The 144,179-nt window shown below is 42.8% G+C and overlaps 4 protein-coding genes, 1 long non-coding RNA gene and 2 other non-coding genes across 11 annotated transcripts; 2 read left to right on the forward strand and 5 right to left on the reverse strand.

The window, feature by feature from the left end:
• Positions 1-2,340: 2,340 nt before the first annotated feature.
• Positions 2,341-58,506, reverse strand: LOC112263456 (bifunctional glutamate/proline--tRNA ligase). 2 transcript variants are annotated; one of them, XM_024439705.2, is made up of 35 exons: positions 58,308-58,506; positions 50,773-50,857; positions 50,425-50,524; positions 49,549-49,705; positions 46,325-46,470; positions 46,000-46,088; positions 45,743-45,869; positions 42,282-42,474; positions 41,997-42,168; positions 38,115-38,348; positions 37,792-37,876; positions 37,493-37,552; positions 36,475-36,495; positions 35,372-35,482; positions 34,902-35,038; positions 27,604-27,811; positions 26,919-27,031; positions 26,489-26,600; positions 25,853-26,191; positions 25,374-25,589; positions 24,974-25,192; positions 24,101-24,328; positions 23,551-23,819; positions 22,021-22,072; positions 21,431-21,640; positions 21,167-21,239; positions 20,845-20,924; positions 19,918-20,019; positions 13,540-13,695; positions 8,955-9,152; positions 8,616-8,789; positions 8,040-8,200; positions 6,567-6,645; positions 6,153-6,217; positions 2,341-4,370 (listed from the first exon to the last, which is right to left on the reverse strand). In XM_024439705.2, exons 1-35 carry the CDS (start codon positions 58,348-58,350, stop codon positions 4,220-4,222), a joined length of 4,965 nt encoding a protein of 1,654 aa, XP_024295473.1. In that variant the 5' UTR covers positions 58,351-58,506; the 3' UTR covers positions 2,341-4,219. The 2 variants fall into 2 exon arrangements, with proteins under 2 accessions (XP_024295473.1, XP_024295474.1); XM_024439706.2 differs by lacking the exon at positions 36,475-36,495 and having other exon boundaries at positions 58,308-58,505.
• LOC112264272 lies at positions 8,357-8,491 on the reverse strand. The gene has a single exon (XR_002955616.1). It is a non-coding gene; the product is annotated as a small nucleolar RNA SNORA5 (small nucleolar RNA).
• On the reverse strand, positions 13,736-19,911 carry LOC112263458. Its single transcript, XR_002955499.1, has 3 exons — positions 19,270-19,911; positions 18,947-19,152; positions 13,736-15,731 (listed from the first exon to the last, which is right to left on the reverse strand). It is a non-coding gene; the product is annotated as an uncharacterized LOC112263458 (long non-coding RNA).
• Positions 19,613-19,746, reverse strand: LOC112264271. The gene has a single exon (XR_002955615.1). It is a non-coding gene; the product is annotated as a small nucleolar RNA SNORA5 (small nucleolar RNA).
• A 5,258-nt stretch (positions 58,507-63,764) lies between the features above and the next one.
• On the forward strand, positions 63,765-71,077 carry spdya (speedy/RINGO cell cycle regulator family member A). Of its 2 annotated transcripts, XM_024439711.2 has the most exons (7): positions 63,776-64,347; positions 64,731-65,043; positions 65,210-65,268; positions 68,958-69,043; positions 69,317-69,488; positions 69,802-70,156; positions 70,420-71,077. In XM_024439711.2, the coding sequence occupies exons 2-7, from the start codon at positions 64,791-64,793 to the stop codon at positions 70,479-70,481; spliced, it is 987 nt and encodes a 328-aa protein (XP_024295479.1). In that variant the 5' UTR covers positions 63,776-64,347; positions 64,731-64,790; the 3' UTR covers positions 70,482-71,077. The 2 variants fall into 2 exon arrangements, with proteins under 2 accessions (XP_024295478.1, XP_024295479.1); XM_024439710.2 differs by having other exon boundaries at positions 63,765-64,347; positions 69,802-71,077.
• trmt61b (tRNA methyltransferase 61B) lies at positions 71,072-83,528 on the reverse strand. 3 transcript variants are annotated; one of them, XM_024439707.2, is made up of 8 exons: positions 83,142-83,528; positions 81,843-82,961; positions 81,429-81,531; positions 73,005-73,195; positions 72,531-72,622; positions 72,115-72,317; positions 71,806-71,889; positions 71,072-71,271 (listed from the first exon to the last, which is right to left on the reverse strand). In XM_024439707.2, exons 2-8 carry the CDS (start codon positions 82,755-82,757, stop codon positions 71,237-71,239), a joined length of 1,623 nt encoding a protein of 540 aa, XP_024295475.1. In that variant the 5' UTR covers positions 82,758-82,961; positions 83,142-83,528; the 3' UTR covers positions 71,072-71,236. The 3 variants fall into 3 exon arrangements, with proteins under 3 accessions (XP_024295475.1, XP_024295476.1, XP_042186677.1); XM_024439708.2 differs by having other exon boundaries at positions 83,114-83,528; XM_042330743.1 differs by having other exon boundaries at positions 81,843-83,528.
• A 4,850-nt stretch (positions 83,529-88,378) lies between these two features.
• Positions 88,379-119,827, forward strand: wdr43 (WD repeat domain 43). The gene is made up of 17 exons (XM_024439712.2): positions 88,379-88,623; positions 91,319-91,453; positions 92,627-92,748; positions 94,623-94,743; positions 95,438-95,556; positions 95,855-95,957; positions 96,370-96,434; positions 98,697-98,856; positions 99,433-99,519; positions 99,768-99,887; positions 102,191-102,328; positions 104,558-104,676; positions 104,986-105,049; positions 105,465-105,578; positions 111,480-111,543; positions 118,119-118,177; positions 119,103-119,827. The coding sequence occupies exons 1-17, from the start codon at positions 88,417-88,419 to the stop codon at positions 119,214-119,216; spliced, it is 1,911 nt and encodes a 636-aa protein (XP_024295480.1). The 5' UTR covers positions 88,379-88,416; the 3' UTR covers positions 119,217-119,827.
• Positions 119,828-144,179: the final 24,352 nt, after the last annotated feature.

Genomic DNA, 144,179 nt, shown 5'->3' on the forward strand with positions numbered 1-144,179 from the left:
AAACTGCATAGTTTCCTAGGAACGCGAAGCGAGGCGGCCATCTCTGTCGGCACCGGAAGTACAGCACTGTTGTGTCGTCTGCAAACTTAATGATGGTGTTGGAGTCGAGCCTGGCCATGCAGTCATGGGTGAACAGGGAGTACAGGAGGGGACTGAGCATGCAACCCCGGGGAGCTCCAGTGTTGAGGATCAGCGTGGCGGATGTGTTGTTACCTCCCTCACCACCTGGGGGTGGCCCGTCAGGAAGTTCAGGATCCAGTTGCAGAGGTAGGTGTCTGTGGATCTGTTTGGGCAGTATGCAAATTGGAGTAGGTCTTGGGTTTCTGGGATAATGGTGGTGTTGTGAGCAATTACCAGCCTTTCAAAGCACTTCATGGCTACGGACGTGAGTGCTATGAGTCTGTAGTCATTTAGGCAGGTTGCCTTTGTGTTCTTGGGCACAGGGACTATGGTGGTCTGCTTGAAACATGTTGGTATTACAGACTCAATCAGGGACATGTTGAAAATGTCAGTGAAGACACGTGCCAGTTGGTCAGCACATGCCCGGAGCACACGTCCTGGTAATCCGTCTGGCCCGGCAGCCTTCCATATGTTGACCTGTTTAAAGGTCTTACTCACGTCGGCTACGGAGAGCGTGATCACAGTCATCTGGAAGAGATGATGCTCTCATGCGTGCCTCAGTGTTGCTTGCCTCGAAGCGAGCATAGAAGTGATTTAGCTCGTCTGGTAGGCTTGTGTCCCTGGGCAGCTCGCAGCTGTGCTTCCCTTTGTCGTCTGTAATAGTTTGCAAGCCCTGCCACATAAGACGAGCGTCAGAGCAGGTGTACGATTCAATCTTAGCCCTGTATTGATGCTTTGCCTGTTTGATGGTTCGTCGCAGGGCATAGCAAGATTTCTTGTAAGCTTCCGAGTTAGAGTCCCGCACCTTGAAAGCGGCAGCTCTACCCTTTAGCTCAGTGCGAATGTTGCCTGTAATCCATGGCTTCTAGTTGGGGTATGTACGTACAGTCGCTGTGGGGACGACGTCCTCGATGCACTTATTGATAAAGCCAGTGACTGATGTGGTGTACTCCTCAATGCCATCGGAAGAATCCCAGAACATGTTCCAGTTTGTAATAACAAAACAGTATTGTAGTTTAGCATCTGCTTCATCTGACCACTTTTTTTATAGACCGAGTCGCTGGTGCTTCCTGCTTTAATTTTTCTTGTAAGCAGGAGTCAGGAGGATAGAGTTGTGGTCGGATTTACCAAATGGAGGGCGAGGGAGAGCTTTGTACGCGCCTCTGTGTGTGGAGTACAGGTGATCTAGAATTCTTTTCCCGCTGGTTGAACATTTAACATATTGATAGAAATTTGGTAGAACTGACTTAAGTTTCACTGCATTAAAGTCTCCGGCCACTAGGAGCACCGCCTCTGGGTAAGTGGTTTTCTGTTTGCGTATTTCCTTATACAGCTGACAGTGCGGTCTTAGTGCCAGCATCAGTCTTTGGTGGTAAATAAACAACCACGAAAAGTCTGAATATAAAAAAAAAAAAACTCTAGGCAAGTAGTGTGGCCTGCAATTTATCACAATATACTCAACTTCAGGCGAGCAAAATCTAGAACCTTCCTTAGATTTCATGCACCAGCTGTTTACAAATATGCACAGACCGCCCCCCCCTTGTCTTTACCGGAGTGTGCTGTTCTAGCTTGCCGGTGCAGCGTCTATCCTGCTAGCTGAATATCCATGTCGTCATTCAGCCACGATTCCGTGAAACATAAGATATTACAGTTTTTGATGTCCCGTTGGTAGGATATTTGTGATCGTGCCTCGTCTAATTTATTGTCCAATGATTGCACGTTGGCGAGTAGTATTGACGGTAAAGGCAGCTTTCCCAGTCGCCTTCTCCGGGTCCTGACCAGGCATCCGGCTCTTTGTCCTCTGAACCTGCGTCGCTTCCTCATGCAAATAGCGGGGATGTCGGCCTTGTGGGGTGTTATAGAAAAGTCCTCGTTATAGAAAAGTCTTTGGCTAATCCGAGGTGAGTAATCGCTGTCCTAATATCCAGCTCTTTTTCACAGTAAGATATGGTTGTAGAAATGTACAAAATAAGTTGCGAAAAAAAAACAATAGCACAATTGGTTGGGCGCCCGTAAAACTGCTGCCATTTCTTCCAGCGCCATTTTACATGATCTCTGGGAAAGTGGAGTTTCACTTTTCCACACTGACCATAGAACAATGATGTGCACCTGTTTGGACAAGAATCCACACATTTTCATATAAAGTGACCATAATTTACAGATAAAGAAGCACTCAAAAGATAACGCATCTCCCCAAAACAGAAATCACCTGAAACTATACAGTGGAAATTCCCTTTATTATTATAGACAAGTTCTACAATTGCATGAGTTGGAGTAAATCAGCGATTACAGTACAGGTATGCCATAGTACATATTCCAATAGAATTAGGATGCTAGAATGGACATGAACCTTCTTATGGTGGAACAAAGGTCAGCCATTTTGGTCAGGGAGGTGGTCAACCATGGTTCGCCAGTGCTGTGATAGTGTAAAATAATACATTTGAAGAATGTATCTGCACTGTATGTTTGTTAGCTAGCCAGCTTCAGAGGAATGATTCAATACATTTTTCAAATTAACTGCCAATATGACAACATTCCATTCAAACAATGCTGTCAATACACAGCATGTCTCAAATCAGTTGATGATAGTACTTAAAAAAAAGTTGTAAATGCAACAAGTATTGACATTGTATCATATAATAACACTCACAGCTTTCCAAGAAAACAAAAATGCAGACATTTATGGTCTTTTTCCATATATATTATAGAGCAGGGCTCGCCAACCATGTTTCCGGAGCGCTATGTCCAGTAGGTTCACTCCAACCCTAATCTCGCGCAACGGATTCAAATAATTAGCTGGTTGATAAGCTGAATCCTTTTAGTTACAACTGGGGTTGGAGCAAAAACCTACAGGAGGGTGGCTCTCCAGGAATATTTGGACAGCCCTGTTTTAGAGGCTATTTATACACAGCATTCACAATAAACCCGTATAAAAACTATACTTATAATTATATTACAATATTTTAAGTTCACAATTCTAATACACAATTTCTGAAATCAAATGCCTTACTTTTATTTTCCTGCATAAGAAAAATCAGGATTATGCCTCTACTGCCATCAATTTCAATTAGACTGGTTTGGATTTCTCCCTGACCAATATAGATGGGGTAAAGAGGTCAATGGAACGCAGACCGTGGGGGATAAAAAGGACGTCGGATTGGTGCACATTCAAATCTGATCGAACAAAGTGGATATTCATCAAATCCCTCATTATTGATGTATTGTAGCAGGCCCACAATGTGGTTACTAAAAGGCAGATTTGGATATTTTCGGATGTTTACGCTGCATAACATTTAGAAGTAGTTCCTTTTCAGGTTTAGAAGTAGTAACTGCTAAATGCTACCCCCCGTTCGTATAAAAGTAGGAACATTTTGCTGGGGGGCAATGAGAAGAGTTGGGATCTTTTCTCTACACATTTCCATTGTTTTGGTTGAGATCCATTGACCTCGTTACTGCTTCTATGGCTGCTATTTTAACCACATTCTGGAGCTTTGAGGGCTGTTTATGACATAGCCCCTCTAGTAATTTAATAGGATCTATGAGTAGTCCTATGAGTTGGTACACCGGAATAACGTGTCGAAAACCTCCAGGAAACAACCCTCACCACCCCCAATTGCTATGACAGAGAGGGGTCAATGTCAGTTCAGTTAGTGGGGAGGTACTAAAACATCTTGCCTGAGTACAAGGACATCTTTTATACCTGTAAAAGGTCCTGAGATAAGTTAGGGTGGGAGGGAGAAAGGGACAAGACTGTCACCGGGTAAAAAACATGCTTTTTTTTGTTACATTTGGGGCAAGTGGGAAGATAAGTTGATTACGGAGAGTGCCTTTCTTTAGTCACTTTCAAGGGGTTGGGCCACCCTTGCAACATGGTTAAGGGCTGAAAGAAAGGGAACACACTATGGGGTGTTGACTCGGTATATCTCAATAGTCTGAAGTGACTTCATCTCTGCTCATTCAAAAGAGCATGATAGGGGGAAACACCCAGAGAATTTCTTGGTTTTCAGCAATCTTGTTCTTCACATTTCCCAGACAAAGGAGAAGTGACGAGGAGAGGAAGCCATTTCAGACGATTGAGATACACCCTTCAGGTGTGTATTTAGTAGCTACGGCCAAACAGAGTGTAGTACTGGGCGGCCTCCTTGCCGCTGACACACATCTGGCCCGGCTGCAGGGGCTTGAGGGGCTTGAAGGGGATACACAGGCTCTTTGCACCCATGGAGGGGGCACCGGGCTCCAGATCCTGGTCCCTGGAGAGGGGGGGACAAAGAGACAGGATAGGGAGTTGACAGATGTATTGAGCTTCATTCTACATTTGCTAACACTTCACTAAGAGACGATAATGCATATTGATGCGATTATAAAGAATTGCAAGACTTGTCATACACATGTACAGCGGGGAGAACAAGTGTATGATAACCTGCAAAATCGGCAGTGTTTCCTATTTACAAAGCATGTAGAGGTCTGTAATTTTTTTATCATAGGTACACTTCAACTGTGAGAAACAGAATCTAAAACAAAAATCCAGAAAATCCCATTGTATGATTTTTAAGTAATTAATTTGCATTTTATTGCATGACATAAGTATTTGATCACCTACCAACCAGTAAGAATTCCAGCTCTCACAGACCTGTTAGTTTTTCTTTAAGAAGCCCTCCTGTTCTCCAATCATTACCTGTATTAACTGCACCTGTTTGAACTCGTTACCTGTCCACACACTCAATCAAACAGACTCCAACCTCTCCACAATGGCCAAGACCAGAGAGCTGTGTAAGGACATCAGGGATAAAATTGTAGACCTGCACAAGGCTGGGATGGGCAACAGGACAATAGGCAAGCAGCTTGGTGAGAAGGCAACAGCTGTTGGCGCAATTATTAGAAAATGGAAGTAGTTCAAGATGACGGTCAATCACCCTCAGTCTGGGGCTCCATGCAAGATCTCACCTCGTGGGGCATCAATGATCATGGTGAGGGATCAGTCCAGAACTACACGGCAGGACCTGGTCAATGACCTGGTCAATGACCTGAAGAGAGCTGGGACCACAGTCTCAAAGAAAACCATTAGTAACACACTACGCCGTCATGGATTAAAATCCTGCAGCGCACGCAAGGTCCCCCTGCTCAAGCCAGCGCATGTCCAGGCCCGTCTGAAGTTTGCCAATGACCATCTGGATGATCCAGAGGAGGAATGGGAGAAGGTCATGTGGTCTGATGAGACAAAAATAGAGCTTTTTGGTCTAAACTCCACTCGCCGTGTTTGGAGGAAGAAGGATGAGTACAACCCCAAGAACACCATCCCAACCGTGAAGCATGGAGGTGGAAACATTCTTTGGGGATGCTTTTCTGAAAAAGGGACAGGACGACTGCACCATATTGAGGGGAGGAGGGATGGGGCCATGTATCACGAGATCTTGGCCAACAACCTCCTTCCCTCAGTAAGAGCATTGAAGATGGGTCGTGGCTGGGTCTTCCAGCATGACAACGACCCGAAACACACAGCCAGGGCAACTAAGGAGTGGCTCTGTAAGAAGCTTCAAGGTCCTGGAGTGGCCTAGCCAGTCTCTAGACCTGAACCCAATAGAAAATCTTTGGAGGGAGCTAAAAGTCCATATTGCCCAGCGACAGCCCCGAAACATGAAGGATCTGGAGAAGGTCTGTATGGAGGAGTGGGAAAAGATCCCTGCTGCAGTGTGTGCAAACCTGGTCAAGAACTACAGGAAACGTATGATCTCTGTAATTGCAAACAAAGGTTTCTGTACCAAATATTAAGTTCTGCTTTTCTGATGTATCAAATACTTATGTCATGCAATAAAATGCAAATTAATTTCTTAAAAATCATACAATGTGATTTTCTGGGTTTTTGTTTTACATTTGTCTCTCACAGTTGAAGTGTACCTATGATAAAAAATTACAGACCTCTACATGCTTTAAGTAGGAAAACCTGCAAAATCAGCAGTGTATCAAATATTTGTTTTCCCCAATGTACATATATATGCATCACGGTCATTGAGAGATACTTGAGTGATACGTACTTGGCAGTGGTCTTCTTGATCCAGTCTTCACACTCGATTTCTCCACAGAAGGGGATCTGGACAATCTGTGGACATCCCCCCCAAAAATAAAAATAAATAAAAACGGTCAGTGTGTTTGTATTAGTTAAGCCAGCCAGAAGTGAAGAAAAATGTCAGGAGTGGGACTGCCCCACTTCCCAAAAAATACTTTATATATTTCTTTGTTACTCCTGTCAGTTTTCTTTAGCTTAATTGAAGAGAGTACAGTGTGATATACAGGGAAGGGTGATTCAAAGGGCAGTGGGCCAGATACAAACCTATGAAGACTGTGGCTGACATGTGTTTCGGGGTGAGCGGCTGTAACCGCTGTAGCACACAGAGGCCATGAAGACTTCATCTCTGATGTAGGTTCAACATATAAACAGTGTAACTCACCCTGCCCTGGTCCAGGTCTTTCTGGAACTGTTCCATAGAGTCTGCTACTACCATGTGCTTGTTCAAGTCGTCTGATGCCCTGCGACACAGAAACATTTGATATTAGTCCAGGATTTGACAGGTCACACGTGTGTGTGGTGTACATTAGCCCCAGTGCAGTAGCTGAGAGAGATACACACAGAGACCGAGAGAGACGCACAGAAAGAACGCAAAACAGAGAGCATGTACAGTCGTGGCCAAAAGTTGAGAATGACACAAATATTAATTTCCACAAAGTTTGCTTGCTTCAGTGTCTTTAGATATTTTGTCAGAAGTTACTATGAAATACTGAAGTATAATTACAGGCATTTCATAAGTGTCAAAGGCTTTTATTGACAATTACATGAAGTTGATGCAGAGTCAATATTTGCAGTGTTGACCCTTTTTCAAGACCTCTGCAATCCACCCTGGCATGCTGTCAATTATAACTTCTGGGCCACATTCTAACTGACGGCAGCCCATTCTTGCATAATCAATGCTTGGATTAATTTGTGGGGTTTTGTTTGTCCACGCGCCTCTTTAGGATTGACCACAAGTTCTCAATGGGATTAAGGTCTGGGGAGTTTCCTGGCCATGGACCCAAAATATCGATGTTTTGTTCCCCGAGCCAATTAGTTATCACTTTTGCCTTATGGCAAGGTGCTCCATCATGCTGGAAAAGGCATTGCTGAAAAGGCATCTTCACAAGGTCATTTGCTGTTGTTCTGGGATGGATTTCCACTTTTCACACCAAAGTACGTTCATCTCTAGGAAACAGAACACGTCTCCTTCCTGAGCGGTATGACAGCTGCGTGGTCCCATGGTGTTTATACTTGCGAAGTATTGTTTGTACAGATGAACGTGGTACCTTCAGGCGTTTGGAAATTGCTCCCAAGGATGAACCAGACTTGGTCTACAATTTTTCCCCCCTGAAGTCTTGGCTGATTTCTTTTGATTTTCCCATGATGTCAAGCAAAGAGGCACTGAGTTTGAAGGTAGGCCTTGAAATACATCCACAGGTACACCTCCAATTGACTCAAATGATGTCAATTAGCCTATCAGAAGCTTCTAAAGCCATGACATAATTTTCTGGAATTTTCCAAGCTGTTTAAAGGCACAGACAACTTCTGACCCACTGGAATTGTGATACAGTGAATTAATCTGTCTGTAAACAATTGTTGGAAAAATGAATTGTGTCATGCAAAGTAGATGTCCTAACCGACTTGCCAAAACTATAGTTTGTTAACAAGAAATGTGTGGAGTGGTTGAAAAAACTAGTTTTAATGACTCCAACCTAAGTGTATGTAAACTTCCAACTTCAACTGTATGTGTATGAAGCATGTGTATATGCTGATAATTCTTATACTGTGTGTGTGTTACCTAGAGGTTGGCCTTGATTTCCTCAAGTGTGTGTTTACACACTTGTATGAGTGTGTGAATGTACATGCATTCTACCTCTTGAAGAGGTTGGTCTGGATGTCCTCCAGTAGCTGTGTGAGCCTCCTCTCTGTGTCGGCCTCGGGTAGGGTGATCTTCTCCCCTGTGTCTCTCCTCACGGCCACACACTGACCCTGCTTCAGGTCCTTAGGACCCACTTCCAGACGAATGGGCACACCCTTAGAGGGATGGAGAGAGTGAGAGAGTGAGAGAGTGAGAGAGAGAGAACAAGAGGGAATGAGAAAGAGAGAAAAAGAGACAGAAAGAGTGAGACCTTTCCCTTTGATTAGACACTTAATATTGGACTGATGAGAAGTTCATCCCTGAAATCATCTAATTGTCAGTAGTACAAATATATCCACAGAATCCATGGAGATGGGACAGGAGGTCCATGGACTACAGGTTCACGGTGGCAGTCATTTCGGCCAGTGCAGTCCAATGTAAAGGAAGCACTGAATGACAAGGCTACAAACCCCTAAAAGGGGATTTTTTTTTTGTGTACGACCCCAGTGGGAATCGAACCCACGACCCTGGCGTTGCTAGAGCCACGCTCTTACAAAGTGACCCAAACATGGCCAGGAGTTATGGTTTTACCTTGAGCTCCCAGTGGTTGAACTTCCAGCCAGGGGAGTAGTTTTCTCTGAGGTCTGCCTTGACTCGGATCTCTCCCCTCTGCAGCCGAGCCAGGTACTTGGAGCACTGGGCCAAGAGAACCTCTTTCTCAGCCTCGGGCAGGGAGGCCGTGATACCACATGGGATGATGATCACCTGGGTGAGAAGAGGAGCAGGAAAAGATGCAGAGTTAAATCAATTCGAATTGACACTGAATTTACTACTTGACTCATGCTTATAAGGGTTGTTTTACAAATCTAAATGATTGACCTTTTTCCATCATTGTAAATAAGAATTTCCTGGTAAAATAAAAAAACGTACCTGGAGACATGCGACTTTGGGGGGCAGCACCAGGCCCATGTTGTCACCGTGGACCATGGTGAGTACGCCGATGGTGCGGGTGGTGATGCCCCACGAGTTCTGATATGCCAGCTGCTTTTCACCTGGCTTCTTGGGGTCCTCGAACACAATCTCAAACATCCGGGAGAAGTTCTGTCCCAAGTGATGGGACGTGGCGCCCTGAGAGGAAGAGAAACATTTAGCTTGGTTGTTTTCTTATTGTTAAAAAGCAGGCCTGGGTTAAATTACGGTATAAAATCTTTCAAATATACATTTTTTCCTTTAGCCTACCTGGAGTGCCAGGTGGGTGGGGTTTGCACTTTGGGGACTTTTCTATACATGTTCATTGCAACAGGTAAGGTCAGTCAAGCACAACTAAAGTATTTGAAATTACATTTGAACCCAGATCTGTAAAAAGGCATGCCTAAGAGATGTTTCTCCACTGTGTGCTTTAGTTCGACTGCTAAGTACTTGTTGACTCCTTTAGTCTGCTCCTAGATATTTTCCCCCTTTGGTCTCTACATGTCTGAATAAACTTGATAGGTGTAAGCACTCATGTGGAAGGCTCCAGCTTTGTAAATAAGACTGTTTGGACCATGACAGTTAGTTGGTGATGTGGACACCAAGGAACTAGAACCTCTCCACCTACTCAACTACAGCCCTGTCAATGAGAATGGGGGCATGCTTGGCACTCCTTTTCCTGTAGTCCACTATCATCTCCTTTGTCTTGATCAGGTTGAGGGAGATGTTGTTATCCTGACACCACACTGCCAGATCTCGGACCTCCTCCCTATAGGCTGTCTCATCGTTGTCGGTGATGAGGCCTACCACTGTTGTGTCGTCTGCAAACTTAATGATGGTGTTGGAGTCGTGCCTGGCCATGCAGTCATGGGTGAACAGGGAGTACAAGAGGGGACGTACAGGAGGGGCCCCCATGTTGAGGATCAGCGTGGCGGATGTGTTGTTACCTAACCTTACTACATGGGGGCAGCCAGTTAGGAAGTCCAGGATCCAGTTGCAGAGGGAGGTGTTTAGTCCCAGGGTCCTTAGCAAATGATGAGCTTTGAGGGCACTGTGGTGTTGAACGCTGAGCTGCAGTCAATGAATAGCATTTTCACGTAGCTGTTCCTTTTGTCCAGGTCAGCGCGGAGTGCAATAGAGATTGCGTCATCTGTTGGTCTGTTGGGGTGGTATGCAAATTGGAGTGGGCCTAGGGTTTCTGGGATAATGGTGTTGATGTGAGCCATTACCAGCCTTTTAAAGCATTCATGGCTACAGACAAAAGTGGTATGGGTCAGAATGCATTTAGGCAGGTTTCCTTTGTGTTCTTGGACCACAGGGTCTATGGTGATTCTCTGATCCACCTCTATGCAGACAATACCATTCTGTATACTTCTGGCCCTTCGTTGGACACTGTTAACTACCCTCCAGACGAGCATCGATGCCATACAACTCTCCTTCCGTGGCCTCCAACTGCTCTTAATGCAAGTAAAACTAAATGCATGCTCTTCAACCGATCGCTGCCCGCACCTGCCCGTCCATCCAGCATCACTATTCTGGACGGTTCTGACTTAGAATATGTGGACAACTACAAATACCTAGGTGTCTGGTTAGACTGTAAACTCTCCCAAAAAACTCACTCAAATTAAGCATCTCCAATCCAAAATTAGATCTAGAATCGGTTTCCTATTTCACAACAAACCATCCTTCATGCTGCCAAACATACCCTTGTAAAACTGACTATCCTACCGATCCTCGACTTTGGCGATGTCATCTATAAAATACCCTCCAACACTCCACTCAGCAAATTGGATGCAGTCTATCACAGTGCCATCCGTTTTGTCACCAAAGCCACATATACTACCCACCACTGCGACCTGTATGCTCTCATTGGCTGGCCCTCGCTTCATATTCGTCACCAGACCCACTGGCTCCAGGTCATCTATAAGTGTTTGCTAGGTAAAGCCCTGCCTTATCTCAGCTCACTGATCACCATAGCAGCACCCACCCGTAGCACGCGCTCCAGCAGGTATATTTCACTGGTCAACCCCAAAGCCAACTCCTCTTTGGCTGCCTTTCCTTCCAGGTCTCTGCTGCCAATGACTGGAATGAACTGCAAAAATCACTGAAGCTGGAGACCCATATCTCCCTCACTAACTATAAGCACCAGATGTCAGAGCAGTTTACAGATGCCTGCACCTGTACATAGCCCATCCAACTACCTTATCCCCATACTGTTATTTATTTTGCTCCTTTGCACCCCATTATCTCTACTTGCACATTCATCTTCTGCACATCTATCACTCCAGGGTTTAATTACTATATTGTAATTATTGCACCACTACGGCCTATTCTTTGCCTTACCTCCTTTATCTAACCTCATATGCACACACTGTATATAGACTGTTTATTCCATGTGTCGCACTGCTTCGCTTAATCTTGGCCAAGTCGCAGTTGTAAATGAGAACTTGTTCTCAGCTAGACTCTTGGTTAAATAAAGGTGAAATAAATAGTGTCTGGGTTAGAGTCCCACTCTTTAAAAGTGTCAGCTCTACTTTCTATCTCAGTGTGGATGTTGACTGTAATCCATGGCTTCTGGTTGGGGTATGTACGTACAGTCACTGTGGGGACGACGTTGTCGATGCACTTATTGATGAAGCCAATGACAGATGTGGTGTACTCCTCAATGCCATCGGAAGAATCCCAGGAACATATTCCAGTCTGTGCTAGCAAAACAGTCCTGTAGTTTAGCATCTGACCACTTCCGTATTGAGTGAGTCACTGTTACCTCCTGCTTTAGTTTTTGCTTGTAAGCACAAGTAAGGAGGATAGAGTTATGGTCAGATTTGCCAAATGGAGGGTGAGGGAGAGCTTTGTACACGTCTCTGTGTGGAGTAAAGGTGGTCTTTTTTCCCCCTGGCTGCACATGTAACATGCTGGTAGAAATGAGGTGAAACTGATTTAAAATTTGCCTGTATTAAAGTACCCGGCCACTAGGAGTGCCACTTCTGGATGAGAATTCTCTTGTTTATTGCCTTATACAGCTCGTTGAGTGTGGTCTTAGTGCCAGCATAGGTTTGTGATTAAATAACATATATGTTGAAAGATAATGATAAAATAATTACACTCTGAAACCTTAACTGTATGAAATTGATTAGAATCATAAAATTCTAATCTGATGTGTGTAGTTTTAGTCAGAATTAGGTTAAACAATGTATCTGTATAGTGGAAAAACACAGACTGTCTGAGCAAGGTGTTGCTTAGGATTTGAACTTGTATGTGGGTGCCTAGGAAAATACCGAAGAACAATTAAAACTGTTTCTACCGACCTGGCTAGGCCTCTGAGGAATTTATGAGAGCATAGGGAGTACTTCAAGGTTTCCCTAATCTCGGGGGAATGGAACTGTCGGCTGGGCAGTGATACACCGTGGTGAACTATAGAGATAAAACTCACCTACTGTTTGTGTGGAAGTATGTGCATAGGATACCTACTGTTTGTGTGGAAGTATGTGCACAGCTATAGAATGGATGTCTTTGTATAATGGACTTTAGAATGTTCTCTGAATAAACTGTACTCTTTTTGCATAAGCTGAGTCTTTGACTAATTATTATTAAACCCATGGTCTTACAGATCTCGGGGATTGGTCAGAGCTATTGATTGTCAGTTATCATCATTGGGATTGAAAATTCTCGTGACAGTTTGTTATGGTAAATAGTAGATAAACTATTGGTAAATAGTGTGGTCTACAGCTTATCACGAGACTACCTCAGGCGAGCAAAACCTTGAGACTTAATTAATATTAGATTTCATGCACCAGCTGTTATTGACAACTAGACACAGGCCGTCACCCCTTGTGTTACCGCAGCTGTATGTTGTCCATGTCGTTGTTCAGCCACGACTAAGATTTTACAGTTTTTAATGTCCCATTGGTAGGATAGTCTTCATCGAAGCTCATCCAGTTTATTATCCAATAATTGCACGTTGGCCAATTGGACTGATGGTAGAGGTGGGTTACCCACTCGCCATCGGATTCTTACAAGACACCCCAACCTACATCTCAGTCTCTTCTTCATGTGAATGACAGGGATTTGGGCCTTGTCCGGTGTCTATAATAAATCCTTTGCGTACGATGTGTCACTTTTGATATCCAGAAGCTCTTTTCGGTCATAAGAGAGGGTGGCAGAAACATTATGTACAAAATAAGTTACAAATGATACGAAAAAAAACCCACAATATCACAATTGGTTTGGAGACGGTAAAACGGCAGTCATCTCCTCTGATGCCATTATGTGCATCAAGTACGGAAAATGCAGGTAAGACATTCGGCAAAACAAAACGCATATGCATCTGGTGGACATCAGGCGTCAAAGGGCTCTAGCGTATTGTTATTCGTACACCTCTGAACGTAATTTGCAAAAGTGCGCACCGATTTTACATGTAGAATCGAGTAAAAAATTGTGAGTCAGAAGTCTACAGTGGTTTATCCTTAAAAACCACTACGCTGAACGATCGGCATACGAACGCTAGATCCATATTCAGTGCGATGTGTGCAAACCTCAAGAGTACCTGGATGGCTCTGCCACTGGCAGAGATGAAGGCCTCCACGGTGGTAGTGTAGTCGCCTCCGGCAAACTTCTCCTTCTCAGTCTTCCTGCCCTTTACCACGGGGATGGCCATGAGCTCCTCGTACACCCGCGCATACAGGTCCAGGATCTGTAACACCTGGACACACGCACAGGAGGGAGAAGAGTAGTCAGTTTTCATTACAAATATTACCATATTCAGAAGGCATGTAACTGGAAAAGAAATCTGAAACTGGGAGGTATTAGCTACCCTAACATTAAGATATCACTGAAATCATCCACCAACAATGTCAATCTCTGTGCAAATGGACAATAATGGTAATTGTATTAGGCCTAATTAACCCTTCACTAAACTCCGCTCTCGAACAGCAATTGTCCAATCAGAGCTTAACAACCGCAACCAACCACTCGGACACGTCAGAAAAAAATCCTCACGGCTTCCATGAGCTCTAATGGAGAGACGTGTAAATTGTGGAAAAAGCTGTGTGGACAACTTCATGCACAGTTGAACACAAGCAAAATAACGAAGGATGCATATATGTTTGCTCCAAGGTAAGCAACTATGTTAATCTTTTGCATAATGTGTGATATCACAATATATATATATTTTTTTAAATGGCTAGACAAAGTCGGCAACAACTTTAACATTACACAACTAAGCTAAACATTGCTAATTTAGCTAGCTACCTTGTTAACAACATTAGCTAGCTAGTTAGCTTTGTTAGATTACATGTATCACAAATCTTTAGCTGGCTAATTTCGTTCCGCAATGTGTTGATGGGAATCCAAGTCTTCAGTACCCAAATCCAGCTGCTGTACTGTAATATGAGGTTTTGCCAAACCTATCATACATGACCAAATATCGACAGACACCAGGGGGCAAGTTTATCTCACATATACATAAATTATACACAATTTACATAACTCGTACATAAGTTCATGTAATCACAAGTACAATGTAGGCAGCAAATGTCTGATTTACACATTTGATTCAGAAGACCACTGAAACAATATAACCCTAACACTAAATATCTGGATGAATAACATTACTTGTATCATCCCGTATCTACAGATTAAGATCTGATGTGCAACAGGGCTCTACAGTGCGGCCATTTTACTTGCATATGCGCTTAAATATTTTATTGTGCAACCTGGAATTTTTATATAGGAATTCCAGTGCGCTTAGAAAAACTAAAGATTCTAGCTTCAACATCTCACATTTTTCATTGTGCTCCTTAATTTGTGAGCGCCTATTTAAAAAAAAAAATTAAGGCACACGTGCTCCTTGTAAAAAAACGTCAGCGTAGAGCCCTGTGCAAGATGCAGCTTCCACTAACACCACAGGAGAGACCGCAACCAAATCACCAGAGGATACCAGAGATGATAGTTCAACAAAGGAGGAATTATCTGCACAGGGCCGGCAAGAAATGCTTAAAAAAAAAAAAAAAAACAGCAGTCCAGCTGGCTTTTCATGCTATCCCACTTTTCTGCATTAAAGTGGACACACTCCAGGTGAAAGTCATTTTTACACATGACAAATAAATCACACCACGGCATCCCTGTGATTCCCATTTGTCCCATACTATGGTAGAGGAACTCATGATTAGGTTTGTAAGCATAGGTACCATCAGCTCTTTGACAGAGATTTACTACCAGTAAAGTTGACTTTGTTTGGGCATTTTATTTCCAGAAGTTGTTGCTTGGGTTCTCATTACTCTAGACTTTCCTGTCAGGAGATGCCTAAATGGAGGGAGTGGGGGTTGACAACAAAGCCACATGGGAACACTTTGTGCCCAGTGACTTCAGTATACGGTGCTGCTGTAAGCAGCTCAAGCTCCAGGTCTATCGTCATCGCCTTGGTCTGCACGGTCTTCTTCCTCTGCATGCTGGTGGCAAGACTGTCAGTCTGCTACCTTGGAGCACAACCTCTTAAAAAGACGAAGTAAGTGGCTGGGAGCAGACACCATGGCGGGTGTTGTTGCTCTGCCATCTTGTCTCTTTTTCCAGTGCCTCTGCTTCAGACTGGGAGACCATTATATCACTGTTGTAATATCTTATTTTCATTCAGAACTGTAGAGAAACATCTTGGTTGTTAGCGGCTGAGGAAATGTTGGGAACTCATCCATAGGGTTGGAGGAGGATGGTGGTGGTGGTGCTCTTCTCCAATAGTGGGAGCTGCAAAAGAACAGGGGAAAAACAGCTTTTACAAAGCACCAACTTGTTTAAATCATTTATGGTAGAAATTCAAATGTTTATCATTGTGTATTTTGTGTTGTTTCCAGAGTACATAGGAGCATCCCCAGTTGGAAGAAGAAAAGGAAGGGATGAGCTTAAAGATTCTACTCGCTCAAAAGTATTAGGAAATGGACTAACCCCTAACCGGTTAACGCCAGAGTCCGTAAATAACATCAGTGTCCCCCCAACTTCTCCCAATACTGCACTGGGTTAAGTTATGGTCAATTTAATAACTTGTGCACATTTTTCACATTAACCAAATAAGAAACATATCCCCACAGACAACTATCCCCTTGACATACAAGAATAGATTGGCAGATGCAGTTTCTGCCTGTGCTGATGAAACGTAAGACAATGTTTGGCTTGTACATTTCATATGGATTTACAAAGTGTTAGCACTTTATTCAATGGACTTTATTTTGGACAGGCTAGGTCAGTTGTCTGTATGGCCTCACAAGGACAACGTCACAGAAAACATGCCAGACAACTACAGGAGATATTTTCCAACGACCTTTGCAATACTAGATTGCACCGAGTTAAAGATGGAGAAACCAAGCTCATTGCTAATGCAAAGTAGGCTTTGTTGTAGATATACCAGGGTATTTGGAAATAACCGTATTTGGAAATGCCGTCCCTAGGAGGGGTGCGTCACTTGAGTGGGTTGAGTCACTGATGTGATCTTCCTGTCTGGGTTGGCGCCCCCCCTTGGGTTTTGCCGTGGTGGAGATCTTTGTGGGCTATACTCGGCCTTGTCTCACGATGGTAAGTTGGTGGTTGAAGATATCCCTCTAGTGGTGTGGCGGCTGTGCTTTGGCAAAGTGGGTGGGGTTACATCCTTCCTGTTTGGCCCTGTCCGGGGGCATCATCAGATGGGGCCACTGTGTCTCCTGACCCCTCCTGTCTCAGCCTCCAGTATTCATGCTGCAGTAGTTTGTGTCGGGGGGCTAGGGTCAGTTTGTTATATCTGGAGTACTTCTCCTGTCTTATCCGGTGTCCTGGGTGAATTTAAGTATGCGCTCTCTTTCTCTCGGAGGACCTGAGCCCTAGGACCATGCCTCAGGACTACCTGGCATGATGACTCCTTGCTGTCCCCAGTCCACCTGGCCGTGCTGCTGCTCCAGTTTCAACTGTTCTGCCTGCGGCTATGGAATCCTGACCAGTTCACCGGACGTGCTACCTGCCCCAGACCTATTATTTGACCATGCTGGTCATTTATGAACATTTGAACATCTTGGCCATGTTCTGTTATAATCTTCACCCAGCACAGCCAGAAGAGGACTGGCCACCCCTCATAGCCTGGTTTCTTCCTAGGTTTTGGCCTTTCTAGGGAGTTTTTCCTAGCCAACGTGCTTCAACACCTGCATTGCTTGCTGTTTGGGGTTTTAGGCTGGGTTTCTGTCCAGCACTTTGAGATATCAGCTGATGTACGAAGGGCTATATAAATAAATTTGATTTAAAAAAATGTAAAAGTTCAATACATTTCAAACTATTTATTTGACATTTTTATACATTAATATTTGTAGATACTTTCAGTAAATATCTGCAGTGAACTTGTGCAATACGGCATTCTTTCACCCGTCACAATTTTCCATTATGAAGCTTACCAGTAGTCCCCAGTCACATGGTGTTTGTTTACAAGCATACAACTATGAGACTGGAGCCTTGTGAGTCACTTACTGTTGTGCAGCACCAGGTGATCTAATTACAGCATGGAATTCACATCTTTTTTTTCATATCTTTTAACTAAGTTAACTGTGTAACATGTGCTAAATGCTTAGCAGTTGTGCATTTGGTTTGTCAATGTATTACCTAGTTAGCTATCTAGCTAAGTGGTTAGCTTCTTCAGAAAAAGAGAAAGCTTTCCTTGGTAACAGCAGAGAAGCCCCTCCTGGATCAAGAGCCTTGCTGTCTAATATTTATTTTGTGCGTGCCGCAAACCGAAGTCTCTTGATAGTATGTGACCGATGTGGCTCATTTATGTTTGCATTCACCCTTTAAAATATTTCTCAGAAATGGATCCTGTGTAAACAGTAACATCACAGAGCTACTGCAAAATTTGCTTCAATGTGGCTACCTTAGAGGTGATGGGCCTATGGCAGACGAGGGGTTTCTCAATGAGTATGTTTACATGCGCAGTAATAATTCGATATTAAACTGACTATGGAATCAGGCAGATTATGCAATAGTCATGTAAACATCTTACTCTGCTTATCTTGAATTGTCTTAAGGTCCAAATCTAAGTAAGCATACGCTGATTAAAACACCTGTTTTCTGAGCAATCTTTAGAATGATTCGGACATGTAAATAGCTTAAATGGGCGTTCCAGTGGTGGGTTTGATCTGCGCATTTGCTAGCACCAGCCGAGCCAGCCTCCCTCTTTAGTGTGACTGAAGTGAGTTCGGAACGAATGCGTCTTAGAAGTAGTTTTCACAAACTTTATATGTCCAAACTCAGAATCCAATATGCTTCCCAAAAATAACATGGTGGAATGTTTATGTTGGTTGCCAATTGTCTGCATTTATCAGAGTGCCATCAGGTAGCCTGATTTCAGATTTGTCCATGGAAACAGAGTTATTAGGGAAATCGTTCTTGCAAAGAATGTAAACACTTTAATCAAACTATTATATAAATCTGACGATCCACAATCATATTATGTGCATGTAACCGTACTCATCGAGAAAGACGGAGGAAATTGGCCTTAGACTGAACATTCCTCCCAACAAATACTGAGATGACAAACATTTTGAAGCATAGGATGCACGTGGAAAGGGAAATAGCATCATGTAAAATCCCCAATTCCAGATGAGGAAACATAAAACAAGATATGCTTTGTGGTTAGTATGCTGTCCAACTTCCAGCTACACATTCATCAGTAAATGTAAATCTGTTCACTTTGACACTGTCCTAGGAACATAAGCATGCAAACATGAAGGTGAAATCATGATGACATCTGTTTATGCATACCCTACTGTTTCTGCTGCTCACCATAGATTTGTACCAATATAGTAAGTACCTGCCCACATCTAACATAGGTTTCTTTGATATGTAGCTAACAGTGAAATATAATGGACTTGCCTAGGTTATAATACCCTCTTGGTTGGATTGATTACAACATGCATTAGAGATTGTAAACAAGACATTCACGTGTAGCTCACCCATCAGTTGTAACTGCAGTAGACTGGTCTTCTTTTCCGACTCACTTTTGCCTTTGCCACCCTGACCGCTGTAATAGGAATCAATCTTCTTGCCTCTTGACTTATGCAACTGTTGTGGCAAGCTTGTAGTGGACATTTGATCTGGGGCTCTCCAGAGGTCCAAGTTGTGGATCAGACCAACAACATGCAAGCAGTAACCTGTGGAGCTAGCATAGAACGAGGGCGTTGGTTGTTGAAGCGAGGGCGTTGGTTGTTTACGTTAGCATAACAGCTAGCTGAAGCTGATATTGTAGGAGTTTGGTTTTTAAATGATTGAGACCTACCCTGCAGTTTAGGAACAATGGTGCTCCTTTGTCATCTGCCTCTGCCTCTGCCTCAATGGTCAGCTAGTGGTGTTTCTCCCTCTTACACTGGGTCCTGTAGACTTTGCCTCTATCCTAGTCCTCCTGCTTGCTGTGTTAAGCTCCTGCATACTTTTTTTGTGAATATAGCCTTCAAAAGGCATACTGAAGATCCTTTAGTTTGCTCCAATCTGATATAAGTGATGGTTGTCTCCAAAAGTAACTTTGTACCTCATTGGGGAGTTCCCTTAGCGTTATTACTTTGCACTTCTCCATTTTCACAGGAAAATAAAAGGCAAAGCTTGTCAGAGTTAGCAACAGTAACCAAGGTGTAGTACACAATTATCCCAGAATCCATGGAAAAGAGATCCAGGGCCCATGGACTACAGGTTCACAGTGGCAGCCATTTTGGTCAGGGCAGTCCATTGTCAAGGAAACACTGAATTTGACAAGACTGTAAACTTTCAAATACATGCGTCTAAATCCAACTTAAACAAAAAAAAACAACGTTAAGAATCGTTTGAATGCACTCCCCAGACATGACAAGTTCTATGTTTTTTACTCAACATTCACAAGGGAAAAAGTAAGAACTAGTCTTATGGACGGATAATAATAAATTGGCCTCGTTACCTCTTCGGCGGCCTCCTCTTTGGTGGCGAAAGCAGTGTGTCCCTCCTGCCACAGGAACTCTCTGGTCCTCAGGAAGGGTTGAGGGTGCTTGAACTCCCACCTCTGGGGGTGAGTGAAAGAAAGCAAAAGAGAAATAGTACAAATCACGATACATTCTGAAAAGATCACATTTGCAGTCAAACAGCAAGCATTACTTAAATTCAACATTAACCTAATACAAACAATTCAGTAGGAATGAGGTTTGGGCAGTAGGCCTTATACATTATCAAAGCATATTGGATATGCGCCTGGCCTGCAAATATTATTATTCTGAGACCATATTACACTTCAAAACTCAAGCTTTAATAAAATAGATCAGTTGGTGTAGCACTGGCAAGGCACTGCGGGGCATGAATTGAAATAATTCGCTTTTTATTTTACTGGACTGATTGTTAGTGTATCTGATGGTCATGGTGCTTTCAAGACTACTGGGAACTCGACATCAGTGATCTTCAGGTCGGAAAGTCCGAGCTCTAGAAAGACACCCCAGTTTCCGACTTGGAATTCAAAATGATCCCAGTCAGATCACGTTTCTCTCTGTGGTCATGGTTTTAAGTGCTCCAATCTTACTTAGGCTAGTAGCCGATCAAACTTTGCTGTGGCCAGGGTCGTGGAAGCTCTCCAGGCACGATAATTTGAGTGATCCGATTGGCCAGCGCTGTAGGCGTACTCGAGTTCACCATAGATCTGTTTTGTGATCGACTGGGAATGCCTTGCGATCAACTGGTTGGTGACCACTGTCCTAAACAGTTCTGACAAAAAAGACAGTTGACATACTGGACAGGGTTGAAGTCTTCTATTTTCAGTAGATTTTTCCATTTTGAAATTGTACTGACCCTAACAGTGATGGTGAATATGACAATTATCATTTGTGGATTGGACACTGACCACAACATTGCACCACTGGTTGAGTTTGATGGGGAGGTCTCTGTGGGACTGGACCCATTTGGCATAGGAAGGGTACATCACTGTAAAAAGAAAAGACGAAGGATGCATTGGTCAGGGTGTGAATTAGTAAATGAATACATATATGGCATAGAGAGGGTAGAAGTAGTAAGCGCCTTGCATGAAAATATCCATAGATACGTTGTGTCGTGAGTTACACCTGTACAACGTAGTTCTTTGAGACCTAATGAAAAGCATCTGGAAATTCAATGTGTCAAGTTTAACTTTAAAGTCTGACAGAAGTGGTCAGGTGTGTTTGTCTTACCAGTTTCACTAGTGGGTCGGATAGCGACGGGCTCGGCAAGCTCCGTGTTCCCTGACCGCGTCACCCAGGCGACCTGAAGGCAGCACACACACAAACACAGTTCACTACAAATGTGTCAAATCACTTAAAGGGGGATCTTCAGTATGACAAGAAATATGGTGATCACACATCACTTGAGAAGCGAGGACCAGGATTTCCAATAGGAATAGATAAACACTGACACCCCCCCCATCCAACCCCACACACACACATCGCAACACCCACCTCAGGGGCAAAATCTGCGATGTGGGACTTCTCCTTCTCCAGGGCAGCCTGTGAGACAAACATGGGGAAGTAGCAGTTCTCCACGCCCAACTTCTTGATCTCGCGGTCAACAAACTCCTTGATGGACTCCCAGATGGAGTATGACCAGGGCCGCAGCACATAGCAGCCGCTCACATCGTAGTACTCAATCATTTCTGCCTTAGTGATCACCTGGAGGGGCAGATGTGAAGGTAGACACTTGTCTTGAGCCCTATACCATGGCTGCATTCCGATTCTCCACCCTTCTCCCAATCCTCTAATGGATCTAAAACCACTAGATTGGTGTTATCATTGGCTGGAGGGACTTTCCACCATTGTTAAATCAATGACAGGAAGTGTGCAAGTACACACCCGAGCTCCAGGCCCTATTCCCAATTATTTTTTCACATCCTTTTAAATCCACCAGGGGGAGTGTACAAGGAGTAGAAATAGAATTGGGCTTCAGTCCAAGAGAGGTTTGTGACAATCCCAAAACTACTGGTTTTAGTAGAGTTTAGACTGCTAGTCCAAAAACTGGGGCAATAATCACTCGCACAGGTGTAAAGACTCACCTGAGAGTACCAATCAGACAGGTTCTCCTCCTTCTTAGCCTCCAGTCCCAGTCTAAATGAGGAAAATACACAGAAATCAGGTGTGAAAACCACACAGTATACTACGGATGAGTTCAACAACCTTTTCTATTTTATCGATTAGTTGGTTGCTGGGGCTAAAATATAGGAAGAGCTGTGCATGCATACTAGAAATGGTGACTTGTCTATTGCAGAGGGAAAGCAATGTTTTGTATCTAGAGAAGTCAAATCTATGCCCACTTTGCCCAGCAATGGAAAATATCACTTCAATTGGTGTTTTTCAATTCCCTATTTCAAATAGATATGGATGAATTAGACAGACTAATCGATTAATCAAACTCATCCCTACAGAACAGTGCAAACACTCAGCAGAAATCCATCTTCCAGTACAGTTAAAATGGTGAATCATACGATGTTCGTCCTTTGCTTTAAAATCTAAGATAAAAATCATGCTATTGTAGAAAAGTTATCAACAGCCAGCTATGAATAAGTTGAAAACAGAAAGTCTATCATGTTGTAGCGTCTACTGTAGCCAGCTAGCTACCTAGCTCTGGGCCTGGGAAAACTGCTCAACTTCAGCACCAACCCGTCTGCTAGCTCGGCCCTGAATCCATGGGAATGCACCCATGGGGGACACCAACCGACATACGGAAATTAGATTAAGTAGAGACGGCAAATGTTGTCACGAACATGACAGTCGAGAAATGCCATGACAAAATATGCATGTCCATTGAAAATAAAACTGTTCCACTGCACTACATTTACATGATTTCAATTTTAGTCGCCATTTAGCAGTCGCTCTTATCCAGAGCGACTTACAGTAGTGAGTGCATACCATTTCATACTGGTCCCCCGTGGGAACCGAACCCACAACCCTGCCGTTGCAAGCGCCATGCTCTGCCAACTGAGCCACAGGGCACTACATATCAAAATTGGATTGGCTAATCATGCCGTCAATCCAAGGCCCTGCTAGTAGGGTCAGGGGAAGATTTCTCCTCAGATACCGAAACCGAAAACCTTGATTAGATAGCTATTCCTGTTTTCATTTTTCCCTTCCCCACCCCAGACACCACTCTGAACACAAGAGACGAATCATGATCGACAAGACTGTAATTTTCAAATCACTTAAACCTTTAATCTTCGGTTGAAATATTCTTAGGCTTCCTCTGAAGGCTCTGACGGTACAGCACTGTCCAAGGGCAATGTTTTGGGCCTTCGGCACAGCAGATCAAACCACACAGGTAAGAATATCATAACGCGTGCACACATTCTCGTATTGCTGACCCCAGCAGGAAATCGAACCCACTACTCTGACATTGCAAGCGACAAGCTCTACCAACTGAGTCACACAGGACCACATCCACATTCAGCCTACATTCATCACCATCTCCCTTGATTTCTGCCATCTATCATTCCATTTTCAAATCTCCACTCCATTAAAGTACCAATGATCTCTATTCATCCATCTCTGCTTCCCACTCTACCCTTCATCCACCCATCCAACCCTCTCACCGTGTCTGTTTCTTGGGACCCCCCTCTCCTCCTCCCCCTGTGCCTCCCGACGAGACCTCCTTGATTTTGTCTCCTTTGGGCTGCTTCTTCCCTCCTCCCCCGCCACTACCACCTCCCTGTTTCTCAGACTTGTTCTCTCGGTCTTTGCGGTTCTTGTCCTCTCCGCCCGAGGCTCCGGCGGAAGCCACAGGTTTATACTCCTCTCCTGTGAGGGCCTTGTACTGGGTCTTCAGGGCCAGAAGTTGCTTCACGGCACCGTCCAGCTGGTCCTGGTTACAAGGATGCCATTTTACATTGGTTGAGTTATGCGGTCTGTTGCATTTAATTACTCAACAATCAGGACTATCCCTGAATAACAATATTAAGATTGAAATCTGATTATCATTTAACATTGGCACAAGTAGCTACAGTTGCCAACGTTAGCTAGCTATTCTAACTTCTACATGTGCCAAAATGTCAGCATTCCTCATCTGAATAGCTTGTTCTGGTCAACATGTTTTCAGCACTTTTGGGCATAGATTTAAATGAGGTGAAATTAAATCTCACTAACCTTAGGAGCCTTCTCCGACTTCAGCTTCCTCACTAACTCCCCCTGATGGGACACCTGGGAGAAGAGCACCTTAACGGAGCAGATAGACTGGGCATCGGGGGCAGGGCTAGCCTGGACAGGGGCAGGGCTGATGGCTGGGGCCATGCCTGGTTTGTAGTCCTGGCCAGTCACCTGCTTGTACTCTGCTTTGAGAGACAGCAGATGCTTGATGGCTGCATCCATCTGGTCCTGAGAGGGAGTGGACAAAAACAGAAGGGTTCATGTCACTTTCTTTTAAACTACCGTAAATGAATTAATAAAGCTGTTAATGCCTAAAATATGGGGTTAAAAACATAAGAAAGATCAGGATACTTAAAAAATATATATCTTAGATATAAGAGACACTTCAGAACAAACTTGCTTTTGATATGTTGTCGGGACTATTTGTTGTTCCATGTAGTGAATATGTTATACAATGCCTTTGTATGGCAAATAGCAGTAAGACCAAAACTAATTTTATCAAATAATTAGTGTATATATTTCTGGGGATACTTCAAGGGGCCGTAAAATTCCAAATCAAATAGCTAAATGATCCTAGGTATGACCTTAAAACGCCATATAGTAGAACCCCCCACCTCCTCCCCTGGCTTAGACAAGGCTTAGACTCTGATGGGTTCATATTGTAAAGAATGTTGAAATAGAGCAGGCATGTCAATTCTCCCTCCAGACTAGTGTGTGTATGTATATCGGAGGGTTGGGTTAATACAGAAGACACATTTCCATCACATATGGGCTAATAAAGCATATCTATCTTATCTATATTAATTTATGAATAATTTTATCCAACTTGTGCCTAATGAATGCCAGCCTATCATTCCTTCCTGTTGGCCTCACCTTAGAGGCCTTCTCGGTTTTCATCTTCCTCACCAAGTCACCCTGCTGAGTCACATGTTCATAGACGCCTGAGCCAGATGTGACTGTGGGGGCTTGGGTGCTCTGGACTGGGGCAGCAGCAGGGACTGGGGCAGTTCCTGGCTTGTAGTCCTGACCTGTCGCCTGTTTGTACTCTGCCTTCAAGTCCAAGAGCTGCTTCACCGCAGCATCAACCTGGTCCTTTGTGGAGAGATTGATCAAATACAGTGGTTAGAGGGATGTAATGTTCTATCAATGGTAAAATGTAGAGAACAGTTGGAGCAAATAGAGATGAGACAAGTCTTACAATGTACTATAACCACATAATTCCCAATACCTGCAGGCTAAAAGTAAAGCATTATACTGAACTTGTCTTCCTTACCTTCGCTGATTTCTCAGATTTAAGCTTCCTCACAGTGTCTCCCTGTTCAGTCACACGTTCGTATAGGCCTGAGGGAGAGGATGAGGGGGATGAGGCAGAGAGAGCAGTCTTGGCTTGGGCAGCAGAAGGAGGGGTCATCCCTGGCTTGTACTCCTTGCCTGTGATCTGAAGGAACTCGGCTTTAAAATCCGGCAGCTGCTTGACTACAGCATCAACCTGGTCCGAGAGAGAGAAAAAACGTTTTAAAAAAGTAACCCATTTTTTATTTCTACAGGTAGAAAATATTTTAACTTGTGACTAGGAGGCATCAAAAACAAAAATGAAATGAATAATGTTTAATCTTCCACTCGTTGAAGAAAGTGGAACTACTTCTAATTGTGTAGCAGGCTATTTCAACTCAGGATTCAAAATCTAATCCATTAAATTTTTTTATTTTTAAAAAAGAGCCAAATGATAAACAAGAAAAATATACTCAAAACCTTGGAAGCCTTCTCAGACTTCAGCTCCTCCTGCTGGGTGATGCAAGCAAAGGGGCAGGAGATGGAGTCAGCAGAAGGTGCGGGGGTTGCGGCCTTCTGAGTGGTGGAGCTGGCGGGTGGAGCCATGCCTGGTTTGTAGTCCTGGCCAGTCAGCTGCTTGAACTGGGCCTTGAGTGACAGTAGCTCCTTTACCACTTTGTCCACCTTCTCCTTGGGGGCCTTGGCGGTTTTCAGATCGCGTACCTTCTCACCTTGAGCTACGATGCCGCAGAAAACGGCACAGGCATCGCTAGCTGGGGCAGAGATGGGAGCGCCTTTGCACGTGGCTGGGAAGGGAACCTAAGAGGAGACAAGGAGTTTATTCCTTATATTACAGAAATGTTACAAAATCTACAATAATCAAATTATTTACATGAATCTATAAGAATACAGGGTGTTGCGGAAAAATCAGGTGGAAGCACATTGCCAGGTGAGCCTCAGCTATATTGATTCGACTTATCCTATATTTTCAGATTAGTGCAGATAAATGAGGAGACAAGTAGAGGAAGTCACTTCAGACTATTGAGATGAGCCCATAGTTATTTTCTTTCTGTTGCAGTAAAGGAGAACTCTAGAAGAGTAAGTATTAAGACTCACTGTGGTGGTGGTGGCCTTGCACTTCTCCTTAGAGCCGGCGGTGGGCATCTCCTTGGTGTGGCCATCGGGGATGAACAGCAGCACACAGGGACTCTCCTTACAGCTGTGGGGACTGGGTGACAACACCAGGGACACGTTAGTAATACAGACACTGGAACGACGTGCTTCTGCATTTAGGAAATGTAGCACCCATCCAATCCTCTGGCCCAAGTCTAGTCTAGTTACCAGGGACAGTGTATTAATACAGACGCACTCTGGAACTATGCAGTAGTACTTCATTTTGAAGAGTTATTGTGCTTTTCCTTTAGAGAATATCCATCCATTTATTTATTATCTCATCCAACTTTCAAACCATCCACCCACGCATCCCTCCCACTTGCCCAAACACAGTCAAATCAACTAGTCAAATATCTTGTAGAGGAGATAGAACCTGATTGGCTCGTAGGGCTGGTCACAGATGTAGAAGCCCCGCCTCTGCAGCTGGATGATGTCACCCTTCTTCAGGTCCTTCAGACAGGGGTCTCCCAGCATCTTCTCCTCCAGCTGACAGAAAGGATGGGAGACAGATGTGAAGAAGAGAACGAGAATGTGATAGAGGGATGTGAGGAGAAAAAGGAAAACCCTTTCAGTCTTCCGAAGGATTAGAAGAGTGTTCCTCTATACTGGTCAATGATATCTGCTCTATTCAGAATGATGTGCTTTAATAATAATACATTACATTGGTAAAGCACGTTTCATTATACAGAATATTCCAAAAGTTCATAAAATAAACACCAAATCCATTAAAAAAATTAAAAAAACTAGACAGGCCAGCTGACACTACAAGGGATAACACCACCAAGGAGCACCGCTATCAACAGAAAGCCTTCCTAAAGCCTTCCAACGGTCATTAGGCCACTTTAACGGAAGTGGTCCGGGAGGGCATTCCAGAGGCTGGGGGTGGTCAAGCTGAAAACCTGATCCCCCAAGGAGGAATATACTTAATTATCATAACAGTTTTACAAATAAAATCATTCCCTCACATGACACACACACACACACATTGCATAGACAAACACACTTCACTCACACACACACACACCTACACTTGACCCATCCCACCCTTGCTCACCCACCTTGCTCTGTTTGTTGATGTACTCCTTGAAGTCATCCTCCTTGCCTATGACAGGCTTGGTGATGAGGTGCTGGTAGTTGACGCAGACGGTGGGCAGCAGGGGCGCGCGGGGAGTCTCGGCCAGCCACGTGATCTTGGTGGTCTTCTTGTAGTCCTTGTTCTCCAGGTTCAGTTTTCCGTCCAGGGAGGTGACCTTACCGCTGGCATCTCTGGATCACATAGATCAAGTGACGTAGAGTGTGTGTGTGGGGGTAGGAGTTAGGAAGTTGACATGTCTTTTTACCATCATTGTACATTTGGCAACAATATAATTAAAGTCAATGCATTTTAATGTGACACATTAGTGACGTTGAGTGAGAAAAAGACATTAGGAAAATATACAGTGCCTTCAGAAAGTGTTCAGACCCCTTGACTTTTTCCACAGGTTTCAGCCTTATTTTAAAATGTATTAAATATTTTTCCACCCTCAATACCCCCGAATGATAAAGCAAAAACAGGTTTACTAATTTAGAAAATAAGTAAGTGTAAGTATTCAGACCATTTACACAGTACTTTGTTGAGGTACCGTTGGCAGCAATTACAGCCTCAAGTCTTCTTGGGTATGACGCTGCAAGCTTGGCACACCTGTATATTTGGGGAGTTTCTCCCATTCTTCTCAAGCTCGGTCAGGTTGGATGGAGAGTGTTGCCACACAGCCATTTTCAGGTCTCTCCACAAATGTTCGATCGGGTTCAAGTCCAGGCTCTGGCTGGGCCACTCAAGGACATTCAGAAACTTGTCCGGAAGCCACTCCTGCGTTGTCTTGGCTGTGTGCTTAGGGTCGTTGTCCTGTTGGAAGGTGACCTTCGCCCCAGTCTGAGGTCCTGAGCAGATTTTAATCAAGGATCTCTCTGTACATTGCTTTGTTCATCTTTCCCTCAAACCTGACTAGTCTCCCAGTCCCTGCCGCTGAAAAACAACCCCACAGCATGATGCTGTCACCACGATGCTTCACTGTAGAGATGGTGCCAGGTTTCCTCCAGACGTTACACTTGGCATTCAGGCCAAAGAGTTCAATCTTGGTTTCATCAGACCAGAGAATCTTGTTCCTCATGGTCAGAGTCTTTAGGTGCCTTTTGATAAACTCCAAGCAGGCCGTCATGTGCCTTTTACTGTGGCTGGCCACTTTACCATAAAGGCCTGATTGGTGGAGTGCTGCAGAGATGTGAGAACCTTCCAGAAGGACAACAATCTCCACAGAGGAACTCTAGAGCACTGTCAGAGTCACCATGGGGTTCTTGGTCACCTCCCTGACCAAGGCCCTTCTCCTCCTTCTTGGAGAAATTCAACGCTGCAGAAATGCTTTGGTACCCTTCCCCAAATCTGTGCGTCGACACAATCCTGTCTCGGAGCTCTACGGACAATTCCTTTGACCTCATGGCTTGGTTTTAGCTCTGACATGCAGTCAACCATGGGATCTTTATATAGACAGGTGTACCTTTCCAAATCTCATGTCCAATCAATTCAATCTACTACAGGTGGACTCCAATCAAGTTGTAGAAACATTGAAGAATGATCAATGGAAACAAGATGCACCTGAGCTCAATTTCAAGTCTCATAGCAAAGGGTCTGAATACTTAAGTAAATGCAATATTTCATTATTTTCATTTTTATAAATTTGCAAAAAAACCTGTTTTCGCTTTGGCATTATGGGGTATTGTGTGCAGAAAGCTCAGGATTTTTTATATATATTTTTTTACAATTTTTGAATAAGGCCTTAACGTAACAAAATGTGGAATAAGTCAAGGGGTCTAAATCTTTTCTGAAGGCACTGTATATTAGTTACATGGTGTGGCTATAACGTCTAGGCTAGTGCATGTGGAGAGCCACAGCATATTTTATTTTAAAATGTATTTAACTAGGCAAGTCAGTTATTAACAAATTCTTATTGACAATGACGGCCTACTTAGAAGGCAAAAGGCCTCCTGCGGTAACAGGGGCTGAGATTAAATAAAAATATTTTTATAAATACACACACACAACGTATCAAGTGATCTTGATTAGTTTAATTTAGTGTTTCACTGCTTAGCTGGTACTGCCGTTTCCTGGGACTAGGTGAACACTTGCCTAGTCAAAGCCCTCTGGAATAGCCTTCTGTAAAAATCTAAAAAAATACCTTCCGATCCCACTTTAAATTAAGAATCATTTATGAAGGCTTTATATAGCACACATAAAAGCATCAAGCACAAAATAAATGCTTCACAAATCTATAGGATTATGTTATGGTTTATAATGAGTCTGTAGCCATGAAGTGCTTTGAAAGGCTGGTCATGGTTCACATCAACACCATTATCCCAGAAACCCTAGACCCACTCCAATTTGCATACCGCCCCAACAGATCCACAGATGATGCAATCTCTATTGAACTCCACACTGCCCTTTTCCACCTGGACAAAAGGAACAGCTATGTGAGAATGCTATTCATTGACTACAGCTCAGCATTCAACACCATAGTGCCCTCCAAGCTCATCAATTTTTTTATTTATTTTTTATTATTTCACCTTTATTTAACCAGGTAGGCAAGTTGAGAACAAGTTCTCATTTACAATTGCGACCTGGCCAAGATAAAGCAAAGCAGTTCGACACATACAACGACACAGAGTTACACATGGAATAAACAAACATACAGTCAATAACACAGTATAAACATGTCTATATACAATGTGAGCAAATGAGGCGAGATAAGGGAGGTAAAAGGCAAAAAAAAGGCCATGGTGGCAAAGTAAATACAATATAGCAAGTAAAACACTAGAATGGTAGATTTGCAATGGAAGAACGTGCAAAGTAGAAATAAAAATAATGGGGTGCAAAGGAGTAAAATAAATTTATTAATTAAATACAGTAGGGAAAGAGGTAGTTGTTTGGGCTAAATTATAGGTGGGCTATGTACAAGTGCAGTAATCTGTGAGCTGCTCTGACAGTTGGTGCTTAAAGCTAGTGAGGGAGATAAGCTAAGGACCCTGGGACTAAACACCTCCCTCTGCAACTTGATCCTGGACTTCCTGACGGGCCGCCCCCAGGTGGTGAGGGTAGGTAACAACACATCGTCCACACTGATCCTCAACACAGGGGCCCCTCTAGGGTGTGCGCTCAGTCCCCTCCTGTACTTCCTGTTCACTCATGACTGCACGGCCAGGCACGACTCTAACACCAACATTAAGTTTGCTGATGACGACAGTGGTAGGCCTGATCACCGACAATGATGAGACAGCCTATAGGGAGGTCAGAGACCTGAACGTGTGGTGCCAGGACAACAACCTCTCCCTCAACGTGATCAAGACAAAGGAGATGATTGTGGACTACAGGAAATGGAGGACCGAGCATGCCCCCATTCTCATCGACGGGGCTGTAGTGGAAAAGTTGAGAGCGTCAAGTTTCTTGGCGTCCACATCACCAACAAACTAACATGGTCCTAGCACACCAAGACAGTCGTGAAGAGGGCACGACAAAACCTATTCCCCCTCAGTAAACCGAAAAGATTTGGTACAGGTGCTCAGATCCTTAAAAGGTTTTACAGCTGCACCAGAGAGCATCCTTACTAGAGGTCGACCGATCATGATTTTTCAACGCCGATACAGATAATTGGAGGACCAAAAAGGCGATACCGATTTGATAAAAAAAAGGCCTATTTTTTAATAATGACAATTACAACAACAATGAACACTTATTTTAACTTAATATAATACATCAATAAAATCTATTTAGCCTCAAATAAATAATGAAACATGTTCAATTTGCTTTAAATAATGCAGAAGTAAAAAGTACAATATGTGCTATGTAAGACAGCTAACGTTTCAGTTCCTTGCTCAGAACATGAGAACATATGAAAGCTGGTGGTTCCTTTTAACATGAGACTTCAATATTCCAAGGTAAGAGGTTTTAGGTTGTAGTTATTATAGGAATTATAGGACTAGTTCCCTCTATACCATTTGTATTTCATTAACCTTTGACTATTGGATGTTATTATAGGCACTTTAGTATTGCCAGTGTAACAGTATAGCTTCCGTCCCTCTCCTCGCTCCTCCCTGGGCTCGAACCAGCAACACAACGACAACAGCCACCATCGAAGCAGCGTCACCCATGCAGAGCAAGGAGAACAACTACTAGAAGGCTCAGAGCAAGTGACGTTTGAAACGCTATTAGCACGCGCTAACTAGCTAGCCATTTCACTTCGGTTACACCAGCCTCATCTCGGGACTTGATAGGCTTGAAGTCATAAACAGTGCAATGCTTGACGCACAACGAAGAGCTGCTGGCAAAACGCACGAAAGTGCTGTTTGAATGAATGTTTACACGCCTGCTTCTGCCTACCACCGCTCAGTCAGACTTGTATGCTCAGTCAGATTATATGCAACGCAGGACACGCTAGATAATATCTAGTAATATCATCAACCATGTGTAGTTAACTAGTGATTATGATTTTTTTATAAAGATAAGTTTAATGCTAGCTAGCAACTTACCTTGGCTTACTGCATTCACGTAACAGGCAGTCTCCTTATGGAGTGCAACGAGAGAGAGGCAGGTCGTTATTGCGTTGGACAAGTTAACTGTAAGGTTGCAAGATTGGAAACCCCGAGCTGACAAGGTGAAAATCTGTCGTTGTGCCCCTGAACGAAGCAGTTAACCCACCTTTCCTAGGCCGTCATTGAAAATAAGAATGTGTTCTTGACCTCTTGAAGCTAGGGGGCACTATTTATATTTTTGGAAAAATAACATTCCCAAAGTAAACTGCCTATTTCTCATGACCAGATGCTAGAATATGCATATAATTGACAGCTTAGGATAGAAAACACTGAAGTTTCCAAAACTGTAAAAATATTGTCTGTGAGTATAACAGAACTGATATTGCAGGCGAAAGCCTGATGAAAATCCAATCTGGTAGTGACTCTTATTTTGAAACCCCTGCCTTTCTATGCATCCCTATTGCCCATTGAAAGGGATATCAACCAGATTCCTTTTTCTGTGGCTTCCCTAAGGTGTCTACAGCCTTTAGACGTAGTTTCAGGCCTTTATTTTGAAGAATGAGCGTAAACGTCCACATTGCGTAAGTGGTCTGTTGTTGGCTCTCAGTGTGATTTTTGCGCTAAACAGAGAGGTAGCCATTTTCCCTCCCGGTCCTAGTGAAAAGCCAACTGTCCCGGTTGATATATTATCGAATAGATATTTGAAAAACACCTTGAGGATTGATTATAAAAACGTTTGCCATGTTTCTGTCGATTTTATGGATATAATTTGGAATTTTTGTCTGCGTTGTCGTGACCGCTATTTCCGGTGGATTCCTAGGCATAACGCATCAAACTAACAGAGGTATTTGGATATACAAAAATATCTTTATGGAACAAAAGGAACATTTGCTGTCTAACTGGGAGTCTCGTGAGTGAAATCATCCAAAGCTCAAAGGTAAATAATTAATTTGATTGCTTTTTTTGATGTTCGTGACCAAGTTACCTGCCGCTAGGTGTACATAATGTTTTGTCAGTATATCGATAAACTTACAAACACTTATATTGTTTTCGCTGTAAAGCATAATTTCAAAATCTGAGACGACAGGGTGATTAACAAAAGGCTAAGCTGTGTTTAGCTATATTTCACTTGTGATTACATGAATATTTTCTAGTAGGATTTATTTGCCCGTTGCACTATGCTATTTAGCGTAGTTGATGACAATTATCCCAGATCCGGGGGGGTGGTTCCAAGAGTTGCCTAGTTAAATAAATAAAAAATAATACCTTTTAAATCTGCAAATTGCTGTCCAAAAATACTGATTTCCGATTCTTATGAAAACTTTAAAATCGGCCCTAATTAATCGGCTATTCAGATTAATCGGTCGACCTCTAACCCTGAGTGGTTGCATCACTGCCTAGGAATGAAACTGCTCTGCCTCCGAGCACAAGGCACTACAGAGGGTAGTGCGTACGGCCCAGTACATTACTGGGGAAAAGCTTCCTGCCATCCAGGACCTCTATACTAGGCGGTGTCAGAGGAAGGCCTTAAAAATTGTCAAAGACTCCAGCCACCCTAGTCATAGACTGTTCTCTCTGCTATCGCACGGCAAGCAGTACCGGAGCGCCAAGTCTAGGTCCAAGAGACTTCTTAACAGCTTTAACCCCCAAGCCATAAGACTCCTGAAAATCTAATCAAATGGCTACCCAGACTCTTTGAATTGTCTCCCCACCCTCTTTTACACTGCTGCTACTGTTATTATCTATGCTTAGTCACTTTAGTCACCCCTGTATATAGCCTCGCTAAACTTTTTACTGCTGCTCTTTGTTACTTTTTTTCCTTTTTTCTTCACTGCATTGTTGGTTAAGGGCTTGTAAGAAAGCAATTCACTGTAAGGTCTGTATTCAGCGCATGTGACAAAATTAGATTTGTCCAAGATTTCATTTGATGTAATTCCCACGGTTGGGCGAATTGCCAAATGTGACATAACGCAGTGGTTCTGAAGCCTGTTCCTGGGGACTCAAAAGGGGTTCACAATTTTGTTTTTGCCTTAGCACTATACAGATGATTCAAATGATCTGATTCAAAGCTTAATGGTGAGTTGGTGTGTAGGGCCAAGGCACAAACGCGTCCAAAGGACCAGGATTGAGAACCACTGACATAGCGCACTGTTTATTAGGGATGTAATGATTCACCAATAGGCATCGGTACCCAGTTCAAATGTTTAAGATGAGTGCATTGGTCCACGGGACCCCAAACTGATCCAAATGTAACATGCATTGGTCATAACATTGACTGAAACATTACTTTGTTGTCGTTGCTTGTATTACTTTCTTTCAACCTTCCGAAAATATCCCTAATCTTCTGTGACAACTCATGTGTCCTCTACTTTAGTGTCAAACTAAGCATGTAACTGTGTTGACAGTCCTTGATCTACAAGTCATTTTGCATCCCGAACAACCCAGGCAATATCAGTAGCCTAGTCAAACTGCGCACTGTTTCGCATGCTGACCAATGACAGGTTGGCCGCGAGTCACTTTCAGCATTCAAACATTTGTAAAATGGCTTGCGCAAAATTAGGCTTTATCAGTTGAGTGACAACCAATGTCATTTATTATGTTATCGTATCGGAGCCCATGTATCTAGATACGTATCAAAATGGTCTTGAAAGGGAAATATGCACATCCATAATGTTTATAGACCATTTTTAAAGTATGACATGCTCATATAGATGATTTGAGAAGCATTTGTATGGTGCTTATGAAGCCTGTATGTATGCTTTATAAGTTGAACTTTAAGGTGGGATCACAATCTTACTTGTGGATCTGGGTGATGATGATGTTTCCCCAGTTGATGAAGGTGACCATATCTCCCTTTGTGAAGGTCTCTGCATCTGCCCCCTCCACCAGCACCCTGGGTCCGTACCACACCTCTTTCATCCCCACCTCTGTGTTCTGGGAGGGTAAAAAAATACATTTGCTAGGTTTAGTAGCAGATGGTATGATTGATTGACTATATTTGGTTGATTTGGCAGTTTATTTGACTATATTAATTTAGGAAAGATTAAGTTGGTTGATAATTCACAACATACACACAACTCGACTGCGGTATTTTGATTGTGAGGGGAACTCTTAGCATTGTCAGAGTAATATACATGTCATACTTTGGCTGCTGAACACTAGATTGGAGTGCAATACTTCCTATATAGTGCACTACTTTTGGCTTTTGTATTGTACTTTGTCGGGAATAGTGTGCCACTTCAGTGCAAATAATTGGCATCAGGGTACCTTGGGGTGTTTGACGGCCTCCTTCATCTCCTCTGTTGCCTCAGGGATGACAACAGGGACTGAGTAGGATCCTGACAGGGCCGTGTATCTTGGGGCCACTGGGTCGATAATCTACAGACACACAGAAATGGAAGAGGTTCATTATTGCAATGATATCCTGTGTAGACATAAAAACTCATTCAATATCCTGACTGAAGACTAGTCCACAGAGGACAGTTCAATTGGACCGGAACATCTTCAACTTATTTCACACTAACCAGCTGAGCCTACAGAGCAGAGGGGTACTGTGCTGGCCTGGTTATGCATCTACCATTGTTGTTGGAACCATGCTGGAAACAACAAAGTGAAAGGAAAATACCCAACCCAGCACAGTACAGCTTGGCTCAAGTGTCAAAATAGTATTTTTCTGGGCAAGTGAACAGAAATACTTTCACCATACACACCATTGAAGGAAGAAAAGAAGGGGTGGATGGTGGTGGCAGAGTACAGGGACGACATGGAGGATAGAACGTAGAGGGGGATCCAGTTTTGCAGTATGTATTGCCAGCTACACAGACTAAAGGCAAAATGGGAGCATCTATAGCCATGGGGAGAGGAGGACCTTTGAATGTTTCACATCCTGTAGCCAAGTAAAAACCGAGCCTAACAATACACTGCTGTCATGTTATATACAGGTATGCCGGTGCCACCAAAGGTTTTCCTAATCAAAGTTTATAGATACTAGTAGTCTTCCAAAATATGTCTGCCAAAAGCAAGTGAATAGTCACTTTTCGAAGACTACTGGAATCCACTTTTTCCTTGTGCTCGTCACCTCTACACCTCAAAGCTGCCAGTTGTGGGAATGGGAGGTGGCCGGAAAATCAGGGACACATAAGCAATGGGACAGGAGTGTCTAAGAGAGCAGTATGGGGGAAGAAAGTTAACTTTATAGGGATGTTCTTCTCAGAAGTGACTAGGAGTCAGACTCCAGAATGAGCTTAACATTTGCTCCTAGTGAGATTTAAGCAAAATTGTTGTAGAATTAATGGAAATGCAGATTGGAGAAGACGGTGGAGGGACAGGATGGAAAGCACAAAGATGGAGGGAAGGAGGAGGAGGAGTACCTTGATACAGCTAATTGGCAGCTTGGAAACAGAAAGTGAGATGCAGTTCAATGTCAAACGAGAGAGAGAGACTGGAGGTTCGGAGTGGGTAAAACAAGTTCAGACAGGATCGGGTACATCTACTACATCCCTCCCCTCCTCATTGCCAATATCATGGGCTTAGAGGGGAAATAAATGTCTTCCCTAGATATAATATATGACATACATAGCAATGTTAAAATCATTAATGGTTTAGAAGAAGGGAGTATTTGTATATTGGACACAAAAAAATGGCACCTTGACAACACCTAGCCCCCCTGACCATGGAGGAGCACTTTTGCATGACGTCATCCAGCCCAGACGCATAGGTGCGCAAATTTAAGAGGAGGCAGTTACTGCATGCAGACAGACAATGGAATGCCAAGATTTACATGAAATTCTGAAAGGTAGCGAGGAGTGTATAAATTAGGGGGATATGATTGCAATGAATGTTAGTCTCCCAGATGGGGCTGAATGGTTTTATCTGTGGCAAAAAAATAAATATATAATATATATTTTTTAAATACAAATAAAAATCAGCCAAATACTTCTAAGAACCTTAATCAGTTTGTGACACCCACTATGTATAAAGTATGCTGGACGGTGACATTCACGTTTATTTTGAGGAAGGCAGCAATGCAAGCTGTGAGTAGGCACCCTATCAAAGGAACCATGTGTGTGTGCACGTGAAACAAGCTTCCTTAGGGATTCAGAGCATTTCATTTTGCTCCAACCAATTTGGGAAACCAAAACCTTCAATAACTGAACATTTCTAAAAACCTACAATACAGTCTTGTCAAATCTACCAACAATGTATTTTCCCCTCATGCCACTGATTTTCATATATGGGATGGGCGTGAGGTGACCATCTTCAACCCTACAGTGGGTTTCAAAGTGGCAGGCTTTAATTAGGATCAAGGGGCAGGATTCAATCAGGATCAGTCCAAATGGGTATGTAGGGAGTATGTGGATGGGAATATCAGTGTCCATGCAGGCATACCTTCTTGTTGAAGGCCCAGATCTTGTCCCATTCCATGTTGACCACGGACCTGGATCCACCCTGGGTGAGTGGGGGGAAAAAAACAAAATAAGGTTTCAAAGAAGGAATCAACAAGGGAATAAAAGGGGGGATACAGGCTAAAAACCTGAAAGTAAGATGGGATGAACATCAACATCCCCAAGGTTCTTAGACACACATACACACAGTTCATTAAGATCTGAGGAACCACTGAGTACTAGAAAGCAGTTTAGACAGTCATTTCTCAAAACGGGGTTGTACATAGCAAAACACACACACACCTGGGCAGCGATGAACTGCTTGAGGCCCTCGACGGTCATTCCTCTGCGCAGGATACCTCTGACAGTTGGGAAGCGAGGGTCGTCCCTGAGGGAGAGGTGAAACAAAAGTGAAGATTATCTTGTACCAACGGATATCAAAAATCTACTTCACCAGCGAAAAGCGACTATTTATTCCAGAGAGATTGTTTAAAAAACAGAGTGGTACTTCCTGAACTTGTCAAATTAGAACACCGGTCTTCATTTACAGTTACATACAATTTTGCTATGGTGTGTCCTAGTGAACCCAACACCCTGTCGTGTGGAAAGGATATTAGTGGACTCACCAGCCATCGACGTAGCCCTGGTCAACGAACCAGGTGAGCTTGCGCTTGGAGAGCACAGTGTTGTTGAGGTTGAGCCGGGCGTACTCCCAGATGTAGGGCTTGCGCAGACGCAACGCCTCGATCACCCAGTAGAACTGGTCGTCGCGATCGTGGTACTCTGTTGTGCGCAGCGCATGAGTCACGCCCTCCACACTGTCAACGATGGGGCAGGCAAAGTCGTACGTGGGGTACACCCTGGGGGAGGGGTAGAGAGAGGGTTGAGTCACTATTTTGGAAAGGAAGATGCTTCTATACTGTCCCCCTGTATGTCTTTATGAAATGTGTGAACCCTGTAATGCACCTTTGTGAGCTGCTGCACAGGATATACCATATTTGCCAGGCGTGAGCCAAGAGTGATACCACTGTTTCCTCTACATTCATTCAGCAGCGGTGGGCAGGCAAAAATATTTCAGTGTAACCTTGAAATGACTAAAACCATACAAAGTATGTATAAAAAAATTATGGAGCTATATATTTTTTATAAGATCATCTATAAAGGAATTCAAACTAGACAGTTGGGGAGAAGCAACAATTTGTTGCATGGGGGTGCCCCACTGATTTTGTTGCGCTTGAGTGAGTGACAGTATAACATTGCAAAATGTGTAGATTTGCAGGAAGTTAGCTTTAAAACAGCAAAATTTCACCCACGCCCAATGAATGGCACCGGAGGGGATGGCTGCCATTTTACGGGCTCCTAACCTGTGCTATTTTTCTCATTGTTTGTAACTTATTTTTTACATAATGTTGCTGCTACCGTCTCTTACGACCGAAAATAAATTCTGGACATCAGAACAGCGATTAATCACCTAGAAATGGAAAAAAACGAATTAATGAGTCCGGTGCGAAGGATATACTGCTTTCTTGGGAACAGGCCCATTTGCGTGAAGAAAAGACGGAGAAAAAGGGGGCAGAGGTCAGGCTGCCTTCTGTGAATTCATAGGCAAGTGAGAAAACCTCCAATACCATCTGTTCTATTGGTCAACGTGCAATCATTGGAAAACAAAATGAATGATATACGAGCAAGACTATCCTACCAACGAGACATTAAAAACAGTAATATCTTATGTCCCACCAAGTCGTGGTTGAACGACGACACGGATAATATAGAGCTGGCGGGATTTTCCACTCATCGGCAGGCCTGACAAGCTATGTCTGGTAAGACAAGGGGCGAGGGTGTGTGTCTATTTGTCAATAACAGCTGGTGCACAATGTCTACTATTAAAGAAGTCTCGACGTATTGCTCACCTGAGGTAGAGTAACTTAAGATAGTGTGGTCTACAGGTTATCTACCAAGAGTTCTCATCTATATTATTTGTAGCAGTCTATTTACTATTCACTTAGAAGAGACTAAAGCAGAGAACACAGACACAGATGTGGGAGTTTCAGTGAGTTGTTGCCTGAAATCAAGGAGTTTCTCAAGGTTTCCAAACATGCAGAATATGCACAGCTAGAGGACACACAGTGACTCCTGGATTGAGCATTTCTCATTGACATAACTTACATGCTTAATGAATTGAATGTAGAACTGCAAGGAAAAGGAAAACATGTAACTGACATGATCAGCTCTGAACATTTAAATGCAAACTACGACTGCTCACAAGAAAGCCGAAACGTAAGGACCTGCACTTCTGTCAACACATACATTCAGAACTTGAACGACAGGGCAAGGACACAGCACAGCTTTACAATGCACGTTACGTGGAGCAAGTCCAGAGTATCTTATCTGAGTTTGACAGTAGTTTCTCTGACTTTGCATCACTTGAGCCTATTGCCACTTATATGTGCTTTCCATTTGTCACAGACATAAATGTGGAAGTCATTGCCTCCAAAATGGGATCACTTTTTCAGTTGGACACAACTAAAGCAGAAACGGAATTTCTCACCATTAAAAATGACAGTCAGCTGATATTCAGGCCAGCCACTGAGATGAAGGAAGAGTTCTGGGAGCTACTGCAAGAAGAGAAGTATCCCAACATAACAAGATGTGCTCTCAACTTATCAGCCCTTTTTGAATCAAACTACCTCGGAGTCTGCATTTTCTCACATGAAGAAAATAGTCCAAGTACAGATTTACTATGACTGAGGACCAACTTGTGGCCTGAATGAGACTTGCAACAAGCTGCTACAGACTATGAAAAACTACTTGCCTCCACCCAATGCCAAAAAACACACTAAGGTAGGAAATTAAATGAGTTGCACTAATTGTGGAAAACATGTTTTTGGTCCACATTATATTTGGGTATCAAATAGGTATCATAGCAGCAGGTCCATACTCAGTGGTGTGTTGCGTTTCATACATTTTGTTGGTTGGTTTTGAGACTGGTAGATCTCATCAGGATGGCAAATGAAGAAGTAGATCTCACGTCAAAGAAGGTTGGGCACACCTGCCTTAGAACCACTCACACAATTCTCATACCGTCCCAACAGATCCACAGACGACAATCTCAATCGCACTCCACACTGCCCTTTCCCACGACAAAAAAAACAGCTATGTGAGAATGCTATTCATTGACTACAGCTCAGCGTTCAACACCAAAATGCCCTCCAAGCTCATCAATAAGCTAAGGACCCTGGGACTGAACACCTTCCTCTGCAACTGGAACCTGGACTTCCTGATGGGCCACCCCCAGGAAGTAATTGAGGAAACAACACATCTGCCACGCTGATCCTCAAGACCGGGGCCCCTCAGGGGTGCGTGCTTAGTCCACTCCTGTACTCCCTGTTCACCTACGACTGCATGGCCAAGCACAACTCCAACACCATCAAGTTTGCTGATGACAACAGTGGTAGGCCTGAATATCAACAACGATGAGACAGCCTATAGGGAGGTCAGAGACAACAACCTCTACCTCAATGTGAGCAAGACAAAGGAGCTGATTGTGGACTGCAGGAAAAGGCGGGTCGAACAGGCCCCCATTAACATTGTCAGGGCTGTAGTGGAGCGTGTCGGAAGCTTCAAGTTCCTTGAGGAACTTCCGAGGAGGGCACGAAAACACCTATTCCCCCTCAGGAGACGAAAAATATTTGGCATTGGTCCCCAGAAAGTTCTACAGCTGCACCATCGAGAGCATCCTGACAGGCTGCATCGCCGCCTGGTATGGCAACTGCTCAGCCTCCGATCGCAAGGCACGACAGAGGGTAGTGCGTACGGCCCAGTACATTCCTGAGGCCAAGCTTCCTGCCATCCAGGACCTCTATACTAGGCGGTGTCAGAGGAAGGCCCTAAAATTGTCAAAGACTCCAGCCACCTAAGTCAAACTGTTCTATCTGCTACCTCATGACAAGCGGTACCGGAGCGCCAAGTATAGGACCAAAAGGCTCTATCAGCTTATATCCCCATGAGACTGCTGAACAATTCATCAAATGGCCACCAGACTATTTACATTGACCCCCCCCCACCATTTGTTTTTACACTGCTGCGGTTCGCTGTTTATTATCTATGCAGTCACTTTACCCCTACCTACATGTACAAATTACCTCGACTAACCTGTAGCCCTGCACATTGACTCGATACAAGTACCCCCTGTATATAAGCTCGTTATTTTATTGTGATACTTTTTACTTTAGTTTATTTGGTAAATATTTTCTTAGCTCTTTCTTGAACTGCATTGCTGGTTAAGGCATGTAAGTAAGCATTTCACAGGAAGGTCTACACCTGGTTTTCAGCTCATGTGACAAATAAAGTTTGATTTGATTAGAGTTTTTTGGTATTGTAAAACCTGTCCTTAAGACTTTATAAAAAATACAGAAATCATTTATTTGCTAGTGCATTAGGTGAAATCATTTAAAAAATTGCATTAATTCCATTAAAAAAAATGTTGGTAGCATGCCGTGTCCCCCTACCTGTAGGTGCTGCCAGTGCGGGGGTGGGGGGCATTCTTACAGCGGTAGAGGGTGGGGTCGCGCATGCAGCCGTTGTTGGAGGCCATGTCAATCTTGGCCCGCATGCAGCACGTCTGGCCATACTCCGTGCCCGCCTTCATCTCCTCCCACATCTTCAGGTTCTCCTCCACCACTGGGGGAGAGCGAGAAAGGGGTGAAGATGATCATATCAAATAGCTTCAGATCTAACAGTGCCTACGGATTGAGGGTGAAATTCAGCCATTGCTCCACTCTCATTCTCCTTACAGTTGCTGCGGTGGCGGGACTCGGTGCGCTGTTCCCTCGCCGCCTTCATCTGTTCTGGGGGTGTGTCGTCGATGTAGGCCTTGCCCTCCCTCAGCAGCTGCTCCGCCATGCCCTGGATGCGAGGGAAGTGGTCGCTGGTGTAGGTGAACTGGTCAGGCTTGATCTGCAGCATGGCCAAGTCCTCCAGAATCACCTATGATAAAACAGAGGGAACAGGTGGATAGAGTTTTCAGGGGTTTCATTACAACCAAAGTCCTCAAGGCACACCAAGTCTTTTTTCAGGCCAGTTATACTCAGAGATGGAAACACAAAAGTCTGTCTTTAGGCCAAGCAATTCTTACGGTGGAAACATGCCATTAGAGTCCAATTCCGAGTTTAAATAAACATGTGAAACGCACACTTTCAGATTAATGTCAATGGAAACTTGTACGAACATTTGAGTAAGGCACAAGGATCTCAGGTCAGAATAGCACTAGGGTTGGGCGATGTCAACCTTTGTCCTATTGTGATTATGGACCCAGAAAGCATTGATATATGAATGTATTGCCTCTTATTGGCCAACCCCTCCCCCAAAACTCATCTAAAAACACCAGTTGGCCTATTACCCCAAAACGAATCAACTGGATGAATCATAACGTTGTCGATAGCCTGGGCAGAGGCTAAGTGGCAGCACATCTTTTTTAATATTCCTTTCTGGTGGAGGAGCTTCTGCATGAAACGGAGGGTGTTTGTCTAAGTGGGGCGCACATGATGGAGCAGTGACAGTTTGATAAGTAACGGCCTTAGGTTATACATCATGGGCTGGAGAGAAGCAGTCGACTGTACTCAACTAGAGAGTTGCTTTATTTGCCTCATAAAATAATAGTAAATAAACAATATTGTTTGTTCCATCTCTCAAAGCCATGATTTGAAAATAGCCTATAGGATTAGACTATAAAATTCTTCAGGATCGGTGTCCCTTCCACAGGACAGTTGAGCTAACTTAGGCTAAAGCAATTAGTATGAGGGTTGTAAGTAACAAGAAACTTTCCCAGAACATAGACATATCTGATATGGGCAGAAAGCTTAAATTCGTGTTAATTTAAAAGCACTGTCCAATTTACAGAAGCTATTACAGTGAAATAATACCATGCTATTGTTTGAGGAGAGTGCACAATTTTGAACATGAAAAGTTAATAATAAACAAATTAGGCACATTTGGGCAGTCTTGATACAACATTTTGAACAGAAATGCAATGGTTCATTGATCAGTCTAAAACTTTGCATATTCACACATTGCACCTGGGCTGGAATAATACATTATGGCCTTTCTCTTGCATGTCAAAGATCGTACTTTTTAAAAAAATTTTTTACAAAAGATTGGTTGTTTATTTCATCGTATCATCTCCTACCAGATCTATTGTGATATATTCTGCTACATTCCTTTCACATTTCCACAAACTTGAAAGTGTTTCCTTTCAAATGGTACCAAGAATATGCATATCTGCGGATCCTTAACTTCTTGGATATAGGGGGCGCTCTTTTAATTTATGGATAAAAAAACGTGCCCGTTTTAAGCGCAATATTTCGTCATGAAAAGATGCTCGACTATGCATATAATTGGCAGCTTTGGAAAGAAAACACTCTAAGGTTTCCAAAACTGCAAAGATATTAGTGTGAGTGCCACAGAACTCATGCTACAGGCGAAACCAAGATGAAACTTCAACCAGGAAATGGGCAGAATTTTTGAAGCTGTTTTCCATTGTCTCCTTATATGGCTGTGAATGCGCCGGGAATGAGCCTGCCCTTTCTATCGTTTCTCCAAGGTGTCTGCAGCATTGTGACGTATTTGTAGGCATATCATTGGAAGATTGGCCATAAGAGACTACATTTACCAGGGGTCCGCCCGGTGTCCTTTGTCTAAATTGGTGCGTAATCTACAAGCTGCACGCAGTCATCCAGTGATTGAGAGGAGAGAGGAGGCTTTCAACGAACGATATATCATGAAGAGATATGTGAAAAACACCTTGAGGATTGATTATAAACAACGTTTACCATGTTTCAGTCGATATTATGGAGTTAATTTGGAAAAAAGTTCGGCGTTTTGAAGACTGAATTTTCGTTTTTTTTTGGTAGCCAAACGTGACGCACCAAACGGAGCAATTTCTCCTAAACAAATAATCTTTCAGGAAAAACTGAGCATTTGCTATCTAACTGAGAGTCTCCTCATTGAAAACATCTGAAGTTCTTCAAAGGTAATGATTTTCTGGTTTTTGTGAAAATGTTGCCTGCTGATGCTAACGCTAAATGCTACGCTAGCTGCGCTAGCTGTTACACAAATGCTTGTTTTGCTATGGCTGAGAAGCATATTTTGAAAATCTAAGATGACAGTGTTGTTAACAAAAGGCTAAGCTTGAGAGCTAGCATATTAATTTCATTTCATTTGCGATTTTCATGAATAGTTAATGTTGCGTTATGGTAATGAGCTTGAGGCTGTATTCACGATCCCGGATCCGGGATGGCTCGACGCAAGAAGTTAAGAGTTAACTTATCTTTTATGAAGAGCCTAGGAGGAGGATAGGTTATTGGCCATTTGGTTTTCACCCTCGCACATGGAGGGATTTTATAGGCCGCATGAATCATTTTTCTTAATAAGCATAAACTTGAATAAACTTGGAATTTCATTTTTCTATAGGCCATTGATAGTTTGTTCTCTCTTATTATTAGTCCCATGGCTACTTTACATTTTTAGGCTAGTCAAACAACAGATGGAACTCCGTTACAATCATTGTTTGATCAGGAGAAAGCCATGCATAAAATAATAAAAGCGTAGCCTGTAGCCCAATTAAGAGAGAAGAGAATATAGGCCACGTTTTTTAAAACAGCTAGAGAAGAGAGTTAGTGTCCATTATAATAAAAAAAATATTAGGTTAGGTTTAAGATATAGCCTACGACTGATAATGCATCAGACAGCGGGGAAAAAATATATTTTCTTTGGTGGATTTCTCCACTCCGTCTGGCCTAGATTACTCTTGCGTTCTCTAGCCTATAACATATTTATTGAAATAGTAATTTTCCTATTTCTATTAGCTATAGCCTTTGTCTGCTGCCCTGCACTATGAGACTCCGTTCTTTACTGCTCAGACCAATTCAAGTTCAAATAGGGGCTAAACACTAAATTATCACCTGTCACATCGATGTTGTCACCATCAACGACACAGTCAATCATCACCGATGCTATCGTAATATCACCCAACCCTAAATACCACCCTGTATCAGCATGGAGATTTTCCCAAATGCGTTGTAACTAATGTGGTACTTTATTTCTCTCGTTGTATTGCCTCAATGTGTAAGCAATTCTTCAACGTGCATGTAGACAGTATTTTCACACTTGATGGTTTATAAATCAAGAGAAAATAACTGATATGAAACAATTTAGCTAACCAAAAGAAAATAAAAAAGGGGCATATTTGGGGGAATACCTTCTCAAAGTCCTCCTTCTCCTTCTCGGGGTTGGTGTCGTCAAAGCGCATGATGAGCTTGCCCTTGAATGTCACCTGGTAGTGCTGGTTGAGCAGGGCAGCCTTGGCGTGGCCAATGTGCAGGTACCTGAGAGGAATAGAAATATTAATACAAGTAACACCTATACATTTCCCCTTTTAAAATGTTAAAAATATATTCTGCTGTTTGTTCCTAATGAACACAACACTGTTGTTTTGTGCCAAGTGGTGACACTCACCCGCTGGCCTCAGGGGGGAAGCGAACCACCACTTTTCCCATCTCGGCTCCCGGCAATTCCACAAACTTGCCCAAGTCCTGCTTCTTCTCCTGTTTCTCAGAGAGTAGGGACAGAGAGAGGAGGATAAAGGCAGAGGGATTTGGGAATGCATGCATGGTTGATTTAAGTGTAAGTTTGTGTGAAGTGTGCAGATGTCAAGCTAGGACTCCTCTTTACATTGGATTTACAGACAGAAATCCATTACTTCCAATGCAAAGAGGAGACATACATCCAATGCAAAGAGGAGACATACAGCGAGTTAACCTTTGGCAGTTGTGTTACTTACATCGGACTTGCAAGGAGGGGCCTTGCTGTTGGCATACTTGTTGCCCACTGCAGTAAAGGGTACCTGGGAGCCCAGGAATGAAAACCAGCGAGCCACGTGAGAGAACGCCCCCGCCTGCTTCTGGATTGACTGCCAGTCGTTGCTACCTGTACGGACCCACGTGTGAATGTGTGAGAGAGAGGGCAAGAACATAAAACTGTCAAGTCCAAGATCAATGCCTAGCCTCGACCCCTCAACATCAGATATATGTTATCAATATAGCTCTGTGCATCTAGTACAAGGTGCATCTAAATAGTTTAGTTTTTAGATATACATTTGCCTGCGCTATTAAGTATGACTGTCTACACTGTCATGACGTTGCCCTGTTGGGTGAGGTTTATGACCCCCCCCCATAAATAACCTTTCCCCCCTTTTCTCTCCACTCTACAGAATGGACTATTGGAAAACCCTGTGTTACCACAGAGAAAGTACAGTATCATCACAAGGTTGGGGAATGGAACAATATTTCCCTTTCTCAACCAGTTGAAAGTGTCCGTTGGTACTTAAAGAATACGATGTCAGATCAGTTGTCTGGAACATTATATATGATGATAGGAGGACAAATTGTATCTTGGAAAATCAACACATTCTAGTTAGCAGATTCACATGGAATTGTGCAATTTAAATATGAAACTATTTGTGAAGAGATGAAATGTGATTTTAGCTTCTAAATGAGAGAATTGTTTTCATAAGTAAACTTATTCTCACTCAGTGGCCACGCCCAAGTGAACAGACATTGGTTGAGAACAATGAAACACACCCTTCTCTCCCCCAGTACAAAAGCCCGTTGACAGAAGTCAACCTCAGTTCGCAATGACATGAGGACTGGTGTCCATACGTTTAAAAGGGCAAATTTCAACGTGGAGCTGACAATCACCACGCAGAAATGGTTCATTTCAACTAGACCAGCCAGAATACAGCGAGAGCTGATTGTGGCAACTTGGTATGAACTTTGAATGATTATTCCCTAAAGAAGAAGTGATATCTCCTAGACGTTGAGTTATCAGCTCCAGCTGTAAGCGTACATGGCCTAAGAAAGGACAGACAATCTCCTAATAACAACAGGGAACATTAACGGATCCGCTCTACAACTTTACGACCAGAAAGATTCTTCAAAAAGGACAATGGCGATCTCTGCTGGGAAAACCAGTCTTCAATCTTCGACCCATCTATCGAAGCGCAACTCAGAGTAAATATATATATTGCATTTTCCTTTTCTCGAATGGGCGGTTATTAGAATGCATAAGATTCTGTATTTACGCGCTTTCATTGAAACTCAACCCCCTTCCTTTGCGTAACCAGCCATATTGGGTTAGCCCACTAGGGGCTTTTCATGACAGGACAGATCAAACTCGGCAAAAAAATTGAAACGTCCTCACTGTCAACTGAGTTTATTTTCAGCAAACTTAACAAGTGTAAATATTTGTATGATTCAACAACTGAGACAAACTGAACAAGTTCCACAGACGTGACGAACAGAAATGGAATAATGTGTCCCTGAACAAAGGGGGGTCAAAATCAAAAGCAACAGTCAGTATCTGGTGCGGCCACCAGCTGCATTAAGAACTGCAGTGAATCTCCTCCTCATGGAATGCACCAGATTTGCCAGTTCTTGCTGTGAGAGGTTACCCCACTCTTCCACCAAGGCACCTGCAAGTTCCCAGACATTTCTGGGGGGAATGGCCCTAGCCCTCACCTGCCGATCCAACAGGTCCCAGGCGTGCTCAATGCGATTGAGATCCGGGCTCGTCGCTGGCCATGGCAGAACACTGACATTCCTGTCTTGCAGGAAATCACGCACAGAATGAGCAGTATGGCTGGTGGCATTGTCATGCTGGAGGGTGTCAGGATGAGCCTGCAGAAAGGGTACCACATGAGGGAGGAGGATGTCTTCCCTGTAACGCACAGCGTCATTGCCTGCAATGACAACAAGCTCAGTCCGATGATGCTGTGACACACCAACCCAGACGGAACCTCCACCTCCAAATCGATCCCGCTCAAGAGTACAGGCCTCGGTGTAACGGTCATTCCTTCAATGATAAACGCAAATCAGACCATCACCCCTGGTGAGACAAACCCGCCACTCATCAGTGAAGAGCACTTTTTGCCAGACCTGTCTGGTCCAGCGATGGTGGGTTTGTGCCCATAGGCGACGTTGTTGCCGGTGATGTCTGAGGATCTGCCTTACAACAGGCCTACAAGCCCTCAGTCCAACCTCTCTCAGCCTATTGCGGACAGTCTGAGCACTGATGGAGGGATTGCGCATTCCTGGTGTAACTCGGGCAGCTGTTGTTGCCATCCTGTATCTGTCCCGCAGGTGTGATGTTCGGAAGTACCAATCCTGTGCAGGTGTTGTTACGCGTGGTCTGTCACTGCGAGGACGATCAGCTGTCCGTCCTGTCTCCCTGTAGCGCTGTCTTAGGCGTCTCACAGTACGGACATTGCAATTTACTGCCCTGGCCACATCTTGCAGTCCTCATGCCTCCTTGCAGCATGCCTAAGGCACATTCACGCAGATGAGCAGGGACCCTGGGCATCTTTCTTTTGGTGTTTTTCAGAGTAACTAGAAAGGCTTCTTTAGTGTCCTAAGTTTTCATAACTGTGACCTTAATTGCCTACCGTCTAAGCTGTTAGTGTCTTAACGACCGTTCCACAGGTGCATGTTCATTAATTGTTTATGGTTCATTGAACAATCATGGAAAACAGTGTTTAAACCCTTTACAATGAAGATCTGTGTAATTATTTAGGTATTTAGTAAATAAATAATTGAGCCAATTTGTGTATTGCTGATTCAACTTCTTAGCCAGGGTTCGTGCAGATAACCAAGTACTTACGACAATCAGAATGAGACCAATCGAGGTGACTATTAATAATTAACTGCTATTGATATAAAAGATATTCATATCTTTAAGAAAGTGGATTCAGGAGATAACCACTCCACTCTATATAAATTATTATATAACTTAATGCTTCCATGGTGCCCCAGGTTATTAATGGTTTAATTGTTGCATTGTTTATTTCAATCACGTAATCAATTAAAAGTTAGGTAATTAAACATTAGGTAATCGATTTGATAAAATTGCATGTCATATTATTGAATCATAGTCGGAGACAAGACCCCATCCATCTTTGGTTAAAGTGTTAGACGCCCACTAGGGTCAGCTGAGTCACTGGGACTGACTGACCTTTGAGCGCGGCCCACACACACAGGTCGGCCAGAGTCAGGCTGTGGCCCACCAGGAATGTGCGCAGAGCCAAGGCCATGTCCAGCTCCCCCAGGGCCGTAGCTAGGCCCGACTGGCCACACACACGCCGCGTACTGAACTCCATCCAGTGGTCCACCTGGAGAGAGACAGAGGAGGGGATGAAGGGGAGGGTATTGAAAAGTAGACCAGTTGAGCAATAGTAAGGAGGGGACCGAATGGCGCACAATCTGAAATGCCTTGGATAGAGCTGCATCGCAACTGATAAGGTTCAAGTAATAATAAGTTGATCCATTAAATAGCAGTGAATGGCTGAATTAATTTAGTGAGGGCCTCCCGAGTGGTGCAGCGGTCTAAGGCACTGCATTACTACAGATCCTTGTTTGATATCGATCTGTCTCAGCCGGCCGCGACTGGGAGATTCATGAGGCGACGTACAATTGGCCCAGCGTCGTCTGGGTTAGGCCGGCAGGGATGTCCTTGTCCCATCGGGCTCTAGTAATTCCTGTGGCGGGCCGGGCGCATGCACGCTGACATGGTCGCCAGGTGTACGGCGTTTCCTCCGACACATTGGTGTGGCTGGCTTCTGGGTTAAGTGTGCATTGTGTCAAGAAGCAGTGCGGCTTGGCGGGGTTCTGTTTCAGAGGACCTTCGCCTCTCCTGAGTCCGTACGGGATTACCAATTGGATATGAAAATTAAGGAGAAAAAGGGGGTTAAAAAAATATATTAAAATGTATTTAGTGGGGCCTCCAAGCTCTGAGTTGAGTAGCCATAACACAGCGTGAGCTAATAATGCTGGGTACATTTTGGGCAAGCCCAAGCACTTGGGAATCAGTGTGGCAGTGCTAGTCTATCACCTCAGTTTGTTCCAGCATGTTGGAGCCATACAAGCTCAGAGTGGGAGTCACACGGGCAAGGTAGCGAGTGATGGAGTTCACGTCGCTGAACTGCACTGACCTGAGGGAGAGAGGGGGAGAATAACCACCAGACAAAACACTTGATTATTGCAGTCAGTGCCTTATAAAATGTCCTTATATAAGCCTAGTCACTATTGGTACTTTGGCAAAAAACACTAAACAGTGTCAAGTAGCTAAACGTAAAATGTAACAAATCCTTTACTCTCTCTTCACACATCAATGACACATTGTCACGAGAACATTTGTGAAGAAAGTCATTGATAGGTGTTGTGGTAGTTGTGTACTCACTCTGAGACACGGAGCTTGTTGTCTTTGCCCTCATCCACAGACAAGTTCACGCTGCCCTTCACATGCTCGGCTGCCAACAGCACCCCTGCAGGCAAAGAAAGTAATCACAATGTAATTGGAAACTAAAGACCTCACCAGTCCTATCACGCATCCATTACTTGACAGAGTGCCCTAAATATAAAGTGGAAAGTGTGTGTGTGTGTGTTGATTTCATAACCCTTAGTTACCAACTAACCAGGGGGCACCCCAGAGACTAAACAAGTTCCAAAACACACAAAATGTTATGATCTCACATTGTTGTGTGCCAGACAATGGATAGGATAATGGATAGGCTGGACATGCCTAGAGAGGAGTTTGGATTGTTCTGCCATGTAGCGCGCTTCGGTCTATAACCAGTGATTCAAATTTAGCAACTTTTCAGACTACCCTGGCAACAATTTTAGAAACTTTTAAAATTGTATATTGAACTTTTAGCAACTTTTGAAAAGTGACTCAAATGCTAAAATGCACACATTTTCCCTCTAAATGACACAAAAACAATTCTGTCACACACTCAGTCACATGCCTGGCTGAAAAAGTGCACTGTGAGTGACGTCAGCAGCAGGCGCTCAGCTTGTGCACAGGCAGCAGCAGGCCAGCAGCAATTTCAGCAAATCATTGTTGGCTGACAGCAGCAGTAGTACTGGTTCAACAAGCCAAACCCAATGAATATAGTTGGTCATGAATGTTTGATCTTGAACAGAACATGAATCAACGTCTCAATCAAAATTGTACAGCCAGAAGTACAGAAAAGAGTCGCAGTCTGTACCTGAACAAATGTCAAATCATATTTTTTTTGCAGAGATGACCAGTCAATTTGAGTAACGTTATTGTGTATTCTACGTAATGACGCAGTTTTACATTGTCACGCAATGACATCACAACGTAATTTAGCAACAAATCAACCTGCCTTGAGCAACTTACCCTGAAAATTAGTTGGCAACCCTTTCTATAACATTAGCTGCTCAGTATGTGTAGACAATCCTTGCTACCGCAGCTTTTTTGAAAAATATAACATTAGCCATGGAAAACTGCAGAAGTGTTGCTACTGCGCTCAACATTGCTGTCCAGAAAAGACACGCTGCTGTGATGTATTCATCCATGTGTATGGGTAAGAGTCTAACTACATTTTCAGATATTATGCGTTTCTAATTTTGTCAGAAAGTTGTTTTCCTTGCAAGTTAAAGCGTACTGTTAGCAAGTTAGCGAACGTTAGCTAGTTAACATTGAACCTAGTTGGTTAACTTTACCTACCTGCAAATTCATACTCCAGCGTTACATGCATGGTGGCTAGCTATGACAATGCGTTCGTACTGTAGGTGTGGGTTAGCATTGTGGTTTACTGTTTAGTTAACTACTTACACCTACTTAATAGGTGTAGACAAAGAGCTCTCCAGTAGGCGTACCAAAACATTCAAGAGCCATTTTATCAAAAGGAGGGTTACCAGTTAATTACCTTTCAAATCAGAATTACTTTCCCACTGTTCCTCAACTGCAGTGTTTGATATACCATTTTGTTGATCTGAATCTACTTTTACCCAATGTAAAAAGAAAAAAAAAGAAACATGATTTCAAATGTTGCAACATAAGACCCAATTGAGGCGGTCGGTCTAATTGACAAATGTCTGTCAACTAGGGCCGGGACAATACCAGTATCACGATCCTCGTTAGTATCAAGGCAAGGAAACAAAACACGAAGCAGAACTGACTTCTTGATGAAAAACAACCCTAAATGTTGGAAACAAACATGATTATGATATCATCCAGAATGCTTGTGTTTGGCATTTTAGACTAGCTAGTATGCATACTTAAGAAACTTGCCAAAATTGTTCTGTGACAAAAGTCACAAGAGTGGTTTCACAGTAGTTTGTGTGTACTCAACAGCTTTGAACTGTGAATAACTTCCCATCAACAGGCCAATGATAAATTCTGATTGGAATGCATAAACCAGTTCAAGTAATTCCAGCTGGTCTCTTATGTCGTTTGCATCAGCAAGTTATTATTGCAAACGCCATGACAGCAACTATTCAAATTAAATGTTATTTGTCACATGCGAATACAACAAGTGTAGTAGACCTTACTGTGAAATGGTTACTTACAAGCTTAACCAACATGAAGAAAATATTTACCAACTAAAGTAAAAAATAAAAAAGAGTAATGAGTCAATGTGTGGCCACACAGGTTAGTTAAGGTAATTGATGTAATATGTAGAGTAACAGTCAAAAATTGGGTAGCCTAGTGGTTAGAGCGTTGGACTAGTAACCGAAAGGTTGCAAGTTCAAATCCCTGAGCTGACAAGGTACAAATCTGTCGTTCTGCCCCTGAACAGGCAGCTAACCCACTGTTCCTAGGCTGTCATTGAAAATAAGAATTTGTTCTTAACTGACTTGCCTAGTTAAATAAAGGTGAAATTAAAATAAAAAAATCAAGGGTATTTATTTTTTATACATTGCAGAATAATAGTGAAGACAAACTATGATAACACATATGGAATCATGTAGTAAACAAAAATGCTTCACCTGGAATGCTTTTCCAAAAGCCTTGAAGGAGTTTCCACATATGCTAAGCACTTGTTGGCTGCTTTTCCTTCACTCTGCGGTCCAACTCATCCCAAACCATCTCAATTGGGTTGAGGTCAGGCGATGTGGAGGCCATGTCATCTGATGCAGCACCATCCCTCTCCTTGGTCAAATAGCCCTTACACAGCCTGGAGGTGTGTTTTGGGTCATTTTCTGTTGAAAAACAAATGATATCCCATATGGTTTGCGCTTAATGGGACTGGCGAATCACTGAAGAATGCTGTGGTAGTCATGCTGGTTAAGTGTGTCTTGATTTCAATTTATTTTAAATCATTGACAGTGTCACCAGCAAAGCAGGCCCACACCAAAAATCTCACATTTGGACTCATCAGACCAAAGGACAGATTTCCACCGGTCTAATGTCCATTGCTTGCGTTTCTTGGCAAAAGAAAGTCTCTTCTTATTGGTGTCCTTTAGTAGTGGTTTCTTTGCAGCAATTATACCATGAAAGCCTGATTCATGCAGTCTCCTCTGAACAGTTGATGTTGAGATGTGTCTGTTACTTGAACTCTGAAGCATTTATTTGGGCTGCAATTTCTTAGACTGGTAACTCTAATGAACTAATCCTCTGCAGCAGAGGTAACTCTGGATCTTCCTTTCCTGTGGCGGTCCTCATGAGAGCCGGTTTCATCACAGCGCTTGGTGGTTTTTGCGACTGCACTTGAAAAAACAAAGTTCTTGACATTTTCCAGATTGACTGACATTCATGTCTTAAAGTAATGGACTGTCGTTTCTCTTTGCTAACTTGAGCTGTTATTGCCATAATATGGTCTTTCACCAAATAGGGCCATCTTCTGTATACCACCCCTACCTTGTCACAACACAACTGATTGCCTCAAATGCATTAAGAAGGAAAGAAACTCCACAAATTAACATTTAACAAGAAACACCTGTCAATTGAAATGCATTCCAGGTGACTATCTCATGAAGCTGGTTGAGAGAATGCCAAGAGTGTGCAAAGCTGTCAAGGCAAAGGGTGGATACTTTGAAGAATCTCATAAAATATAGCATTCCAGGTGAAGCTTTTTTGGTTAGTACATGATTCCACATGTGTTTACATACTTGATGTCTTCACTATTATTCTACAACGTATAATTTATTTTTAACTCTGTTATGAGTAGATGTGTCCAAACTTTTGACTGGTACTGTACATGTAGATAGTCACTTAACACCTACGCATAGATAATAGATGATAAAACAGCGAGGAGCAGCAGTGTAAAAATGGAGGGGGGAGTGCAAATAGTCCAGATAGCCATTCGATTAGCAGTCTCATGGCTTGGGGGTAGAAGCTGTTAAGAAGCATTCTGGACCAAGTCTTGGCACTCAGGTATCGCTTGCGGTGCGGTAGCAGAGAGAACAGTCTATGATTAGGGTGGCTGGATCATCTTGAACCATGTGCGAAAATGATTTAAGATGCAGCCATCTTATGACCTTGCAAGAAACATTTCGCAAAATGTTTTAATTAACCAGATAGCCATTTACTCACCAAATATTCAACTGAGGTACCTACAGTTGAAGTCAGAAGTTTAGATAAACAAGTATAAATGACTCCAACCTATGTGTTTCAACCACTTCACAAATGTATTGTTAAAACTATAGTTTTGGCAAGTCAGTTAAGACATCTACTTTGTGCATAACTCATTTTTCCAACAATTGTTTACAGACAGATTATTTCACTGTATCACAATTCCAGTGGGTCAGAAGTTTACATACACTAAGTTGACTGACTTTAAACGGCTTGGAAAATTCCTGAAAATTGTCATGGCTTTAGAAGCTTCTGATAAGCTAATTGAGATCATTTGGCATCATTTGAGTCAATTGGAGGTGTACCTGTGAATGTATTTCAAGGCCTACCTTCAAACTCACTGCCTCTTTGCTTGACATCATGGGAAAATCTAAAGAAATCAGCCAAGACCTCAGAAATAAATTGTAGACCTCCACAAGTCTGGTTCATCATTGGGAGCAATTTCCAAATGCCTGAAGGTACCGCGTTCATCTGTACAAACAATAGTACGCAAGTATAAACACCATAGGACCACGCAGCTGTCACACCGCTCTGGAAGGAGACACGTTCTGTCTCCTAGAGATGAACGTATTTAGGTGTGAAAAGTGCAAATCAATCCCAGAACAACAGCAAAGGACCTTGTGGAGATGCTGGAGGAAACCAGTACAAAAGTATTGATATCCACAGTAAAATGAGTCCTATATCGACATAACCTGAAAGGCCGCTCAGCAAGGAAGAAGCCACTGCTCCAACACACGGTTTGCAACTGCACACGAGGACAAAGATTGTACTTTTTGGAGAAATGTCCTCTGGTCTGATGAAACAAAAATATTATTGTTTGGCCATAATGACCATCGTTATGTTTGGAGAAAAAAGGGGGAGGCTTGCAAGCTGAAGAACACCATTCCAACCATGAAGCAAGGGGGTGGCAGCATCATGTTGTGGGGGTGCTTTGCTGCACGTCACAAAATAGACGGCATCATCAGGAGGCAGGAAAATGATGTGGATATATTATAGCAAAATCTCAAGAAATCAGTCAGGAAGTTAAAGCTTGGTCACAAATGGGTCTTCCAAAAGGACCAAGACCCAAAGCATACTTCCAAAGTTGTGGCAAAATGGCTTCAGGACAACAAAGTCAAGGTATTGAAGTGGCCATCACAAAGCCCTGACCTCAATCCCATAGAAAGTTTGTGGGCAGAACTAAAAAAGCATGTGTGAGCAAGTAGGCCCACAAACCTGACTCAATTGCACCAGCTGTCAGAAAACCTCCCTGGTGTGTGTGGTTGAATCTGTGCTTGAAACTCCCGGCACGACTTTGAAGGGCCTTACAGATATTTGTAAACTCATAAAAAAAAATTAAAAATTAACGTCCCTTTTTCAGGACCCTGTCTTTCAAAGACAATTTGTAAAAAAAAATCAAAATAACTTCCCAGATCTTCATTGTAAAGGCTTTAAACACTGTTCCCATGCTTCTTCAATGAACCATAAACAATTAATGAACATGCACCTGTGGAACGGTCATTAAGACACTAACAGCTTACAGATGGTTGGCAATTAAGGTCAATTGTGAAAACTTAGGACACTAAAGTCACCTTTCAACTGGCTCTGAAAAACACCAAAAGAAAGATGCCCAGGGTCCCTGCTCATCTGCGTGAATGTGCCTTAGGCATGCTGCAAGGAGGCATGAGGACTGCAAGATGTGGCCAGGGCAGTAAATTGCAATGTCCGTACTGTGAGACGCCTAAGACAGCGCTACAGGGAGACAGGACGGACAGCTGATCGTCCTCGCAGTGACAGACCACATGTAACAACACGTGCACAGGTTCGGTACATACGAACATCGCACCTGTGGGACAGGTACAGGATGGCAACAACTGCCCGAGTTACACCAGGAACGCACAATCCCTCCATCAGTGCTCAGACTGTCCGCAATAGGCTGAGAGAGGTTGGACTGAGGGCTTGTAGGCCTGTTGTAAGGCAGGTCCTCACCAGACATCACCGGCAACAACGTCGCCTATGGGCACAAACCCACCGTCACTGGACCAGACAGGACTGGCAAAATGTGCTCTTCACTGACGAGTCGCGGTTGGTAAGATTCGTGTTTATCATTGAAGGAATGAGCGTTACACCGAGCCTTGTACTCTGGAGCGGGATCGATTTGGAGGTGGAGGTGGAGGGTCCGCATCATTGGACTGGTCTGGGGCAGAGTGTCAGGCTCAGCATCATTGGCCACTGAGCTTTGTGATTTCCTTCAAGTCATGTTCTGCAGGCAATCCCGGATCTCAATCCCTGTGGGACCTGTTGGATCGGCAGGTGAAGACATCCTCCTCCCTCATGTGGGGAGGAGGATGTCTTTGTTGAGGCACGTCTGGGACCTGTTGGAACATGGACACATTATTCCATTTCTGTTCGTCACGTCTGTGGAACTTGTTCAGTTTACGTCTCAGTTGTTGAATCTTGTTATGTTCTTACAAATATTTACACATGTTAAGCTTGCTGAAAATAAACGCAGTTGACAGTGAGGGCCTTTCTTTTTTTGCTGTGTTTGTGTGGGGTACAGAGATGGGGTAGTGATTAAAAGAAAATCATGTTACACACCATTGCACACAGTCCATGCAATTTATCTGACTTGTTAGCAAATTTTTACTCCTTAAGTTATTTAGGCTTGCCATAAAAGGGGCTGAATACTTACAGATTCAATATATTTCAGCATTATTTTATTTTGTTAACATTTCTAAAATATAATTCCCCGTTGACATGATGGGGTATCGTGTGTATATCAGTGACAAAATATAAACGTAATCCATTTAAAAATGTGGGCTGTAACAACAAAATGTGTTTAAGGTCAAGGGGTGTGAATATGTTAAGGTACTGTACCGGGCGAAACAAAAGTAAATGAAGATAGTTGCAGGCAGGGCAGGTATTTGGTGAGTAACGAACACGTTGACATACAGTAAGTCAACGCTTGCAGAGCTGTCTAATGGTTAGATGACTAGAAGCATTCTGGGCAGAAAGATCATCTCGTCATATTCATCGTCGGTCCAAATACTGGTTCACTTCCCATCTAGCGTAGCTTCATTATTAAGCTAGCTAGCTACGTTAGCTATGTTGTGACTTATTTAGCTGACATTTCCAACGACTATTGTTACAGCATGCATTGAGAACTTAAAATATCTAACTATAACTAGGATAAATTTACTACATTAAATATCAACATCTATAATTACTTATTTCCTGGCGATAGTTTCGACATTGTGTCACGACAACAGAAGTCTAGCTAGCTCTCAGTAGCTATAATGAACTGTCATCACGGACCCTCACTGTCAGGCGACACATGATAAGCTTACTTTTACTAGCCAAAGATTCTTATCCATATTTTAGCTGTACCTAGCAAACAATACTATCACGCTTACCTAAAGGAGGGTTGCTACTGTTGATGGTAAGGTTTAAAGCCATGCTTTCTCTTCCCTTTCTGTTCGTGAAGGCTCTGGCACTGTCCAGAGGCTTTTCGAAAGTCTGCCCTCTGAAAACGTTCTCTTCAAGCAAAGATTATGGATATACTGACAAGAGACTTGTCTATCCGCCCGAACAATGGCAGTCTTTGTCCACAAAGCGGCACGGCGCACCGTTTAGCTCCCGCCTATCCTTTCTTTGGATTGGTGGATAAATCTAATTATTGTAACCTATTTTGAATTATAAACTGTGTGGTTCGATCCCTGAATGCTGATTGGCTGACCGCCGTGGTATATCAGACCATATATAATGGGTGTGACAAAACATGTATTTTTACTGCCCTAATTACGTTTACGATAGCAATAAAGAACCTCGGGGTTTGTGGTGTATGGCTAATATACCACGGCTTTAAGTCATGCCTAAGAACAGCCCTTAGCCGTGGTATATGGGCCATATACCACACCCCGTTGGGCCTTTAACTTAAATATTCGATGAGGGTTGTTGACGTCAACCTCCTGTGTTCATTGGAGAGAGACGGTATGCTACTTGCCTCAATCATGAATATGCATTCTCGAAACAACTCCGAAATTAAGTGTTTTTTCTCAGTTGCCAGGATGTCACGTGTCCTACTTATGTCAGTACACTCGTATTATGCATTACGAAACGTCTATTCGATCAAATAAACCTCACATAGCAAATAAACCATAATTTTTTTTTGGTGACCAAATTCGACACTCTCTCATCGACCTGCATACAAAAATTCCTTCCTTGGTCGGCGAAAAAACGCCACCTGTGGAGGGAGACAGTGTACTGTGGAGGGAGACAAATCTTCAGACGAGTTTGGGCTCTCTCTTCCTCTTCGTCTCTGCTTCAACCAAAAGCCACTCCGGCTACAAGCAGCCCGGCTTCTTCGAGTGCAACGGTTTTAGGAACCCTCTTGGAATTGGTGTAGAGAAGAACCGTCCCACTACTTTAAGTCATGGCCAAGGAGTTTGGCCTCTTCCCCGGGTATAGTTTAGGAATCATATAATTACGAAAAGGCATATTACTTATGACTGTTAGCTAATTATATATGCCAAGAGGTTGTCACTGGTTACCACAGTCACAAAGTCTTAAACCCCGCACATTTCTACAATTTCTCTTCTTAATATCTGATTTTAAACCTAATCTCAACCCTAACCTTAACCACACTGCTAATTTTATGACTAATCTTATGTATTTGTAACTTTTTAAATAAATAAAACGGGAGAAACAAAAGTCGAGGCATATAGCCTTTAGTTTAGTTTTAGCAAAAAGTATGAATTGTGTGGTAAAAGCAAAGGTGTGTGGTATTTTAATCAAAGGTGTAAGGATATTTCTACAGTAGTGGCCAAATATATTGGCACCCTTGCACTTTTCTTAAATAATTCCCTGTTTCTTCTCAAATAAATTAAAATAAAAAAATCCAAAACTTTGGTCTCCACACCTTGTTATTGGATTTTCAGCATTGCCGAATCAATTTTATTTTTGTAAACTGAAGTTTAGAAATTTTATTTTGAAAATAACAGTGGGGTAAATAACTTAAGTAAACATACTTTGAACTAATATTTAAGGAGTTTTTGGGGGTATCAGAACTTTACTTTGCTATTTATATTTTTGACAACTTTTACTCTACTACATTCCAAAAGAAAATATGTAGTCTTTACTCCCATACATTTTACCTGACACCCAAAAGTACTCATTACATTTCTAATGCTCAGGCAGGACAGCAATATGGTCCAATTCAAGCACCTATCAATATAACACATTGTCATTCCTACTGCCTCTGATCTGGTGGACTCACTCAACAGAAATACTGCGTTTGTAAATTATGTCTCGGTGTGAGAGTGTGCCTCTGTCTGTCCGTAAATAAATAAAAAGAAGAAAATCATCCCGTCTGGTTTGATAAATATTAGGAACTTGATGTATAGCATTTACTTTGACTTTTTACTTGTATTCAGGTATCACAATTGAGTACTTTTTCCACCACTGGAAAGTAAAGACAAATGGCATGGACAAAATGATTGGCACCCTAGGCTTAGTTGCACAGCCTGTGTGTAATGTTGTGAAGCCCTTCATTGCCATTCACTGTCGTGAGCTATCAAGGTCATTTTAGGGAATAGAAATGATGGAAGGCGGGAAATAAAGTTCATATTTTCTGTTTTTATTTGAATGATATGGAGGGAATTGACCTCACTAAACGGGTAAGAGAAATGAGAAAGGCAAGGAGAGGAACACTGTCAGTTAACTTTTTTCACCATTTAAGTAAAGCCTACTAATAATAAGACCATACATTTTGATGTAGACACCAACGGGACTTCTTGTCCCCTTTGCCAGACCTATATGATTTTCATATACAGTTGAAGATGGAAGTTTACATACACCTTAGCCAAATACATTTAAACTCAGTTTCACAATTCCTGACATTTAATCATAGTAAAAATTCCCTGTCTTAAGTCAGTTAGGATCACCACTTTATTTTAAGAATGTGAAATGTCAGAATAATAGTTGAGAGAATGATTTATTTCAGCTTTTATGTAGTTCATCACATTCCCAGTGGGTCATAAGTTTACATACACTCAATTAGTATTTGATAGCATTACCTTTAAATTGTTTAACTTGGGTCAAACGTTTCGGGTAGCCTTTCACAAGCTTCCCACAATAAGGTGGGTGAATTTTGGCCCATTCCTCCTGACAGAGCTGGTGTAACTGAGTCAGGTTTGTAGGCCTTCTTGTTCACACACGCTTTTTCAGGTCTGCCCACACATTTCCTATAGGATTGAAGTCAGGTCTTTGTGATGGCCACTCCAATATCTTGACTTTGTTGTCCTTAAGCCAGTTTGCCACAACTTTGGAAGTATGCTTGGGGTCATTGTCCATTTGGAAGACCCATTTGCAACCATGCTTTAACTTCCTGACTGATGTCTTGAGATGTTGCTTAAATATATCCACATCATTTTCCTGCCTCGTGATGCCATCTATTTTGTGAAGCGCACCAGTCCCTCCTGCAGCAAAGCACCCCTACAACATGATGCTGCCACCCCCGTGCTTCACAGTTGGGATGGTATTCTTCAGCTTGCAAGCCTCCCCCTTTTTTCTCCAAACAACATAATGATGGTCATTGTGGCCAAACAGTTCTATTTCTGTTTCATCAGACCAGAGGACATTTCTCCAAAAAGTACAATCTTTGTCCCCATGTCCAGTTGCAAACCGTAGTCTGGCTTTTTTATGGCAGTTTTGGAGCAGTGGCTTCTTCCTTGCTGAGCGGCCTTTCAGGTTATGTCAATACAAGACTCGTTTTACTGTGGATATAGATACTTTTGTACCTGTTTCCTCAATCATCTTCACAAGATCCTTTGCCGTTGTTCTGGGATTGATTTCTACTTTTCACACCAAAGTACGTTCATCTCTAGGAGACAGAACGCATCTCCTTCCTGAGCGGTGTGACAGCTGCGTGGTCTTATGGTGTTTATACTTGCGTAGTATTGTTTGTACAGATGAACGCGGTACCTTCAGGCATTTGGAAATTGCTCCCAATGATGAACCAGACTTGTGGAGGTCTACAATTTATTTCTGAGGTCATGGCTGATTTCTTTAGATTTTCCCATGATGTCAAGCAAAGAGGCACTGAGTTTGAAGGTAGGCCTTGCAATACATTCACAGGTACACCTCCAATTGACTCAAATGATGTCAATTAGCCTACCAGAAGCTTCTAAAGCCATGACATCATTTTCTGGAATTTTCTAAGCTGTTTAAAGGCACAGTCAACCTAGTGTAAGTAAACTTCTGACCCACTGAAATTGTGATACAGGGAATTATAAGTGAAATAATCTGCCTGTAAACAATTGTTGGAAAAGTTACTTGTGTCATGCACAAAGTAGATGTCATATCCGACTTGCTAAAACTATAGTTTAACAAGAAATTTGTGGAGTGGTTGAAAAAACGAGTTTTAATGACTCCAACCTAAGTGTATGTAAACTTCTGAGTTCAACTGTATGCATTGTAGATTACCTAACTGAAAAAAAAATCAAAAAAAGAATTGTATAGCTGGCGACTAGATCAGCTGTGTTGGGCGCAGTTCATTCACCACCATGCCACGGAGCTCCACTATGTGTTTCCCAAAGTTGGTCCTGGGGCCACCATTGTTAATGTTGTAAATGACTATTGTAGCTGGAAACGGCAGACTTTTTAAGGAATATCTACATATGCGTACAGAGGCCCATTATCAGCAACTATCACTCTTGTGTTCCAATGGCACGTTGTGTTAGCTAATCCAAGTTTATAATTTTAAAATGCAAATTGATCACTAGAAAACCCTTTTGCAATTATGTTAGCACAGCTGAAAACTGTTGTTCTGATTAAAGCAGCAAATAAACTTGCCTCTGTCAAGTGTCTGTGTTCTTTTGCCCATCTTAATCTTTTATTTTTATTGGCCAGCCTGAGATATGGCTTTTTCTTTGCAACTCTGCCTAAAAGGCCAGCATCCCGTAGTTGCCTCTTCACGGTTGACGTTGAGACTGGTGTTTTGGCGGTACTATTTAATGAAGCTGCCAGCTGAGGACTTGTGAGGCGTCTATTGCTGTTCTCCAAAAATAATTTTTGAGATTTTGCCATTCCCTAGGTTTAGCTGAACTGATGCCACCGCATTACATATTACTATAACAGTGAAATTATGCAAACATCTTTTAAAATGATCTTAACAGGCCCTTGGACCACTGACAATGTAACCTTTTTCATTGTTTTATTTTAGTTTATTTAAAAAAAAATTGTGTGTGTCAATTTCCACCAGCCCACCCAACACAAAAATGGTCCAGCCCATCTGTAATTTACCAGAATTGCCAAATGGCCAATGTGCCCCTGGCTGTGATAGTTGAAAGCCTAATTTATATTTTTTCAGTAAACTAGTGCAATTTTGGTTTCATATAATGGTATGAAAATAAACACATCAACTTGCATTTTAGAGCATTTCCCCAAAATACATGTCCTGTTTTTGGCTTCAAAGACTATAATAATTGTCGGTTATAACAAATGTTCAATGTCATGCAGTGACATAATTATAATTGAGATAATGCAAATCTTTAATGATTACTTAGTTGGGCTAACTATTTTTTACTTCTTGCTATAGGCCTACTTCATGAGCATCCTCTGCTTGCAAAAAACATACATTTCGGAGGGCACACCGTTCTTATTATACTTCAGTGGGACACACTTGTGACTTGAATGATGCAATGAATGTTGCACATTTAAATTAAAAAACGAGAATGCAATGCGAATGAGAAAATTCACCCTGATATTGTAAACATTTAATTTGGTACTCGAGGTACTTCACGTGACGTGTCAAGCCTCGATATTAAACACAAACAAATACTGGTTGATCATAATTAGGCACGTCTCTCCATTACTTTGTGTGAAATTGCGCAAACTCAAAAAATGATGAATCGATACCACTTTGAAGTGTCTAATTATTCCTCCACAATGTTCAAGCCCCAAGTTCTGGGACATTGGTGCATATGGCGGAGGCGCACTAATGGAGGTCCGAGGTGAAATTGAAGGAGGCGATTTGGACCTAGGTCTCTACACATCGTAGGCGGGTTTTCTCCCTGTTCAATTGCCGGTCTGTAAACGACATTGCGCGGTTCTGATAAAAATCAGTTCCATTGTTCGACGTGTCTTCAAGCGCGCTCCCGTCAAGCAGTTAGTCGACTGCACCTGTGTGAGAGGACGAGGAGACACCTTTCATTTCACCATTGACAGTTTCCCCCTCATTAAATAATTGTTTACTGAAATAACCATACACATACCAATTACCCAGTTGATACACTTTTACTCGAATAACAACTGTTTTCCTTGCCCTGTCACAACAACATAGCAGCTAGCTAGTTACTGTAGCATAGGACGATCTGAGGAAACCTTTCAGATTTCTTCAAGTCTTGATTTCCACGTCTGACTCTGACACCACACTACTATCTGTTCTAAGCAAAGGTAAGATATGGCTACTTCATATGTAGACCAGCATATTCGAAAGTCAACTAAATTAATTGTGTGGTTGTCCCCCATAGACTTTTGGCTGCAGGCTCCTGTCATAGCCAGCCGAAGTGACCGCTTCTGTCGTTAGCCAACGGAGCCGGCTAACTAGCTGTGCAGTAACGTAGTTGTTTATGTTGCTAGCCAGTTAGCTACAAAATGAATGTCTATGCTTGCTGACCTTCTAACTCTCTATCATTTCTCCAGCGTAGCTAGTTTCAAAGCAATTGGTTCTTAACTAATTTATCTACGTTAACTAGCTACTAAAACATGTCAAAATAGAATTGTATCACATTGTTGCCAGTCATTAATTTCTCCCACACTACTTATGTCACTACCAGGTCAGGAACACTCCCTCAGAAAACATTTCACTAGTGACCATTCATGAACAAATCAGCAGCATGATGAAACACACACACAGCTGGTGCCAGACACCCCCCTCAGTCACGGTGAGAATCAAACCCAACACAGCACACACCCTCCAGATCAAGAGAGGCCTGAGGCTGAAGAGACCCAACCTGCAAGTGGCCCAGGGGCCTCCGGGCAAGAGTCAACCCAGCCAAAGTCATGTTGAGGCCGCAAAGGGCAAAATCATATGGGGCCCGACACTTGTCATTCAACGAGAAGAGATGGCAGCCTTCTTCAGACTTTTTGGTGAGCCAAAGAGAACAGTCCACTTACAGCAGTCATAATATCTGAGGTTGTTTGTTAAAAGTTGATAGAGCCCACTCAACAAGTTGTTTGTTTTATTGAGGCTTGACACATCTCAGATTAGAGACAATGAGCAGTCGGTTTCTCAAGCAATTTTATTTGATTACAGATGACGATTTGATACAAGACTTTCTGTGGATGGACTGCTGTTGCAAAGTCACAGACAAGGTAAAAAGCATTGCTTTGGAGGTTACCAATTTTATTTGTGTAGTGATTAACGTATACAACTTCGGATGGACATGAGTACTCAAACGGACATCAAAACTTTATCTTTAACCAGGGATCAAAACAAATAAATACTGTAAATCTATTTGGTCAACATTTTGTCTTGAAGATCACGTTAATTTTCTCGGAATCTAGTGTTCCATTTGTACATGTGCATTTACATGACAACAAAAAAGGATCCAAGCCAAGCATCACAGTTCTTCCTAAATTCCCTTCTCCCTCCCTTTAGGCCTACAGAAATAAATGCCTATAAAAACGTATCTAACTGACGGGATACACAAGCTACATTCCTTGCCAAATGATTACAGTTTTATCACAAATTCAAAATGGACTGGTTTACTGAAGTAGGGAAATATTTTACAACAACTAGCTGGAGTTTTGGACTAATTACGTCCAGTCTATTTAATGCCTGGTCTACTTTGCGGTTGTCATTAGTTACCACGGCCACAAAGTCAAACTTGGCTATATTGAAGACATTCAAAAATAGCTTTTTGGTCTTAATGTTAGGCATAAGGTTAGCAGTGTGGTTAGGTTTTAAAGAAGATAAATTGTAGAAATAGTAAGGTTTGACTTTTTGGCTATGGTAACTAGTGCCGACCCTACTTTTGCGAACTGTTAGTGCCATTTAGAATTGGTTAGCCTAGGCTATAAACTCCCTAAACATAGACAGGTTCTACACTGACAATATGCAAAATCACCTGTTTGATAGAGACTGAGTGTTTTTTCATCAGAATCATTAAGCCTAGGCCTAGTCACCAAACAGATGCCATGACTAATTCATCCCCATGAAGTGTGTTCAATGTGGAATTGTTAATCCATTTAGAAAATTCCAAAGAACAGGCAGAATTAACTAAGTCAAAAACAAGACAGATTTTGGTTTGTAACCCTGAATATTTTTTATTTAGACTTGCCATATTGAGCCCAGTTTCAAATTATCACTAATTGAGAACTATTCGAGATGCTCATCACTTCGCACTATTTTATTCTGTTATATTACATGTTTTTTTTACTATAAAATAGGTGTCTTGACTGTAGTAAGGGCTCAGGAAATAAGAGCATCATGTCTGCTAAATTAACAAAACAAGGCCATTGCACAGCCATAGGCTTCTACAAGGTTACTACCTTTTTGAAGATTGTGTTCCACGATATAATGTAACCAGTTGATATTGCGGTTTCAATAAATTAATCTTAAAATGGCACTTGTTTTTTGACAGAATTATAATTTCCGCAAATAGGATTCATAATGGTGATAAATTATGCATTGTTGCGCATGGTTTGCATATACAGTACCAGTCAAAATTTTGGACACACCAACTCCGTGTTTTTTTCTTTATTTTTACTATTTTCTATATTGTACAATCGTGGCCAAAAGTTTTGAGAATAACACAAATATTAATTTTCACACAATCTGCTGCCTCAGTGTCTTTACATATTTTTGTCAGATGTTACTATGGAATCCTGAAGTATAATTACCAGCATTTCCTAAGTGTCCAAGGCTTTTATTGACAATTACATGAATTTGATGCAAAGAGTCAATATTTGCAGTGTTGACTCTTTTTCAAGACCTCAATCCGCCCTGGCATGCTGTCAATTAATTTCTGGGCCACATCCCGACTGATGGCAGCCCATTCTTGCATCATCAATACTTGGAGTTTGTCAGAATTTGTTGGTTTTTGTTTGTCCACCCGCATCTTGAGGATTGACCACAAGTTCTCAATGGGATTAAGGTCTGGGGAGTTTCCTGGCCATCAATGTTTTTTTCCTTATGGCAAGGTGTTCCATCATGCAGAAAAGAGCATTGTTCGTCACCTAAATGTTCCTGGATGGTTGGGAGAAGTTGCTCTCGGAGGATGTGTTGGTACCATTCTTTATTCATGGCTGTGTTCTTAGGCAAAATTGTGAGTGAGCCCACTCCCTTGGCTGCAACCCCACACATGAACGGTCTCAGGATGCTGTACTGTTGGCATGACACAGGACTGATGGTAGCGCTCACCTTGTCTTCTCCGGACAAGCTTTTTTCCGGATGCCTCAAACAATCGGAAAGAGGATTCATCAGAGAAAATGACTTTACCCCGGGCCTCAGCATTCCAATCCCTGTACCTTTTGCAGAATATCAGTCTGTCCCTGATGTTTTTCCTGGAGAGAAGTGGCTTCTTTGCTGCCCTTCTTGACACCGGGCCATCCTCCAAAAGTCTTTGCCTCACTCACTGTGCGTTCAGATGCACTCACACCTGCCTGCTGCCATTCCTGAGCAAGCTCTGTACTGGTGGTGCCCCGATCCTGCAGCTGAATCAACTTTAGGAGACAGTCCTGGCGCTTGCTGGACTTTCTTGGGTGCCCTGAAGCCGCCTTAACAACGATTGAACCGCTCTCCTTGAAGTTCTTGATGAGCCGATAAATGGTTGATTTAGGTGCAATCTTAGTGGCAGCAATATCCTTGCCTGTGAAGCCCTTTTTGTGCAAAGCAATGATGGTGTGTGTTTCCTTGCAGGTAACCATGGTTGACAGAGGAAGAACAATGATTCCAAGCACCACCCTCCTTTTGAAGCTTCCAGTCTGCTATTCAAACTCAATCAGCATGACAGGGTGATCTCCAGCCTTGTCCTCGTCAACACTCACACCTGTGTTAACGAGAGAATCACTGACATGTCAGCTGGTCCTTTTGTGACAGGGCTGAAATGCAGTGAAAATGTTTTGGCGATTCAGTTCATTTGCATGGCAAAGAGAGATGTTGCAATTAATTGCAAATCATCTGATCACTCTTCATAACATTCTGGAGTGTATGCAAATTGGCATCATACAAACTGAGGCAGCAGACTTGGTGAAAATTAATATTTGTGTCATTCTCAACTATTTGCCACGACTGTAGAATAATAGTGAAGACATCAAAACTATGAAATATCACGTATTGAATCACGTAGTAACTAAATAAGTGTTAAACAAATATATTTGAGATTTTACAAAGTAACCACCCTTTGCCTTGATGACAGCTTTGCACACACTTGGCATTCTCTCAACCAGCTTCTTAATGCGTTTGAGCCAATCAGTTGTGTTGTGACAAGGTAGGGGTGGTATACAGCAGATAGCCCTATTTGGTAAAAGACCAAGTCCATATTATGGCAAGAACATCTCAAATGAGCAAAGAGAAATGACAGTCCATTACTTTGAAATGGTCAGTCAATCCGGAAACTTCAAGACTGTTGGAAAAACATTCCAGGTGAAGCTGGTTGAGAGAACGCGCAAAGCTGTCAAGGCAAAGGGTGTCTACTTTGAAGAATCTCAAATACAAAGTATATTTTGATTTATTTAACACTTTTTTGGTTACTACATGATTCCATATGTGTTATTTTATAGTTTGTCTTAACTATCATTCTACAATGTAGAAAATAGTAAAAATAAAGAAAAACCCTGAGATGAGTAGGCATGTCCCAACTTTTGACTAGTACTGTCGATGAATGTGCACAATTTTTTCCCAGTCCGGGACTTGTTCTAAAAATGTTTTTATTCAAGTACAACTGTGAGTATTTGAACATAGTTTTTTTTTCAAAAGCCCATCCCTGTATACAAGCCATGATGATGCATCATATATAAACTCATTTAAATTTCAATTAAACTTCTCTTCCCTATTTCAGTACCTTCTAGCCATGGCGTTTGTCTACTTCAAGAGGGCTCGCTTCAGTATTGGCGAGCACAACAGAACAAACTTTTTCATTGCACTGTAAGTTCTGTGAATCTACTACTCTGAAATAGTTGACTCGCTGTATTCTGAACATCTCAGTAACTTTCAATGGATGCATTTGTATCAGTCTACAAGTCCTAAATGTATCATTTGTTGAGAATCGAATGGGCCGGTGCGGACTGTGACAACCAACCGTTGTAATTGTAGAGCAACTTATCCCCCCCAAAGAGGGAGAGAATTAATTGTATAACTGGCAACAAAAAGCTAGGAATCCTATTTCTGATATTTCATGCCACTTTTTTATTTTCACAGATACCTAGCCAACACCATGGAGGAGGACGAGGAGGAGAGCAAGTACGAGATCTTCCCATGGGCGCTTGGCAAGACCTGGAGGAAGCACTTCCCTCGCTTTCTCAAGCAGCGGGACAAGCTGTGGGCTCGCATCGAGTACCGGGCTGCCGTCAGCCGCCGCTGCTGCGAGGAGGTAGGTATACAAAACCATTACATTAAATAATGGTGTAGGTCTTCTGCTTTCTCTTGACCTGGATGGAATTCTAACTTGATGCATCAGTGCATAACTCAAGCATGCTGTCAGTCAGATTTGGACCAACATTTGAGATACATTCATGTGGGTCAAGTTACTAGGATTCGTTCCTGTGTCTTACTGCTATTGTCAGCCGCAATGTAAATGTATCTATGAACTCTGACAATACAAAATGTACCATCTCTCCTCTTGAATTGGCTGTGTCTTTAACCATGTGTATTTATCCTTGTCTGTGTACACGCCCTCTTTCCAGGTGATGGCCATCGTGCCTACCCACTTTATCTGGCAGCGGGAGCGCGCCGAGCACCACAGTGGCGCTCAGCGGTTCTACATTGGTGACCGGGAGAAGGTTCACATGCCCCGTGGGCCCTCCGCCTCACCCGCACCCTGTGCCCTCTGCGCCAAGAGCTCCGGCCTGGGCCTCTCTTCCTCCTCGGCCTCTGGATCCTCAACCTCTCTTACCCCCTCCTCGTCCTCCCCGCTACCCTTTGCCCTGGCCCTCTCCCTGGAGACTACTCCACCCAGGTCCCAGGTTTCATCCTCCCGCAGACCGGGCCAAAGAAAGACCAAGGCCCAGCGCCCCTGCTGCTGCACAGAGGAGGCCCCAAGTGAGTGCAGGTGTTGGTTACAGGACGGCTGTGCTATGGTTAATTTCTTAATCATAATTTGGAAGCAAAAGGATGACAACATATTGATTGGCAAGGCTTGCTTGAAGTTACATTAAAATAGAATCAATGTAGAGTGACATCAGCCAAGTTTTAACTTATGTTCTGAAGTAAAACACCCAGCAACGATTTGTTAGACACTCAAGTTATCTAGCTCCTTTAACAACACTCATGTCTTAGCTAACAATTTGAATGTGTTTCGTCAGGGAACGAGTCTTATTGTGGAGCAGGACACGACCCGTCTATGGACTGGATCAACGAGGAGTAGAATAGTACTACAAAAACCAACTCAGGACTATATTTCCCAACCCTAGTCCTGTGAAGCATATATTTAGTTTTCATAACATCTATAGAATGCCAATTTACTGCTCTACCTCGATTAGGTGGTTTAAATGGAAACTAGCATTCACAGGGGAATGAATCCTATCTTGAGGATTTGTGTAACTCGAGTGTAGTTGTCTCATTTATCAAGTTAGGAATTGGTTCAGGGCTTCTTTGATCAGGGTTTAACTTTAGATAAAGGCATGTAACATTTCCCTCAACTGTCCTGACACATGTCATGAAATGTAAAACATTCGCTTCACATTGTTCTGTGTATACTTTTTATGTACAAGGACTTAAGTCAAACTCTCGGGGCCTCTGTGCTATTATTCCTTAAAGGTGGACACTCTTAACAGAACTGATTAATCCCTCAAAACACTTATTTATTTGCTATAGCACTTCAAGGTCTTGCACATTGGGTGGGAACTGTTGACTAATTCCTTAAATATGAATCAGCTGGAAGGATCTGTACAGCATTTGATCCATGAGTGAAGGCTTGGGTATGTTCTGTGATACTGACAATAAAGGCTTATGTCCCCCTTAGTTTGGTGTTTTATTAAGTCTTTATATTTGGTGTGTTGTCAAGCAGTATGAATTTCAATTTCTAGACTGATTATACATTTTCCTCTGCAGTGCCAAATCACATTTTATTTATGACTATAATACACCCTATCGCTCCTCTGATGGGTCTTCGGAGGCGAGCTACTCCTGACTCTTCCTCAGTTTCACCAGGAATGCTGAAAGGACAAAATGTCACAGTGAACAACACAATACCATGGATGTATTCTGAATGTAGCAGATGAAGAGCTGCCCAATTCTCCATAGCAGAAAATCATATCTATCCCAACAGACCCCACATCGAATAGGTTACATAGTGGTTTCATGCTAATTTGATCAAATATGCACATTTTCCACGAAACTGACTTAAGGCTGTGCATGATAACGTTAGGCACATAAACCACTTGGCGCTTATGTACTTAAACTTGTGTTCCCATTGCATTATCCACTCTACTGATGGTTGTCACATAAATATCAAACTTGCCCAATCTGGATTTGGCGCATGCTCTCCTGGTAAAGTGGACAGGGTAGGTTATGATGAGAGCAATATTTAAATTAGCATTCAAATAATGAGCTTGATGCAAATTTCCAATACATATCATCACTTAACCACCATTAAAGGAAGTCCAGTATACTCAGCTAAATGACTGTCTACATCTGATTTGTCATTCGATATGACTTAACTTTATGGAAACGTGGTTATTGACACTAACCTGTGTGGCTAGCTTGCTCCGGGTGAGGTCGAGCAATGTAAGGGACACTCCCATATGGTGCGGGTTCCGGACTGCTTGTGTATTCTGAAAGAATAACAAAATGTGTGTTAACACACAATATTACTAAATAGAGGGCTTTTATTTTGAAAATGTCAGTGACCATGTGAAAGACGGTCAGAATAACACATTTCTGTATAAGGAAATCATATAATGCAACTGCAGCGGGATATTGTAATTGCCTTTAGTTTAGACAGAAATTATGACATCCAAGGATCCCCATGTGACCGGATGATTTGAACAAGAAATCACCTTTTTCTTCATCCGACTTGTTATTCTCCCCTTCCTCCTGATTTCTCGCTGAGGGAGGAGCTTTCCTGCGGCAGAACCGCCCATCTTTCTGGATTGCCGGAGCCAACAGCCAATCCCTGAGCTGCACTTCGATGATGCGTTCACACAGCAGGGGGAGGGCAGAGCATCGGAGGCCCTCCAGTAGATCAATGACCTGCGTTATACTGAATCACACAGGAGAGAGTGAAGGAGACACGTAAAGTACCTCAAAAATGGAAAACACACTTGAAAGCAAAGTATATGAGGAAATGAGGGCCCTGTCCAGAAATAACCTCTGAACCCCTTCATACTTGAGATCTGAAAGGACTGGACAGGTGTAGGCAGTGTTTATGGGGTATGGGCTAGGGGTTGTTTATGGACGGGTCGAGGTTACTCACTTGGCTAGGTAGACAGCACAAACTGCTCCAGGATGGAGATGTGGAGTCACAGTGGGCAAAACCAATTGAGGGTTTATCATATCCAGAGCAATCTGAAACACACACACACATTTCTGAAGGTTAGTGACTGGTCAAGGGAGGGTTTCCCCAGACACAGATTCAAGTCCTGGGCTGAAAACCATGATTAGTGCCGGAATCTGGCGCAGCAGTAATGCTCCCGAATCGTGACCTGCTTACCCCCATGGTGACGGGGGTTCAAGCCCTGTCTCGGCCACTCAGTCTTTGCCCCCAGGATTAGGGGCCCTACTTCTGCCCCTCTATTTCTCTGTATGCCCTAACATAACTTATAAGATTTCCAAGGTGATTTGCTTTGCACTGCAAAAAAAAACAATTATACACCAGTTTACAGAATTGCTCAATGAAAACTATAAATGACATGCACTCAATTAGAAGCAAAAAAATACACATCCTTACAGAGTGAAACCCTCGCCCGGCGAGGAGCAAGGATGCACCCTGCAGGTCAGAGTTATGAAACTGGACGTTGTCGGGCCATTCCTCTCCTCGCCGCAGGATCCAGGAGGAACACCAGCGGTTGTAGTTGAGCACGGCTCGTCTGTGGTGGTCCTCCCTGATTTCCACACTCATAACACTGCCCTTGGAGCCCACTGGGGAGAACAATAATAATAATAATAATACATGCCATTAAGCAGCCACTTTTAGGGTGTTTTCACACTTGGTCCCTTTCAACCAATTTTTGTAAACTCAGTGCGGTTCGCTGAATTTTTTGTGCAGTGTGAACACTCCAAAGTAACTCAGACCACTCAAAAGAGCCCCTGAAGTAAACCAAACTGAGACCATCTCGAGAGGTGGTCTGAGTTCGGTTCGCTTGAATTCCGGGTCTGGTTCCCTTTTTTAGGGCAATGTGAACTCAAAGCTCCCCAGGTTTGCTTGTCATTATTCCCGCACCACACACTAGACTACTGCAACATCCTCATATTGGTGCCACAAAAGAGAGAAGATGATGATGTGCTGGTTCGCTGGAAAATGTGTGCTGTTTTGGATATTGATTACCAATTGTCAAGGACTCACAAAACTTCCAACATTTGTGGAGTTTTTGGTTAAGATTGGTTTGCAATATGTGATCTGTAGGCTAAGGTAGCTTCCTAAGCTGTTTATTGATTGTAGAGTTTGAATAGTGTGAGAAGACAACCTATTTGGTGAGAATCACAGAGTACACAATCTATTTTAGCTCTTAAAAAGGGGCAGTAGCTTACCTTGGGTGTACACTTTTCAATTATAGCAATATTTATTCTGCAGTTATTCTGCTATTTATTCTGTTAGCAATAAAATGTACATGTTAATAGTATCTTCTGATTACAATTATTGTGTCTCATATTTTAATTAAATGCAATCAATTAGTAGAGTGGTGCCAGGAAAATAACCTTCAACGTCAACAAAACAAAAAGGAGCTGATCGTGGACTTCAGGAGACAGCAGAAGGAGCACGCCCCCATCCACATCGATGGGGCCATAGTGGTGAAGGTGAAAAGTTTCAAGTTCCTTGGCATACACGGACAATGTAAAAATGGTGCACCAACACAGACAGTGTGGTGAAGAAGGCACAAAAGTGCCTCTTCAACCTCAGGAGGCTGAAGAAATTTGGCTTGGCCCGTAAGACTTCAAACGTTTACAGATGCACCATTGAGAGCATCCTGTCAGGCTGCATCACCGCCTGGTACGGCAACTGCACTGTCCTCAGGGCTCTCCAGAGTAGAGGTCGACCGATTAATCGGAATGGCCGATTAATTAGGGCCGATTTCAAGTTATTGAAGTTATTCAAGGTATTTTTGGGAGCCGATTTTGCAGATAAAAAAAAATAAAAATGATACCTTTATTTAACTAGGCAAGTCAGTCAAGAACACATTCTTATTTTCAATGACGGCCTAGGAACGGTGGGTTAACTGCCTTGTTCAGGGGCAGAATGACAGATTTTCACCTTGTCAGCTCTGGGGATTCAATCTTGCAACCTTACAGTTAACTTGTCCAACCCTCTAACCACATGCCACTCATTGCACTCCACGAGGAGACTGTTACACGAATGCAGTAGAAGCCAAGGTAAGTTGCTAGCTAGCATTAAACTTATCTTATAAAAACCAATCATAATCATCAGTTATCACACATGGTTGATGATATTACTAGTTTATCTAGCGTGTCCTGCGTTGCATATAATCGTTGCAACGCTGGGGGATGATTTAACAAAAGCGCATTTGCGAAAAAAGCACAATTGTTGGACGACTGTACCTAACAATAAACACCCATGCCTTTCTTAAAATCAATACACAGAAGTATATATTTTTTAACATGCATATTTAGCTAAAAGAAATCCAGGTTAGCAGGCAATATTAACAAGGTGAAATTGTGTCATTTCTCTTGCGTTCATTGCACGCAGAGTCAGGGTATATGCAACAGTTTGGGCAGCCTGTCTCATTGCGAACTAATTTGCCAGAATTTTACGTAATTATGACATAACATTGAAGGTTGTGCAATGTAACAAGAATATTTAGACTTAGGGATGCCACCCGTTAGATAAAATACCGAATGGTTCCGTATTTCACTGAAAGAATAAACGTCTTGTTTTCGAGATGATAGTTTCCAGATTCGACTGTATTAATGACCAAAGGCTCGTATTTATGTGTGTTATTATGTTATAATTAAGTCTATGATTTGATATAGCAGTCTGACTGAGCGGTGGTAGGCAGCAACAGGCTCGTAAGAATTCATTCAAACAGCACTTTCGTGCGTTTTGCCAGCAGCTCTTCGCAAGCACAGCACTGTTTATGACTTCAAGACTATCAGCCTAATGGCTGGTGTAACCAATGTGAAATGGCTAGCTATTTAGCTGGGTGTGCGCTAATAGCGTTTCAAACGTTACTCGCTCTGAGACTTGGCGTAGTTATTCCCCTTGCGCTGCAAGGGCCACGGCTTTTGTGGAGCGATGGGTAAAGCTGCTTCGAGGGTGGCTGTTGTCGATGTATTCCTGGTTTGAGGCCAGGTAGCGGCGAGGAGAGGGATGGAAGCTATACTGTTACACTGGCAATACTAAAGTGCCTATAAGAACATCCAATAGTCAAAGGTATATGAAATACAAATGGTATAGAGAGAAATAGCCCTATGAATATTATATTAACTACAACCTAAAACCTCTTACCTTGGAATATTAAAGTCTCATGTTAAAAGGACCCACCAACTTTCATATGTTCTCATGTTCTGAGCAAGGAACTTAAACATTAGCTTTCTTACATGGCACATATTGCACTTTTACTTCTCCAACACTTTGTTTTTGCATTATTTAAAGCAAATTGAACATGTTTTCATTATTTATTTAAGCCATCAGACTGTTAAATAGCCATCACTAGTCGGACTCCACCCAGTACCCTGCCCTGAACTTAGTCACCGTCACTAGCCGGCTACCACCCCATTACTCCCCCCGGCACCTTAGAGGCTGCCCTATGTACGTAGACATGGAACACTGGTCACTTTAATGTTTACATATGGTTTTACCCATTTCATATGAACAGTATGTAACCTTTATTTAACTAGGCAAGTCAGTTAAGAACAAATTCTTATTTACAATGACGGCTTACCCCGGACAACGCTGGGCCAATTGTGAGCTGCCCTATGGAACTCCCAATCACGGTCGGATGTGATGTAGCCTGGTAGCCAGTACCAGTCAAAAGTTTGGACACATCTAGTCATTCCAGGGTTTTTCTTTATTTTTACTATTTTCTACATATTGGGGTATATATATATATATATATATATATATATATAACCCTTACACAGCCTGGAGGTCCACTGACATTCACTATTATTCTACAATTGTAGAAAATATTATTTCAAAACTATGAAATAACACATGGAATCATGTCGTAACCAAAAGAGTAAAACAAATCTAAATATATTTTATATTTGAGACTCTTTAAAGTAGCCACCCTTTGCCTTGATGACAGCTTTGCACACTCTTGGCATTCTCTCAACCAGCTTCATGAGGTAGACACCTGGAATGCATTTAAATTCAAATGTGTGACTTGTTAAACATGTATTTGTGGAATTTCTTTCCTTCTTAATGCGTTTGAGGCAATCAGTTGTGTTGTGACAAGGTAGGGGTGGAATACAGAAGATAGCCCTATTTGGTAAAAGACCAAGTCCATATTATGGCAAGAACAGCTCACATAAGCAAAGAGAAACGACAGTCCATCATTACTTTGTTGGGTTCTAAACGAACAGAGTAAAACTCATGTATGATTAGTAAAGCTTAAACCAAGTTTATTCACCCATTGGGTCATACAGCTGCATTAGACAAAGACATATTTCCACCAGTGGTAGTATATATACCCCAATTTGGGTGACATCTCTCTAAACATTACAACTTTATTGCTATGCAGGAAATTAAGTGATGCGGGCAATCAACTGTTCCTTCTCCCTTAAATGTGACCTGACTTCATCCCTCACTGAACCACATCTCTCCATCAGTGCCTGTCAACATGTGATTGCCTTTCCTTTATTCAGCACATTCCAAGCTTAATTGACACCATATACATTCCTCCTACAGATAATCATTAACTTCTGGTGTAGAAACCAGACTATGGCACTCAATATTTCAACAGGATACCTGATAATTAACAATATTTCAAGTTTAGAGTCAGAAATCATCAACTTTAAGACATTAAGGTCAGTCAATCCGGAAAATGTATTCAAAAGCAGATGCGAAAACCATCAAGCGCTATGATGAAACTGGCTCATGAGTACCGGCCCAGGAAAGGAAGACCCAGAGTTACCTCTGCTGCAGAGGATAAGTTTATTAGAGTGAACTGCACCTCAGATTGCAGCCCAAACAAAAGCTTCACAGAGTGTGGTCCAGTGCTGCAAGGAAAGACCTAGTTAAGCTGCAGCTGGCCCAGCACGTCTTGCTCTTCATTGTAATCAGAGGACTGATAAGATGTCTCAGCCTCCAGTATTTATGCTGCAGTAGTTTATGTGTCGGGGGGCTGGGGTCAGTTTGTTATATCTGGAGTACTTCTCCTGTCCTATTCGGTGTCCTGTGTGAATCTAAGTGTGCGTTCTCTAATTCTCTCCTTCTCTCTTTCTTTCTCTCTCTCGGAGGACCTGAGCCCTAGGACCTGAGCTCCAGGACTACCTGACATGATGACTCCTTGCTGTCCCCAGTCCACCTGGCCATGCTGCTGTTCCAGTTTCAACTGACCTGAGCCCTAGGACCATGCCCCAGGACTACCTGACATGATGACTCCTTGCTGTCCCCAGTCCACCTGGCCATGCTGCTGCTCCAGTTTCAACTTCCACCTGACTGTTCTGCCTTATTATTATTCGACCATGCTGGTCATTTATGAACATTTGAACATCTTGGCCATGTTCTGTTATAATCTCCACCCGGCACAGCCAGAAGAGGACTGGCCACCCCACATAGCCTGGTTCCTCTCTAGGTTTCTTCCTAGGTTTTGGCCTTTCTAGGGAGTTTTTCCTAGCCACCGTGCTTCTACACCTGCATTGCTTGCTGTTTGGGGTTTTAGGCTGGGTTTCTGTACAGCACTTTGAGATATCAGCTGATGTACGAAGGGCTATATAAATAAATTTGATTTGATTTGATTTTGATTTGATATAAATACTATGCATGCCAGTCTCTCTTGGCTAAGAGTTGATGAGAGACTGATTGCATCACTTCTTCTAAGAAACATTAATGTGTTGAAAATTCCTAATTGTTTGCATAGTCAACTTACACACAGCTCTGACACACACTTATCCCACCAGACATGCCACCAGGGGTCTTTTCACAGTCCCCAAATCCAGAACAAATTCAAGAAAGAGTAGAGTATTATTTAGAGCCATTATTGCATGGAACTCCATTCCATCAGCCAATGGGGATCCAAATAAAATACCAAGTTACAGACACATCTCAATATCAACTGTTCAGAGGAGTGTGTGAATCAGGCCTTCATGGTCGATACCTGCAAAGAAACCACTACTAAAAGGACACCAATAAGAAGAAGAGACTTGTTTGGACCAAGAAACATGACCAATGGACATTAGACCGGTGGAAATCTGTCCTTTTGGTCTGGTGAGTCCAAACGTGAGATTTTTGGTGAGATGCAGAGTAGGTGAACGGATGATCTCTCCATGTGTGGTTCCCACCATGAAAGATGGAGGAGGTGGGATGGTGTGGAGGTGCTTTGCTGGTGATGATGTCATCCAATCATTTAGAATTCAAGGCACACTTAACCAGCATGGCTACCACAGCATTCCGCATTGATACGCACTCCCACCTGGTTTGCTCCCTCCAGGCTGTGTAAGGGCTATATGACCAAGAAGGAGAGTGATGGTGCTGCATCAGATGATCTGGCCTCCACAATCACACAGCCTCAACCCAATTGAGATGGTTGGCGATGAGTTGGACTGGAGAGTGAAGGGAAAGCATCCAACAAGTGCTCAGCATATGCGGGAATATCTTCAAGACGGTTGGAAAAGCATTGCAGGTGAAGCTTTTTTGGTTACTACATTATTCCATGTGTTATTTCAAAGCTTTTTCTACAGTGTAGAAAATAGTAAAAGAAAGAAAAACCCTTCAATGAGTAAGTGTGTCCATATAGATAGATATATATACATACACACACAAAATTGAAGTAGGAAGTTTAAATACACTTAGGTTGGAGTCATTAAAACTTGTTTTTCAACCACTCCACAAATGTATTGTTAAACTATAGTTTTGGCAAGTCGGGTAGGACATCTACTTTGTGCATGGCAAGTAATTTTTCCAACAATTGTTTACAGACAAATTATTTCACTGGATCACAATTCCAGTGGGTCAGAAGTATACATGCACTAAGTTGACTGTGACTTTTTTCAGCTTGGAAAATTCCAGAAAATAATGTCATGGCTTTAGAAGCTTCTGATAGGCTAATTGACATCATTTGAGTCAATTGGAGGTGTACCTGTGGATGTATTTCAAGGCCTACCTTCAAACTCAGTGCCTCTTTGCTTGACATCATGGGAAAATCAAAAGAAATCAGCCAAGACCAATAAATTGTAGACCTCCACAAGGTTCATCCTTGGGAGCATTTTCCAAACACCTGAAGGGACCACGTTCATCTGTACAAACATTAGTATGCAAGTATAAACACCATGGGACCACGCAGCCGTCATACTGCTCAGGAAGAGACGCATTCTGTCTCCGAGAGATGAAAGCACTTTGGTGCGAAAAGTGCAAATCAATCTCAGAACAGCAGCAAAGGACCTTGTGAAGATGCTGGAGGAAACAGGTACAAAAGTATCCACAGTAAAACGAGTCCTATATCAACATAACCTGAAAAGCCGCTCAGCAAGGAAGAAGCCACTGCTCCAAAACCGGCATAAAAAAAATCCAGACTACGGTTTGCAACTGCACATGGGAACAAAGATCGTACTTTTTGGAAAAATGTCCACTGGTCTGATGAAACAAAAATAGAACTGTTTGGCCATAATGGCCATCGTTATGTTTGGAGGAAAAAGGGGGAGGCTTGCAAGCCGAGAACACCATCCCAACCGTGAAGCACGGGAGTGGCAGCATCATGTTGTGGGGGTGCTTTGCTGCAGGAGGGACTGGTTCACGTCACAAAATAGAAGGCATCATGAGGCAGGAAAGGTATGTGGATATATTGAAGCAACATCTCAAGATATCAGTCAGGAAGGTAAAGCTTGGTCGCAAATGGGTCTTCCAAATGGACAATGACCCCAAGCATACTTCCAAAGTTGTGGCAGAATGGCTTAAGGACAACAAAGTCAAGATATTGGAGTGGCCATCACAAAGCCCTGACCTCAATCCTATCGAACATTTGTGGGCAGAACTGAAAAAGTGTGTGTGAGCAAGAAGGCCTACAAACCTGACTCAGTTACACCAGCTCTGTCAGGAGGAATGGGCCAAAATTCACCAAACTTATTTTGGGAAGCTTGTGGAAGGCTACCCGAAACATTTGACCCAAGTTAAACAATTTACAGGCAATGCTACCAAATACAAATTGAGTGTATGTAAACCCACTGGGAATGTGATGAAAGAAATAAAAGCTGAAAGAAATCACTCTCAACTATTATTCTGACATTTCACATTCTTAAAATAAAGTGGTGATCCTAACTGACGTAAAACAGGGAAATTTTACTCGGATGAAATGTCTGGAATTGTGAAAAACTGAGTTTAAATGTATTTGGCTAAGGTGTATGTAAACTTCAACTGTGTGTGTGCGTGTGTGTGTGTGTATATATACACACACACACACAGTCCGACATCGCTCACCTTAAGAAAAATGTATTCCATTCTTTTACTTTTACATTTGTGTGTACTGCACTGTTGGAGCTACGACCCCAAGCATTTCGCTAAACCCACAATAACATCTGCTAAACACGTGTATGCAACAAATAAAATTTGATTTGCTTCCAACATCTAAGTAGGTATATCTAGCCGTATGATAACACACTGATTGAATGGCTTGTCCTGCACTTTGTGAATACCCAGAGTGCATCCAGGTGACTTACAAAAATGTAAACACGCATGACTGTTTGTTTGGCCCCAGCGGGAATCAAACTCATAACCCCTGGCGTTGCAAACGCTATGCTCTTACCGACTGAGTCACACAGGACCAAGACAAGAACGAGGGGTATCGGGGACACCCCAAATTGCCAATCTTGGACTATTCACGTTGAGAATAAGGCTTTCTGATTCATCCAAGTGAAGGCTTAAGATATGGGATGCAGTTTATCTTTCCCCTCTATTGTATGACAACCAGCCACACAAGCATTTGTCCACTTTCACTCATCATGACTCATAGCAAACAGGTGATAAAATAAATATACAAACCAGCTCGGGACAGGAAAAGCGACATGGCCCCTGACCCGGAGCCTGACTCCAACACACAGTCTCCCTCTGTGACGTCCATCATCATCAGCATCATACTGGCATCCTGGAGAGAGGAAGAAAGAAGAGAGTGTGAAAGAGACAGAAAAACTCATAGGATATAAGTCTTTCCTACAATGAGCTGTTGTAGCTTAGTATGTATTGTGCAGTTAAAGTATAATCTCTGATATCAAATCATGTAATGTTTGATTCCACAAGCCAAGCCAACACAGTCAAGACTATTCCATTGCGCTGGTGATAGCACTGCATGCACTCTCCATAAGCAACAATAATACTGCTCAGTAGCATGATGTATTCTGGGGAAAAAAGGTTATGCCTCTTCCAGTGCCAGAAAGGAGCATCTGCTACATACAATACCTTTGGATAGGCGATTGCCGGCCCCCTCTTCATATAAAGCACGTATTCCTCCAGGTTGGGCCGCCGTATAAGGATGGGTGTCCCGTGGATGGTCCGAATGAAGTCTCCTGCGTGGCGGCCGACGATGTCACTGTGTCCGATGGTGCCCCAACTGCTCTGGAGACGTTGCCCATCCTGCAGCTGAAACATCTTCCTAAACTCCACGCGGCCCTTCTTCCGGTACTCCGCCAACAGCAGTTCCCCAAAAGTAAGTAAATGCTCCCCGGGAAGAAGGGTGGGAGTCATAGGAGTCACGTATCCCTCCTCTAGTGAATAATTTGTTACCTCGCTGAGAATCGGGCAACCATTTGGCTCTAGTACTGTGTTATCAATGACAGTACCCTCCTCTTTTTCTTCTCTCGGTCTAACTGTGTCATGTCCTATGTGCACCTGTGGTTCTGCACTTTCTACTTCTCCTTGTGAGCTGTGGGTCTTAGTCTCAGTCACCGAGGCTGCTGAAGTGTTGTGGTCTTTTTGAACCCCAACCCCATCAGGTTCCCCCTGTTCCACTTCCGGGTTCTCCTCCTCTCTCAGCGCCAACAATTCTGGGGCTAGTGAGTCCTGAGGCAAAAGGCGGCTAATCCTCTCCAAGGGTGAGAGTGGTCGCCTTTTACCAAACAAACCTCTTCCCTGGGTGTGCATAGGGGTTAGAGTCTGGGGTGAGGGGTCAAGGTTGTCTGTTGTTTTGCTCCCGTTCTCATTTTCCCCTTTCTCCCCCTTAGGATCAGTCCCAAAGCTCCTTGTGTACAGTGCACATGTAGGGAGTCGACTTTTGGGAAGGAGCTGCCTGTATCCCTGCTGGCCAATGCAGGTGACACATATCCGCACCAGTCTTTGTGTGAAAAGAGACCCACCTAACTGAAATCCAACAGACATCAGTGCGAAGTGGAGTAAAACTGTGTGTGCTGAATTGGTACCATGTAGACAGTGTTTTCATGACACCAGCATGTTGCATTCAGTGTTCAATGCTTTTTCAAATCACTAAGTGACACTTGACAAGTGACATATGATGCTGACAGTGATTCGATTTCACAACGAACTTTGATGGAGAATAATAACCCACATTTGAAAAGTCCGGTCCTTCACAAATGAGAGAAGGCAGAGACGAGAGTAATTATAAATATACAGTATACTATACATTTATATCAAGAATCATGAACAAAATTGACAGCGCGTTTACATTTCAGGAGGTAATGGCAGATAGCGTATAGAAGACGTTGTAAATAGATCACCTATTTTTTTGAAATGTCATTAACTTACGCTTTCGGTCCTTGCCCGTTGCTTTACACTATGGATGTCGCCATGCTGGAAAACGCATGTGTTCTACGTCAATGCAAAGCGACAGACTACGGATGCCGTACTTTCTATTTACCACTAGATGGTGCTGATTAAATAATTATTTCCTGGCGATAAATGCACGTCCTCTCCAAAAAGTGATGTACTCAGTTGCTAATGTTTACAATAAAAAGGCCATGCCACCATGCAAAAGAGAAATAAAAAGGTAATGTCATGCCACCATGCAAAAGAGAAATAAAAAGGTAATGTCATGCCACCATGCAAAGGAGAAATAAAAAGGTAATGTCATGCCACCATGCAAAAGAGAAATAAAAAGGTAATGTCATGCCGACATCCAAAAGAGAAACAATTGCTATGGCATCCACGCATAATTTGTTGCTCTTTGCACGGTAGTTGGCAGCTATAATACTGCCACAGATAGACCTATACATTTCTTTGAGACATTAATTTGTCTCTAGTTGAACTCGTTTAATAATTGACCTAATAGCCAGAGCCACTTCAAGGTATCAAAGACATAGACTGTTTACTTTTCATACGGAATTAGACACCTGGGCTTCGTTGAACGACTGGTTGAAAAATTGGCAGCTGGGTTCTTCTTCTTCGATTAGGTTTAAAAGCGGTTGGCACCCAATATGTTGCATTACCGCTAACAACTAGAATGGAGAACAACTCCATTACTCTTTGCTTGAAAAAATAAATAAATACCCTACCACCTATTCTAACACTACACTCACAAAAAAAACATGTTTTTATAAAAATAACACCACCCTACTACACTATTTAAATCTATTTAGTCCTACCTCAGACAAACAACCTGAAAGGATGGGACACCACCACCTCACGCAACCTGCAACTCTTCTGATGTCAAGTCTCGCACACCAAAATACCTCTCTGCAGTTGCCGCCAGAACCTCAATTTTCTGCAACCTATGTTCCATCCCTGCAGTACAGTTGATAACCATTGCTATAAATGCTAAAAATCCAATCTTACTGAAACATATCACTTGTTGGCCTATCCCTCTGTACTGGTACAGATCTACTACTCATACCACTCCTCTCAGGATCCCTCCCCCTTGATCCATCTTCCTCTACTTTCTTCACTGCCTCAACATATGACAACTTCTGCATTACTCTATCCCTGGAAACCTCAACCTGCCTCTCCCGCACGGGGCATTTCAGATCCCCTGGCCCCATCGCCACCCCTACAATTAACACATACCACTACTTTCCCCAATGATACACATTCCTTTATCTCATGCCCATCTGCACACTTCTCACACCTAGGAACCTCCCTCCTACACGCTGCTGCCACATGCCCATAAGCTTGACATCTGTAACAACGTAATGTATTTGGCACAAAAGCTTGTACAGGATAACTTACAGTGCCTTGCGAAAGTATTCGGCCCCCTTGAACTTTGCAATTTTTTGCCACATTTCAGGCTTCAAACATAAAGATATAAAACTGTATTTTTTTGTGAAGAATCAACAACAAGTGGGACACAATCATGAAGTGGAACGACATTTATTGGATATTTCAAACTTTTTTAACAAATCAAAAACTGAAAATTGGGCGTGCAAAATTATTCAGCCTCCTTAAATGAATACTTTGTAGCGCCACCTTTTGCTGCGATTACAGCTGTAAGTCGCTTGGGGTATGTCTCTATCAGTTTTGCACATCGAGAGACTGAAATCTTTTTCCCATTCCTCCTTGCAAAACAGCTCGAGCTCAGTGAGGTTGGATGGAGAGCATTTGTGAACAGCAGTTTTCAGTTCTTTCCACAGATTCTCGATTGGATTCAGGTCTGGACTTTGACTTGGCCATTCTAACACCTGGATATGTTTATTTTTGAACCATTCCATTGTAGATTTTGCTTTATGTTTTGGATCATTGTCTTGTTGGAAGACAAATCTCCGTCCCAGTCTCAGGTCTTTTGCAGACTCCATCAGGTTTTCTTCCAGAATGGTCCTGTATTTGGCTCCATCCATCTTCCCATCAATTTTAACCATCTTCCCTGTCCCTGCTGAAGAAAAGCAGGCCCAAACCATGATGCTGCCACCACCATGTTTGACAGTGGGGATGGTGTGTTCAGGGTGATGAGCTGTGTGGCTTTTACGCCAAACATAACGTTTTGCATTGTTGCCAAAAAGTTCAATTTTGGTTTCATCTGACCAGAGCACCTTCTTCCACATGTTTGGTGTGTCTCCCAGGTGGCTTGTGGCAAACTTTAAACGATACTTTTTATGGATATCTTTAAGAAATGGCTTTCTTCTTGCCACTCTTCCATAAAGGCCAGATTTGTGCAATATACGACTGATTGTTGTCCTATGGACAGAGTCTCCCACCTCAGCTGTAGATCTCTGAAGTTCATCCAGAGTGATCATGGGCCTCTTGGCTGCATCTCTGTACAGTCTTCTCCTTGTATGAGCTGAAAGTTTAGAGGGACGGCCAGGTCTTGGTAGATTTGCAGTGGTCTGATACTCCTTCCATTTCAATATTATCGCTTGCACAGTGCTCCTTGGGATGTTTAAAGCTTGGGAAATCTTTCTGTATCCAAATCCGGCTTTAAACTTCTTCACAACAGTATCTCGGACCTGCCTGGTGTGTTCCTTGTTCTTCATGATGCTCTCTGCGCTTTTAACGGACCTCTGAGACTATCACAGTGCAGGTGCATTTATACGGAGACTTGATTACACACAGGTGGATTGTATTTATCATCATTAGTCATTTAGGTCAACATTGGATCATTCAGAGATCCTCACTGAACTTCTGGAGAGAGTTTGCTGCACTGAAAGTAAAGGGGCTGAATAATTTTGCATGCCCAATTTTTCAGTTTTTGATTTGTTAAAAAAGTTTGAAATATCCAATAAATGTCGTTCCACTTCATGATTGTGTCCCACTTGTTGTTGATTCTTCACAAAAAATACAGTTTTATATCTTTATGTTTGAAGCCTGAAATGTGGCAAAAGGTCACAAAGTTCAAGGGGGCTGAATACTTTAGCAAGGCACTGTATATATATATATATATATATTTTTTTTTTTTTTTTTTTTTTTTTAAATGAATACAAATACTGTACAGTGAAATAAGTATGCCCCTCATGCAATTCTAAAGTCTAATACATCCAGTGTGATTTCAACAGATTTTTGTCAAATTAACAAGTTGTCTTTTGTTGATTTTATATAACAATTCAACCTCGTTTAGCATGATCAATTCAATTATGTCATAATTCTACAATTTGTATTCATTTGCATCACTGTCAATGACACTTATTTTGAAGGCTAACCGCAAAGTCCATTGTTGTGGCTAATCCTTATTGTGGCTAGCTTCACATAGATGGGTCCGACCACCAGTGATCAAATAAGAAAATTAGAGTTATTTTAGATGACACCTAGGTAACTATAGCTACTGAAACAGATTGTCGTGCTATGTTTTTGCTGTAGAACATTGTTTGCATCATGAACTAGCTATCTTTTTTTTATGACCAGCGCTGTAGGTGTGCGTTTACCAGCATCATAGCATACATATCGATGAATCGTTGTGACATATGAAATATGAGTGAAAGTGTAATCAATGAGTAATAACTACGTAAAATATTTATGAATGCGTTAAATGTATGTGACGTACAGTCATATTCAGGTCCTGATTGGTCAACAGGCTTATTTGGTACGTCAAATAACACGATTTAGTAGGGGCGGCAGGGTAGCCTAGTGGTTAGAGCGTTGGACTAGTAACCGGAAGGTTGCAAGTTCACACTCCCGCAAACAAGGTACAAATCTGTCGTTCTGCCCCTGAACAGGCAGTTAACCCACTGTTCCTAGGCCGTCATTGAAAATAAGAATTTGTTCTTAACTGACTTGCCTGGTTAAATAAAGGTACAATTAAAAAAATATGTCTTTTGACATGCAAAAATCCAACCGGCGTTCCACACCTGTTCTGCAAGTGTATGCTCGTCAGACGTCATGGACGTCATCAGAAGTGTCCACTTAATTTGAGGGCTGAGGGGAGTGGGTGTCCTAAGTGTTTGGAATGCTACCGAAGTATACTAAGTAGTGGACACTATTTCCGTTCTTTTTGGGCCCAATATGCAGTTCTTCAGAAAATGGGCGTGGCTTCAACGTTTTCAGATTTGTAGAAAATGGCGGAAAACATGTAGCCGAAGTGTGACCAACGAGAGCGGATACAAATTCATTGCTTTAACTAATTATGACATGTTGAGCAATGTAATAAAGTAATGATTTTTCAAAGACTTAAGCTACACTGGCTGACAATTTTTTTATTTCACTAACCTTACACACCACATAGATCATCATTACAGCAGTACTAGGTACCGGTATGTTAGCTAGCTACGTAACATAGTTACCTAACGTTAGCTGGTTACTAATACATCGAACTTATGATTTCTAACGAACTACCCAACGTTTAGCTTGATTATTCAAGCCACTCTTACCTATGTAAAAAATTCTAGCTAAAAGGTATAGTGCGTTCTCAATGGACATAAATCGCTGTGTGCCAGAACGCAGCATAACTGACGAATTTACGAATGCTCAACACCAGTTGAATATGTCCGGTGTCAGGAAATTTAGGGGGAAAAAACTAATTACATTTTTGCCCGCAGCACAGTTACAGTCACCAACGCTCTGGATAACATGAAAACAGCCTATCCAGCTCTGATAGGACCAGTAAAATTGTCATTGAGATGTTCTGTCATTTGTGTCGACGTAGCTAACCATTTAGCTTGTTGTGATGGTCAGAATGCTCGGATCACTCCTACTCCTCCGCCAGAGCGTCCAGTGTGCACTCTGAACGCTCCAGGGGGGAAACGCTCTGAATTTATGAACGCCCAGAGCGCACTCTGGCACCCCAGATTGAATTTACGAACACAAGTAAAATGTCTAGCTAGTAATTTTTTATGATGGTAAGAGGTTGCATAGCAACAGCATCCATTTCCGGTAGAAAGGCGTAGCGCTAGTATGCTCAACTGAAAGGATACCGTTATTTTACTAAAATGAACTCATTAAGTATGTCGTATACAGTATGTTATTGTGGGTATTCGAACACAGCTTGTACTCTTTCTTCGTCATTGAATACATATCTCCTCCCATTTTCACACTTTTAATTTTAACCACGCCCCAAAAATCTCACACTAACCAATGAAAAGTCTCCAACTGATGCACCAACGCGCCTGCTCTGTGGGCAATAAACACGTGGTTCTTGGCAATCCACGCAGACATTGGTTCAATAATGGCGGCTGATGGAGGTAGTTTTTCTTTGGGGCTACCCTGTGTTTTCTCGCCAAAGTCACGTCAATACCTTGCTTTATGTGCTCAGGATGGCAGACTTCGTATTTGGAACACAGATATTAAAACACTTAATCAAGAATACGTGCCTTCAGCACACTTGAGTGCCACTTGTACCTGCATATCTTGGGGACCATGCCGAAAGGCCAAGGTATGTGTCGGGGGAGGCGTAGGCCCAGGCGTTCCTGCTAGTAAAACAACTTTCTGATAACTTTAATCAAATAAATGCATTTAGACTTACGTTATTATATGTACTTGTGATGGAATTATATCTTAAGTCGTTTACAATTCTGTTGTGTGGTGTGTTGTAATTTGCCACGTTTAGCTTGTTGAAACTAACGTTAGCTCCTGTCCTGCAGAACGCACATGTTAGTTGCACATGGTGGTAGCCCCAAATTGCCACGAGTTCCTTGAATGTGTCTTAATTCAGACTAAGAACGACTAATAAGTCAAACAAATACAGATAATAAGGAAAGTTGCTTTTCAAATACTAACACAAATGTAAATAGTCAACCGTAAAGGGTTAGCTAGCTAGATTAGAACAGCTAGCTAACGTTAGCTACCTATTCACCATGTGACGCAGATTTTGATTGCCAAATCCAATTTTGTAACGTTATTTTCCGTACCCCTCTAACGTATAACAACAATACACGACTGCGGAGTTATTTGCTTTGTCATATGTTTTATGTCATTGAATTTGACCACAGTAATGCGTTTGTCTCGACCACGTTTACCCACCTTTAACTTGTTAGCTATCGTTTCATATACGTGTCAGATGGGAAACACTTCACGCCACTTCGATGCCGAAGTGCTTCTTCGTAGTAGGTGAGGATAATTTAAGCACCAGGTTAGGCTAAATAACGTGGCAGGTTAGCAAACCGGTTGAAGTTAGGAAAAGGGGTAGGGTTATCGAAAACTCTCGCCTTACCTGCTACGGAAATCACTTTAAATCGAGGCGTTCTAACAAGGGACACTTTTCACGACAATCTATTTAACCTTACTCCCTTTAGTATGAATCTAGACAGCTACACGTTTAAAGTAAAACAGTTGTTAAGTAGGGGGGTGGCTATTCAAGTGACATGGTATTTAGTGTCACAATAAGAAACCGTTTTGACAACTTAGTGATTTTGCAGTTGCCTTTTGTGGTCTAGTTACTATGATTTCGGCTTCCTGTCAATGCAAGGGTTACCTGTAGGCAATGTCGACTGAGTATTTCATGGCTCCCAACACCCAGGAAGCTCTGACTAAAACTTCCATTTGACAGCTCCGCAAGCCTTCAATGTCAAAATAAGTTTGATACTCACCATATGGGATTTCCCTGAGCAACTATCATCATTTACTCCTGTTACAACTGACATGTACTTAAAAAAGGTATAGATACAAATTTACAAGGAACCATAAAAGGACGTTTCGGCACCCCAATGTGAATCACTCAGCATGCACAGGTCAAAACAAATGTTATTGGTCCCATGAACGTGGTTAGCAGTGTAGCGAAGTGCATCTAGTTCTGACATTGCAGTAATATCTAACAATTCCCTAAACTCTAATACAGACAAATATAAAGGGGTGAATGAGAAAATGTACGTATAAGTATATGGATGAGCGATGGCTGAGCTGCATAGGCATAGTGCAGTAGCTCGTATAAAATCCAGATTTTTTTTAATATGTAAACATTACTAATGCGGCATTGTTTTAAAGTGATTAGTGATACATTTATTAAAGTGACTAGTGATTAGGTGATTAGGTTTCAATGTAGGCAGCAGTTAGTGATTGCTGATTTCCTTGCTATAGAAGTGCTTTTTCAGTCTCGCTGTTCCCAGCTTTGATGCACCTGTACTGACCTGGCCTGGCCATCTGGATGGGAGCGGGGTGAACAGGCAGTGGCTTGGGGGGTTGTTGTCATTGATCTTTTTTGGCCTTCCTGTGACATCGGGTGCTGTGGGTGTCATGGAGGGCAGGTAGTTTGACCCCGGTGATGTGTTGTGCAGACCGCACCACCCGCTGGAGAGCTTTGCGATTGAGGGCGGTGCAGTTGCCATACCAGGCTGTGATACAGCAAGGAAGTTTGTCAGGGTTTTTAAATGTTGCATTTTTTCATTCAACCTTTTATTTAACTATTCTTATTTACAATGAAGGGGTTAACTGCCTTGTTCAAGGGCAGAACTAGATATGTTTACGTTGTCCGTTCGGGGATTTGATCTCGCAACCTTTCGGCCATTAGGCTACCTGCTGCCAAATTCCTTCAGTGTCCCGAGGTTGAGGCGATATTGCGCCTTCTTTACGAGAATGTCTGTGTGGGTGGACCTTTTCAGTTTGTCCGTGATGTGTACGCCAAGGAACTTAAAACTTTCCACCTTTGATGTGGATAGGGGGGTGCTCCCTCTGCTGTTTCCTGACGTCCACGATCATCTCCTTTGTTTTGTTGACGTTGAGTGAGAGGTTGGTCAGAATCTACAATGGCTCAATACATTGGAAGCACCGAATGCTTTTTATTTTCTTAGTTGCGTGCACATTTATATTTGTACCTGTTATTACCTATATGTACTTCAAAAAAAGGAGTACATTTAGGTGGTTGCTCTGTGACATTGCCTATTTTGTAATTAACAAATGTATTTTTTTTAATGGGAGTTAGAACCAGAGCTTCTCATATACTCATCAACATTTCTAATGCACAGATACGGGGGTAGTTTCTACCCAAAGTCACTCAACAATCTAAATGCCTCTGGTTACATGACCAGCAAAACAGCTCAAGTGTTGCACAAAGGAAAATGAACGGTGTCCCTAGTTTTCAGTCAGTTAAAAAAGTGAATTTAATAGTTAATATTGACTGAGTATTTGTACTACAGGAGGGACCTCAACGGAAGAAGAGGAAATCAGAGGCAGGACAGGTGGAGAATCAGGTGGACCTGTTGGCTCTGGGCACGGCTGCGGGCAGCGTTATCATCTACAGCACAGTGAAAGGAGCACTGCACTGTACACTGGTAAGGAGTGGGATGTGGCGCCACTGTCTGACCAATTGGGGATGTACTAAAAATCATACAATTGAGAACTTCTATTAACCATATTGACTAGTAAAATAAAACACGTTACCTGCATAATAGAAGACAATGTTTGCCTTATGGTTGGAAGTGTTACTTTATAGGTTTGGGCGGTGACCAGATTGTCATAACTTCATACTGACCTTATTGACCTTGTTCCACACTGGGATATTTGGTAACACCGCCACTGAACACAAGGGGTGCGGTTTTCAATCCATACTTATATTCTGTAATCCGACATGTTAGCAATGCTAAAATCCCATAGAGAATGTTAAATGCCAATGAACGCATTGCTAACATTTTGTACGGTTTCTGACTTAAACTAAAAGTAACAAAAATGCTAGTTTCCTGAATGCACAAAACAAATATTAGCTGGTAGGGATCTTAATCCAGCAAGGTATTCTCTGCTGTTACCGAGTGAATGCTTAATTTTGAAAGAAGCTAACCCCATAGCTAGGTAACGATCTACAAAACTAGCTAACCAAATGCACAACTGCAGAGCATTTAGCACATTTTAGACACTTAACTTAGTAGTTGTGAGCTATGTAGCTTGCAAACATTTAGTTGGGAATTCCATGCTGTGATTAGATCACCTGTTGCTGTTCAACAGTGAGTGACTCACAAGGCTCCCGACTCTAGTTGTGATTGTAAACAAACACCCCTTGACTGTAATCTTCATAATGTGACAGGTGAAATGAAGAACATTGTGTTTATCTCCTAACGTATTGCACTGCAGGTATTTACTTAAAAAGTAACTACAAATATTCACATTTATTAAACTTAAACCATAGGAATATTTTCTAGGAATATTTATGTCTGTTGCATTATGCTAATGCGGGATGGGGAGTTACTAGAGGTTAAACCATCCTGTGGCTTTTTCTAAATGCCCGATATATGGTATGCTACCCAAGCCTAGTACTTTATTCTATGTTCTATAATATGCTGCGGAGACATGTCATTTCACAATATTTTTACCCTCAATCGTGCATATCGGATACCATGAAGTTAGTGAAACATCTGGTACTGTTTTTATTCCAATTGTGAACCCTGTGAATAATTTTTCTCAATGTTCTATCACACTATCAAAGAATATTGTTGACATCTGCTCTTTCCCAGGATGGAAGTCACAGTGGTGTGGTGAACTGTGTGCAGTGGCACCCTGAGGACTGCCTGCTGTACAGTGGCTCAGACGACACACACATCGTAGAGTGGGACCTACAGACGGGCAAGGCGCGCTGGTGGGTACCGGTAGTGGGGAAATCTAATAAAACTGGTTTAAACCAAAAAAGGGTCGTCTCTGCGACAGTCCTCCATGGCTCTGAAGTAACACCTTTTGTGGTGATGAAAGGTCGGTTTTACACCGGATTTGTCTCGCTGTAGGAATGTGTTACATTCACAATCCAATGTGCATTTCAAGTCTGATGGCGCTTCAACCTGATTTACATTTAAGTAGGTAGCCAGACTTGCATGAGCCTTGGCATAACTGCTCATAGGCGCAGGATAATTTCGATAGAAAATGGTGGTCCTACCACACAAGATTTTTGACCCGGTTAAAACTTAGCTTCACTGGTTGCTGATTGAAATCTTGGAGTGCATAAGCTTACACGGTCTCAGCAGTATTGTCAGGAATAATTATTGTTGACCTATTAGGCCACTCATTGCTATATAGTGTCTTTTGGCAGATGAGGTCCTATTCATGCTCACACACTTGTCAGATGGAATTTGGTGTAAAGTATAGAGGTCAGTGTATATCTGCAATACAAATCTCTGGGGGGGTTGTAATTACATGCATCCTAAAACAGAAGCATGTCTGTTCTAAATATATTCCCAAGTAAATTAATTCTTGTTTTTGTGTATTGTTGTGTGTGCTGAACTGACATGCACAATTGTTGCTGACACGCCAATGTTCAGATGAAGGGAATTAAAATGCCCACCACCGCTTCGCTCAACTCTGTGTGTAGCCTACTCTAGCAACTGGCAAAGTAATTCGATGCCTAGTGTTGCCTTTTTTTGCCATGTAATGTTAACAAAATCCGACAACCCCATAGCAAAATAGTTTACCTATTTAACTATTTGCCTTATTGTGTGTTTTGTGAGAAATATTCTTCTCTGGGCGCATTCAAGTTTCAAGAGCCATAGGGAGGGAAACATGTATTAGATCAAAATAAGTATATAATTATTAATGTAGTAATAACAATCGGGATGTTTCAATGGGAAAATGCAGTATATTTTGTAGCCACTATTCTGCATCAGTTGGGTTACAGTCGATGATTCTTATTGCTTATAGGACATTTATTAATATAGACCAGTGCTCTCCAACACGGTTCCTGGAGCACTACCATCCTGTGGGTTTTCATTCCAACCCTAATCTAGTGCACGTGGTTCTATTAATTAGCTGGTTGATAAGATGAATCAGGTTAGTTACAACTATGATTGGAGTGAAGCCACACGAGGGTAGCTCTCCAGTAACTGTGTGGGAGAGCCCTGCTTTCGACCCTCATATTCAACTCTGGGCCCTGAAGCCAGTTCCACAGCTTTTTTTCATCCCAGCTAGATCTGGGATACCAGGTCAATTAATTATCAGGTAGAACCCAAAACCAGAAGGTTCCGGGCCTCGTAGGGTAAGTGTTAAATACCCCTTATATAGACTTTATAGGCTATATGCATGGTCCAATATGTTAAAAGCCATTGTTATTAGTCTCATTTTTTGGGGGGTGGAAATTGTGTTTTACATGGTGTCAGTGTTATATTTTCATTCAGTTGGGAGTAGAATGAATGTCCCTCTAAAAAGTCACCAGAACTGAGCTTCTCAGATCCTGGGGAGGACCCCAGACCCCTTAAGCAAGGGGATTGTAATTGGATTAACTCTGTTAAATGTACATATGATCCTCTTTCCCGCAAAGCAAAATGGTGTTGACGTTCTTGCATGAAAGGGGAGGTCAACTTGGTCCCAGACAATCGATCTGAGATTGGCCCAAGTTTCAGTCATCGGATATTTTCCCCCCGCACTGTAAAAATGTTTAAGAAAATGTTTGGACATGAGTGAAAGGGTTGGAATTTTGGATTTCTTCCTCTATTTTACAGAAGGCCCATAATGTTTTCTTCTCCACAGTAAGTGGAAGGCTGATCGTGCCCCAGTGACCAGTCTGTGTGTGAGTCCGGATGGCAAGCTGCTGCTCTCAGCGGGACATACCATCAAGATGTGGGACCTCGAGACCAAGGAGGTGTACCGGGTAAAAGGCACTGCTTGGTCAATCTGATGTCTGCATTGGCCATGCATCATTTACGGTCATACGGCCTCTGCAGATGTCAGGGCGTTCCTACCACTACTTGTCAAGGAAGCGTGTTTTTACAGGACCTCCCGTCCACACTTACTCTCAACCAATCATGTCAATATGGAGCCCTCTGCATTGTTACAAAATTTGAGGCACTCAGCCGTGGGGTTAGGAGCTTGATTTGACCTCACACCCTCCATACAAAGCCTCGGAACACATTTTATGATCAAGCATACATTTTGCTTTTAGTAAGTGGCCTTGCCCAGACCGCATACGCAGCAGTTACGTGGCAGACACTCGCATGAATTTGTCACGCTATTATGCAGGGTAGCTGACAGACCTAAGGTCCTTACACTTATATTTCCATGTAGCAGATGCATTTACACCCTCGTAACAATCCAATTCAAACAGATCCACAAGCATAAGTAATTGGGTCGTGTTCAGTTGTCACCAAATGGATGAAACAAGTAAGCAGCTCGGGTCTAGTACCTGGACACTGCCAACAAGAGGACCACCTCTTCATCAGCCTTTTTCATTGTGTGCCCTAATGAACATGAGCCAGTTCAATGACTACTTCAGATTCCCCTGTCTTTGGATCAAGATGTTTTCTCCAAACTTACACCTCCCGCCTGTTTTCTCCCTCCTACATCAGAAGTTCACAGGTCACTCCACAGCGGTGACGACCCTGCGCTTCGCCACCACACGCCCCCCGGATAGTAACGGCCTCTACTTCCTCTCCGGTGCAGCCCACGACAGACTCCTCAGCGTGTGGTTAGTAATGAACGCCACAGCGCTTCTCCCAATAGACCCACAGGGGTTGTTTTGTGTTGCATGTGATATGAAGTGTCATGTCAGTTTCTTACAAAATACTCCCTTACAAAAAAATAAACATACCTGTCATTTGTCTTGACAGCCTGATTGAATAAAGAACAAGTGTTTTGATTTCTAGTGTTCACTTGCTATCAAGAACTCAAAGTTAAATGAACGAAGCAAAGCCAACTGGCTTGTCTTTGGGCTGACTCTTGTGCTGTGTATACGCTACATATTCATGTGTCTGTCCACCCATTAGGCAAGTCCGGGAGGACGGCAAGGACAAGAACTCAGTGGTGTCCTTCAACCTGACTGACGAGCCTCACCACATAGACCTCTTCACCTCCAACAGCAAGGAAGAGGTGAGATGGCTGTGCTTCACTGGATGTTATTTGGAGTAGGGTGCCAGTTTTGCCTAAACAAGTGCCAGCTGAAGTTAGCCAAACTTTCCCCAGTGGAAAAACAGTGTCGCGCTTAGGAGCACTGGTTGTGGAAGGCTCTCATTTTGTCTCGCTGTCTGAATCTCTCCCATTGTCAGCACGGTGTGACCTGGCCAAATGACTAAGATGAGATCTAAGGGGACCATTGACCTGGTCATTTGTTAGAGGGGGAGGAGGGGGGTAGTGGTTGACCAAGCTTGGTCTCTTGTGCCTCCCTTGGTTCAAGACATTCCTTAATAACTGGATGTGCAGGTTGTCCAAGATAATGTTGTGGGGGCTGATTTGGGACTGGACCGCTAAAACGCATGCCTAATCCAATTTCTCCTTCTCTTAGGCGTTGAGGCTAGCAGTGGTGTGTAAAGACGGCCAGCTTCATCTCTTTGAGCATTTTTTGAACGGGTGAGTTTAAAAACCCTCATCCTCGTGTTCAAGTTGATTTACTAACACACAATATTACCCTGTCACTGGGCAAGGCGCTGTCTTATATCAGGCATGGGAAGAGTGAACGAGTCCATGTTCATCCCAGTCATCTCTATTCAGTGAGGAAAAAGGCTGGTTCATGCTATGGGCACAGACTTATGACAATTGGCAATTTTAGTAGTGATGTAGGGAGAAGGGAACAATCTTATCACTCTTGAATCCCATCAAGTGGCAACCAAACCATTATTTAAATATGCTTTTTTTTTAAAAATTGAACCTATAACTAGGCAAGTCAGTTAATAGCGTCTTGGAACTACCGCTCCCGGATCCGGGAGAATTGTCATCAACTGACACTAATTAGCATATCGCAACGGACAAAAATATTGCTAGAAAATATTCATATTCATGAAATCACAGGTGAAATATATTCAAACACAGCTTAGCCTTTTGTTAATCTCCCTGTCATCTCAGATTTTGAAATTATGCGTTACAGCCAAAGCAAGACAAGCATGTAAGTTTATCGATAGCCCAGCATAGCATTATGCCTAGCTAGCAGCAGGCAGCTTGGTCACAAATCAGAAAAGCAATCAAATTAAATCGTTTACCTTTGAGCTTCGGATATTTTCACTCACGAGACTCCCAGTTAGATAGCAAATGTACGTTTTTTCCATAAAGATTTTTTTTGTAGCTGAAATAGCTCTGTTTGTTCACGTTTTGTTGAAAGCCACTGGAAATAGCGGTTACGACAACGCCTAAAACTCAAATTTAGATCCTTAATATCGACAAACATGGCAAACGTTTTTTATCGATCCTCAAGGTGTTTTTCAAATCTATTCGATAATATATCAACCGGGACAATTAGCTTTTCAGTAGGAGCGAGAGGAAAAAATGACGACCTCTTTTACGCAAGAATCACTCTTGAGAGCCCTCAGCTGGCCACTTACGCAATGTAGTCGTTTACGCTCATTCTTCAACATGAAGGCGTGAAACTACTTCACAAATTAGACACCTTAGGGAATACATAGAAAAAGGAATCTGGTTGATATCCCTTTCAGTGGCCAATAGGGGTGCATAGGAACACAACGGTTTCACTTCCTGATTGGATTTTTCTTAGGCTTTTGCCTGCAATATCAGTTCTGTTATACTCTCAGACAATATTTTTACAGTTTTGGAAACTTCAGTGTTTTCTATCCTAAGCTGTCAATTATATGCATATTCTAGCATCTGGTCCTGAGAAATAGGCGATTTACTTTGGGAATGTTATTTTTCCCAAAATAAAAATAGTGCCCCCTAGTTTCAAGAGGTTACTACAACTGCTGTGCCAGATTTCAAAGAAGCTTCATAGCAAAATTAGTTCTATTACAGTTCGTAGAAACATGTCAAACGATGTATAGAATCAATCTTTAGAATGTTTTTATCATAAATCTTCAAGTTTCAACTTGACAATTCCTTTCATTTTAGAAATGAAAAGGAACAGAGCTTGTGCTCAGTGACTAAACTAATGGCTTTCTGCCAGACCCCTGATTCAAACAGCTCTTATTTGCTCCCCCTTCATAGTAGAAGCCTGAAAGGTTCTAAAGACTGTTGACATCTAGTGGAAGCCTTAGGAAGTGCAATATGACCCCATTTACACTTCATATTGGAAAGGCAATAACTTGAAAAACTATAAACCTCAGATTTCACACTTCCTGGTTGGATTTTTCTCAGGTTTTTGCCTGCCATATGATTTCTGTTATACTCACAGACATTCAAACAGTTTAAGAATCTGTGTTTTCTATCCAAATATGCTAATAATAACATCTTAGCTTCTGGGCACGCTTTTCATCCGTATGTGAAAACAGCACCCCCAGCCATAAGAAGTTAAGAACAAATTCTTATTTACAATGACAGCCAAACCCCGACAACGCTGGGCCATTTGTGTGCCGCCCTATTCACAATCACGGCCGGTTGTGATGCAGCCTGGATTCGAACCAGGGTAGCTGTAGCGAAGCCTCTATCACTGAGATGCAGTGCCTTAGACTGCTGCGCCACTTGGGAGCACACATTATTCACACAGCGGGTGTTTTTCATTGATTGAGCTTAATTCAACATTTTCAGTGCAGTGTTTATAAATTATTATATAGGACTGACAACTGATACATTTCTCTAGTTTTGTAATTATAGTATTGGTACACATTACATGGCACACTTCTTTGATACCAATGTCATGTTCATTAATGAATATTATTGTTTCCTCTGTAGGCCCTGCAAGAAGCCCCTGTCCCCGTTGTGTACAGTGCAGATGACTGGGGTGGAGGACAGCCCCATTCCCGTTCCTCTTTTGGCTGCGGCCCTCACTACAGACACACACAGCTTGCTGCTGGCCTACGGCAACCACTTGCAGCCTGTCATGGAGAGAGTGGTGAGTTGAATTCATACATGTGTTGTATACTCCAGTGTGCAATTATTCTAACGTTTCAAAAATGACTGTCACAGTTAAATGTTCTAGCTAATAAATGTTTGTTTTAAATCTAGGCTGATGACAAAACTCTAGCAATGTCCCTGACTTGAGCGTCATATTGGCTTTTCAATATACAGCTAACACTTAAGGAATGTTTTTAATTTGGTTTGTACACTTCGCCACATATTTAGGTTAGAGGCGAAATGTGAGTAGGTAGACCTTACGGAATATTCTGCAAAATGCTTCCTGTTCAGAGTGGTGGGGTTAAATGCAAATGACAGATTTCAATTGAATGTGTTCAGTTCAACTGATTAGGTATCCCCCTGTCCCTTCCTGCCATTACGCACAGACATTCTGTCTTACTCGGTCAGTAGAATGAAGTATTGTTTCACTCCTTCCTCACGGCAAGTGCTGTCCTGTTCCTCACCCAGTCAATGGAGGAGTGAATACATTGTAACACAGCAGATATAATTATAGAAATGTATAGTGCTTTATATTTCAATTATTTTTACCGTAACTGACTGTCCCCTCCTTAAGGAGGTGAACACGGCAGAGAGACATGTTTGCTTGACCCGTGATGTCCACACCACCCTCTCCCTCACCATGGAAACCACAGTCTCCAAGGTAATTGCCAGCGGCAGCAATTTAGTTTTATTTACTGTTCTGAGCAACTGAACCAGTGGGATGGCACGTTACTGTTGCGTTGCTCAATTGAGTGACAATATCAGAGCATGAGTTTAAACACACCCCTGATCCCTGAAAGCTTGCATTGTTGTTTTCTAAAAATGTACATGTTGATTGGGAAATGGGTCATAGAAGTTGAGTGGTTTGTTTGGTAAAAATGGGAAAACGGTGACACTCTCTTGTTACAGGTGAAAACCCCAGTAGTTAATGCCAAGAGCCAAGTTGTCGTCCCTGGGCTTCCCGGTCACCAAGCGCCGGTCAAAGGAGCCCTGGGATCCGAGAAGAGAAAGGGCACAGATGCCAAAGAGGTATATTGTCTTGCATACACCAACCAAGACCAACTTGGCCTTTCAAGTTTGAACACTGAGTGTTTCTTGCTCAAATACCTGACTCCAACTTGCCCCTCAACTCTGTTGGCGATAGCAATAAAAACCTTGACTTAAGATGAATATTTGAAGTCATCTCTAAAAACCCAGAACTTAAATCTTGTGTAATTGTCAGATGCTCTAAAGTTTTGGGGGTAGGTGTCTGTTGAAGGTACTAGAATGAGAAGCAGAAGTGTATGTGCCAAATGTACCCTCACTTTCAGAAATTCTAAAGATGCAAACACCTGCGGAATTGTGATTTGTACTAATCACCGAGGATAAATCTGCACCCGACAGCAGTTCCTTGTTAAAACATCTGTTGGTTAAATTGATGGGAACATTCATGCGTAAAATGTATGCACGCATTACTAAGACCCTTTGGATAAAAACAGTCTAAGGGAATATGTTAGGGATGCAACTATTCACCGATACGCATCGGTTGCCAATTCAAATGGTTAAGATACTCAAACCAATCGAAATGCAGAGGTCAGAAAAATACTCGAATGACGAATCGCTGATTCACAATCATTTTTTTCTCCATATTCATTTCTACCTTCCGAAAATATCTTGTGACAACTGATGCGTCCTTTCCTTAACTGTCAAATAAGAAAGCATCTGTTGACAGCCATTGCCCTTACAAGTAAATTTTACCTGCCAAACAACCCCAGGGAATATCAGTAGCCCAGCGTCGCACTCTGCCTAACTAACATAGGATGCCTGTTCCAGAGCTCACACATCTGCGGGGCACATTCCACAGATTCCATCCCTAAGTAAAAACGGCAAATTCTCTCCAACAAGAGGTCTGAAAAGTTATGAACAGTATTTGGGCCCTAAGAAATAGAAGTGGCGCCGGCAGGAGTGTACACATGCGGAGGGCTCCGCATAGGTCCGTATTGACATGATTGGTTGACGGTAGGTGGGGGCGGTTCATCCTGTCTAAACAATACTCACTGACAACATGAACTTTGACTAAAGGTTATCAAAACAAGGCCCCATTAAAAAAAAAACATCATGACACCTCGTGTAGGGATTCAAAGACACAAATGTGTTAGAACACCTGGAAAGAGATCGGGGATTGCTTCCTGTTCAGGATAGGGCTGATTTAAGGTTATACTACAAACCATTACATGGACTTGCTCCTACCCATCTCTCAGATTTAGTCCTGCCGTACATACAGTGTATTCGGACACTTTACTCAGTAATTTGTTGAAGCACCTTTGGCAGTGATTACAGCCAAAGAGTATGACGCTACAAGCTTGGCACACCTGTATTTGTAGAGTTTCTCCCATTCTTCTCTGCAGACCCTCAAGCTCTCTCAGGTTGGATGGGGAGCGCTGCTGCACTGTTTGCTGGTCTCTCCAGAGATGTTTGCTCGGGCTCACTTCCTGGACACTTCGAGACTTTGAGACAGCCACTACTGCATTGTCTTGGCTGTGTGCTTCAGGTCGTTGTCCTGTTGGAAGGTGAACCTTTTTCCCCCAGTCTGAGGTCCTGAGCAGGTTTTCATCAAGGATCTCGGTACTTTGCTCTGTTCATCTTTTCCCCTCGATCCCGACTAATCTCCCAGTCCCTTCTGCTGAAAAACATCCCCCACAGCATGATGCTGCCACCATGCTTCACCATAGGTATGGTGCCAGATTTCCTCTAGAATGCCAAGCATCACATCAGCCCAACAAGTTCAATCTTGGTTTTGTCAGACCAGAGAATCTGCACCTTTAAGTGTCTTCTGGCAAACTCCAAGCAGGCTGTCATGTGCTCTTTACTGAGGAGCGGATCCTTAATAAAGTCATCATTCAACAAGACTCGTTTCAATGCTAATTTCTACATTGAAAAATACTGTAAATGTTTTAATTGCGTGACTGATCTCCTTGGTAAAAATGTCAATGAATGAGACTTTAGTTAATTCTGAGGACCAGTTAATAAAACTGGTCCTCAGTAGTGCAGTTGGTAGAGCATTGCAAGCACCATGCTCTACCAACTGCACTACTGAGGACCAGTTTCTTTCATCATGCATGGTAGAATTGTTACTCTCAGTAGTAAATGCAATCCGACACCATGCTAAAGTTTCTGTCCACTCGCTTAAGGTTGAGCGCCGTCCTGTGCCTTATCCAGTCAAGGGAGTGAATACATTGTAGCACAGCAAAAACAATACTGTATTGATCTTCCCTCATTGGTCAGCTGCCAAGTTGCCACCCTCATTTAACTACGTTAACTCTATCACTGCTACTCATCCTTTTCTTCTTCAGATGTCTATAGAGGAGCGACTGGGCAAGATTGAGATGTCATCTGAAAAGGGTGTCAAGGGGGCCCCTTCTCTACAGACCGACAACTTTGCGGTGCTGCTGGTGCAGGGCCTGGAGAGCAAGGACGCCAACATCCTCAATGTGAGTTTACTCTTTTTTTTGTATACAGTTGAAGTCGAAGTTTACATACACCTTAGCCAATTACATTTAAACTCAGTTTTTCACAGTTCCTGACATTTAATCTTAGTCTTAGGTCGGTTAGGATCACCACTTTATTTTACTGATGTGAAATGTCAGAATAATAGTGATTTATTTCAGCTTATGTCTTTCATCGCATTCCCAGTGGGTCAGATGTTTACATACACTCAATTAGTATTTGGTAGCATTGCCTTTAAATAGTTTAACTTGGGTCAAACGTTTTGGGTAGCCTTCCACAAGCTTCCCACAATAAGTTGGATGAATTTTGGCCCATTCCTCCTGACAGCTGGTGTAACTGAGTCAGGTTTGTAGGCCTCCTTGCTCACATGCTTTTTTACTTCATCCCACAAATTTTCTGTAGGTTGAGGTCAGGGCTTGTTGATGGCCACTTGAATACCTTGACTTTGTTGTCCTTAAGCCATTTTGACACAACTTTGGATGTATGATTGGGGTCATTGGAAGTCTAATTAGCATAATACTAAAATCCCATACAAATCTGTCAGCTAGTGATCTGAGTTTATAGCTTCTGAACGGAAGCACACACTTGGTTTTCTCTCAACCAGCTTCACCTGGAATGTTTTCCAACAGTCTTGAAGCAGTTCTCACATGCTGAGTACTTGTTAGCTGCTTTTCCTTCACTCTGGGGTCCATCACATCCCAAACCATCTCAGTTGTGTTAACGTTGGGTGATTGTGGAGGCCATGGTCAAATAGTCCTTACACAGCCGGGAGGTGTTGGGTCATTGTCCAGTTTAAAAATAAATATTAGTCCCACTAAGTGCAAACTAGATGAACAAGGCAGTTAACCCACTTAGTTTCAAAAGTTTCAATTTCACTAACTGAAGCATTTATTTGAGCTGCAATTTCTGAGGCTGATATCTAATGAACTTGTCTGCAGCAGAGGTATCTCTGGGTCTTTCCTGTTGCGGTCCTTATGAGAGCCAGTTTCATCATAGCGCTTGATGGTATTTGTGTCTGCACCTAAACCAAAATTCATACTGTTTCCCGAATTGGCTGACCTTCATGTCTTAAAGTAATGATGGACTGTTTCTCTTTGCTTATGAGCTTTTCTTGACATAATATGGACTTGGTCGTTTACCGAATAGCCCTATCTTCTGTATACCACCCCTACCTTGTCACAACATAACTGATTGGCTCAAACGCATTAAGAAGTAAAATTCCACAAATTAACTTTTTAAGAAGGTACACCTGTAAATTAAAATGCAATCCAGGTGACTCCCTCATGATGCTGGTTGAGAGAATGCCAACCGTGCAAAGCTGTCAAGGCAAAGGGTGTCTACTATGAAGAATCTCAAATATAATGTTTATTTTTATTTAACTTTTTTTGGTAACTACATGATTCCGTATGCGTTTTCATAGTTTTGATGTCTTCACGATTATTCTACAATGTAGAACATAGTAAAATGAAAGAACCCTTGAATGAGCGTTTTAAGCTTTTGGCCTTTACTCTACATGTTGGTGGTTCTGCTCAATCAATCAAATGTATTTATAAAGCTTTTCTTACATCAGTTGATGTCACACAGTGCTGTACAGAAACCCAGCCTAAAACCACAAACCGCAAGCAATGCAGGCGTAGAAGCACGGTGGCTAGGAAAAATTCCTCAAGAGAAAAATATTTAGAGGGCATACTTAAATTCACACCTGATAAGACAGGAGAAATACTCCAGATACAAACTGACCCTAGCACCCCGACGCCCAAATTAACGCAGCATGAAGACTAAGCTGAGGTCGGAGGGGTTGGGTATTAGACACCCTCTTGGACTCCCACATGACTGGTATGAAGGCCCCCCCAGTACCAGTCAAACATTAATGGGAGTATACAGTATATGGACACTGTTTAGTGACCAAAATAAGTGGTTAAATACATGTCCAATTCCAAGGTGTCCTGACTTCTCTCAGATATTGGCAAAAAATTGAGGGGGTGGGGTGCTGTCTGTTCAATGCTTTTGGCAGTAAGGCCAAACGCATATAAAGTAACATGATCCTTTGACTGTAAAACAATTCCTTAAATCTTAATAGTTTACTGGACAGTAAGATCCAAGACATCTCTGCCTCCTTAATGTAGGTGACATCAATTTAGAATTGACATTCTTAACACTTCTAACTATTAGTCTTTGTCTCTTCTGTCATTGGTCTCTCCTCCGCCCCACAGAAAGTGTTTCAGACCCGGAAGGACATGTTGATAAAGAAAACCGTTGCGCGGGTACCCCTCCCTGCCGTCTTGCCATTGGTGGAGGAGATCACCAAGAGAATGCAAGGGCATCCATACACGTAAGTGAACACTGTCGAATCTGTTATCAGATATGGTCAGATCTCAATATCAGCATTCGCATGATGAATTTTAGTATTTCTCTACATTGATGCTAAAATTAAGAGTATCAATATTGTGCTGAGAAATTCGTTTTTTGTCAGGAATGAATCTGTAATACCCATTTTGTTCACTATCTTTAGCTTTACATCAATATTACCTTTTTGAGCCGTTTTAGTCAAATCAATTGGTGTCATTTCTAAATCCCCAGATCTTGTTGCCTGAAGTGAACCTATCTGCACCCTTAACTCCTCTTCCCATTTGTACTACAGGGCAGTGCTGATGGTGCGATGGCTCAAGGCGGTTCTCATGCAGCACACCTCCTACTTAGCCTCTGTGAGTTTATGAGTGTCTTTGTGTAGTGCCTTAAAGCTTCAGGTCTACAACATGGCTTGACCAGCAGAATGAATAGCAGCAATACAGTTACTCTGCAGGTAGCCTAGTGGTTACAGCGTTGGGCCAGTAACAAAGGTTGCTGGATCAAATACTTGAGCTGACAATGTACAATCTGTCTTTCTGCCCTTGAGCAAGGCAGTTAACCCACTGTTCCCCGGTAGATCCCAGTAGCTCTCAAATCATATGGTAGTTGAGTCTTGAGTTTTAAGCTTTGAATTCCTTGCTCTTGAGAAATTAGTTAAACTCAGTGTTATTGACAGAATGACCAGGCCAACATTTAATCTTCATTTAAACAAATCCAAGGAATAATGCTATCATGCATACTAATTTATGTGTGTTCAATCCTCTGTGCCAGTTGCCAGACCTGGTGTTTCAGCTGGGAGTACTGTACCACATGATTGAGAGTAGAGTCAAGATGTTCCACAAGCTGACCAAGCTGCACGGCAAGCTCTATCTGCTCATGACACAGGTACGTCTCAGCAGTTGTAGCAAAATAGTTAATCTTTCACAAATGTATTATTTTAATGCCAGTGCCATTCCCATTACTCTACACACAGATGGGTCCCGAAACTAGGCCCACTTATTCAAGGGTTGTGATTGACCAATTCATTCAGGTGTATTAATGCTGGAATAACCCAAATAAGTGGAACTGGTTGGGGGTACTTGAGTAGGGGTTTGGTGAAACTGTTTGAGATAGATGATTAGACAGTGAAGCCACTACTACCCTGTATTAAAAGTGACTGACCCTTTGATGGCCAGTCATTGATAGTGCAGCAACATTGAAAAGAGAGCCTTTCCCTGTTTGATGTGCCCTTTGTCCCTACCAAACCCTGGTTCTCAGGAAATCTCAAGTGTTATTACATACAGTCGGGAAGCGCTACTGGATATAAAAGCGATGACAACTTACCAACATGTCTTTTTTTATTTATTTTTATTTCACCTTTATTTAACCAGGTAGGCTAGTTGGCCAAGATAAAGCATAGCAGTGTGAGCAGACAACACAGAGTTACACATGGAATAAACAAATTAACAAGTCAATAACACAGTAGAAAACAAAGGGGGAGTCTATATACAATGTGTGCAAAAGGCATGAGGAGGTAGACGAATAGTTACAATTTAGCAGATTAACACCGGAGTGATAAATGATCAGATGGTCATGTACAGGTAGAGATATTGGTGTGCAAAAGAGCAGAAAAGTAAATAAATAAAAACAGTATGGGGATGAGGTAGGTGAAAATGGGTGGGCTATTTACCAATAGACTATGTACAGCTGCAGCGATCGGTTAGCTGCTCAGATAGCTGATGTTTGAAGTTGGTGAGGGAGATAAAAGTCTCCAACTTCAGCGATTTTTGCAATTCGTTCCAGTCACAGGCAGCAGAGTACTGGAACGAAAGGCGGCCAAATGAGGTGTTGGCTTTAGGGATGATCAGTGAGATACACCTGCTGGAGCGCGTGCTACGGATGGGTGTTGCCATCGTGACCAGAGAACTGAGATAAGGCGGAGCTTTACCTAGCGTGGACTTGTAGATGACCTGGAGCCAGTGGGTCTGGCGACGAATATGTAGCGAGGGCCAGCCGACTAGAGCATACAAGTCGCAGTGGTGGGTGGCATAAGGTGCTTTAGTGACAAAACGGATGGCACTGTGATATACTGCATCCAGTTTGCTGAGTAGAGTGTTGGAAGCCATTTTGTAGATGACATCGCCGAAGTCGAGGATTGGTAGGATAGTTAGTTTTACTAGGGTAAGCTTGGCGGCGTGAGTGAAGGAGGCTTTGTTGCGGAATAGAAAGCCGACTCTTGATTTGATTTTTGATTGGAGATGGAAATTTCCCGAAGGAAATCCTTTATTCGGACCTCCACCTGCCTACTGCAGGAGAGGCAGACTTAGCAGCCTACTTGTCAGGCTCAGACCCCCTACTCCAGAGCATATTACTCGCCAAGGGCCAAACTCTAGATCACAAGGTGGATGAAATTAGGGCAAGAGTTTCCTTCTAGAGAGACATCAGAGATAGTAACATTGTTTCACGGAAACATGGCTCACTCGGGATATGTTAGAGCTGGTACAGCCACGATCACGTGGACTGGAATGTGTTCCGGATAGCCTGAGACAACATTGACGCATACGTTGACTCGGTGAGCGGGTTTATTAGCAAGTGCATCGGAGATGTCGTTCCTTCTGTGACCATTAAAATCTTCCCTTACCAGAAACTGGAATGATGGCCACATGTGAAAGTGCGAACCACTGCTTTTAATCATGGCAAGATGACTGGAAACATGACCGAAATACAGTGTAGCTGTCCTCTCCGCAAGGCAATCGGACAAGCAAAGTGTCAGTGTAGAGACGAAGTGGAGTAGCAATTCAACTGCTCAAACACGAGACGTATTAGGCAGGGTCTTACAATCAATCGCGGATTACAAAAAGAAAACCAGCCCCGTCGCCGACATCGTCTTGCTCCCAGACATATTAAACCACTTTGCTCGCTTTGAGGACAATAGTGCCACTGACACAGTCCACTACCAAAGCCTGTGGGCTCTCCTACGTGGCCGACGTGAATAAAACATTTAAACTTGTTAAACCTCGCAAGGCTGCCAGCGCAGACGGCATCCCCAGCCGCGTTCCTCAGAGCACGTGCAGACCAGCTGGCTGGTGTGTTTACGGACATATTCAATCAATCCCTATCCCATTCTGTTGTCCCATGCTTTAAGGTGGCCACCATTGTTCCTGTTCCCAAGAAAGCTAAGGTAACTGAACTGACTATAACCCCATTGCACACCTGTCATCATGAAGTGCTTTGATAGACTTGTCAAGGAGCAGATCACCTCCACCCTACCTGATACCCTAGACCCACTCCAATTTCATTAGCGCCCCAATAAGTCAACAGATGATACAATCGCCGTCACACTGCACTCTGCCCTATCCCATCTGGACATGAGGAATACATATGTAAGAGTGCTTTTCATTGACTACAGCTCAGCTTTTAACGCCATAGTACCGTCAAATCTTCATTAAGCTTGAGACCCTGGGTCTCGAACCCGCCCTGTGCAACTGGGTCCTGGACTTTCTGACGGGCAGCCCCCAGGTGGTGAAGGTAGGAAACAACATCTCCACCCCGCTGATCCTCAACACTGGGGCCCCACAAGGGTGCGTTCTCAGCCTTCTCCTGTACTCACTCTTCACCCATGACTGCGTGGCCATGCACGCTTCCAACTCAAATCCTCAAGTTTATAGACACCACAGTGGTAGGCTTGATTACCAACAATGACAAGACGGTCTACAGTGAGGAGGTGAGGGCCCTCGGAGTGTGGTGTCAGGAAAATAACCTCACTCAACGTCAACAAATGAGATGATCGTGGATTTCAGGAAACAGCAGAGGGAGCACCCCCCCTATCCACATCGACGTCACAGTAGTGGAGAAGTTAAGTTCCTCGGCTTTCACATCATGGACAACCTGAAATGGCCCACCCACACAGACAGCGTGGTGAAGGCGCAACATCACCTCTTCAACCTCAGGAGGTTGAAGAAATTTGGCTTGTCACCAGAAACACTTGCCAACTTATACAGATGCACAATCAAGAGCATCCTGTCGGGCTGTATCACCGCCTGGTACGGCAACTGCACCGCCCTCAACCGCAAGGCTCTCCAGAGGGTGGTGCGGTCTGCAAAATGTATCACCGGGGGGCAAACTACCTGCCTTCCAGGACACCTTCAGCACACGATGTCACAGGAAGGTCAAAAGAATCAAGGACAACCACCCAAGCCACTGTCTGTTCATCCAGAAGGCGTGGTCAGTACAGGTGCATCACAGCTGGGATCGAGAGACTGAAAAACAGCTTTTAGGCCATGAGACTGTTAAATTGCCATCACTAACAGACTCAAATCTCTGGCCACTTAAATAAAGGAATCACTTTAAATAACGCCACTTAAATGTTTACATATCCTACATTTCTCATATGTATATACTGCTCTGTACCATCTACTTGCCTATGCCGCACGGCCATCGCTCATCCATATATTTATATGCACATTCTTATTCATCCCTTACATTTCTGTGTATTGGGTAGTGGTTGTGAATTTGTTAGATTACTTGTTAGATATTACTTCATGGTCTGAACTAGAAGTGCAAGCATTTCCCCACACTCATTAATCACCCTGTCGTCTCAGATTTTGAAATTATGCTTTACAGCGAAAGCAATACAAGCGTCTAAGTTTATCGATAGCATAAGATGATGTACACTTAGCATCAGGAATCTTGGTCACAAATCAGAAAAGTAATCAAATTAACTGTTTACCTTTGATGTTTTCACTCACGAGACTCCCAGTTAGACAGTAAATGTTCCATAAAGAGATTTTTTATATCCAAATACCTCTGTTGGTTTGGTGCGCTATGGCCAGGAATCCACCGGAAATAGCAGTCACGACAACGCAGACAAATTCCAAATTATATCCATAATGTTGACAAACATGGCAAATGTTTTTTATAATCAATCCTAAGTGTTTCAAATATCTATCTTACATTTGCTGTCTAACTGGGAGTCTCGTGAGTGAAAACATCCGAAGCTCATCAAAGGGAAATGATTAATTTGATTGCTTTTCTGATTTTCGTGACCAAGCTTCCTGCTGCTAGCTGGACATAATGCTATGCTAGGCTATCGATAAACTTACACAAACGCTTGTCTTGCTTTGGCTGTAAAGCATAATTTCAAAATCTGAGATGACAGGGTGATTAACAAAAGGCTACGCTGTCTTTCACTATTTCACTTGTGATTTCATATGAATATTTTTTGACTGTTGTGTTATGCTAGTTGATGACAATTCTCCCGGATCCGGAATGGGTAGTTCCAATTAACACCTGCTTCAGTTGACAGTGCTTGTCAGAGAGAAAAAAACATGCTGAGGTGTAAGGAAATGCCCGTAAAGCTCCGAGACAGGATTGTGGAAGGGTACCAAAACATGTATGCAGCTTTCAAGGTCCCCAAGAACAGTGGTCTCATAATTTTTAAATGGAAGTTTGAAGCCACCAAAACTCTAGCTAGAACTGGTGGCCCGGCCAAACTGCGCGATTGGGTGAACGGACAAGATCAGGGAGGTGACCAAGAACCTGATGGTCACTCTGACAAAGCTCCAGAGTTCCTCTGGAGATTGGAGAACGTTCCAGAAGGACGACCATCTTTGTAGCACTCCTACATTCAATCCTTTATGGTAGTGGCCAGACTGAAGCCACTCCTCGGTAAAAAGCACATGACAGCCTGCTCTGAGTTTGCCGGAAGGCACCTAAAGTACTCTGACCGTGAGAAACAAGATTCTCTAGTCTGATTGAACTCGCCTGAATGCGAAGCGCCACGTCTGAAGGAAACCTGGCACCATCCCGATGGTGAAGCGTGGTGGTTCATCTTCCAACAGAACAACAACCCTAAGCACACACTTCTGAGAAGTCTGTGTCCTGGACTTGGGCCCGATCGAACATCTGGGTAGACCTGAAAATAGTTGCGCAGCAACTCTCCCCATCCAAACTGACAGAGCTTGAGAGGGTCTGCAGAGAAGAATGAGAGAAACTCTCCCAAATACAGGTGTGCCGAGTTTGTGGTGTCATACCCAAGAAGATGCAGGGCTGTAGTCACTGCCAATGGCGCTTCAACAAAGTAGTACTTACGGAAATATTTCAGTTACTACAGTTAACATTTCTGAACCTGTTTTTAGCTTTGTTATGGCGTATTGTGTGTGAATTGAGGTGGGGGGAAAAATGTTTTAATCAATTTTATAACATGGCACTAATGTAACAATGTGTAGAAAGTCAAGGGGTCTGAATGCACCGTTTGGACTTTGTTGTGGGGACTTGCTTCCATTAAGCCACAAGCAATAGTGAGGTGGTGCACTGATGTGGGGAGATGAGGCTTGGTTCGCAGTTGGCGTTCCAATTTCTACAAAAGCTGTTTGAATGGGGTTTGAGGTCATGGCAAATGGCACACCGATCTCGTTGACGTACGTATGTAGCTTTGTGCATAAGGGCGTTGTCATGCTGAAACCAAAAAGGGCCTTCCCCAAACTGTTGCTACGAAGTTGGAAGCACAGAATTGTCTAGAATATCATTGTATTTTGTAGTGTTCCTGTCTTGTGTGGCTGCTCAGCCATGAAACCCATTTCATGGAGCCCTCGAAGAACCGTTTTTGTACATATTTTGCTTCTAGGCAGTTTGTTACTAAGTAGTGGTTGTTGCAACCAAGGACAGCTTTTTACTCGCATCAGTACTCGTTGATCCCGTTCTGGTGAACTTGTATTGCCTACCAGTTTGTGGTTGAGCCGCTGTTACTGCTAGGTTTTTCCCACTTGTGTTAACTGCTGCCTTTAAATAATGTCTTCCCTCCACCAGGTGGCGACAAGCAGCAACGAAGTCAAAGACGTGGACCACACGGCCAAGCTAGTCTATGAAGAGGGTAATGGCCACACTGCCCACTTTTCCATTTTCTCTTCACACATTCACTATGTGCATTTCAGCTCCCTTAAGTGGTGTTCCCTTTATATCCTTCACTTCATTGACACTGATTTGAAAGCGCAGGAGAGCAATTTAATGTTTGTGCAAATTAAGAAATTAATGCACCATTTATCTGTAGGAGCTCTAGTCTAATTAGATTTGTCTCACAACTAATATACCCTAACTTATATTAAATGCAGAATCTTGTCCCCACTTTTTTTTTTTTTTTTTACTGGGCAACGGCACACATTTCAACAAACGCCCGGTCTAAATGCGTTTGCATGGTTAATGAATTACCATGACTTGTTTACAAGGTTTGATTTGTTACATTAAATAATTTCGGAATGACACAATTTATGGCAATCTGTTTTTATCGCTAGTAAAACTGCTAGCCATTGGCTGAGAACTACTAGCTAACTGGCAAACAGTAAACTTCGGGAGAACCGACTCCCAAGAAATTGGCAGATGGCCTTCTCGTGGCAGAAGTAAGAACTAAAAAATTCAGAGGAGAATATATCTATATTTTTATAGACGCTTACTAAGATCAAAGAAACAAGGTAAGGATTTGTAAATGATAACAGTGCATTGTATAAAATTACTACAATTTAAGCAAATGCCATATGCATTAACCTCTCTGGGATAGGGGGACCCAAATGTCTCACTTGGCCAATTGCCAGGGAAAATGCCAGATTCAAATAAAATTCTAACTTTCATTAAATCACACATGCAAGATAGCAAATTAAAGCTACACTCGTTGTGAATCGAGCCAACATGTAAGATTTCAAAAAGCTTCTTATGCTTTCGCCGAAAAGCCTTTCTGATGATAGCACAGCAGTAAACAAACGACGCAGAAATAAAATATAAAACATGCTTTACTTTTGACGCGCTTCTTTTGTTGGCACTCCAATATGTCCCATAAACATCCCAATTGGTCCTTTTTGTTTTATTAATTCCGTCCATATATATCCAGAATGTCCATTTATTTGGCGTGTTTGATCCAGAAAAACAACACTTCCAATTTGAGCAAAGTCACTATAAAACATCTTTAAAGTTACCTGTAAACTTTGCCTAAATATTACAAACTACTTTTGTAATACAACTAAGTATTTTTAAACGTTCAATTTGATCGATTTTTAAGACGGGTCTATCTGTTTTCAATAGAGGACGAGAGGAAACTAATGCTACTTTTCAAGTCTTGGCCAACTCAACAGCGTTACCCTTTTCCAGGATGGCCGTACTTCATTGCACAAAGGAATAACCTCAACCAAATTCCAAAGACTGGTGACATCCAGTTGAAGCGGTAGGAACTGCAAACAAGTGCCTAAGAAATATAGTTTCCCCGTGAGAACACATTGAACAGACAGCGACCTCAAAAATAAATAATTCTGAATGGTTAGTCCTCAGGTTTTGCCTGCTACAAGTTCTGTTATACTCAGGCATGATTCAAACAGTTTTAGAAACTTCAGAATGTTTTCTATCCAAATCTACTAATAATATGCATGTCTTCTATTCTTGGCATGAGTAGCAGGTAGTTGAAATTGGGCACGCTATTTATCCAAAAGTGAAAATGCTGCCCCCTGTCCCAAAGAGTTGAGAAAGGAAAAGATGCTGGCTCAAATAGAAGCCTGTCTCTAACCACCTGTTTCCAGTGTTTTAAGCAAATAAACACTGGGGCTATTAATGGAAGGTTTAGGGTAATGGATTGACGCCAATGGTGGAGATATTGTATTTGATATACGCAAAGGATCTCATCTGAATAAGCTGTCTCTTTTACAGTACAATGATGCATTGTTATTCCTAGCTCATTATCTACTCAAATTGCTGGTTAGGATTTGCATTCCAGGACATTTGTATATCCTTAGTCAGACTTGCTAATACACAGCAGGGCACACCAAACTACGATTACTCCTGATACCGGGTGACCGACGCCACGGCGGTGGCGTTCAATTCAAAGCCCCCCACAATTATTTTCTGTAAACACTTGACCCGGTCTCTAATTATAGCGCTTTATAAAATGGTTTATTGAACCGCATGGGATGTATATTCATGACTTAACTTGATTTAAGTCGACTAACTCAGCTACTCAGTAATAATCCGTCTTCTTGGTAAGGGAAGACCCCATGAAATGGAGCGAAATTAATGGCAACTTATTTCCACTGGGCGAACCAATCGAAAATGCCACTCAAATGGGCGGCAGTTCATCAAAACCATACTGCAATGAGAAGGTGGCAAACGCCAAGTGTAATAAACCCAAAATCCCATAGGGGGTGAGCGCGCTTCTGTAGATTATAGTATGGAAAATGGTCTCAAAGTCAAGTCCCAAGGGTGAAATTGTCTATACATGTTGTAACCGTATGGACATTTGTCTTATTTTATTGATTTTGTCCATTTTCCATATATGATCATAGGAAGACGGCTTCCAAACCAAAAAGTCAGAACATTTCCAACTGGCGCATATACTGACCAAATCATATATCACTATGTTAAGCCCTCAATCTACCTAGGTCTATTTCATGTTTGATCATAAAAAGTAAGAATTTCTCGATGTTGCATCAGCATGTCTAATTTATAGTCTGTTGTCCTTATGGATATGCAATGGACGCTTTTAACTTGCAGAAGAGCATGTTCACAACTGACAATATAGCATATGTCTACTGAACACTGACACTGTGATTCCAGCCTGTCCATTTGGTGATGGAAAATCCCTCATTAAATACATTGGAAATGTACAATGTCTTCCAATGGGTATTTACCAACACAAATTTGACATGCTCTAATAATATACTGTAGAAATGACCAATTGACTAGCTCGTTGAACTCAGGATGGCCGAGCAGTTATAGTGGGTCCTCTCCATCACTCTTTGGTGTTGATTTCAGCCTGTCTATAGAAATTATCCGGGGGGGGGGCGCATTTTGATTAGATGTTCAGGAGTCTTATGGCGTTGGGGTAAAAGGCTTTTGGATCTGGACTTGGCGCTCCGGTACCGCTTGCCATGTGGTCTTAGAGAACAGTCTGACAAGGGTGGCTTGAGTCTTTGACAATTTTGAATGCCCTGGTATAGAGGTCCTTGAAGGCAGGAAGCTTGGCACCAGTGATGTACTGGGCCGTACGCACTACCCTCTAACTTTTGTCAGCCTGTTTCAAAAGCACATGGTTTAGACCATGTGCCGCTCGTCAAAATGATAGCTGTTCTTTATGAAATTACCATTTCCATGTTAAATGACACTGACTGTTTAAAGCAAAACTATTTATTAAGGGAATAATCTGAATGAATGCCGACTGTGCCATTTGGAAGTATGAATAGCCTATTTGAGCAGGACTTGGCTACCCCTGAGCAGCTGTCTCCCGCACTTGGGGCACAGTAATACGCAGTTACATGCTTGACAGTTTGTAAGGCTACTGAACTGAAGGAGAGGGCTCCTCAATTGTCACAACAGGTTGTTTTTTTTAAATTAAAAGTTATGTAAAATTGTATATGAACCTTTATGTATGGGTTTTTGCTCCCGCTGACCGGTGCACTCATCTTTAACATTTGAACCTGGGACAAATGCTTATCGGTGAATCGTTACAACCCTAATAGTATAACGTTACTTTAAGACAAACTGTATCTTTTTCTTCTGCGATTTTTGGATTGTGTGACTGGTTACATTTGTCTCGTGGCAAAGTCAACAGCACGCGCCACTAGGCAAAATATGCATTAGTTGAAACAAAGCACAGGGAGGCTGGCTATATGCTACAATTAACACAATCTGCTGACAAAATTGCTTACTGTACATAATTCAAAACAAACTAGATCTAAATGCATGTTTCCATGAATAACGTGACCAACATGTTTCCAAAACTGTTAAAATAATGTCTGAGTAACAGAACTGATATGGCAGGTGAAAACCTGAGAAATCCATCCAGGAAGTGTTTTTTTTATATTTTTTTTTACATGTTCGTAGTTTTCCACTGACTGCCTATACAGTATCCCATGACTTAGGACTCTAATTTTACTTCCTATTGCTTCCAACAGTCTTTAGATATTGTTTCAGGCTTGTATTCTGAAAAATGGTGTCCCACACCCCAGAGGTTAAAAGTATATTTGTGAAATTTATTTCCTCTCTACTGCGTTTCAGCCAATCAGTTGTGTTGTGACAAGGTAGGGGTGGTATACAGAAGATGGCACTATTTGGTAAAAGACAGAGTCCATATTATGGCAAGAAAAGCTCAAATGAGCAAATTAGTCTTACTTTAAACCGTTAAGGTCAATCTGTAAAATGTCAAGAACTTTTGACAGTTCAAGTGCAGTCGCAAAAACCATCAAGCGCTATGATGAAACTGTTTCATGAGACTGCATGAATCAGGCCTGCATAGTCGAGTTACTTCAAATTAGCCACTACTAAAGGACACCAATAACAGACTTGCTTGGGCCAAGAAGCACAAGCAATGGACATTAGACCGGTGGAAAACTCCTTTTTGTTTGAGTCCATTTGAGATTTGTTTCCAACTGCCGTGTCTTTGTGAGATGCAGAGTAGGTGAGCGGTTGATCTCTGCAGCTGTGGTTTCCACTGAAGCATGGAGGTGTGATTTTGTTTAGGGGTGCTTTCTGGGGATACTGTCAGGGATTTTAAAAAAAATAATAATATATATATATATTTTATTTATTTATTTATTTTAAAAAATAAGTAAAATTCAAGGCTGCGATACGCCATCGGGTCTGGTTTGCGCATAGTTCCGCTATCTTTTTTTCTTTTCACAGGACAATGACCCAAAACACCTTCAGGCTGTGTTATGGCTATTTGACTAAGAAGGAAAGGGGTAGGTGGAAGCTGGTTGAGAGAATGCCGAGTGTGCAAAGCTTTCAAGGCAAAGGGTGGCTACTTTGAGATGCCATTTTTAAATTTTAGGTTGTGCATCAGCAGTTTTTCCTCATGTCTCACTGATTGCCAGTCAATTATCCCATGTCAGCTAAGAATTTTTTTCGATATCTGGTAAACTAACTTGGCTTCTAAACTTGTTGTCCTGATCAAATTACCAGCTGGGGTCCCCCGTTGATTTTGTTAGTCGGTCTCACTCGGATATTATAAAACATTTCAAACATTTTTCTCTGCCCCATGGCAAAATGTGTAAAATAGCTTGAAATGAATTCTCTGCTGTATTGTGTTTATGGATCCCCATTAGCTGCTGCCAAGGCAGTGCCTACTCTTCAATACATTAACAACGCAACAATCTGATTCTACTGCTTGCATCAGTTACCTGATGTGGAATAGACTGCCAAGTAGTACTGTGTACCTCAGTCTGTTCTGGACTGTGAAGAGACCTCTGGTGGGGTGTGCATGGATGCCTGAGCTCTGTGCTATTCGTTTAAACAGACACAAATACAAGTCGTGAATAAGTCTCTCTCCTCCACTTTGAGACAGGAGAGATTCGCATGCATATTATTGTTAAATCTCTGTACATCCAAGGGCTGGATGTGCTGTTCTGAGCCATTTGCAATTGTCTAAATTCCCTTTTTTGTGGCACCGTCCTCCCTCTGTAGTTGTCTTTACCGTGACTAGTGATAACTGTAAATACTGCTACTCTACACAATATAGCTGACTTACTGTATGCATTTGCTTTCGCTACGAATTACATCAAGCAATCAGTCAAGACCCCTGTGTCATAGCTGCGTTTTTATTTATTTTTATTTTTAAGAATTCAAATGCAAATAAGGATGTTTCCCCAACAGCATTCGAGAAGGGATGTGTGCACTTCAACACAGGGCTTTGTTCAGTTTATTCTCCTCACGTAACTTATTTTCCCTCTTTCAGTATGTGTTCTCAGTCTCTCTCTGGCAGTCTCCTCTTTCTCTGTTCTGACTAATCAATTGAAATGCAACATGTTGGTCCCATGTTTTATGAGCAACAAAAAAAAAATCCCAGCAGTTTTCCATACAGTTTATTTCATTTTGTGCACAAATTTGTTTACATCCTGTTAGTGAGCATTTCTCCTTTGTCAAGATAATCGTTCCACCTGACAGGTGTTGCAAATCAAGAAGCTGATTAAACAGCATGAACATTACACAGGTGCACGTTGTGTGGTATTTTTCACCACAAATGTCTCAAGTTGAGGGCGTGTGCAATTGTCATGGTGACTGCAAGAATGTCCAAAAGAGCTGTTGCCAGAATTGATTGTTCATTTCGCTACCAACATTTTAGATTTGTCAGTACCTCCAACTGGACTCACCACAGCTTTACCTGCATGATCATCTGGGGGGGGGGGTCTTTCTGTAATAAAGCCATTTTTGTTGGATAATCTTATTCTGATTGGTTAGGCCTGGCTGTCAAGTGGGTGTGCTTATGCCCACCCATGGCTGCACCCCTGTCCAGTCAGGAGATCCATAGATTAGAGCCTAATGTTTTTTTTTAAATGACTACTTTTCTTTTGAACTGTAACTCAGTAATGTCTTTGAAATTGATCATATTTTTGTTCAATATAAACATCTGTGTATTGGTTCTGTAAAGTGTCTGGACTGTGGCTTTATGACTGACCAGTTTTGTCTTCTCCACTTTAGAGTCCTCTGATGAAGACAATGCTTCAGGTGACGAAGGTCTTCCAGATGAGGATTCTGATGTAGGTGGCTAAGATGACACAAAGGGTCTGTGGGTGGGATGGAATACAGATGGATTGTTAAATGCTCTATCAAGTAAATAGGAAGGGGTTTCCCAATCCCAAATGGGTGCATGTTTTTTACCCTAGCACTAATGTAACGGTACTCTTGTGTACAATCAATCATAGACACCAACTCCAACTTGTGGCACCAGTCATGGAGATTTATTCTGATAGGTACAGCACAAAATTGCACGTCTAACTCTGCACTCACGCACTGTACAAAATATACAAAGCCCCCCCAGACACAGTAAGTTGCTAGCTAGTATTAGTGGGACTTCTCTACAACAAAATGCACAATAAATATTCACAAACGCTGCATCTTATGTGTGATGTTCAAATAACATTTACAAACAAATTTATATAAATTGTACATTTTAAATCATCACTTGGGAGTATAAAAATCACTTAAAGTACAGTGCTTTGCAACCAACAACTTACCGCTGGTTTGGTGCGTGTTCGGTGGGATGATTTTAACTGAAACATCCTCCCTTGTAAGCAAGCTACGCAAACCAGCCAAAAAGATGCCATGTTGAGTAGGTGAAGGCAAGGCCAAACTAAAACCAAAAACCCATTGGCTCAACAATAAAGTGGCAAGGGGAATCGTCAATATAACCCTTACACTAACACTCGATTCAACTCTTCACCAAGCCTTTTTATTAAGTTGGAAACAGTTGGTATAAAAAAACAATGTGCACCCCTATGGGTCCATAGGACTAGTGCTGTGTTTGGGTGGAAAGGAATACAATACAGATTATACAATGAGGCGTCGTAAAGTTCACTTTTGCTCTTGAACCAACACATTCTCACTGACATTGGCTTTATTGGAAGGTTGACGTATGATGAAGAGTGAAGCATCTCACTATTGTGCATTTTCTGTTCTGTGCAGAACTGGGAGGAGGATGAGACTATGGAAGACAAGGCGGAGGAAGGCATGAGGATGGAATCAAAAGTGACTGGCGATTCCGACATAGAACCGGGGAACGAGAGCGAGGAGGAGTGACAAGCGAAGGAAACCAATTTAACAAAATAAACTACAAATGGACCTGAAAGATTTATATGTACTTTCATTTTTATCCTTTTGATTTTCTTATCAGAACAAAATGGTTTTATAGAAAAAAATGGGCAGGCAGTGGTTGGTATATGGCGGTGAGTGAGGCCACTATCGTGCCACAACCAGGGACCTCCACTGTGGAGGTGGTGTTAAATACCCACCCCACTACCAACCTGAAAGCCCCATATTTTGAAGCTGTACGAGGTTCAAGCGCCATGCTTCTCCAATCGCCGCCTTTTTTCCACTTGATCTGTGGTTCTGGGTGTAAACCATGTGTATGTGACCATCGTCCGCACTGCTTGTTCCAGAGAAAAGGTGGGCTTGTTGCCAGACATGGGCTGCATATTTCCTGCATAGTACTGGTCAAAAGTAGCTCGCTATGTGCCCTTGTTCTAAGTATTTAACTATATAGGGTGCCATTTGGGATGTAACCATGACTAATGAGTCATGTCCCCACTCAATGTAAATCAGTATGAACAGTAGTGTTTGAGTCCCCCTCTTTCCTGCGCTACCCACCCCTCCCCCAGGTTTCTTGGTATTAAATATTCTTCTGTAAAGTCTAACTGAACCTATTGTATTTTCTGAATCTGTTTTTTGGTGCCCTTAACTCCTTGTGCAATTCTTTTTTTTGGGGTGGGGCTTGGCAGTCAGTGTCCACTGCCTTTTAATCATAGCTGGATTGGGGACTGGAGAAAAGATGTGAACTTGGCTCGATTTAGGTGTATAAATGGCTGTCTAAATGCATGGAACGTGATCAAAGGGCACTTATTATTTTTTTACATTGCTGTTTTGGATGCTAGTTTACTTGAATACACTGACTGTTCCTTGATTTAGTTTAACATTCACACTGATTTCCCTCAAGTAAACTAGTATCCAAATCAAGAGCAGGTCGAAAACGGGATGGGGACTCCCCTTTCGAAAATACCTTCGGACAGAGCCAACCAGGCAGGATATTGTTCCTGGTCAATCATTGGCTCACTGGTGAAATTACCATTCAAACTATCTTTTAATTAAGTCATTCAACCTTTAATGCAATTGCAGACAAGTTGAAAACAAGAACTAGGAAAGGGTCCGAGTTGTATTATTCCTAGTCATATCTTAGTGATGTAGGCAGTGACATCATTACCTTCTACTCATGAGACCAAAACCATGCCTACACAACTATATAAACAAGAGTTTGTGTTATCTAAAAGCTCAGCAGTAAATGTCCACTCAAGTTGAATTATAGTGGAATGTCTGACTATTCTCTTCTCTTACACTCCCCTGCAGAGTTCTCAGTCACACATTTCTCACATTGTCTTTGAGGCAGAGATGAGAAAAGACAAAAACAATATTAAACCTTCTATAATGAGTATATACACTGCTCAAAAAAATAAAGGGAACACTTATGGGAACACTGATGTTTTGGAAACTTTTGAATGCTGGCGGTGCTTTCACTCTAGTGGTAGCATGAGACGGAGTCTACAACCCACACAAGTGGCTCAGGTAGTGCAGCTCATCCAGGATGGTACATCATTGCGAGCTGTGGCAAGAAGGTTTGCTGTGTCTGGTAGCGTAGTTTCCAGAGCATGGAGGCGCTACCAGGAGACAGGCCAGTACTTCAGAAGACGTGGAGGAGGGCAACAACCCAGCAGCAGGACCGCTACCTCCGCCTTTGTGCAAGGAGGAGCACTGCCAGAGCCCTGCAAAATGACCTCCAGCAGGTCACAAATGTGCATGTGTCTGCTCAAACAGTCAGAAACGGACTCCACGAGGGCCCGACGTCCACAGGTGGGGGTTGTGCTTACAGCCCAACACCGTTCAGGACGTTTTGCATTTGCCAGAGAACACCAAGATTGGCAAATTTGCCACTGGCGCCCTGTGCTCTTCACAGGTGAAAGCAGGTTCACACTGAGCACGTGATAGTCTGGAGACGCCGTGGAGAACGTTCTGCTGCCTGCAACATCCTCCAGCATGACTGGTTTGGTGGTGGGTCATGGTGTGGGGTGGCATTTCTTTGGGGGGCCGCACAGCCCTCCATGTGCTCGCCAGAGGTAGCCTGACTGCCATTAGGTACCGAGATGAGATCCTCAGACCTCTTGTGAGACCATATGCTGGTGCGGTTGGCCCTGGGTTCCTCCTAATATGCAAGACAATGCTAGACCTCATGTACTGGAGTGTTGTCGGCAGTTCCTGCAAGAGGAAGGCATTGATGCTATGGACTGGCCCGCCCGCTCCCCAGACCTGAATCCAATTGAGCACATCTGGGACATCATGTCTCGCTCCATCCCACCAATGCCACGTTGCACCACAGACTGTCCAGGAGTGGCGGATGCTTTAGTCCAGGTCTGGGAGGAGATCCCTCAGGAGACCATCCGCCACCTCATCAGGAGCATGCCCAGGCGTTGTAGGGAGGTTATACAGGCACGTGGAGGCCACACACACTACTGAGCCTCATTTTGACTTGTTTTAAGGACATAAATCAAAGTTGGATCAGCCTGTAGTGTGGTTTTCCACTTTAATTTTGAGTGTGACTCTAATTTCCATTAATCATTTTTTGTGTGATTTTGTTGTCAGCACATTCAACTATGTAAAGAAAAAAAGTATTTAATAAGAATATTTCATTCATTCAGATCAAGGATGTGTTATTTTAGTGCTCCCTTTATTTTTTTGAGCAGTGTATATTGTCCATTTGTAGTCTAGGACCCTATAAATGTCTTATAACCCCTCCCCTTCTATTAATACAACATAATCATAATCAATTATTGTAATACATCAAGCATTTGGTACAGCCCCTATCATGACCCCAAGGTGAACCCGACAATCCCTAGTTTAGAAAAAGGTGAATTTGGCCTGCGTTTACACACTGGCTGCCCAATTCAGATTTATTTTTGTTGACAAATTTTTTCTTTTGACCAATCAAATCCAGAGCTGATCTGAAAAAAAAATCAGAATTGGACTGTTTGTATAAACAGCCTACGTAAGATATTTTAAAAATATATATATTTTTAAAAAGTTAGTGGCCTAGGTTAAAAAGTAATCAAAATCAATGCCCCTTGTGATTAACGTTAAGTAATTTATTTTATTGGCAAATGAATGCATTGAATAGTCTTAATTTGCCCACTAAAGAAAGGCTTTCCCCTTAATCCTACATGAGTGTCTTGGACAGGGGCTCTTTCTCATTTCTGAACATTGGGTTGAGCGAAGAGAATTTCAGTTCCTCGTTCAACAGATCAGACTTTGTAGACACAGCTCTGCGCGGGCCATTCCCACATTTTTGATCAACTAGGGTCCCAGTGGAATCAACGGCAAGTAAAGGAAACCCCACTGTGGATTTACTCTGAAGGATTAGGCTATATGGCCACACAGAGATGCATGAACACAGATGAAATCGTATATATGTATAGCGGATGGAGATGTGTGAAACTTAGTCCAATTTTGCGCTGCTCAATGGCTAGCTTTTGAGTGGCGCGTCTGTTAGATGCTTGAGGGAGGATGGTCATGTGTGTTTGTGAAGCAGATGTCCTGGGTTCAAGCCGAGTATGTGCCGAAGTGGAACTATAAGCAAGCAGCATGATGTCCTTTAGGGGAGAGTAGGGTAAGCTGAGACATTTTTTACATTCAGCATCACTGTCAAGGGAAATATATAATTTTTTCTAACAAAGATATCTACATATATTTCAGGATGTGTTTCCCTAGAAAAAAATCAGAATTGAATGTAAACATTAAAGTTTTGAAAACTGCTTGTCCAAAAACAGTGTTCTCTTGGCACAACTTACCCTATGTATTACCACTACCTTTTCACAACCATGTCTATCTTTATCTCCCAAACACAATTCATCAAAATCACAATTGCTTTGTTTTTTATATTTTTTATTAAAGCATCTTTTAACACCGGCTTAACACCTAACAAGCACTTTGTACTTTTTTAAAACACTTTTAACATAGTCCAGGCCCTGTTGTTACCTCATACCTCAGCGATAATACCTTGCATTAAGAAAACACTTCAATTTGCTCAATTTGCCATTGGCTCAAGTACCCCAAGGCAAACATTTTGACCAAATGAACCCACACAGCTACAACAATGCACTTTCATGCTAGGTTTAAGACCTCATATTAAAGCTTATAGAGACCCCCAACTAATGTATAGAACCATCTTAAAATGATCTACTTTGGTTTAGATACAAGCTTAACACAAAATAAAATCGGACCTAACCTGCATACTACTTTTTACATGTGATTTTTTAATTCATAGAATCATGAAATGATCACCTCTTCCTAAATATTTGGGAAGATTATTAGTTTTGTGTATGGTGTCTGAGAAACAAGGGTGGTTTAACTTACCCTTTTGGCTCAATTGACCCCAATCTCCATATCCTACTAGATTTGCATATCCTACTAGATTTGAAAAACCAATGGCTAGGCATAGACAATACTGTAAAAAGCAAATTCTAAGTACTAAATAATCTTTAACCGAATGAGTTAACGCTTACCTTTGCAACATTTTAAGGCTGTAATATATTTATATAAATAGTTGGCGTGAATATAGCAAAATAACTAACATGTTTGAAAAGCTAACTCATGGTTGTAGGTTTACAGTGTTGCAATATCATGAATCATTTATTTTTTTTTAAATTGTGGAAGCCATTCCCTTTGACCCTGACAAAACAGCACTTTTCCAAAACGTTTGACATCTTTTCCCAACAAGAAATAAAATAGAACCTGTGCCTCTTTGAAAGTACACTCCACTAGGCACACACTGGTTGAATCAACGTTGTTTCCACGTAATTTCAATGAAATAACGTTGAACCAACGCGGAAAGACATTGAATTGACGTCTGTGCCCAGTGGGACGTGCTGTAGAAATTGGCCTGTATAAGTGACATTTTGAAATGGACCATCTGGCGTTCTAACACTACAATGATATAATTTCACTGTGATTGCACACTCACCACCCTCCCTATCATTCACCTTGAGGCACAGAAAGGGATGACATTACTCTGAGAAAGGCGGCAGTGTGACAAGCGAAATGAGAACCCGCGCTTTAAATTTGGATTTATCTTGAGCACAGCTGGATACAATTCTTAATCTTAGGTCTTCTGAGATCTCTGTTTAATGATGTATTCAATATAGACAAGAAAAATACAATTTGTGTGTTATTAGTTTAAGCCCACTGTGTTTTCCTATGGTTGTGACTTAGATGAAGATAACATTTTATGACCAATTTATGCAGAAATCCAGGTAATTCCAAAGGGTTCACATACTTTTTCTTGCCACTGTAAGTAGCCTACTGCAGGAGCTCCAGTTAGATGCTAAAGGTGGTACAATGCATATTAGCCAACCTGGGAGTTTGAGTCATCAGCCTTCTAGAGAAATTACTGGGGCACAGATGTAGTGAATCCAGATTGTATTTCCTTTATTCCACAATTCCCCTCAAATCCTCCTCAAAACACATTGGAGGAGACGTGATCGTCCAAAGTCCTCCAACCGCTAACTGGAGCTACCAAAGAGGTTACAGCACTTGCGCTCAACTTGTATCTCATACCTCTTACCCCAGTGAGATTTTCGGTTCTGGGTCGCCAAGACTATAGGCACCTATACTGGAGGCTGTTCAAAAGGGTGCAACGTTACAAAATGTTCAGAGAGAAATGTGTTGCATAAATTAGGTATGTGTTTGTCATGTAGAACTGTGAGGGTCATTTGAGCTCTACATACTACACTTCTACCTGCGACATTGGGAACATCACACTACACTGAATACACCCTTGTCGGGGCTGGGGGTGGGGTTCCCTCACCTCCAGCCCCAACAAGTCAGCTGGATACTAATTTGTTCCCACAATTTTGTTCGATGGACGTCAAGAGGAATCTGACAATCAAGACAAACAACCTGTGTTGTGCTTGATTTTTATTTGGTTCATTTAGTATGTTGTGCCTAGTATCAGTGTATGTTGTTGCATGTTTTATCAATTATTGGATCATGTTGGAAACTGAGTGTATGTCAGTCTGATTATGTGCAAAGTTCAATACACCCATGTGTTGGGGGTGTTGACCATTGGCCTGTTATCTTAATACACTGCTCAAAAAAATAAAGGTAACACTTAAACAACACAATGTAACTCCAAGTAAATCACACTTCTGTGAAATCAAACTGTCCACTTAGGAAGCAATACTGATTGACAATAAATTTCACATGCTGTTGTGCAAATGGAATAGACAACAGTTGGAAATTATAGGCAATTAGCAAGACACCCCCAATAAAGGAGTGGTTCTGCAGGTGGTACCACAGACCACTTCTCAGTTCCTATGCTTCCTGGCTGATGTCATTGATATAGGCCTACTGTTTTAATATATTGGGGATGTTGACCATTGATATAGGCCTACTGTTTTAATATATTGGGGGTGTTGACCATTGATATAGGCCTGTTATCTTAATATCTTGGGGGTGTTGACCATTGATATAGGCCTACTGGTTACCATTGTTGAGGGTGTTTACCTATTGTCTTAATATCCTGTGGATGCTGTTCACCATTGATATTTCTACTGTATGGACTGAGTGTGCTAAATGTAATCTTTGTACAGTGTCTTGACTTTGGGTAAACAGAACACAATTAGCATTCTACCTACACCCCATTACATGCTCAGATTGCTGTGAAACCGCTTTCCAGGTAAAGTTATTAGTGTAACAGAGGTTGGTCACATTGGTGCCTTGACCTTAATGGGTTTCTGCGAGGATGAGTGTGAAGAGGTCAAAGGGGAATGAAGTGTAACAAGAAGGTAATCAGTTACCATGCTTGTATGATGAGTAACTTTGTATGCCTAAGAGCTGAACAATTACATTGAATCCTAAAGGTAATGCTTAGTTTGGCATAGCGGGCTAATGTACTCTTAGTGCGCACAGGAAACCTACATTGGGAACGCATTAGCAAACTTCCACAAAAAAAATGTCTCCATATGCGATGGTGGGACTTTTTAAAATATGCTTAAAAAAATAAATAAACCCAAAATGTCCATGTAGTTCTTGTTTTCCTAATTCCTGGATGTTATTGTTTGGATGTTACAGTGCAGTCTTTCCCAGCATGGGTGTGTTGCCCTTGTGTCACGACCGTCATATGAATGATTAGACCTTCCCAGCATGGGTGTGTTGCCCATGTGTCACGACCGTCGTATGAATGATTAGACTTTCCCAGCATGAGTGTGTTGCCCATGTGTCACGACCGTCGTATGAATAATTTGACTTTCCCAGCATGGGTGTGTTGCCCATGTGTCACGACCGTCGTATGAATGATTAGACTTTCCAAGCATGGGTGTGTTGCCCATGTGTCACGACTGTCGTATGAATGATTAGTCTTTCCCAGCATGAGTGTGTTGCCCATGTGTCACGACCGTCGTATGAATGATTAGTCTTTCCCAACATTTTAATGATTGTGAAAATTCCAAAACAACAGCGATATAACGATCGTGAAATACGTAGCGCACATAGGCACTCGTACAAAACAATAGCCCACATCGCAGGTGGGAAAAAGGACACACTAAGAATGATCCCCAATTAGAGGTAACGATCATCAGCTGCCTCCAATTGGGAACCATACACACACACACACACCAACATAGAAATATAATAGCTAGAAACCCCCTAGTCATGCCCTGACCTAAAACACAATAGAGAACCCCGAGGGCTCTCTATGTTCAGGGCATGACACCATGAGGTCGCATTGCTCAGGGATTAAATTCCCCACTTGCTCAACTGGTGGACTTGATTTTTATGATGTGTACTTACTTTGTATATTTGCCGAGGGTGGCGACCTTAAATGCAAGGCAACCCTCAGGCCCATATAGCAATGTATTTAATAATTGTGTGTTTTCACTTTATTGACTTACAGTGCCTTCAAAAAGCATTCACACACTTTGACTTTTTTCACATTTTCTTGTGTTACAGCCTGAATTTAAAATAGATTAACGTGAGATTTTGTTTGTCAGTAGCCTACACACAACACCCCATAATGTCAATGTGGAATTGTTTTTTGAAATGTTTACAAATTAATAAAAATGAAAAGCTTAAATGTCTTGAGTCAATAAGTATTCAACACCTTTGTTCTGGCAAGCCTAAATAAACTCAGGAGCAAAAATGTTCTTAAGTCACATAATGAAGCGAATGGATACACTGTGTGCAATAATAGTGTTTAACATGATTTTTGAATGACTACTTCATCTCTGTACCCCACACATATTATTTTCTATAAGGTCCCTCAGTCAACCAGTGAATTTTAAACAAAGATTCAACCACAAAGACCATGGAGGTTTTCAAATGCCTCGCAAAGAAGGGCCCCTATTGGTAAATAAAAGAAAAGCAGACATTGAATATCCCTTTGAGCATGGTAAAGTTATTAATTACACTTTGGATGGTGTATCAATACACTAGTCACTACAAAGATACAGCCGTCCTTCCTAACTCAGTTGCTGGAGAGGAAGGAAACCACTAAGGGATTTTACCATGAGGACAAATGTGACTTTAAAACGGTTAAAGTTTAATGGCTGTGATAGGAGAACTGAGGATGGATCAACAACATTGTAGTTGCTCCACAATACTAACCTAATTGACAGAGTGAGAAGGAAACCTGTACATAATATAAGTATTACAAAACATGCATCCTGTTTGCAAACAAGGCACAAAAGTAATACTGCAGAAAATTGGGCAAAGCATTACATGTTTTTTCCTGAATACAAAGTGTTATGTTTGGGGCAAATCCAATACAACACATTACTGAGTACCACTCTCCATATTTTCAAACATAATGGTGGCTGCATCATGTTATGTGTATGCTTATAATCGTTAAGGACTTGGGAGTTTTTCAGGATAAAAAATAAACGGAATGGAGCTACGCACAGGCAAAATCCGAGAAGCACAGGTTGTCTGCTTTCCACCAGACACTGTGAGATGAATTCACCTTTCAGTGGGACAATAACCTAAAATACAAACGTAGGAACTGGTTCCTCGAGTCTGAGCCCTGCTGCCTTCTCTGGCTCCACACCCACCCCATTCTGGCGTGGGCTCCACACCCACCCCATTCTGGCATTCTATGCTTAATTGCAGACCTGAATGTGCCTCATGGCCAAAAGAGCACAGCAGGGAGGTGTTGATGTACTCTGTGCCACAAGAAATCTTCCATCACCTGCACCTCTTGTGCTGTTACCCTCTGCTTCACAGCAGAAAGTTTCTTCTATGGGACTTGGCATCAACTCGAATTGTAAATAGTGTCTAAATAGTTTTTTTTCACTTTGTGTGTGGTGTGTGTACTTATGAAATTTGATAAATGTTGGCTGCTAACTTGGCCCTTATCTTAAATAGTTCACTTCTGTGTTGGGAAGTATTGGATCGGGTCTCCTATTAGTACCATTTATGAAGGGAAGCTAATGATCCATCATGTATGACATTCCTGGGAGTGTGTAAACATTTTTATGTTCTCTATAGTTATGTACTTGAAAATGTATCAATTGACCAATTCGGCCACTTGGAGGCCCCTTGGGTACATTTGAGCAAATCGTGAAGGACACCTGGGAGACTTCATACTAAATATTATGTAGCTCTCTCATTCTCTCATTCTGCCCTGTTGTGGACAACATCTATCCCAGGTTCCTATCTCAATGTATGACCTTTTGCATTTCAAAGATGATGGAAAAATGTCAAATAGAAACCCCATGTTTTTTGTTTATCTTTTACCAGATCTATATATTCTCCTACATTAATTTCACATCTCCACAAACTTCAAAGTGTTTCCTTTTGAATGGTATCATGAATATGCATATCGTTGCTTCTGGTCCTGAGCTACAGGCAGTTAGATTTGGGTATGTAATTTTAGGCAGAAATTGAGATGAAGGGTCCTATCCATTTCCAAAAAGGCCAAGGGCAAATACAATAGCAAATAAGTAGCCTACAGTACAGAGATGTTGCATTTTGGATGGTTGTTTTCGACAACAGCCACTGGGTGTCAATGTTGTTTCATTTTTTTAAACAAAGAGACTGATCCCTTTGCAACTTGCACAAATCTATAGTATTACTTAAACAAATTTACTCTGATAATGTAAGGGATTTAAGGTAAGCTTAATTGATTCTCCCACAAGGAAGAATTACCTTAATATGATGAAGGTCAAGTTATGTAACTAATGGAAATCTATGTCCTGGAGCTATTGTTATAGCAATCTAATGCAAACATGAACATAGATTAATTAAACATGTGATTCAAAAAATAACATTATTTATTGAAAAATACAAGGTTCAATAAATAAAAAAACGACTGAGACGACTGTTAGGCCTACCAACAGCCCTAGACATAACTAAATGTAAGAAAAAAAGTCTTATTTAATTATCCATTCCATATCTCCGTATCTGCTGCTGAGAATCTCCGTCTCCTGTCTCCCCCGTCTTATTCCAAATCCCCTGCAACACACAAATATACACACACGTTCACATTACTACTTGCTGAAATGTACTGGCATGAACATCACAAGGTTATATAATTCTGTATTGAAAATCACATCTTACCGATTTAGTGAGGTCCTTGTCCCTGCTTTCCATTGCTGAGCCGCCTAATATCTGGGCTATATTTGGACACTGAGCTGCTCACAGGCCTCCGAGTGGCCTGTTGTCAACCGGCTGCGTGAGGGGCTCAGGATTGACTTCATGTGTGAAAAGATCTGTTCACATAGATATGTGGATCCAAATGCTGAAGCATTGCACATGCAACATTCTTCAGACTGTCAAATTTCACTGACAGGCTCTCCCAACCGTGGATAATGGAGGCGATCAGCTGCATTTCAAAGTCATCGATACCCATCCACTGAAACAGACAGATCCAAGTCGCTCTCCTCGAAGTTGTCTGGCTTGGTCTTGGAACACAGATTCTCTTGGCAAATGATAGTGACATTTAACCATGGGGTGGCCAATCTTATCTTCAATCAACTTTGCGAAAACTTTATGTTTCCCCACCATATCGGGGGCACCGTCAGCTCAAATCAAATCAAAGTTTATCTGTCAAGTGCACCGAATACAACAGGTGTAGACCTTACAGTGAAATGCTTACTTACAGGCTCTAACCAATAGCGCAAAAAAAGTATTAGGTGAACAATAGGTAAGTAAAGAAATAAAACAACAGTAAAAAGACAGGCTATATACAGTAGCGAGGCTATAAAAGTAGTGAGGCTACATACAGACACCAGTTAGTCAGGCTGATTGAGGTAGTATGTACATGTAGATATGGTTAAAGTGACTATGCATATATGATGAACAGAGAGTAGCAGTAGCGTAAAAGAGGGGTTGGCGGGTGGCAGGACACAATGCAGATAGCCCGGTTAGCCAATGTGCGGGAGCACTGGTTGGTCGGCCCAATTGAGGTAGTATGTACATGAATGTATAGTTAAAGTGACTAGGCATTTATGATAAACAGGGAGTAGCAGCAACATAAAAAGAGGGTTGGGGGAGGCACACAATGCAAATAGTCTGGGTAGCCATTTTATTACCTGTTCAGAAGTCTTATGGCTTGGGGGAAACTGTCGAGAAGCCTTTTTGTCCTAGACTTGGCACTCTGGTACCGCTTGCCATGCGTAGTAGAGAGAACAGTCTATGACTGGGGTGGCCGGGGTCATTGACAATTTTTAGGGCCTTTTTCTGACACCGCCTGGTGTAGAGGTCCTGGATGGCAGGCAGCTTAGCCCCAGTGATGTACTGGGCCGTACACACTACCCTCTGTAGTGCCTTGCGGTCAGAGGCCGAGCAATTGCCGTACCAGGCAGTGATGGAACCAGTCTCAATGTTGCAGCTGTAGAACCTTTTTGAAGATCTCAGGACCCATGCCAAATCTTTTTAGTTTCCTGAGGGGGAATAGGCTTTGTAGTGCCCTCTTCAAGTCTGTTTTGGTGTGTTTGGACCATTCTAGTTTGTTGTTGATGTGGACACCGAGGAACTTGAAGCTCTCAACCTGCTCCACTACAGCTCCGTCGAAGAGAATGGGGGCGTGCTTGGTCCTCCTTTTCCTGTAGTCCACAATCATCTCCTTAGTCTTGGTTATGTTGAGGGATAGGTTGTTATTCTGGCACCACACGGCCAGGTCTGTGACCTCTTCCCTATAGGCTGTCTCATCGTTGTCTGTGATCAGGCCTGCCACTGTTGTGTCTATGGCAAACTTAATGATGGTGTTGGAGTCGTGCCTGGCCATGCAGTCGTGGGTGAACAGGGAGTACAGGAGGGGACTGAGCACACACCCCTATGGAGCTCCAGTGTCGAGGATCAGCATTGCAGATGTGTTGCTACCTACCCTCACCACCTGGGGGCGGCCTGTCAGGAAGTCCAGGATCCAGTTGCAGAGGGAGGTGTTTAGTCCCAGGATCCTTAGCTTAGTGATGAGCTTTGAGGGTACTATGGTGTTGAACGCTGTGCTGTAGTCAATGAATAGCATTCTCACATAAGTGTTCCTTTTGTCCAGGTGGGGAAGGGCAGTGTGGAGTGCATCATCTGTGGATCTGTTTGGGCGGTATACAAATTGGAGTGGGTCTAGGGTTTCTGGGATAATGGTGTTGATGTGAGCCATTACCAACCTTTCAAAGCACTTCATGGCTACGGACGTGAGTGCTATGAGTCTGTAGTCATTTAGGCAGGTTGCCTTTGTGTTCTTGGGCAGAGGGACTATGGTGGTCTGCTTGAAACATGTTGGTATTACAGACTCAATCAGGGACATGTTGAAAATGTCAGTGAAGACACCTGCCAGTTGGTCAGCACATGCCCGGAGCACACATCCTGGTAATCCGTCTGGCCCCGCAGCCTTGTGTATGTTGACCTGTTTAAAGGTCTTACTCACGCCTGCTATGGAGAGCGTGATCACACAGTCGTCCAGAACAGCTGATGCTCTCATGCGTGCCTCAGTGTTGCTTGCCTCGAAGCGAGCATAGAAGTGATTTAGCTCGTCTGGTAAGCTTGTGTCACTGTGCAGCTTGCAGCTGTGCTTCCCTTTCTCTTGGCAAATGATAGTGACATTTAACCATGGGGTGGCCAATCTTAACAAGGCGGTCTTCTGGTCAGACTCCGGAGACGGGCACACCGTGCACCACTCCCTAGCATTCCTAGCATTCTTCTTGCCAATGTCCAGTCTCTTGACAACAAGGTTGATGAAATCCGAGCAAGGGTAGCATTCCAGAGGGACATCAGAGACTGTAACGTTCTCTGCTTCACGGAAACATGGCTCACTGGAGAGACGCTATCCGAGGTGGTGCAGCCAACGGGTTTCTCCACGCATCGCGCTGACAAAAACAAACATCTTTCTGGTAAGAAGAGGGGCGGGGGCGTATGCCTTATGACTAACGTGACATGGTGTGATGAAAGAAACATACAGGAACTCAAATCCTTGTGTTCACCTGATTTAGAATTCCTCACAATCAAATGTAGACCGCATTATCTACCAAGAGAATTCTCTTCGATTATAATCACAGCCATATATCCCCCCTCCAAGCAGACACATCGATGGCTCTGAACGAACTTTATTTAACTCTCTGCAAACTGGAAACGATTTATCCGGAGGCTGCATTCATTGTAGCTGGGGATTTTAACAAGGCTAATCTGAAAACAAGACTCCCTAAATTTTATCAGCATATCGATTGCGCAACCAGGGGTGGAAAGACCTTGGATCATTGTTACTCTAACTTCCGCGACGCACATAAGGCCCTGCCCTGCCCCCCTTTCGGAAAAGCTGACCACGAATCCATTTTGTTGATCCCTGCCTACAGACAGAAACTAAAACAAGAGGCTCCCACGCTGAGGTCTGTCCAACGCTGGTCCGACCAAGCTGACTCCACACTCCAAGACTGCTTCCATCACGTGGACTGGGAGATGTTTCGTATTGCGTCAGATAACAACATTGACGAATACGCTGATTCGGTGTGCGAGTTCATTAGAACGTGCGTTGAAGATGTCGTTCCCATAGCAACGATTAAAACATTCCCTAACCAGAAACCGTGGATTGATGGCAGCATTCGTGTGAAACTGAAAGCGCGAACCACTGCTTTTAATCAGGGCAAGGTGTCTGGTAACATGACTGAATACAAACAGTGCAGCTATTCCCTCCGCAAGGCTATCAAACAAGCTAAGCGTCAGTACAGAGACAAAGTAGAATCTCAATTCAACGGCTCAGACACAAGAGGCATGTGGCAGGGTCTACAGTCAATCACGGACTACAGGAAGAAATCCAGCCCAGTCACGGACCAGGATGTCTTGCTCCCAGGCAGACTAAATAACTTTTTTGCCCGCTTTGAGGACAATACAGTGCCACTGACACGGCCTGCAATGAAAACATGCGGTCTCTCCTTCACTCCAGCCGAGGTGAGTAAGACATTTAAACGTGTTAACCCTCGCAAGGCTGCAGGACCAGACGGCATCCCCAGCCGCGCCCTCAGAGCATGCGCAGACCAGCTGGCCGGTGTGTTTACGGACATATTCAATCAATCCCTATACCAGTCTGCTGTTCCCACATGCTTCAAGAGGGCCACCATTGTTCCTGTTCCCAAGAAAGCTAAGGTAACTGAGCTAAACGACTACCGCCCGTAGCACTCACATCCGTCATCATGAAGTGCTTTGAGAGACTAGTCAAGGACCATATCACCTCCACCCTACCTGACACCCTAGACCCACTCCAATTTGCTTACCGCCCAAATAGGTCCACAGACAATGCAATCTCAACCACACTGCACACTGCCCTAACCCATCTGGACAAGAGGAATACCTATGTGAGAATGCGACTACAGCGACTACAGCTCGGCATTCAACACCATAGTACCCTCCAAGCTTGTCATCAAGCTCGAGACCCTGGGTCTCGACCCCGCCCTGTGCAACTGGGTACTGGACTTCCTGACGGGCCGCCCCCAGGTGGTGAGGGTAGGCAACAACATCTCCTCCCCGCTGATCCTCAACACTGGGGCCTCACAAGGGTGCGTTCTGAGCCCTCTCCTGTACTCCCTGTTCACCCACGACTGCGTGGACACGCACGCCTCCAACTCAATCACCAAGTTTGCGGACAACACAACAGTGGTAGACTTGATTACCAACAACGACGAGACGGCCTACAGGGAGGAGGTGAGGGCCCTCGGAGTGTGGTGTCATGAAAATAACCTCACACTTAACGTCAACAAAACTAAGAAGATGATTGTGGACTTCAGGAAACAGCAGAGGGAACACCCCCCTATCCACATCGATGGAACAGTAGTGGAGAGGGTAGCAAGTTTTAAGTTCCTCGGCATACACATCACAGACAAACTGAATTGGTCCACTCACACAGACAGCATCGTGAAGAAGGCGCAGCAGCGCCTCTTCAACCTCAGGAGGCTGAAGAAATTCGGCTTGTCACCAAATGCACTCACAAACTGCTACAGATGCACAATCGAGAGCATCCTGGCGGGCTGTATCACCGCCTGGTACGGCAACTGCTCCGCCCTCAACCGTAAGGCTCTCCAGAGGGTAGTGAGGTCTGCACAACGCATCACCGGGGGCAAACTACCTGCCCTCCAGGACACCTACACCACCCGATGTTACAGGAAGGCCATAAAGATCATCAAGGACATCAACCACCCGAGCCACTGCCTGTTCACCCCGCTATCATCCAGAAGGCGAGGTCAGTACAGGTGCATCAAAGCTGGGACCGAGAGACTGAAAAACAGCTTCTATCTCAAGGCCATCAGACTGTTAAACAGCCACCACTAACATTGAGTGGCTGCTGCCAACACACTGACAATGACACTGACTCAACTCCAGCCACTTTAATAATGGGAATTGATGGGAAATGATGTAAATATATAAACAATGCTACCTTATATAATGTTACTTACCCTACATTATTCATCTCATATGCATACGTATATACTGTACTCTATATCATCGACTGCATCCTTATGTAATACATGTATCACTAGCCACTTTAACTATGCCACTTTGTTTACATACTCATCTCATATGTATATACTGTACTCGATATCAGCTACTGTATCTTGCCTATGCTGCTCTGTACCATCACTCATTCATAAATCCTTATGTACATATTCTTTATCGCCTTACACTGTGTATAAGACAGTAGTTTTGGAATTGTTAGTTAGATTACTTGTTGGTTATTACTGCATTGTCGGAACTAGAAGCACAAGCATTTCGCTACACTCGCATTAACATCTGCTAACCATGTGTATGTGACAAATAAAATTTGATTTTGATTTGATTTGATTTGATTTGTAGTCTGTAATAGTTTGCAAGCCCTGCCACAAGACGAGCAAATAAATTCATAAAAAGTCCTACAATGTGATTTTCTGGATTTTATTTTCTCATTTTGTCTGTCATAGTTGAAGTGTACCTATGATGAAAATTACAGGCCTCTCTCATCTTTTTAAGTGGGAGAACTTGCACAATTGGTGGCTGACTAAATACTTTTTTGCCCCACTGTAGCTCAGTGCGAATGTTGCCTGTAATCCATGGCTTCTGGTTCGGGTATGTACGTACAGTCGCTGTGGGGAGGACGTCCTCGATGCACTTATTGATAAAGCCAGTGACTGATGTGGTGTACTCCTCAATGCCATCGGAAGAATCCCAAAACATGTTCCAGTTTGTAATAACAAAACAGTACTGTAGTTTAGCATCTGCTTCATCTGACCACTTTTTTATAGACCGAGTCACTGGTGCTTCCTACTTTAATTTTTCTTGTAAGCAGGAATCAGGAGGATAGAGTTGTGGTCGGATTTACCAAATGGAGGTCGAGGGAGAGCTTTGTACGTGTCTCTGTGTGTGGAGTACAGGCGATCTAGAATTTTTTCCCCTGTGGTTGCACATTTAACATGTTGATAGAAATTTGGTAGAACTGATTTAAGTTTCCCTGCATTAAAGTCTCTGGCCATGGGCCTCCCGGGTTGCGCAGTTGTTAAGAGCGCTGTACTGCAGCGCCAGCTGTGCCACCAGAGATTCTGGGTTCGCGCACAGGCTCTGTCGTAACCGGCTGCGACCGGGAGGTCCGTGAGGCGACACACAATTGGCATAGCGTCGTCCGGGTTAGGCCGGCAGGGATATCCTTGTTTCATCGCGCACCAGCAATCCTGTGGCAGGCCGGGCGCAGTGCACGCCAACCAAGGTTGCCAGGTGCACGGTGTTCCCTCCGACACATTGGTGCGGCTGGCTTCCGGGTTGGATGCGCGCTGTGTTAAGAAGCAGTGCGGCTTGGTTGGGTTGTGTATCGGAGGATGCATGACTTTCAACCTTCGTCTCTCCCGAGACCGTACAGGAGTTGTAGTGATGAGACAAGATAGTAGCTAATAACAATTGGATACCACGAAATTGGGGAGAAAAAGGGGGTAAAATAAAAGAAAAAGAAAAAATATTTTTAAAAGTCTCCGGCCACTAGGAGCATCACCTCTGGGTGAGTGGTTTCCTGTTTGCTTAATTCCTTATACAGCTGACTGAGTGCGGTCTGAGTGCCAGCATCTGGCACTCATTTATTGTCCAATGATTGCACGTTGGCGAGTAGTATTGACGGTAACGGCAGCATTCCCAGTCGCCTTCTCCGGGTCCTGACCTGGCATCTGGCTCTTTGTCCTCTGTACCTGCGTCGCTTCCTCTTGCATCCTGTGGGGTGTTTGGAGAATGTCTTGTGCGTCGTCTTTGTTGTAGAAAAAATCTTCATCTAATCCGAGGTGAGTGATTGCTGTCCTGATATCCAGAAGTAATTTTTTGCCGTAAGATACGGTTGCAGAAACATTATGTTCAAAATAAGTTACAAATAACGCAAAAAAAACACATAATTGCACAATTGCTTGGGCTTCCCGTAAAACTGCTGCGATTTCTTCCAGCGCAATTTTGTAATAGCAAAAATATTTTTTAATATCGACACCTCTTTCCTCAAGATGATCTGTGAAGGCTTTGCTACATTACCCCTTTAGTATTTTATTTTTTGTGAACACTTTTTACACTAGGCACGTCAGTTAAGAACAAATTGTTATTTACAATGACGGCCTACTCCGGCCAAACCCGGACGATGCTGAGCTAATTGTGCACCTCGCTATGGGACTCCCAATCAGGTCAGTTGTGATACAGCCTGGAATCGTGACTCGTCTAGCACTGAGATGTAGTGCCTAAAACGGAACTCAAACCGGCTGCGCGTGTGCGCCATCGTGCATAGATTTATTTTGTCCCCCCACACCAAATGCGATCATGACATCTACTGCTGCTGTACAAAACAAACTCTGAACCAATTACATTAATTTATAATGTAAAAGTATTAAACATTTATGGAAAAGTATCTATATCTATATGCATATGGAAAAGTATTAAACATTTATGGCAATTTGTCTAGCTAGCTTGCTGTTGCTAGCTAATTTGTCATAGGATATAAATATTGAGTTGTTATTTTGCCTGAAATGCACAAGGTCCTCTACCCCAACAATTAATCCACACATAAAATGATCAACTGAATTGTTTCTAGTCATCTCTCCTCCTTTCAGCCTTTTTCTTCTCTGGACTTTATATTGTGATTGGCAACGTTCATAAATTAGGTGCATTACCGCCACTGACCTTGTTCATCTTTCAGTCACCCACATGGGTATAACTAATGAGGAAATGGCACGTGGGTTCCTGCGTCTATAAACCAATGAGGATATGGGAGAGGCAGGCCTTGCAGAGCGATCTGCGTCAGAAATAGAACTGACTTCTATTTTAGCCCTTGGCAACGCAGACGCTCGTTGGTGCATGCGAGCAGTGTGGGTGCAATAATTGAATAATATAGATTTCTAAATGTATTTTGCAATGCTCGTGCACACGACACGAGCGGTGTAGTCAGCCTGTTAGACCGCTGTGCCATTTGGGAGCCATGCTTGGGCTTTAGACAAAGCAGCTCCTCATGTACCTGCTCTGAGTCACAGTATCTTGCAACAACTGCCAGATGTGGAATGTCATTCACATCAAAACTCTCATCAAGAGCCACACTAAACACAGGTGCATCTTTTAAAGCTACAGTTTGCTGCTCCTTTACATTTTCAACCATCTCGCTCACGTGCCTTTCAACAGTTCTGGCAGACACAGGCATGTCTTTTATCTTTGAGATGATTGTGTCTTTGTTAGGCAATCCATCAAATAAAGCCTGCGAACTACTGAGGAAAGCCTCTTTGATATATTATTCCCCATCAGTAAATGGTTTTCCATGTTTAGCAATGCACTGAGCATCTTTGCAACTCCCCTCTGTAGCTTTATTTTTACTGCAGATAGATTTGTAAACACACTGCTTTGCTTTTCCTACCTGGACACGGCCCTCTTGATCCCTTCAGCCTTGTCCGCCTCATCCTTTAAGTTTTTCTCATGCCTCGTTTCAAAATGACGTGTACACTTGATGTCTGAAAAACAACGGTTTTACAACTGTCACGTTCTGACCTTAGTTCTTTTTGTTATGTGATTATTTTCTGTTCTGTGTTTTTCTTCACCGTACAGGACTGTTCGTTTGTCTTTTTTTCCCCCGTGTTCAGTTGTTTCATTAAAGAACATGAACCCTTACCATGCTACGCATTGGTCCTCCTCTTCTTCCACCCACAACGAGCGTTACAACAACAGAGAGCCAAACAGACCGGCCCTTCTGTAAAACGTATCCACATTGCTTTGTCCAAGAGGCAATAAATGAGCAGCCATTTGCGTTATTTTTTTGCTGAGATTTTGTGCCCTGAACCCTTTTAAATAACAAAAGAAAGCTTGCTAGCTGCTAGCCATGTGAAAACAAATCTCTCATCTTAGCGGAGACTTTCATCACGTTAATACATACTAGTGATGGTGCCGGTGGGTAGGGCTGCCGTCTTATCGGCTCTCAACCAATCATGCTATTTTGTTAGTTTTTTCACGTTGTTCGTAACTTGTTTTATACATAATCTTGCTGCTACCGTTTCTTATGACCGCAAAGAACTGCTGGACATCAAAACTGGGATTATTCACCTCAAATTGGACGAGAAGCTCTTCTTCAATGAGTCGGACACGAGGGATATACTGCAGACACCCAACCAGGCCCCGATCCCCGTGATTCGCTGGAGAAGGAAACTGAGTGCCGCTATTGAAAGTGACTAGTGATACCTTTATTAAGTCAGTTATTTAAGTGGCCAGAGATTTAAGTCTGTATGTTGGCAGCAGCCTCTCTACGTTAGTGGCTGTTTAACAGTCTGATGGCCTAAAAGCTGTTTTTCAGTCTCTCGGGCCCAGCTTTGATGCACCTGTACTGACCTCGCCTTCTGGATGATAGCGGGGTGAACAGGCAGTGGCTCGGGTGGTTGTTGTCCTTGATGATCTTTTTGGCCTTCCTGTGACATCGGGTGCAGTAGGTGTCATGAAGGGCAGGTAGTTTGCCCCCGGTGATGTGTTGTGCAGACCGCACTACCCTCTGGAGAGCCTTGTGGTTGAGGGTGGCGCTGTTGCCGTACCAAGCGGTGATACAGCCCGACAGGATGCTCTCGATTGTGCATCTGTAAAAGTTTGTGAGTGTTTAGATGACAAGCCAAGTTTCTTCAGCCTCCTGAGGTTGAAGAGGCGCTGTTGATCTTTTTTCACCACGCTGTCTGTGTGGGTGGACCATTTCAGTTTGTCTGTGATGTATATGCCGAGGAACTTAAAACTTCTCCCACTTCTCCACTACCGTCCCGTCGATGTGGATGGGGAGTGCTCCCTCTGCTGTTCCCTGAAGTCCACGATCATCTTCTTTGTTTTGTTGACGTTGAGTGAGGTTATTTTCCTGACACCACACCACCCTCACCTCCTCCCTGTAGGCTGTCTCGTCATTGTTGGTAATCAGGCCTACCACTGTAGTGTCGTCTGCAAACGTGATGATTGAGTTGGAAGCATGCATGGCCACGCAGTCATGGGTGAACAGGGAGTACAGGAGAAGGCTGAGAACGCACCCTCGTGGGGCCCCAGTGTTGAGGATCAGCGGGGTGGGGATGTTGTTTCCTACCTTCACCACCTGGGGGTGGCCTGTCAGAAAGTCCAGGACTCAGTTGCACAGGGTGGGGTCGAGACCCAGGGTCTCAAGCTTAATGATGAGTTTAGAGGGTACTATGGTGTTAAATGCTGAGCTGTAGTCAATGAACAGCATTCTTACATAGGTATTCCTCTTGTTCAGATGGGATAGGGCAGTGTGATGGCGATTTTATCTTCAGTGTATCTATTGGGGCGGTATGCAAATTGGAGTGGGTCTAGGGTATCATGTAGGGTGGAGGTGATATGGTCCTTGACAAGTCTCTCAATGCACTTCATGATCACAGAAGTGAGTGCAATGGCGTGATGGTCATTTAGTTCAGTTACCTTAGCTTTCTTGGGAACAGGAACAATGGTGGCCATCTTGAAGCATGTGGGGACAACAGACTGGGATAGGGATTGGTTGAATATGTCCGTAAACACACCAGCCAGCTGGTCTGTGCATGCTCTGAGGACGCGGCTAGGGATGCTGCCTTGCAAGGGTTAACAAGTTTAAATGTTTTACTCACGTTGGCCACGTAGAAGGAGAGCCCACAGGCTTTGGTAGCGGGCCATGTCAGTGGCACTGTATTGTCCTCAAAGTGAGCAAAGAAGTTGTTTAATATGTCTGGGAGCAAGATGTCAGTGTCTGCGACGGGGCTGGTTTTCTTTTTGCAATCCGTGATTGACTGTAGACCCTACCTAATACGTCTCATGTTTGAGCCGTTGAATTGTGACTCTACTTTGTCTCTATACTGACGCTTTGCTTGTTTGATTGCCTCGTGGAGGGAATAGCTGCACTGTTTGTATTCGGTCGTATTTCCGGTCACCTTGCCATGATTAAAAGCAGTGGTTCATGCTTTCAGTTTCCCTCGAATGCTGCCATCAATCCACGGTTTCTGGTTAGGGAAGATTTTAATGGTCACAGAAGGAACGACATCTCCGATGCACTTGCTAATAAACTCGCTCACCGAGTCAGCATATACGTCAATGTTATTGTCTGAGGCTATCATGAACATATCCCCGTCCACGTGATCGAAGCAATCATGAAGCGTGGAATTCGATTGGTCAGACCAGCGTTGTATTGACCCGAGCACGGGCGTTTCCTGTTTTAGTTTCTGTCTATAGGCTGGGAGCAACATAACCCACTCCAATTTGCACACCGACCTAACAGATCCACAGATGATGCAATCTCTATTGCACTCCACACTGCCCTTTCCCACCTGGACAAAAGGAACAGTTATGTGAGAATGCTATTCATTGACTACAGCTCAGCGTTCAACACCATAGTACCCACAAATCTCATCACTAAGGACCCTGGGACTAAACACCTCCCTCTGCAACTGGATCCATGTGTTCCAGTTGCAGATGGTAAAGGTAGGTAACAACACATCCACAATGCTGATCCTCAACACGGGGTTCCCTCAGGGGTGCGTGCTCAGTCCCCTCATGTACTCCCTGTTCACTCATGACTGCACGGCCAGGCATGACTCCAACGCCATTAAGTTTGCCGATGACACAACAGTTATCATCGACAACGACGAGACAACCTCTCCCTCAATGTGATCAAGGCATTGGAGATGATTGTGGACTTCAGGAAAAGGAGGACCAAGGATGCCCCCATTCTCATTGACGGGGCTGTAGTGGTGCAGGATGAGAGCTTCAAGTTCCTTGTTGTCCACATCACCAACAAACTAATATGGTCCAAGCACACCAAGACAGTCGTGAAGAGAGCACGACCTAACCTATTCCCCCTCAGGAGACTGAAAAGATTTGGCATGAGTCCTCAGATCCTCAAAAAGGTTCAACAGCTGCACCATCGAGAGCACCTTGACCGGTTTACTTCAATGCCTGGTATGGCAACTGCTTGGCCACCGACCGCAAGGCACTACAGAGGGTAGTGCGTGCGGCCCAGTACATCACTGGAGCCAAGCTTCCTGCCATCCAGGACCTCTATATCAGGTGGTGTCAGAGGAAGACCCTAAGAATTGTCAAAGACTCCAGCCACAGTAGTCATAGACTGTTGTCTCTGCTACATCATGGCAAGCGGTACCAGAGCGCCAAGTCTAGGTCCAAGATGCTTCTAAACAGCTTCTACCCCCAAGTCATAAGACTCCTGAACATCTAATACAATGGCTACCCAGACTATTTGCGTTGCCCTCCCCTATTTTACGCTGCTGCTACTTTTTGTTATTATCTATGCATAGTCACTTCAATAACTCTACCTACATGTACAAATTACCTCAATTACCTGGACTAACCAGTGCCCCTGCACATTGACTCTGTACCGGTACCCCTCTGTATATAGCCTCGCTATTGTTATTTTACTGCTGCTCTTTAATTATTTGTAACTTTTATTTTTTGTTCAAGTATTTTTTTAAATGTATTTTTTAACTGCATTGCTGGTTAGGGGCTTGTAAGTAAGCATTTCACTGTAAGGTTGTATTCAGCGCATGTAACAAATACAATTTGATCTGATTTGAAAAAAGACAGGCTGCATGTTTTGGAATATTTTTTTTCTGTAGTCTGCCTTCTTTTCACTCTTTTAAATAGGTTAGTATTGTGGAGTAACTACAATGTTGTTGGTCCAGCTTCAGTTTTCTCCTATCAAAGCCATTTACTGTTTTAAAGTCACCATTGGCCTCATGGTGAAATCCATGCATGGTTCCTACACACCTGCACATTGGACTGAGGCTGGTACCCTGATGTGGGGCCGTGACTCCCAGCTACTCCATGGAGACTCTCCAAACCCACAACGTGAATTGGGCTCCACGATGTCCTCCGGGTGGCGATAGTACCTGCTGGAACAGTGCCACAGTGACCTGGGGAGCGGTAGGGAGACCAGAGAGAAGGATAAAATGGCAGGATTTAGAGAATCTGTCCACAACAACCATAATAGTGGTAAAACCATCAGACGGAGGGAGATCAGTAACGGAATTTATGGGCAGATAGAACCAAGGCCGCTGAAGCACGGGAAGGAGTTTCCCTGCTGGAGCGTACCGGGGAGATTTGGTTTGGGCACATAAGGAGCAGGAGTTGAGATAGTGAGCGATGTCTTGCACCAAGGTGGGCCACCAGTATTTAGCGGAGATGGATTGATTGGTGCGGGTGATACCTGGGTGTCCAGCGGCGAGGGATGTTTGCGCCTAGGTCAACAGCCTATCACTTACCCCATGGGGATGTATATGCTCTCAGGAGGGCAGGTAGCAGGCGGGTTTCCTCTCCAGAGCCTGGATTGATGTCCACATCTATGTCCCAACACACGGGGCCAACGATACAGGAGGATGGAATGATAGGCTGGAGGGCACCTACAGGACTCTAAACTGACGTGGAACCACAGGGTAAGAGAAAGCAGGTCTTCTGGTGCCCAGGTGGGGATTTTCATCCTTGACCAGGAGATGGTGGGGTAATGACGTTGGAGCCATGGGAGCCGAGGATGACTTTGTGTTCAGGTGCGGTGATGATGTGGAACGGAAGGTTTTCTTGGTGGTTCTGTGATGTGCGTGATTGTGCCGGATCACAATGGTTGATTATCCAGGGCTTGGACTGTAAAAAAGGAGAGGACAGCGGGTACGAGGTGATGTTCAGGGAGGAGGCGAGAGCCTGGTTGATGAAATTCCTTGTGACATGGGAGTCTACTAGAGCTGTAGAGACAACACCTGAAGGACTGCCAACCAGTGAAATGGAAACCAGGAAGGGTCTGGAGGAAAACGATGATGATGGAATACTCATGCCTACCCTGGGAGACAGATGATCAGAGGGCCGCCCCTCTGCCCCAGTGGATCCCGGGTTGGGACGCACCGGACACCGCTGAAGCTAGAGCCCCTCCAGGCCGCAATAGGAACACAGTCTCAGCTGTCTCCAGCGATGCCGCTTTGCCTCGGAGAGGTGTGTGGCCCCTACCGCTATGGGTTCAAGCTCTGCCTCAGGACGGCCAAAGGAGAAGGG

Source organism: Oncorhynchus tshawytscha, linkage group LG12, assembly GCF_018296145.1.
Source record: "Oncorhynchus tshawytscha isolate Ot180627B linkage group LG12, Otsh_v2.0, whole genome shotgun sequence".
NCBI classification, from domain to species: Eukaryota; Metazoa; Chordata; class Actinopteri; order Salmoniformes; family Salmonidae; genus Oncorhynchus; species Oncorhynchus tshawytscha.

Excerpts from the sequence above, each read along its gene's own strand:
- wdr43 (XM_024439712.2), top strand. The coding sequence starts at position 88,417 with ATGGCGGCTGATGGAGGTAGTTTTTCTTTGGGGCTACCCTGTGTTTTC. Across the intron at positions 88,624-91,318 it reads GACCATGCCGAAAGGCCAAG|GAGGGACCTCAACGGAAGAA; the intron begins GTATGTGTCGGG and ends TTTGTACTACAG. Across the intron at positions 91,454-92,626 it reads GAGCACTGCACTGTACACTG|GATGGAAGTCACAGTGGTGT; the intron begins GTAAGGAGTGGG and ends GCTCTTTCCCAG.
- spdya (XM_024439710.2), top strand. The coding sequence starts at position 64,791 with ATGATGAAACACACACACAGCTGGTGCCAGACACCCCCCTCAGTCACG. Across the intron at positions 65,269-68,957 it reads GTTGCAAAGTCACAGACAAG|TACCTTCTAGCCATGGCGTT; the intron begins GTAAAAAGCATT and ends TCCCTATTTCAG. Across the intron at positions 69,044-69,316 it reads ACAAACTTTTTCATTGCACT|ATACCTAGCCAACACCATGG; the intron begins GTAAGTTCTGTG and ends TTATTTTCACAG.
- trmt61b (XM_024439707.2), bottom strand. The coding sequence starts at position 82,757 with ATGTCTGTTGGATTTCAGTTAGGTGGGTCTCTTTTCACACAAAGACTG. Across the intron at positions 81,532-81,842 it reads CGGCAATCGCCTATCCAAAG|GATGCCAGTATGATGCTGAT; the intron begins GTATTGTATGTA and ends TCCTCTCTCCAG. Across the intron at positions 71,272-71,805 it reads GGAGCAAGCTAGCCACACAG|CATTCCTGGTGAAACTGAGG; the intron begins GTTAGTGTCAAT and ends TTGTCCTTTCAG.
- LOC112263456 (XM_024439705.2), bottom strand. The coding sequence starts at position 58,350 with ATGGCTTTAAACCTTACCATCAACAGTAGCAACCCTCCTTTAG. Across the intron at positions 38,349-41,996 it reads CGCACTGGCAGCACCTACAG|GGTGTACCCCACGTACGACT; the intron begins GTAGGGGGACAC and ends CCCCTCCCCCAG. Across the intron at positions 27,032-27,603 it reads ACATCAACAAACAGAGCAAG|CTGGAGGAGAAGATGCTGGG; the intron begins GTGGGTGAGCAA and ends CCTTTCTGTCAG.